General features: G+C 41.6%; 1 protein-coding gene and 1 long non-coding RNA gene across 4 annotated transcripts in view; both read left to right on the top strand.

Annotated features, from left to right (window-relative positions):
• Positions 1 to 5,684, top strand: part of LOC122749793 — an 8,740-nt gene extending 3,056 nt beyond the window's left edge. Inside the window, exons 2-3 of the long non-coding RNA XR_006355699.1 lie at positions 5,215 to 5,309; positions 5,467 to 5,684. This is a non-coding gene — a long non-coding RNA (uncharacterized LOC122749793). The remainder of the gene's footprint in view (positions 1 to 5,214; positions 5,310 to 5,466) is intronic.
• Positions 5,685 to 47,055: 41,371 nt separating this feature from the next.
• On the top strand, positions 47,056 to 129,843 carry SMARCAL1 (SWI/SNF related, matrix associated, actin dependent regulator of chromatin, subfamily a like 1). Of its 3 annotated transcripts, XM_043995085.1 has the most exons (17): positions 47,056 to 47,182; positions 51,436 to 52,311; positions 52,951 to 53,001; positions 56,342 to 56,596; positions 58,205 to 58,255; positions 68,282 to 68,465; positions 76,620 to 76,770; positions 80,101 to 80,259; positions 88,567 to 88,632; positions 102,341 to 102,481; positions 106,591 to 106,809; positions 112,128 to 112,198; positions 114,830 to 114,932; positions 118,518 to 118,700; positions 120,215 to 120,315; positions 122,803 to 122,899; positions 128,757 to 129,843. In XM_043995085.1, exons 2-17 carry the CDS (start codon positions 51,477 to 51,479, stop codon positions 128,961 to 128,963), a joined length of 2,874 nt encoding a protein of 957 aa, XP_043851020.1. In that variant the 5' UTR covers positions 47,056 to 47,182; positions 51,436 to 51,476; the 3' UTR covers positions 128,964 to 129,843. The 3 variants fall into 3 exon arrangements, with proteins under 3 accessions (XP_043851020.1, XP_043851021.1, XP_043851022.1); XM_043995086.1 differs by lacking the exon at positions 58,205 to 58,255; XM_043995087.1 differs by lacking the exon at positions 102,341 to 102,481.
• The last annotated feature ends 14,336 nt before the right edge of the window (positions 129,844 to 144,179 follow it).

Raw genomic sequence — 144,179 nt, 5'->3', positions numbered from 1 at the left:
ACCATCCTGGATTTGGGTGTTCAAACATCGACTTGTGTGTGAGTAATAGTCAAGAGGTCTGGCAAGTAGAAACTATTATAAATGGTATACTGAATCCATGGACCTTGCCTCTGGGAAAATATTTGTCCAACACTGAGGTATTTATTTTAGAGGATTTTGAGACGGGAGTATTGGGGGTGATAGACAGAAATAAACTTTACTTCTAAGCAGGTCATTTGGCTAGAGTAGATTTCATTGCTAACAGGTGGGAAGTAATCAATATTTTTTTCATTTCACACCAGGAGGTTTTCAGCTCATTAATAGATTTATTTGTTTAAGCAAAATTATTTGGGGGAATATTTCACTGTAGGCTGAGGTGCTGAGGACAGATGGATAAGTATAAGAGTACAGGATGCTTCAAGAACTCTTTGTGAAGAGATATTGAAAGGAAATATTTCTCAAGAGTTCAAGGGAGACATAGAGGTCAATGTCTTCATCAATTTTCCCAGCTATGAAGAACAGTTGAGGGTACCCAGTCTTGCTGCTGTAACAGCATCCTTATTTGCCTTATAACAGACATTTCAAGCCACCATGGGCTCAGATAAGTACCACCGCTGCTGCTGCTGCTGATTTTATTCAATCACATACAACTCTTTGTGACCCTACTTGGGGTTTTCTTGGCAAAGACCCTGGAATGGTTTGCTATTTCCTTCTCCAGCTCATTTTGCACATGAGGAGACTGAGGCAAACAGGGATTTACCCAGAGTTACACAGATGGTAAGTGTCTGAGGCCAGATTTGAACTCAGGAAAACTCGTCTCACTGATCCCAAGCCTGGTACTCTGTGCACTATGGTGCCACCTAGCTGCCCCTGCTACTTTTACCACCTGCATGCTTTTGCATCTCTGATCAGAGATCTGTTCTGGGATGGGCCTCAGATGTTGAGTGTTCCAGCTCCCTCATTATATATACACACTAAGTAAACTGAAGCCTAGGAAGGTTACCAGATTTGCCCAAAATCACACAGGAAGTGAGTGTCAGAGGCAAGACTGGAACCCAGAACTTGTGACTCCATAACCAGTGCTTCTTCCATTAATCCTCACTCTTTCCATCATTTGGGATCAGACCACATCCCAATGTAGTATAATTATTTGTTTATAATTCCCCCTTTGGGAAAAAGGGGCATCAGCTACTGTGCCTACATCTTCTCTCATCCCAAGTGATTCAGCTGTAACTCTAGGCACAGTGATTCTCTATCTAGGGTAGCCATTCTCCACATGGTATTTCTGTGGGAGATGCCTATTATGACAGGAACTGGAAGTAAGATGACTAACACCCAGGGTCCACCAGGGAAGCATGGTGTTTGGACCTGCCCATCCAATTGATGGGATTTGAATGTGTGCCATAGGAGATGAATGTCTCACAGATTCCACTAGCCATTAGAAATCTCTGCTCTCCATCAAGCAGGTTTGGATGACTTCCACAAAGCCCCATGGACACAGTTGACATTCTTGCTACTCCCCTGGTGTACATTACTATCCTTCCCTAAATGACTATGTAGTTTTCAAGTCTATGTTAGTTAGAGGCAGTGTCGTGTTGTAATGAAAATAGGCCTGGATGGTCAAAAAATCAGGGTTCTAGTCCCAACCCTACCTCTCATCAGAAGCATAATTGGTTCTGTGAGTATCAATTTCCTCATCTGTAAAAAGAAAAGTGGGGTGGGGAGGAAGGGACCCTGAGGGTCACTAAGGTTCCTTCTGGCTCTAACATTCAATGACTCCCTTGAAACTGAACATGGCAGCAAGAGTCATGAGTGAGTAGCTGGTAAGTTTTCTCTGATTTCTCTTTCATCATCTTGGCAGCCTGCCCCAGTCACTCATCAGCACTGCATTTGCTCTTCCTGCCCCTGTGTGGTGCCTGAGCCAAACCCGATGACTACGTCACCTGCCACATCCCAAGGCCAGACCCATTTCTTACAGCCAGGCTTCAGGAGGCCCCTTGGCTGGAAGCTTTCTGATAGGAAGACTGGGGGTTTTTTAGCCCTATTTAGCCCCTGGGCACTGAAAGGCTTCTTCAGGCTTCTTTTCTGGGAAGGCAAATGATATTATTAAATATTCAATAAGCCTGAAATGAGGCAGTGAACATGATAGACTGGAGCTGATTCCCATTTGTGCTGAGTCAGCAATCTCATGCTCAGTCAGGCAAGGGAGCTGGTGGTAGTGGGTGGTCCCTGCTTAGCTTCTTCACGCCCTTCTCTGAGCTCTTCTGGGCATATCTATTACATTGCCCAAAGTCCCTGGATTCTGACAGTTAGGGCTCCCACCTTCTAAGGCAGTTCATCGATCACTCCTCTGTGTAAAGGAAAACATCTCTTTTGGGGCACGTCTTTTCTTTCTAGTGATATATGCATATATGTCTCACACACATATACAATACTGTCCATAACTTGTATTATTATACGAATTCATCTTCAAATGAAAACTTCCTAAGATTTAATACTGAAAGGGATCTTAGAGATCATTTAGTCAATTCAACAATTGTTTGTTGAATTGAATTGGTCCAACCATGTCATTTTTCAGATGAAGAAACCGAGGACTAGAAAAGCTAAGAGACTTGCCCAAATGCAGGCAGTAAAAAGACAAGCCAAGATTGGAATCCAAGACCTTTGTCTCCAATTCCAGTGCTCTTGCCATTGTATCCAGATAATTAGTATGTACACAATGACGCATGACCTCAGTCTAAAATATAGATCATCCGTTTAAAGCAGGCCCTCTTTAGAGCAATTTGGCTTTAAATTGAACTTGTTTTAAATAGGCTACCTGGTATGCATATGTAGATCAATAGTCAGAGAGATAGTAATATTGATTTTACATACATGCATGATAATAAAACCTTGAATTTCTATAATGAGAATTCAAAGGGCATACATATTGGATTCTTGATCCACCCTGGTTTGAAGGGCAGGAAAATTTAGTTCTGCAAGATTGCATGGTACAGAGTTATTATCATAAAACACACATAAATCCCTACCACATTCCACATTTACAACACCTGGCTCACACAAACTTCATGAATCTGAATTGGCACACCCTTCAAAATAGGAGAGAATTTGAGCATTGTATTATAATTAGGTAAGTAATTAAATTTTTGTATAATGATCTACCAATGTAACAAATAATAGCTGGTATTTATGTGGCCCTTTAAAGGGTTAGAATGTCCTTTTCTCATAAGAGCATTGTGAAGTAGTTAGAGCAAGTGTTATTATCCCATTTTTATGTGAGCAAACTGAGACAGACAGCTAAGTGATATCTCAGAATCAGATGTGAGTCTTCTGGTTTAAGAACAGGGCTCCTTTCAACTGTACCTTCCTAGTAAATAATATCATGGGTAGGCAAAGAAAAGATGTCTAGTTACTATAACTACATGCAACATTCGCAGTTACCTCAATTGGTGGGGATAAAAATGGCTGTTTCTCAGGAATGGAGAATGTGAATTCTCATATTCTGGGGCAGGACTGACAGGATGCTAGGAGTACAGATAGGGTCCGTCTTAGTATTCTGCAGAGAAATGGACCAGTTGCTTAGTTCACCCCATCATTGGATGTCTGTATGATAGAAGAGGAAACACAGAAGCACATGGGTTTATTATGTAATTTCCACTGTATATATGGAAACTATTCCATTCAGAGGAAATGAAAGACAAATTAGAAACAAATGTGCTCAATAACATAACATTTTTTTGCTCTGCTCATAGAGACTGTGATGGGGTGGAAAGAACACTGATTTTGGAGTCAAAGAACCTAAATTCAAACCCTGACTCCTATTTTCTGTCTGCAAGGCCTTGGATACATCATTTCCCTTGTTGGGCCTCAGTTTCTTCATCTGCAAAACGAGGGACTCAGAATAAACTGTAATGTCTCTTCACACTCTAACACCCAGGATACCTTTCCATCCGCCATTTTTAGCTTAGCAAACTAAAGTGAAATGGTGCCTGCTCCTTACCAAACTGGCAGGACCTCATTTCTCCATCAATAAGCCAACACAGTTGATTCTCCATCTAAACCCTGATTTTGTGGGCCTTCAGAATTCTGATACTACCAGTTAGGCAGGGTGCATTCCCACTCTACAGACTTGTTCAACTACTTCTCCATCATCCTCACCAGATTGAACTCTTCTTTCCAAGAAGGTACCTCCTTTAAATGATTTATTTGTTTAATGTGACCTGCTCCCTAAAAAAGCAAAATTACTCATACTCTGTTGCCTGCAAAAACTTAAGAAAATCTTAGTTTTAACAAATAATTGTCCTTGAAAAGAGAAGTGTAAACATGTTGCTAATTAAAGCTCTTGCTCTTTGCTTATGGTCATAAGCAGAAAACCCTGAGTAGGATTTTTGAGGCAACATTATTTACCAAACTTCTTTAATGAAAAAAATGTTGTCTTTCCCATTGCTGATGAGGAATACCTTTTAGTGACTTGATTTCCAGTGTAATCTTGTAAAATATTCTGCACTGTGCCTTGATTGCCTGTAATTTATTAAACAAAGTACCTACTGAATAATCGGACATTGGCTTCTACACAGGGCCTATTGAACTTAGATATAAATACATGGCCTGGTGATCTCTGGGATTTGAAGCTGGGAGGAGGACACTCAAGGAGGAAGTACATGTCTTGTTCTAGGGAGACAAAAGGTTAAGTGCCAAAGAAATCCTCTTGCTCTGAAATGACCAGATTGGAAGAGGACTGTGATTAATGGTGACAATTGCCCCCTAAATTGATCACTGCCTGTGGGAGGAGGGGTGGTCACATTGACTTGGTACTATTCATGAGTTAGGAGAAGGGTACTTAAGTGCTCTTTCCTTCTCATGGGATGGGTCGTGATTTCCAATGTTTTCTGCTAAGAGACAAACACAATCAATTTTCTGGCTGAAGACAAAAAACCTAGAGGTTCCCTGCCCACACACACTGAGACCAACTAACTCTGTCTCTCTCATTTTTTAAGCCCTCTTAAAAGTAAACTCATGGGGAAGTGGGGGACAAAGAAGTTTGAGTAGAATCTCTACTCTCTTTTCTTATTCCTCTGTCACTAGTTAACCCCATGTATCACTTTCCTTTCTCAGGCTCCTTTTCTCTTACTTCTTCCAAGTCTACTTCCTCCATGAAGTCTTATTGACTTAAATAGAAGAGATGAGTACATTCCCACATATGTTATGCTTTAGCCAATAATTTCTCTTTTCCAGAAAAGAGGAGAAAGGGAAACACATTTGGGGGGAAGGGGCAAAGAGACGACCATAAGCATCTTTTAACCTATTCGACTTCCTTGAGGAAGCATTTGGTAAGCATTTCTCTGTATGTTATTTAAGATACCCAGAATGTTGTGGGTGAAGGGAAATAATAATAATAACAATAATGATAATAATGATAGATATGATAATAAATAAATAATGAAAATAGCAACACAAATGTAAATGTTTTTCTTTTTTCTCTTCCAGTTCTTTCTGCTTAGTCTGACCTGGGCCAACTCTTCCACCTCTGCATTTCTTCCTCTGGATCCCTTTGGCTTTCACTTTACTAAGCTTACTGAGTATATCCTTAGGTGAAAAATGGTGGCTTCAGAGAAAGACTCAAAGCCTAACATAATCTTGAGTGCAGGGCTTCTTAAATTGTTTCCACTCACGACCCCTTTTCACCTAAGAAATTTTTATACAACCCCCGGGTATATAGGTATATGAAATAGATATATTTTTATATGTGTAATCTATTTTATAAAATATATGTTACATATTTATAAAAATAGGTGTATTATATATTATATAGGTATATAAAAATAGCTATACTACCTTTTATTGTTGCCAAATTTTTCATGACCCCCACATTCAGTTAAGCCACCCTCTATGGGATCACAACCCACAGTTCAAGAAGCTAGGCACTACTGCATAGTCTTGCTAGGTCATTGGTAGATGCTAAATTTTTATAGTTTGCACAGTTTATGTTGTGCAGTTTTTAACATTTCCTCCCATAATCTCCATTGGTAATAGTTGACAATTTTGGGGGGTAAAGAATGAAATTAAAGAACTGTGGGAAGAGTTCTATTCCTCTCCTGGGAATGTCTGCATAACTGGGAAAAAAACGCTAGATATGGCAACAACTGATCTAGGTTCAAGGTTGAGCTAGTAAATATTTAACAATAGGCTCTCTGAGAAATAAAATTGTACAGAGAGCATACTTCTAAGTTTAACCTTTCTTGGTAACATTTCCCCCATCACTTTCTTAAGTCTAGATAACTAACAAAACAACAAATCAAGTCCTGATTTGTAATGTTTAATGATTTCTAAAATGTAGATGCTCACACTGAAAATTTAGGGCTGGGGTACGCTGGTTCTAGCAGCTCCCTGCCTGGGTTCAATGCCCAGCCCTGCAAGCTCTGCCAGTTTCTTTTAAGGTTCCTTCCAGCTCCAAATGGACCCAGAATAAATGAGTAAAAGGGAGAACCTGGGAAAGTAATAGATCCATTATGGAGCTGGGGAAAAGACCCAGCCCTCACTGATGGGACTCGGGACCTGCCAATCATCTCTGCACCACAGAGCTATGAGCCACGGGTGTCCCTTAGACAAGAAAGAGGAACATTGTACAGAGAGGCCTGTGAGATGGGGAAATGGGGGGGACATAAAGGTGCCAGTCCTAGAGGCCATCGGAGCTGCCATGAGGCCTCCTTTGAGTGCTGCTGCTACGATGGGAGTGCAATTTAAGAGTCTTGGGCTCTGCCATTCTGAATGGGGAAGAATGGGTGCAGCAGCTTCTATCTCATCCAGCTTGCTAGGGCAACATTTAAGGTTATATGTGAAGAACAGAAGCAATTTTATGGATAATTAGAAGATCTTCAGGGGGAGGGACCCCCATCCAATTCTATTAGGCATATACCCCAGGAAAGTCATGGAAAAGAACGAAGGCTACAGGCACCATAATATTTATTTTAATTTATTTTATTTTATTTTTGTGGGACAATGAGGGTTAAGTGACTTGCCCAGGGTCACACAGTTAGTTAAGTGTAAAGTGTCTGAGGCCAGATTTGAACTCAGGTTCTCCTGAATCTAGGACTGGTGCTCTATCTACTGCACCACCTAGCTGCCCCAACACCATAATATTTATAGCAATACCTTCTGTGGCAGCAAAGAACTGGAAACAAAGGAGATGTCTATCCATTAGGGAATGGTTAACCAAACTGAGGCACAACCACGTGCAATAAGAAATTATTGAGAGGGGGCAGCTAGGTGGCGCAATGAATAGAGCACCACCAACCCTGGATTCAGGAGGACCTGAGTTCAAATCCGGCCTCAGCCACTTGACACTTACTAGTTGTGTGACCCTGGGCAAGTCACTTAACCCTCATTGCCCCCACCAAAAAAAAAAAGAATTATGGAGGTGACATATGCAGAGAAGCATGGGATGATTTTCATGAGCCAAGGCAAAGTAGAGTAGGAAGAGGCAAGAGAACCATACACAAAGGACATAACAATGTGGGTTCTGGGGAAGGGGAAGCGCCAGAGAACAACAGGAAGGGAACAATGCAAAACTGCGAACAGCAAGCATGGATCCAAAGAAGAGAAGACACTTCCACCTGCTTCTTTGCAGAGGTGAGGGAGTCCACAGGTATGGAATACCACATGTTTTGTCAGAGTTTTTTTTCTATATATTGACTGGTTCTGATTTTTTCCCTTTTTCTTTTTAAAAAACATTCTTCTTTATATAATATGGCTCTCTAAGAGGGGCTAAAGGGGATACACAAACATAAATTTAGGTGGTGTAAGAACAAAAGACAGCAATAAATATTTATTTTTAAAAATTCTGTTTGAAATATCCACAAAGTTAAGAGACAGTACTTTCAGTCTTGAGCTATCTGAATAAATATATCGATGTTCTGTGTGCCTGTGAAGGCATTTCCTGAATATACCACATAGCACTTGATTATAAAATATGCATGCCAGAGGTGACTATGTCATCCAAGGCCTAATTTTAATATGAGCAAACGTGATTCCCAGAGAAGTTACAGTTACTTACCTACATCACAAGTAGAACAAGGACTCAAATTCATATTTCCTGGGTCCCGCTTTTCATCACGTTAAGATTTTACCAAGTCCCTTTATCCCTGAGGTTGATAGCGTAAGTATTATGATCTTTATTTTACAGATTAAAAAACTGAGGCCTAGAAAGTTTGTCACTTGCCCAGGGTCCCATAACACAACAAATAAAAGAGCTGAAACTGAGATCTTAATTCAAGGCCAAGACCAAGACCCTTCTCATTATTATCCCACACTGCCTTTCTTTTTGTTTGGTTGGGTTTTTTTGTTTTTAGTGAGGCAATTGGGGTTAAGTGACTTGCCCAGGGTCACACAGCTAGTAAGTGTGTGTTAAGTGTCTGAGGCCAGATTTGAACTCAGGTACTCCTGACTCCAGGGCCGGTGCTCTATCCACTGCGCCACCTAGCTGCCCCTAACATGAGTTCTTTTTTTGTTTTGTTTTGTTTTGTTTTTTGGTTTTTTGTTGGGCAATGAGGGTTAAGTGACTTGCCCAGGGTCACACAGCTAGTACATGTCAAGTGTCTGAGGCCGGATTTGAACTCAGGTCCTCCTGACTCCAGGGCTGGTGCTCTATCCACTGCGCCACCTAGATGCCCCACACATTGCCTTTCTTAGTAAGCATTAATTAGCTGGTCTTCTGAGAGTAGATCTACTTTCTTAAGTGGTTGCTGATCAGGGAGATGGTCATGGGAATTCTGCTGCTTCAAGAATTAGGAATTGAGGGGTTCTGTGGGTTCTCCACCCCACAAGCATCTACAAACCAGGTCAGTTGCTGGCCATGAAGATAGGATCTTCTTTAGAACATCTCCTTTCTGGAGCAGCTATGTTATGTCAGCAGAATCAGGAAGGCCATGGGACTGGCAGGACCGCCACCCTCAACTAGGCCAGATGGCCAGTCTGACAAGGTTGTCCTGGCTGCCTGCTCTCGTGGATGTTGCTGCTGAGCCAGCTGGAGCTTGGAAGAGAGATGGAATCAGAGACTGCAGAGTGGGAAAGCTGGGCCCTCCCAGTGGCAGCCAGCTCAGAATCTTTTGTGCCACCCAAAACTCAATCCAAATTTAAATCTGCCACACAGGTGGAGTGGGCGGACACCTGTGATTTGATGGGCTCTGCACAGCTTCGTCTGCCTAAAAATATCTCTTCCACCAGCCTGCTGGGGCCACCCTCCCCACTTATCTGACCTGAAATCCCCACCATTTCATAGTCACTAAGGATTTGGATAACAACGGTGGGGACATTGTCTCTGGAAGGCCACTGTTGAGAAGTCTATACCATCTTCAAAGTGGAAAGGATACTTGCTAACCCCCTCCTTTTAGCATAGCTCAGCTACTTGACAAGGAAAACATGGAGAAAAGGAGTTGGGGCCCACTTTGCAATGACCTGTCTCATACGCACATTTACCTTATCACCTTCTCTCACCCACATGCCCAGAATCTGGAGGAGACCCAACAGTGTGTTTTAAAAGAAATTAGGCAGCCCTTCTGAAAGAAACAAAAAAGACGATCTGCCTCACAGTTCTATTCCACATATGTTAGGTTTTTTGTGGGACCTACTCTATGCCAAACACCACATTAAATGCCTGGCAGACAAAGAAAGGCAAAACAAACAAACAACTCCTAGTCTAATGGGGGAGACAGCATACCACAACTATGTACAAACAAGCTACATAGAGGATAAATTGAGGATGATCTTAGAGGGAAGGCACTAGCATTCAGGGGGACTGGCAAAATCTTCTTGAAGAAGGTGGGAATTTAGCTGGGATTTGAAAGAAGCTAGGAGACAGCAATGAGGAAAGAGAGAGAGAATTCCAGGCATGGGGGACAGTAAGTGAAAATGAATTCTTACCTATTTAGGATAACAAGGTTAAAATGGTTTTCAACATTTGTTTTCATAGGATTTTTAGTTCCGAATTTTTCTCTCCCCCCTTCTTTCCCCCCTCCCCAAGACAGAAAGCAATCTGATATAGGTTATATATCAAGGCTAAAATGGGATGGAGTGGTCAAGCTCCACCCTTGCATATGTTGGTATAATAGCCAAGCTTGGCTTCAAAGAAGGTGGGGTACTTAGGAGGTAGAGTAGCTGGTGACCCAAACAGCAGGAAGGCCTGAGTCACTGGATCACAAAGTGTGTTGATGGGAGTAGGGTGTAAAGAGACTGAAAAGGGGGGCAGCTAAGTGGTGCAATGGATAGAGCACTGGCCCTGGATTCAGGAGGACCTGAGTTCAAATCCAGCCTTAGACACATGACACTTACTAGCTGTGTGACCCTGGGCAAGTCACTTAACCCTCATTGCCTCACCAAAAAAAAAAAAAAAAAAAGGAGACTGGAAAGGCAGGAAGGGGACAGATTATGAAGGACTCTAAAAGCCAAACACAGGATCTTTTTTTAAGAGCTCAAAAATATTTCTATTTATTTTTACCATTTGTGTTTTCAACTTTTTTTCCAATTACATGTAAAGATTGTTCTCAACATTCAGTTTTGTAAGATTTGGGGTTCCAAATTTTTCTCCCTCCCTCCCTTCTTTCCCCTCTCCATAAGACAGTAACCAATCTGATAAAGATTATATTTTATAATCATCTTAAACATATTTCCACATTAGTCATGTTGTGAAAGAAAAATCTGAACAAAAGGGGGAAACCATGAGAAAGAAAAAACAACAAAAAGTGAAAACAGTATTCTTCAATTTGCATTCAGACTCCATAGTTCTTTCTCTGGATTTGGAGAGCATTTCCCATCATGAATCTTTTGGAATTGTCTTGGATCTTTATATTGCTGAGAAGAGCTAAATGTATTACAGTTATTCATCAAACAATGTTGCTGTTACTGTGTACAATGTTCTCCTGGTTCTGCTCATTTCACTCAGCATCAGTTCATGTAAGTCTTTCCGGGTTTTTCTGAAATACACCTGCTCATTATTTCTTATAGCACAATAGTACTACATTACATTCATATACCATAACTTGTTCAGCTATTCCCCAATTGATGGGCACCCCCTCAATTTCCAATTCTTTGCCACCACAAAAAGAGCAGTGTAATGATTGGAATGACGCCACCTGCTGGAGACTTACTGTAGAAGAGTTCCGCCCATGAGGCGAAGGTCTTTGAGGGCAAGACCAGGAGTCTTTTCTTTGGCATCAGGAAGTGATGTTTGCTAGTGGGAGGAAGAGGGAAGAGACTAGCGCTCTGTCTCGCTCTTTCCTTTGGACTCCGGTAGAGAGCGGAGCTAGAAATGTGCTCTCCCTTTAATAGATAGGAATCTAGGCCTTTTCTTCTCTCTTTCCCAAATTCTTATTCTCCTTAATAAATGCTTAAAAGTCTAACTCTTGCTAAAGCTTATAATTTATTGGCGACCACTCATTAGATATTTTAGACAGACTAGCTAGAATTTTAGCCCTTAACAGCAGTTATAAATATTTTTGTACATGTGGGTCCTTTCTCCTTTTTTACCATCTCTTTGGGATATAGACCTAATAGTGGTTTTGCTGGGTCAAAGGGTATGCACAGTTTTATAGCCCTTTGGCCATAATTCCAAATTGCTTTCCAGAATGGCTGTATCAGTTAACAACTCTACCAACAATATGCTAGTGTTCCAATTTTCCCACATCCCCTCCAACATTCATCATTTCCCCTTTTTGTGATATTAGCCAATCTGATAGGTGTGAGGTAGTACCTCAGAGTTGTTTTAATTTGCATTCCTCTAATCAGTTGTGATTTAGAACATTTTTTCATATGATTATAGATAGCTTTATTTCTTCATCTGAAAACTGCCTGTTCATATCCTTTGACCATTTCGCAGTTGGGGAATGACTTTATTCTTATAAATTTGATTCAGCTCTCTTGATATTTTAGAAATGAAGCCTCAGAAACACTAGCTATAAAAACTGTTTCCCAGATTTCTGCTTCCTTCTAATCTTGGTTGCATTGGTTTGGTTTGCAAACATGGGATCTTATGCTTTATCACTGGAGGTAATAGGGGGTCATTGGAATTTACTGAACTGGAGGGGTAGGGTGTGATATGTTCAGACCTGCAATCTAGTCAGATCAATTTGACAGCTAAGTGGAGGATAGCCTGAAATGGGGAAAGACTTGAAGGAGATCAGGATGAAGGGGCTATTAAAGTTATTGTTCTAAGGAGGAGTTCATAGTTCACCAGTCTGCCAAAGACACATATGATATGAAACAATTTTTTTTCTGAGGCAATTGGGGTTAAGTGACTTGCCCAGGGTCACACAGCTAGTGTCAAGTGTCTGAGGCCGGATTTGAACTCAGATCCTTCTGAATAGAGGGCCAGTGCTTTATCCACCGTACTACCTAGCTGCCCCCGACCTTGCAAGTTTTGAATGGTCTAGAGAAATTTTAGAATTCACATCTTCCTAGTGGTATCCTTCCCTCTAATCCCCAGCTCCCAGATAGCATCACCTGGAAGGAAAGATTACATTGGGAGCCAAGGACAAACTAGCTGCAGAATCATTATGATCATAAGAAACTTCTTGAACACACCACGATAAGGAGAAATGGATTCTAGAACCTAGGAGCTGTAAATTACCCCTTGGCCACATGCATTCTCTATGCTTGAGTCCAGTGGAATCAGTATTTTTAGGAGAGTATCACAAACTTTTGGAGAGATGCCTTTATCTACTACCTTGATACCTATACCCCTTTCTTAGGCTGAGTAACTAAGTTATTTTTCATTGATAATCTTCAAGGGAAGCACACTGGTTATGGCTCAAGCCAATGGCACTAGGGAATCGCCTGTGTAGCCTAAACAAACATTTAAAGCTGTCCTTTCACTCCCCTTTTGCCCTTAAATCCTTAATACCAGATCAGGTTTTTTCAGAATTGAAGAGGTAGAGGGGGAGGCCCAGGTCCAAAGACTGAGTCTTTAGTAAGGTCAAGAGGGAAGTGAAAGGACAACTCTAAATTTTAGTCTCCTGAAAGGGAAATGTTATGCTCTGGGATCTGAGATATATCTGTGAGAATGGGCACTGTGATAAGAATCAACAGAATTAATAAGGGCTATACACAGCATTCAGTTTTTTTGTTTTTATTGTTGGGTTTGTTTGTTTGTTTTTGCATTGCTGTAGTCATTTTGTTCTTTGGTCCTGTTTACTTCATTCTGTATCAGTTTATTTAAGTCTTCTTATGCTTCTGTTTCTTCATAAACATCTTTTTTTCTGGAGAGTAATATTCCATTCGATTAATTTGTTTAGCTAGTCCTCAATCAGTGATCACTTACTTTGGTTCCTGTTCTTTGACCTTTGTTTCTGTCTTTGATCTCCTTGGAGCTATGCCTATACATGGAATTTCTGTGTCAAAAAATATGGATACAAGTCACTTTTTAAGGGCATAATTCCAAATTGCTTATCAGAATGATTGTACCAATTTATAGCTCCAACTGATAATGAGTATGCTTATCTATCTTTCTGAAATCCCTCCAAACACTGTTTCTATCCTTTGTCATCTTTGCCAATTTGGTGAGGTAAAAATCTCAGAGTTGTTCTAATTTGCCTTTCTCTTATCATTAATGATTTAGAGTCATTTTCTATGGTTAATAGTTTTCAGTTCTTCTTTTGAAAACTGTTTGAAAAAAAAGAATCAAGCGGCAACTAGGTGGCACAGTGGATAAAGCACCAGCCCTGGAGTCAGGAGGACCTGAGTTCAAATCCAGCCTCAGACACTTGACACTTACTAGCTGTGTGACCCTGGGCAAGTCACTTAACCCCAAATCCCTCACAAAAAAAACCACCCAACCCTGTTTATTTGAAAGTGACAAAATGTCCATTCTCTTTGCCCTAGAAACTTTATTGCTGGCAAATACTCCAAAGATGTCAATGATAAAAAAAAAAGAACCCAGATACAACAAAATGTTTACAGCAGTACTTTTTGTAGTAGCAAAGAACTGGAAACCAAGTAGATGCCCACTGATTAGGGAATGGCTAAACATGTCTATTTTACATGAATGAGATGAAAATCTTATGCCATAATAACTATAAAGATGATGAAAACAGAAAAGCACAAGAAAGACATGAACTGATGCAAAGTGAAGTAAGTGGAACCATGAAAACTATACACACAGGAACTATAACAATGCAAATAGAAAGAGCAACAACAAAACAAATGAAACCAAATGCTGTTACATTATAATGACCAAGCACGGCACCTAAGAAGAAATATGAGAAGGCACTTCCCTCCCTTTTCTTCCCTTCACTTTCTTCCTCCTTCAGAGAACCATGTCAAAATAGCATCCTGCTAATTTATCAATCATCAACAGCTGATTCAAATATTCTTGTTGAAGTTTTAAACTCTCCCAGTTTTCTCCTTCAAGTTCACTTGAGACCTGGAAGAGAAATCTTGGAGCAGAATAGAATACATAGATGAAGCTGAGAGAGGTTCTCTGCCTGGGGTGTTGACTTTCCCTCTTCATCACATTCCACACAAGTCATCCTCTGCTTGACAATGGTGACAAGGACAAGAAGAACACTCACTGTTCATAGTCCTTTGGAAGTGTTCATAGGCTGTCAGCTCTCTGTTAAGAATGGTTTACCAGGGCAGCTAGGTGGTTCAGTGGATAAAGCACTGGCCCTGGATTCAGGAGGACCTGAGTTCAAATCCATCCTCAGACACTTGACACTTACTAGCTGTGTGACCCTGGTGCTTTATCCACTGTGCCACCTAGCCACCCCCTCCCTTGTTTTTCAATGATGGGGTGTGTGAGGAAGAAGAAATCAATTTTTGTTCATCAAAAAATATTTAATTAAAAAAGAAAAGAGCACTAATATCTTGTGGCAATGCATTAATAAAAAAATTACAAGGGGAAATGTTGTTACTGCCAATAAGCTGCAGTTCACTTATGCTTATCATATAGCTTTATGTTTAAATTTAATTCTTTGAAAGCTATAGTATTTCCATTGTTGGCAGAGTTGTGAACTGATCCAACCATTCTGGAGAACAATTTGGAACTATGCCCAAAGGGCTATAGGACTGTGCATATCCTTTGACCCAGTAATAACATTACTAGGTCTGTACCTCAAAGAGATCATAAAAAAAGGAAAAGGACCCACATGTACAAAAATATTTATAGCAACTCTCTTTGTTGTGGCAAAGAACTGGAAATCAAGGGAATGCCCATCAATTGGGGAATAGCTGAACAAGTTGTAGTATATGAATGTAACAGAATACTACTGTGCTGTAAGAAATGATGAGCAGGTATATTTCAGAGAAACCTGGAAAGACTTGGGTGGACTGATGCTGAGTGAAATGAGGAGAACAAGGAGAACATTGTACACAGTAACAGCAACATTGTGTGACAATCAAGTGTGATAGACTTGGCTCTTCTCAGCACTACAATAATCCAAGACAATTCCAAAGAACTCACAATGGCAAATGTTCTCCATATCCAGAAAAAAGAACTGTGGATTCTGAAAGCAGATTGAACCATACTGTTTCTACTTTTGTTTTTCTTTCTTCCTTCCTTTATTTCTTTCTTCCTTCCTTTCTTTTTTTTTAGACAATTGGGGTTAAGTGACTTGCCTAGGGTCACACAGATAGTTAAGTGTCAAGTGTCTGAGACTAGATTTGAACTCAAGTCCTCCTGACTCCAGGGCTGGTGTTCTATCCACTGTGCCACCTAGATGCCCCTTGTTTTTTTTTCCTTTTTTGAGGTTTCTCCCCTTTTGTTCTGATTCTTCTTTCACAACATGACTAATGCAGAAATATATTTAATGTGATTGTACATATATAACCTATATCACATTGCTTTCTGTTTTGGGAGGGGGAGGGAAGGGAGGGAGAAAGAAAAATTTGGAACTAAAATCTTATGAAAACAAATGTTGAAAACTATCTTTACATGTAACTGGAAAATAACAAAATACTTTTGATTTAAAAAAAGATCTATTTTATTGTAAAAAAGAAAGTTATAGTATTTCAATTCTTTGAAAGTTATAGTATTTCAATTTAAATTCCTTGAAAGTTATAGTATTCCATGAATTACAGCCATGTAGCATAACTAGATGGATATTGTTATTTAAAAGACTGTGTGAAGTCATTTTCCAAATGAAATAAAGCCTACTCTTCCTCCCCTTCAATTCTGAGCACAGTTCACTGGTCATATGTAATGTTAATCTAACATATGTGTCCTGATAGATTAATTCAGTGAACTGTTGTTCATCCACCTGCATGATGGCAGTGATTATTCATTTAATTTGGACTTACATCCACTTGGTTTTTCCTCTGTGTATTGTTAAGCCTATGTCTTGAATGAGCATGGGTTCCACTGGGGACATTTGGCAGTAGACTGGAGATTGGTACGATAAGCACAATTTCATCCACAACCAAGAGCATCGGGTCGACTTTACTCCCTATATGGAATGCCCTTTTCATGTTTATTCTCTATTGGAATTGCCATGACAGTGGTGAATACTTTTAGGAAACATATGTCTCTGTTTTATGTTCTGCTAGATATTTATAATCAGAGGGTCATTGAACAAAGTCATCTCTGTGGTTGTATTTATGAAGAAATTCTGAACAGTCTTAATATATGTATATGAGATACTATGTTGGAAGAGACATAGTATTTAGAGACCAAATTTGGTAAGGGGGAAAGTAGCAATGGAACACAGTAGCTTTTCTGAGCATCATTGCTGTTATAGAAAAGGAGGTACAGAGGTGACACCATCCTGGGTCATCTTAGAATGCACCATAGGAGAGGCAGCATGGTATATTGGATAGGATACTGGACCTGGCAGAGTCAGAAAGACCTGGATTCAAATCCTGACTCAGATACTTACTATCTGTGACCTTGGGCAAATCACTTAACCTTTCTGTGCCTCAGTTTCCTTATCTATAAAATGAGGAGGTTGGACTCCATGGTCTTCCAGCCCAAAATCTATGATCTTATGATCACAGGAGTAAGGTGTAGAGGAGCGAAAGGACAACTATAAATTCTTGTTTCCTCTCCCTAGATATGAAATTCCTAACTCATACAAATATGGTCTCTATCCTAGCAGGTTCCATGACAGGGTATCTTCTGGTCCAATCTGTTGCCATTAGGAAGGACTGTCCTCTGACTCAGGTTAGATTGATGTGAGTCCCCTCTCTCTTCCCATGCTCCTTGCCACTTTTTAATCCTATGCTGACTTGGAGGAGGAGTGGAGCTGGAAGGATCAATGACCAGATGGTAGGGTTATAAATGACTTGGATTCAATAATTTGTTGCTCTCCTCTTAATTAAAAGGCTTTTCCCTAAATGACTCCCTGATCAGAAAGCAGAGATCACAAGATGGGAGAGGACTAGGAGCTATGGGAAATCTAGGGCTGTAAGGGAGGGTAGAGATGTGGGGTGGGAATGGAGGGAGACAAAGAGATGCCAGATGGGCTAAGGATGTTTACAGATTTGGAAGGACTCAGTCTTTGGGCCTGGCCCTCCCTCTTTCCCTCTCTAATTCTGAAAGAACCCTGTCTGGTAGTTAGGACTCAAGGCAGTGATTTTGAGGCATTTTGAGTATATTTAACATGCAAAATTGTACAGACCGTCACATGACAGTAGGTGTACTATTAGGATCCCTTGATTGCAATAACATGTGATGACAAAAAAACTACTCAGAATTCAGTAAAGCTTTTAAAGGAATTTGCATCTTATTAATCATATATTTGAAAAACAGCGAGACATAAATGTGTGAGACATTACTTAATCAGTATATAGAAGGTATATGTGCTTATTTATGGATTTACATATGGATTTAGGGTGTCTCTGCAAAAACTCTGCAGCTGCTGTGGGATGACAGACACACTAATAAATTGTAGGTGATGCTATGAATTGGTCCAACTGTTCTTAGAAACAATGTGGAGTTATTTGTGAAAATGAAAAAAAATCTTTATCATCTTTGTGACCCCATGATCCTGCTACTATGCACACACATAAATACCTATGTATGTATACATACACACATATATAGAAACACACTGCATATATATGTATGTGTATGTATATATACACGTAGGTAGCTAGGTGGTGTAATAGATCAAGTCAGGAAGATCTGAGTTCAAATCCAGCTTCAGACACTTATTAGTTGTGTAATCCTAGGGAAGTCGCTTATCTTATTTGCCTCAATTATCTTACATCTAAAATAAGAAAAAGAATTATAGCATCTATCTCCTAGTACTGAGGTCAAAGATTAAAAGGATAACCCATCTATACCAAATATATTTACAGTAGCACTTTTTGTGGTAGCAAAGAATTGAAAAATTGAGCAGATTTCCATTAGTTGGGCAGTGGCTGAACAAGTTGTGGTATATCATTGTGATGGAATACTATTGTGCTATAAAAAGTGATGAGCAGGATGGGTTTGGAAAAACTTACATGAACTGATGCAAGATGAAGTAAGCAAAACCAGGAGAACATTGTGCACAATAACAACAATATTGCAACAATGATCAACTCTGAACGACTAACCTATTCTGATCAATACGATGATCCAAGATAATTCCAAAGGACTCATGATAAAAAAAAAAATGTTATCCGGGGCATCTAGGTGGCACATTGGCCCTGGATTCAGGAGAACTTGAGTTCAAATCTGGCCTTAGACACTTGAGAGTTACTAGCTGTGTGACCTTGGGCAAGTCACTTAACCCTCATTGCCCCGCCCCCCCAAATGTTATCCATCTCCAGAGATAAATCTGATGACTGAAGCATAATTTTTTCACTTTCTTTATTCTTCTTGCTTTTTTTGCAACACAGCTAACATGTAAATATGTTTTACATGCTTTCACATCTATAGTTGATATGACTGCTTGCTTTTTCAATGGGTAGGAAGGGACAGCAGGGAAGGACAGAATTCAAAACTCAAAATTTTAAAAATAAATAAATCATAAATGTTTATTTTTAAAAGAAAAAAATATGCTTAGAAACAAAGTCAATGCCCATTAATTAGGGAATGGCTAAAGAAACTAGGTCCACAAATTAAAGCAATATTATTGCACTCTACAAAACAATGAAAATGATGCAACGTTGTTTGTCCTTCGAGTGGACCTTCATGCAAAGAAAATCAAAATAACATCATGATGTCGGGGGCTATGTAAAGTGATAAAATAGCGTGGGTGATGCTTTTTGATTCGAGTATGGAACAGTTTTGAAAAGTCTTCATTCTCATTCTCTCTTCCAGAGTCATGGAAGTCCAGTGGCAAGACAAAAGTCAAGATGACTGGTGATGATCTGGGATGCAGTGGATGGTCCGGACATCTTTGATATCCAGCTCTATGAGCTCCACAGAGCATGCTTCCACCACCTGCATGGCACTGTGAAGCAAAATTTTCACATCTTCCTATTCCAGCGAAGCCTTCAATATATGAACTGATGCAAAGTGAATTTTGTAGAACCAAGACAACAAAAAGCATGATGACTACAAAAAAGCAAATGAAAAGAGCACTCACCAGAAGATGTACTCTGAGTAACTGGAACAACTGTTCTTCGTTCTCTAGAAGAACTGATGAGATATATCTCCCCTCTTCTCAGCAGAGAGGTGGAAGAGTATTGGAGGAAAGGCAGGTAGCACCATAGTACACAGAATGCTGTTCTTAGAGTCAGGAAAACCGTAGTTCAAGTCAGGCCTCAAATACTTACCAACTGTGTGACCCTGGGCTAGTCAATTAACTTGTTTGCCTCAGTTTCCTCAACTGTAAAATGGTGACAATAATAATATCAACTATCTCCCAAGGTTGTTGTGGGGATCAAATAAGATAATATTTGCAAAATGCCTTGCAAAACTTAAAGCTCTATATAGATGTTAGCTATTATTAGTACAGTATTACATATACTGTCAGAACTGATCATTTCATTGGTTGTTTTTGCTTAGCTTGTTCTTTGATTCAAGGCAATTTTCAATATAGGATATGGGGATGAGAGAAGGAAGAGGAAGGGATGTTTAGTAATGACTATAACTTTTTAAGAAAAGGAATAACAGTGACCCTGGACAAGTCACTTAACCCTCATTGCCCCACCAAAAAAAAAAAGAAAGAAAAAAATAAGAAAAGCAATAACACAAAAAAACCCTTGATATTTTAAAAAATCCACCACTCTATATGGAGGGGAGCTTGCCTTCTTAAGGAGAAGGGTCACCTTTTCTGGTGCCTCACATAGTGCCTCCCACAAATATAATGAATGCTTAGTAAATGTTTTCTGATCGATTGATTAATTTTTAAAATCTACTATTAACTTAGGCTGCTGGCTTTTGGGGAGGCCTGCCTTTGATCAAAGACTGCTTTGGCCTTTGGCCTTATTAGTTTTCAGAAACAAGGCATATAACATTTCATCTACTATGGATGCCTCCATCCTATTTCCCAAAGGCTATCTCTAAACATAGGGAATTGTAAGAAGGATTACCCACTGGTTTTGATTTGCAAGAATTTATGTAAAGCTAGCCTGGGAGCCAAAATGTTTCACAAATGTTAAAGACTAAAATAAATGCCAGATATAATTATTGTTGTTATCATTATTATTAACAATAAAGACAGTGCCCCCCCCATTTCATATTGCCTTTTAGCCAGTTTATTATGGTCCCTACAGCTAGAACTAAATGATCCTATTCACCAGCCATCCGTCTTCCCTGCACAAAGTTCCAGTGATTCAAATTGGCTTCACACAGCAATTACCACATTTAGGCATGTTTCATAGCTCCCCCATGCAATTAGATGATGTTATTGACAAATCCTTAGCTAAATGTACAGGGTTTAGGCTTGTACATGTCTGTGTTATTCTTGCTACTCTTTCTCTCTCTAATTGCAGCAGGATCTGAGCTATCAATGAAAACCCACGTCACATTTCCACACTGAGGGACTTCTAGGCCTCATTTATTCATTAAGACTTGTCCAAAGAACCCCAAAGAGCATTTCATGCCAGGAAACATGTGTTCCTGTCAAAGCTATACTTCTTCTGCACAAAACTAAACCAAAACAACGCTAGGAAAAAAACCAACCTCTGCTCTTTTCTTTAACCTTCTTTCATTTAATTAATTAATCAAAATTGCCTTGGCATTTCAGATTTTCTTGTATCTGATTATTCTTAATATGACCATTTTCCAGAGGCGGAGCCAAGATGGTGGAGAGAAGGCAGCAACTTTCCTTAGCTCTCCCCAAAATGCCTCCAAATATCTTTAAATAATGCCATAAAACAATTCCTGGAGCAGCAGGACCCACAAAAGGATGGGATAAAATAGTTTTCCAGCTAAAGACAACTTAGAAGAAAGCAGGAAAAGTCTGTCACACCTGGAGGATAATGGAAAACAGTCCAGTGCAGGCTGCACCAGCACAGACTGGGGCCCAGAAAATCAGGGGCAGGCCACTGAATCATCATCATCAGCAGCAGCAGCTATTTCTGGAACTCTCAGCCCAAAGATGGTAAAGGGGTCAAATAATTGATCAGGAGGAGATGACAGGGGTCTCTTTGCTGGCACTGGGGTCAGGACTCCGTTGCTATGCCCATACTTAGTTATGGATTGCAGTCCTGTGTGGCAGTCCCAGGCTAATGAGGAGCACTAGCACACCAGAACTCATAGCTGCCGTAGATCTGGGACCTTCATCAGAGTTCCAGGACAGAAAAGAAGGCTTGTGGTATATACACATCTCCTTAGATCATATTATCTTGGAAGAACTAAACATTTATAATCCTTAAAAGTATCTCTGAAAACAACTGCACAAAACTCCTGAAGTTTGGGACGGTGAACCCTCTACCCTGGAAGTAAAGCCCTACTTTAACAAAAAGTTAAAAGTCAAGAAATAGGCTGAGGAAATGAGCGAACAAAAGAAAAAAATATGACCATAGAAAGTTACTATAGCGACAAGGAAGTTCAAAACATACACTTAGAAGAAGATAACAAAATCAAAGTTCTTACATTGAAAGCCTCTGAGAAAAATATGAATTCATTTCAGGCCATGGAAGAGCTCAAAAAGGATTTTGAAAATCAAGTAAGAGAGGCATAGGAAAAATTGAGAAGAGAAATGAGCTGTGATCCAAGAAAATCATGAAAAAAGAGTCAAAAGCCTGATAAAGGAAGACACACAAAAATACTGAAATAACAACTTGAAAAACAGACTAGCCCAAATGGTAAAAGAGGTACAAAAATCCAATGAAGAGAAGAATGCCTAAAAATGTAGAATTGACCAAATAGAAAAAGAGGCACAAAAATTCACTACAAAACCCAACTTTTTAAAAAGTAGAATTGGGGGCAGCTAGGTGGCTCAGTAGATAGAGCACTGGCCCTGGAGTCAGGAGTACCTGAGTTCAAATCCGGCCTCAGACACTTAACACTTACTAGCTGTGTGACCCTGGGCAAGTCACTTAACCCCAATTGCCTCACTAAAAAAAAAAAAAAAAGTAGAATTGGCCAAATGGAAAAGGAGGTACAAAAGCTCACTGAAGAAAATAATTCCTTAAAAATCAAAATTGAGAAAAGGTAGGCTAATAGCTTTGTGAGAATTCAAGAAATAATAAAACAAAGTCAAAAGAATAAAAAAATAATATTGCAAGCATCCAGAAAGAAACAATTCAAGCATCATGGAGTCATAGTCAGGATAACACAAGATTTAGCAGCTTCTACATTTTTTTTTGTTTGTTTTTGTTTTTGGTGAGGCAATTGGGGTTAAGTGACTTGCCCAGGGTCACACAGCTAGTAAGTGTTAAGTGTCTGAGGCCAGATTTGAGTTCAGATACTCCTGAATCCAGGGCTGGTGCTCTATCCACTGCACCACCTAGCTGCCCCCAGGTTCTACATTAAAGGATCAAAGGGCTTGGAATATGATACTCCAGAGGGTAAAGGAGCTAAGATTACAACAAGAATCACCTGCCCTGTAAAACTGAGTATAATCCTTCCAGGGGGAAATGGAAATTCAATGAAATAGAGGACTTTCAAGCATTCTTGATTAAAAGACCAGTACTAAATAGAAAATGTGACTTTAAAATACAAGACTCAAGAGAAGTATAAAAAGGTAAACAGGAAAGGGAAATCATAAGGCACTTAATAAGGTTAAACTATTTGTACTCCTACACGGGAAGATGATACTTGTAACTTGTAAGAACTTCCTCATTATTAGGGCAGTTAGAAGGAGTATATATAAACAGAGGGCATAGGTGGGAGTTGAATATGAAGGAATTATTTCTAGAAAAATAAAATTAAGGGGTGAGAGAAGAACATACTGGGGAAAAGGGAAAAGGAGAGGTACAATCAGGAAATTATCTCACATAAAAGAGGCAAGAAAAAGCCTTTAGAGTGGAGAGGAAGGTGGGGGAAGTGAGGGAACCTTATTCTCATCAGAATTGGCTAAAAGAGGGAATAACATACACATTCAACTGAATATAGAAATCATTCTTACCCTACAGGAAAGTGGGAAGGGGAGGGGAAAAAAGAAGGGGGGGGGAGTGATAGAAGAGAAGGCAGATTGGAGAGGGGATAGTCAGAAGCAAAACACCTCTGAGGAGGGACAGGGTAAAAGGAAAAAGAGAATAGAACAAATGGGGGGACAGGATGGAGGGAAATACAGTTAGCAATAGTAACTGAAAAAAAAAATAAACCAAGCTTCTTTGATAAAGGCTTCACTTCTCAAACATATAGAGAGCTGAGTCAAATTTATAAAAATAAGAGTCTTTCCCCAATTGATTAATGATCAAAATATATGAACAGTTTTCTGATGAAATAATCAAAGCTATCTATAGCCATATGAAAAAAAATGCTCTAAGTCACTAGTAATTGGAGAAATGCAAATTAAAACAATTCTGAGTACTACCTCATACCTATTGGATTAGTTAATAGGACAGAAAAGGAAAATGACAAAATGTTGGAGGAAATGTGGGGGAAATGAGACATTAATGAACTGTTGGTCAAGTTGTGAACTGATTCAACCATTCTGTAGAGCAATTTAGAACTATCCCCAAAGGGCTATAAAATCATGTATACCCTTTGACCTAGCAATACCATTACTATGTTTGTATCTAAAAAGAGATTAAAAAAAAACAAACAAAAAGGAAAAAGACATGTATAGGTACAAAAATATTTATAGCAGCTCTTTTCTGGTGGCAAAGAATTGGAAATTGAGGAGATGCCCATCAATTGGGGAATGGCTGAACAAATTGTGGTATGTGATTATGATGAAATGCTATTGTGCTCTAAGAAATGATGACACAGTAACAGCAACATTGTACAACGATCCACTATGATAGACTTATTTCCTCTCAGCAATACAATGATCCAAGATAATTCCAAAAGACTCATGATAGTAAATGCTCTTCACATCCAGAAAAAAGAACTATAAAATCTGAATGCAGCCTGAAGCATACTATTTTCATTTTTGTTTTTTCTTTCTTGTGTTTTTTCCCTTTTGTTCTGATTCTTCTTTCACAACAAGACTAATGTGAAAATTCGTTTAATGTGATTGTACATGTATAACCTATATCAGACTTCTTGCTGTCTTGGGGAGAGAGGGAGGGAAAGGAGAGCGGAAGGAAAATCTAGAACTAAAAATCTTACCAAAATGAATGTTGAAAACTTAAAAAAAAATACTACTGCTTATTAAAAAAAAGATGAGCAGGGACGCTCTCAGAAAAACCTGGACTTACATGGGCTGATGCAAAGTGAAATGTACTGAGTACACAGTAACATCAATATTGTAAGATGATCAGCTGTGAATGACTTAGCTATTCTCAGTGATACAATGATCCAAGACAACTCTGAAGGACTTATGATGAAAAATGCTATCCATCCCCAGAGAAAGAACTGATGGTGTCTGAATACAGATTGAAGCATGCTTTTAAAATTTTTTTTCTTTCTTTTTTTTGGTTTATGTTTTCTTGCACAACATGACTAATATGTAAATGTTTTGCATGACTGCACATGTACAGCCTATATCAAATTGTTTGCTTTCTCAATGAGCGGGGAGGGGTGGGGAGAAGAAGGGAGAGAATTTGGAACTCGGGGTTTTGAAAACAAATGTTGAAAATTGTTTTACAAGTTATTGGGGGAAAATAAAATACTAAATGAATTTTAAAATACTTTAAAAATGAAATAATATGACCCTTGCTGTCCTCTTCCTATCAGACTGTGTCAAGTTAATGTAAGTTACATGGGAAACTTCCCTGACCACTAGGAGCTTACAGTCTAAAGTCTATGAGCCCCACAAATACATGAAAAGTCAGCAGCACAAGTGAATAAGCATCCAAAAAGCATCTGAATTCATTAAGGAAATCACTAATGTTTAAACTTGTTTTAAAGCAGAGGAAGAAGTTTATAAAATGGGGGCTGGGGGGGCAGCTAAGTGGCGCAGTGGATAAAGCAATGGCCTTGGATTCAGGAGGACCTGAGTTCAAATACAGCCTCAGACACTTGACACTTACTAGCTGTGTGATCCTGGGCAAGTCACTTAACTTTCATTGCCCTGCCAAAAAAGAGAGAGAGAGAGAGAGAGAGAGAGAGAGAGATGGGGGTTGGGGAGGGATGGGAGGAGGGAGTGAGGGGGAATCAAAGGATCGCCACCTTTAGATGGAGGAGCCAGCAGGGGTAGAGGGAATTTGCTACCAAAATTGAAAGACCAGATGTTTGTGCCTTAAGCCTAAAAGATTTAAGTATGTTGATGCTGTGCTGCTTGCTGCACAAATCAAATTGAGATATCGTCTCTACCCTTTAGAGAGCTCATAACAGAAAAATAAAAAATGCAAATGCAAGTGTGATTCAACCAAATGTGGTAAGAAGGGAACTGACTTCCTGGAGACAAACACTGAGGACCAAGATGAAACGTGGCTTGGAGGCCAATTCTCTTTTGCCAAATGATCTGATGGAAGGCTCAATTCACAGTTGTGTATTATTATGCCAATGATTAGGAAGTCCTTACTGTATATTACCTAAAAAGCATCCTCTTAATTGCTCTATTAGGATAATTTACCCTCATGATGAATGGGGCAGTTCCTTCCTCCTGATTTAGCCTGCTGGTGACATCTGCCTGATATTGATGGAAACAGTTTAAGTTACTACAGGAAGCCAACCTTACCAATGTAATGGTGGTCAGTGTCTGCCTCCAAGAAAGCAGATGATCTCAGGGCGTCTTCTGCCATAAAAGCCTGACCAGAATGGTAGAGAAGATCTCTGCCACTTCCCTATGATTAGAATAACCTTGTGAGAAGTGTCCTGGGGTAAGACACACACACAAAAGAATATTTTTATTGTAAAGGGTGTAGGATATTGGACAATGTTATAGGAACTGAATTTCTTTCCCTGTAGTTCTTTAAGAACTTCTGAGGGGGCAGCTAGGTGGCGCAGTGGATAGAGCACCAGCCCTGGATTCAGGAGGACCTGAGTTCAAATCCAGCCTCAGACACTTAACACTTACTAGCTACGTGACCCTGGGCAAGTCACAACCCCAATCGCCTCACCAAAAAAAAAAAAAAAAGAACTTCTGAGTATATGGAGGCAGAGGGATGGACTGGAAGACCTACTGAGTGTCCTTCTAGCCTTAGAATCCCACAATTAAGCTTTTTGTTTTTCTTTTTAATATTCTAGGCCAGAAATGAGACATTGTTCAAGGGGCTTTGACCTAGGCAGGAAAAACAAATGAATAAATGGTCACATAAGTAAAAAGCAAATTGGCTTCTTTTTAAAAATAGGAATTTGAAATGTTCTAATTATCCATTTTTAAAATTAATAACAGGATGCTTCAAGATCTATTCAATGAATACAATACATAGTCAAAACCAAGCTTCATTCTATCTTGTGGCTGTGTTCTTTAATTGAGAGAGATGGGCATGCAGAATGGAGAGGTTGGGAATGTAAAAACAGACACAGATTTAGAACTTGAAGGGACCTTAAAGGTCACCAACTTCAATGTCTTCATTTTACAGCTGAAAAAACCAACTAAGAAATGTTAAGCGACTTGATCAAAGTTACATAGGTTGTAAACAACAGAGGCAAGATTTGAACTTGGGTTCCTTGATTCCGAAGTGAGTTGCCACCCCAACTGTATCATGTTGCCTTTCCAATATGAAAAGAGAAACAGAAAGAATGAGCCAGGGAAAGAAAGATAGAGTTACAAAGGGAGAGAGATACTATCCACACATAGTGACAGAGAAAAGCGACACACACACACACACACACACACACACACACACACACACAATAACCCAAAGAGACACAGATATAGTTCTTGGAATAAGATTCTCCCCCTTGTGGTCCTATAGAATATTGCAATAAGACTTTAAAATTCTAAGTTGTGTTTTTACAACTATAGGAAATGCCACCTATTGCTCATTCCCTGTAATCTAGATTGAAATGAGAGCAAACTCTGATCAAAGCAATGATCCAAAACAATTCCAAAGGTCATGAAGAAAAATGCTATCCACCTCCAGAGAGAACTGAAGAACTCCAAATGCAGATCAAAGCATACTTTTTTAACTTTATTTTTTCTTTTTTTTGGTCTGAGTTTTCTTTCGCAACATGCCTAATATGCAAATGTGTTTTGCATGACTTCACATGTAGAATCGATATCAAATTGCTTGCCTTCTCAGGAAGAATGGGGGAGGGGCAGGAGGGAGAGAGAATTTGAAACTCAAAATTTTAAAAGAATTATTTTTTTTTAATTTTATATATAATTGGGAAATATTTAATGTCATAAATAATATATATGCATATATGTGTATATATGTGTGTATATGTATATATAGACAGAAAGAGAATGAAAGCAAAAACTCAGACCAAAAGCCAGACCTGTTTTTGTTGTTGTTTTTATTGTTGTTGGTTTTTGTTGGTTTTTTTGTGGGGCAATGAGGGTTAAGTGATGTGCCCAGGGTCACACGGTTAGCAAATGTCGAGTGTCTGAGGCTGAATTTGAACTCAGGTCCTCCTGAATCCAGGGCCAGTGCTTTATCCCAGACCTATTCTAAGAGTACTTTAAGTGTGGTAGGAATTGAGACTTAGAAGGCCTGGCTCCTACCATTGTGTGACACTGAATCTGTCACTTGGACTTAAATCTTAGACTCCATTAAGATAGGCAAAATATCTAGGACTTAGGTAGTAATGGTTCTACCATATTTTGTCCTGGACGGATCATATCTGAAGAACTCTGTTCCATTCTGCTTGCCATATTTTATAAAAGATTTTGATAAGCTGGAGAATATTCAGAGTATAAAAACAATTATAATGATAATAATAGCTAGCATTTGTATAGGTATCGGCTATGTTACAAATATTATTTCATTTGTAATTCACAGTAACCATGTGAGGTAGATACTGTTATTATCCTTATTTTTAAGATGGGGCAAGTGAAGCCAACAGAGGTTAGTTAAGTGACTTACTCCATAGCTAGTAAATATATGAGGTTGGAGTTGAACTCAGGTCTTCCTGATTCCATACTTGGTATTCTATCCACTATACCAATTAGCTGCCATTGATGTCAATGATTGTGAAGTACCTCAGGGCCATACTACATGACAATTGGTTAAAGTAACTGGGGTTAGCAAAGAGGCCAACTTTTGCCGGGAGAAGAGGGGGGAGAAAATGGTAGCTGTCTTCATGTTCATGAAGGGTTGGCCTGTGGAGGAGGGAGTTAATCTCATTCTGCTTGGCGTCAGGAATAATGGGTGAAAGGTACACGGAGACAGATTTAGGCTTGATGTAAGGAAAACGCTAACAATGACAGCTCTCCAACACTGAAATGGGTTGCCTCAGCATATCATGTGCCCTGCCCCAATCACTGGAAGGCTTCAAGGAAAGGTCAGATAACCACTTGGGGATGTGGAGGGGGGCTCGGGTTGGACTAGATGGTCAGTGCGGTCCTTTGAACCCACTAGTCATTTCCTTGTGACTCCATTTTTTTGTCTTTTACCAATGCCTTGGCCTCAAATCCACTCAATCCACTACTGCTACATATTGTTATCCCCAACATTCAGTTAGAATGTAATCTCCTTAACCATTTCTTGTTTCAACTTTGTATGCCCGACATCTGGAGCACTATCTTGCACATAGCTCAATAAATACTTGTTAGATTAGACTAGGTGTTTGGTATAAATGTTTCAATGAACCCAAGACCACCAATGAGGGTGGGGGCTCAACATACTCCCCATCTCTTTCCTAATCCACTTTTGTTTCATTCCCATGGTTCTTAGTATCTGGAGATGGATCAGGGAGAGGAAGAAAGGAAATGAGGTAAGTAGGACTCTGCATATATTTGTTGGAAACAAACAATTATTTTTCCACTGCCTCACGGGGTATTAATAGGAGGTCATGCTACTGGGGGAGCAGGGGGTAGAAAAATTGGACAATACGGTTGGGCTCAATAACTATATCATAGGTGAGAATCTGAAGGGTTGGTGGGGGTGATTTTTGGAAATAAGGTTATGTGGACAGTGTTGGGGGGGGGGGGTTTGTTTGTAATATTCACCATTGCTTTTCCACTGCTTCAGGAAAGAAACTAATGAAGTGACCAAAGGCAAGAGGAGAGAAGAGGCAGGGATGTTGAAATGATCAGAGAAAGCTCACGCAGAATCAAAGGGTGTACAGCAGAAAACATACAAGAGATTCTGTTCTTTTTTTGGTTTCTTTGGGGAGAGGGGATAGAAGTGGGAGTGAGAGACAGAGTTCTTTGATTCTAGGCAATTAGGTCGATTTAACAGAACCACTGCTATGGAAGGCGGATTTCTTGGCTTATCAACCTCCATGCCTTGGATATTTAAATGCCTTTGCAGGCAGTAGAATCAAAGGATCACAGTCAGTATCACAGGATTGGAGCAACAGAAGGGACCTTAGTGGCCTTCTAACACAATCCACACATGAAAAGAACCCCAGCTATACCTGACAACTGGTCATCCAGTCAGCTTGAAGACCTCCAAGGAGGGGCAACATGGCTTCTCTCAAGGCAGCCCATGCCACTGCTGGAGAACTTGAATTCACAGGAATCTTTTTCTCACATCGAGGCAAAGTTGGCCTCTTTGCTACCTCTATCCGTGGTTCCTAGCTCTGCCCTCTGGGGCCAGACAAAGCAATTTAATTTTTCCTTGAAGGACAGCCCTTCAAATACCTGAAGACAGTTATTCTGTGCCCCTGAGCCTTCTCTTCTCTGAGATAAGTCTCTCCAATTCTGTCAGCCAGTCCTCATGCTAACACGGATTCAAAGACCTTTGCCATCTTCGTTGCCCTTCTCTGCTTACTCTTTGGTTATCAATGTCCTTTTAAAATAGCAGCACCTGGACTGAACACAATCCTCCAGATGAGATCTGATGAGAGACAGGTGCAATACTTCCCACTCATGGAAGCTATTCTTCTATTAACACAACCCAAGACTGTATTAGCTTTTTTGCCTGCCACACCCTACTGCTGAGCTTGCAGTCCACTAAGATTCCTAGAGATTTTTTCAGATTAACTCCTGGTGGTGCAGTGGATAGAGTACTGGGCCTGGAATCAGGAAGATGAATTCAAATCCAGCCTCAGACACTTACTAACTGTGTGACCCTGGACAAGTCACTTAACCCTGTTGTGGGGATTAGAACTGTCCAGCCTAAAATAAAAGAGACTGAGGCAGAGCCCTGAGCCAATGGCACTTTATCAAAGGGTCCATGGTCCCTTCTAATGAAGCAGGCCTCACATCTTCCTCATGATCTGAGATGTCCTCTTTTTCCAGAGCCTTAGCTGTATAAGGTTCGATATCAGATCTATTAGTTGGACATTCTAAAGCAGCTATATACTAAGTACAGAATTCAATTGGTTGACATATAATGCCTAAGCTAAAATAAGCAAAAAAGGGGCGGCTAGGTGGCGCAGTGGATAAAGCACCGGCCCTGAAGTCAGGAGTACCTGAGTTCAAATCCGGCTTCAGACACTTAACACTTACTAGCTGTGTGACCTTGGGCAAGTCACTTAACCCCAATTGCCTCACTAAAAAAAAACAAAAACAAAAAAAATAAGCAAAAAAGATATGTCAGCAGGGTCACAGGTGAAGCAGGGGGGATCTTCACTGACGAGATGGTCATCAGATGGTCGCTTGATCATGCTAGATGAGAGAAAGTGGTCTGGAGGTACAAAAATAAGTTGGAAGGGGCAGCTAGGTGGCGCAGTGGATAGAGCAGCGGCCCTGGAGTCAGGAGTACCTGGGTTCAAATCTGGCTTCAGACACTTAACACTTACTAGCTGTGTGACCCTGGGCAAGTCACTTAACCCCAATTGCCTCACTAAAAAAACAAAACAAAACAAAAACAAAAAAAAATAATAAGTTGGAAGACTCCAAAGGATCACGACAGCCCACCCACACTGGGTTTGGATGTGGAATTTGAGCAAAATAGAATGGAGACATCTGTGTCAGTGTTCTTGTGGTTAGGCAAGTGAGCCTTATAACTTGGTAAACAAGTAGTAAACATTACATTAAAGTTTGAGGCCCACTGTAAGAGCCTATCTATAATCTAATTATCCCTACATGACTTATGTAAAATATCGAACTGATTAATACTGATTGGAATTGAGTAGGGGTCCAAATGAATTCACATTCCTCACTTCAATCCACAGAAAGATCCCACTCTTTCTTTGGATCATTACAATCTATATGAATGGAAGGCAGTCTTTGATGGGCAATGCAAAACCAGAAGGGGGCAGTCCCCTTCCTGAGGCACAAGGGTGACACTAGGGAAGACTGATTATGTCCCATCTAATTGAACATTAACTCATAATATACTAAGTATACAATAAATTCAGAGGCGACCCTCTCACTAAGCAAGAAACACGAGAGACAAATACTTCCTGGCAAAACATGCTCCACAAGATATGAAAACCGGGGGACCATAGGGCATTTGTTCAAGTGCAGAAATGCAAACATTGTTTGCCCCACACACAAGTTTTGCAACTCTTTTGAGTTTATGAAAACAATTCAAGTGATTTGGACAAATAGCCACTCCATTATGGTGATGAAAGGCAACATTTCTGCAGAAAGCACAAACAGATCGGGGGCAGCTAGGTGGTGCAGTGGATAGAGCGCCGGCCCTGGAGTCAGGAGGATCTGAGTTCAAATTTGACCTCAGACACTTGACACTTACTAGCTGGGCAAGTCACTTAACCTTCATTGCCCCACAAAAAAACAAACAGATCTAGATGCCATAGCGTGGGGAGTGGAGGAAAATAAGGAATAGGTTGAGTTCCATGAACAAAGGAATTATCAGTCAGTGCCGTCTATTCTGGAGCAAAAGCCAAAGCAGGAGACTGACTGAAAAGGAGGATTCAAAGTTCCAGTCACTGAAGATTCAGGAACAAGTGGATTAGGAACCATTTGTGGAGAGGATGAAGATGACGGTCTCAGATGACACGCTTACCGGGACAGAAGACAAAGCATGAGAGGGTGTTGATGGTGGAAGACTAGATTCAATACCTCTCATGAAGATCTTGCAGGCTCTGAAGTCCATACCCTTAAAGTAACACTTTTTCATGTAACACACAGCACAACTGAGGCAAGGAGCGAGTTAGAGGATAGTTATTGTTGAAGTAGCATATGGGACTTATGTGGCCTCCTTGAAGAAGTCTTTTAGAAGTTTCCACAACTATCACAACGCAGAACCCCATAGCAATAGCCTATAGCAAACCCACCACAAATTACATGAAGAAAAATCAACTGTTGTGGAAGAACTCACCTCACCCCATCTCATACAGTCGTCCAGTCTCTGAAACATCCTCTGATGTAGTTCTGTGGTCCTCTGGAGATCTCTCCACTCAGAAACACTGGGGTGAGTAGGGCTTCAGAGAAGCTTCTTGTAGATTTGCTTCTCCAGTTCAGGTCACTTGCAGAGATCCCTTTTCCTGGCAAAATCTCTCACAAAACAGATCTTAACACAATCCTAGTTTGCTGTTACAATAAGTGGGTCAGGGAGTGAGAGCCAGCTCAAACCTCAATAGCACTAATATGAACATCACTAGACCAGAGAATTTACATTTTTAGATCGGCAAATTCAAATGACAACTGAAAAATTAACAAAATTCTGAACCCAAATTTTATATTTGGCATATATAATTACCTAATCTTGTTCCAACTATTTATTAAGACCAACTGAAAAATGTTCACTCTAGCTCTTTTCCTTAAGTTGCTTATCCCTCTATTTATTCTCTTAGGAGGATGAGATTCTGCTAGGGAACTATTAACAGAACACCTTTTTTTATAAGATGATGACCCCCAACACACAACTGAATTCTTTAAAAGTTGCCAAAATAATTGAAACTGTAACAAAAAGTTCTGGGATCAGATACATTGAGTAGTCAATTTTAAGTGTAGATTGAATAAGTTATTTATAATAAAACATGTTTTCCTTTCAGGACACGCTCAATATCCAGGTGGTAATAATAAACTCAAAATTGGTTTTTCCCCATTTTGGTAACACCAGATAGTCTATTCTCCTCATCATCATCCTCTTTCTCCTCTCCCTCTTCCTCCTCCTCCTCCTCTTCCTCTTCTTCCTCCTAGTTCTTCTTCTTCTTCCTCTTCTTCCTCTTTTTCTCCTCCTTCTCCTTCTCCTTTTTTTTATACTTGCCCTTTTCAATGGAATTTCCTGTGTGAGGAGAAAGGCAGGGGCATAAAAGTATTAGTTCTGTTTGATTTCAGGTATGAGTCACAGGCAGCCAATTGTAAGCCAGGATGTCACAGCCAGGCTCAGAATTAACCAAGTGGGAAAAGGTCTTATTTACCAAGATGGGGATGGGTCAAGAGAATCCAACTTTCACCTTCATAATGTCTTTCTCTCGACTTTCTTAGGCACAGACATATGCCTGTGGCAGTCACTGGACTGCAGGGGCACATGACATTTCCCTTGAATGATGAACCTGCATTCTTATGTGGGATCAGACACTTGGACCTGGATTCAAGACTTAGAATAGCAGCAAATTGAAGTTCCAAGAGACTCTTCCTCAAACAGCTAAATTTCACTAATCACACATTAGAGCTATATTATTGTTATTTTTCTTATATATTAGCCTCGAAATCTCATCTAGAATTTTTCAACTATTCACAAATTCATCTCTTCACAACTGTCATTCCCCCACCCCCTTAGTCTGTAGATAAAGCTAAAGGGAAAACAGCAGAACATTTCTAGAATATAATGAGATGAGACCACCTCAGAGTCCATGTAGACAAGTGGGTCACATGTGGACACAATTTCCTTGGCAAAAATTGTGATATCAGAGGAAGCTGTGGTTGAAAAATTAGGGAATAGTTCAACCTTGGTCAAGGACTGACTTGGGCATGTAACGATTGGAATGATGCCACCTGCTGGAGACTTACTGTAGAAAAGCTCCGCCATAAGGAGAAGGCCTCTGAAGGCAAGTCATGTGGTCAAGGTCCTTGGCGTCAGGAAGTGACTTTTGCTCGTGGGTACTGTCTATCAAGGCTACCAGCCAATCAGCTTGAGGAGCCTCCCATTTCTGGGAGGGGAACATGAAGGAGGAAGAGGAGGCTGGCTGGACTGTGCTTCTTCTTTGGCTGTGAGACATCAGCATGGTGGCAGGGAACTTCAGAAGTGGGAGATTAGGAAGGCTAGGACTGCCAGGTTATAAGAAATCTCTTCTCAATCTTTCTCTTTCTTTTACTATCTTTCAATAAACCCTTAAAAAAATTCTAAACTTGTTTATCAGTGATTTTAGTCAGTTTCCCCCCAAACTGGGAGGGACAGATTAGAACCCACATTTAGAATTTTAAATTATACAGTTACAATAATAATCTTTTTTCTTGTAAGTGCTCAAAGAGGGGTGTGCAAGCTAGCAGATGTCCACCAGTGGATGTGACCTGAAACACAAGCTGATTAAAAGTTACACAAGTAGGGCAGCTAGGTGGCACAGTGGATAAAGCACCAACCCTGGATTCAGGAGGACCTGAGTTCAAATCCAGCCTCAGACACTTGACACTTACTAGCTGTGTGACCTTGGGCAAGTCACTTAACTCTCATTGCCCTGCAAAAAAAAAAAAAATGGAATAAAAAAAAGTTACACAAGTTGGACATGTGGCTGTCCCTTAAGTTGCCACAGGGATGGTATCTGGAATAAACCACTCTTGCTTAATTGAATCTATCATCCCTTGTTAAAAAAAAAAAAAAGTTTACCTGGTAAGAGAAGTTCTGGAAATGAGTGAGTGGCTTGTCTTCCTCAGTTACCCAGACCCAAGAGACCTGTTTAGACTTGTATTGCTGTTCTACTTCACCACAAGTTCATATGCAGGGAATAGTTGGTTCAAAATAACAGCATGAAAAGATACAATGGCATGAGTTTCCAAATGATCCCAAATGAAACCCATTTCAAAGTTTTGTTTCTCCACTTTGGGTGGCAAAAGCCCTATTTCCTCAAGGGCAGTCAGTGCTGTAAAGTTTCACAATACCCTGAAAGCAGGGCACACTCCAAGGAACCTCACAGACAAAGCTCTCCTAAGAGGACTTTACCACGATTTTCTCCCAACAGTAAGTCATTTAGCATCATCACCACCACATCATCATTATTTTCTAGTTTTTAAAAAGAAAATAAACTCTAATAATCATACAACAGATATATTTACAATGTAACAGTATTCAGACTGAAAAGAGGAATAAATTTGTTTTAACAGCTTCTCTTAGCCTTCTTGTATTTAAAACATCACCAAACAGGTGACAATAATGTAGTTAAATATCTTTCAAATGTATCAACTCATAGAAAATCATTGATCTTATTAGTCTTGGCATTTTCATGCTAAGCATAGTAGTTTATTTAGTGCCTACAACACACCAGGTTTTTTCTATGTCTTGAAAGTTGTTTAAGCCTGTTTTTAGTAATACTTTAAAATGTTTAGTCTATCATTTCTCAATTTGTTAACATTCCATGCCAATTAGAAAAAGTACCTATAATTTTTAAAAATTGTATTCCTACAAGGTTTGAATAGTATAGTAGTCATCCTTTACATAAGCTAGGCACTGTGTTAAACACTTCACAACTATGAGTTTCTTTCAATTTTTTTTTTTTTGCTTTTTTTTTGCGGGGACAATGAGGGTTAAGTGACTTGCCCAGGGTCACACAGCTAGTGTCAAGTGTCTGAGGCTGGATTTGAACTCAGGTCCTCCTGAATCGAAGGCCAGTGCTTTATCCACTGTGCCACCTAGCTGCCCCTATGAGTTTCTTTCAACAGCCTTTGGAGATAGGGTAAATATTTATTATCCCCTTTGTACATACAAGGACTGATAAGATTCTCTCATTTACTACCATTACAATATTTTCTTTTTCTTTCTTTTTTATTTTATTTTGTTTTCTTCTCTTTTTAGGGGGGGGGGGGCGGGGCAATGAGGGTTAAGTGCCTTGCCCAGGGTCACACAGCTAGCAAGTGTTAAGTGTCTGAGATCAAATTTGAACTCAGGTCCTCCTGAGTTACAATATTTTCAATCCAACTGATTTTGATTTAAAATGACTAGTGGAAGGGGCAGCTAGGGGGCGCAGTGAATAAAGCACCAGCCCTAGCATCAGGAGAACCTGAGTTCAAAGCCAGCCTCAGACACTTGACACTTCTGTGTGACCGTGGCCAAGCAAGTTACTTAACCCTCATTGCCCCACAAAAAAAATAAATAAATAAAATGACTAGTGGCAATAACTAAACTTCGTTTTGTAGAAGGTTCTACTCTTTTTAGTTGGTTTATTTTTTTTTTAATTCATAGTGACATTCCCAACTTCTCATTACTGCTTCTTTGTTTCTTTGAGTTACCCAAGGAGCCAAACCAATTCCTTTAAATTTTCTAGATGACAAATCCTTTAGCATACTATTTAAACCAGAGTAAAGAGATAATTCTTTCTCTATCAATCAATCAATTAATATGCATTTTATGAAACTTTTTTTGTAGTCTTACATAGATTGGGGGAGGAAGACAGGTAGCAACTTTCACAGGGCGTTGCTTTAAAAGGAGTTGCTAAATCTTTTCTATTTCAGTGGGATTAAGACACATTCTGAAAATTCCTTTTCAAAACTCCAAAAACCCTTTACTTTCAAACTCTGAATTTACAGTCGTGCAAACAGATTCCAACTTTCTTTACCCTTTGCCTCATTCTTCACTTTCTTATTTCCTTATGCAACTCCGCTCTTCCTTTCTTCTACTTTTCTTCTTTCCTCTAGTAAACTCCATTTTGGGTTCTTTAGTAGTTAAAAATGCACAGTTCATGCCAATTTTTTTAGGGGTTTTGGGTATAGTTTTTGTAAGTGATATACTCAAATATACTAAAAAACAACTTACTCAGGGCAGCTAGGTGGTGCAGTGGATAGAGCACCGGCCCTGGAGTCCAGGAGTACCTGAGTTCAAATCCAGCCTCAGACACTTAACACTTACTAGCGTGTGACCCTGGGCAAGTCACTTAACCCCATTGCCTCACTAAAAAAAAACCCAAAAAACAAAACAACTCACTCAGCACAAGTTCCTCATTACAGGGTGTCACAGATTTCACTAAACGATTATTCTTTCCCTAACTTACTATAGCCTTATTTATACAATTTTAACTTATTTTCACTAACCAATTGATTTCAACACAAATTTTACTGTGCTTCTAATTTACCTAAGTAATTGTTTTAAGTTGCAAGAGTATCATTGAATTTCACTTACCTTCAGTTGCTTTCTGATTTCAAAACAAGTTTTCTTTTTTCTTGGGAGGCACTTTGGGAATCTCCTCCAATTGGGAGTCCCCAATCAGGAAATTGCTTGGTGCCCTCAGGTTGGTTGTTTAAAAGCAGTAAACAACAGAAGGGGAAATCTATTTACTTTTGTTCTTTTCTAAAGGAATTTCCTTATTCTGCCTTCTAGTAATAAAAATTGCTTCCTTCAATAAACCTATCCCAACTTTAAGCAGTTTTTAAGTATATCTTTATTCCACACTAAAATTAAAACCAATTTCACAGATTGATACCCCAAAACTTCAGACTTGGAGACTGGGTAACTGAACCATCTCCAGGCTTAGCAAATGTGTTTCTTTTTTTAAATTCTTAGTTGTGGAATTATTTAAGCTCACAAGTTTGAACCTAATTTCTCCTATATTATTTCCTAAGTTTCTCTTATTTTAACACTTCCCCAAATTCCTATTTCACTGAATCTCTCCTGAACATATCTCATGACTAATAAGACAGTTCTTAAAATGCAAACTTCAGCTTTAAATCAATCCCTAGTCATTTAAGGAGTTATTTCTTAGGATATTCCTCTTTTAAGGAATAACTGATTTTGTTGTTGTTGCTTTCATTAAACTCTAGAGTTAGGTAGTACCCCATGAGCTCATCAAAATACTTTATAAAGACATCCAAATTATAATTTGGAAATTAAAGAAATTTGATTATTCCTTTTTCACAAATTTGGTTTCTAATCATTTTTTGTATCTTAGATTTCAATTAATTTCTGTATCTGTCTTTCATATCAGCAATCTCCAACATGGACAGTGTTGGAAACAGAAGGAAAAAAAGATATTTGTCCTCTTTTAAGGCTTTTTTAAAAGTTTACTTTTTTATAGCCCCCCCCCTTTTTTTTTGGTTGATCAGGCCAAAAGAAAAGGAATAGATCAAACACCTGTTAGCTTGGGTTAGCATAAAGAATGAATAGCATAGCAGGAAAACAGACACTTGTTTCTCATTTTCTTAAAGATTTTCCTAATTGTATAAGGTCCCTTTCTATCCAAAGTAAAGAACCCACTATTCCTCAACTTAATTCCATCATTTACAAAACGGACACACACACACACACACACACACACACACACAGAGAGAACATATAACAAGACACAACCTTAAATCAGGCCTGAACTTCTAAGTTTTTCTCTAAGAAAAGTGAAGATCTTACCTGTCTCCTCTATTAAGTAAAGAATTTATCACCATTTTGTGCCTGGGGTCCTGCTGTCAGCCTAAAATGATTCTTCTGTTTCCACATTATGCTAATGCTTTTAGAATCTCATCAAAAAGTGCAATTCAGTAACAATAAAATATTGCTTTAGTTTAATTTGCCAATTGGGTTCACCCATTTAAAGTGAACTTTGTATGTAGAACAAGTCCCTAATAGATAGAAGAGCTGATTAAAGTTCCATTCTGCTAGACTTTTTGCCACAGTATAATCACAGGAAGAAAAACTGAGAATGATGAAGAATTTAGCAGTATCAATAGTTTCTTTTAAGCCAATCTGGGGAAACTGTTCAATAAAGTTCCATACCTTTCTAAGTAATCAAAAGTTCCGTGCTTTGGCCAAAACAATACCCTAACTCCTTTGCATTCTCAAACCAAACTTTACACATTTTAATAACTCTTTCTTTAGTTATCCTCTGACAGGGAGTCCATCCTTGTCCCAGTGGGGATCCTGTACAATGCATTTCTCCTTTATACCCGACCCCCATCTCACCTGGGGGCTACCCAACCAGGAACGGCACAACCAGGAACGGCACAACTCAGAGGAACTTCTGAGAGAATTGGCCTAGATTCCCGAGGTGGCAGCCTTTTGGTTTATCCCATCTGAGAAGTTCCCCATTGAAGATGCCAAAGATGGCTCCCCTTCCATTATGATTCAAGGGAGGGCAGCTAGGTGGCACAGTGGATAAAGCACCAGCCCTTGATTCAAGAGTACCTGAGTTCAAATTCGACCTCAGACACTTGATACTTACTAGCTGTGTGACCCTGGGCAAGTCACTTAACCCTCATTGCCCTACCAAAAACAAAAACCAGAAAGAAAAAAAAAAAAAAACTCATTCATGACTCAAGGGAGGCAATCTTATATGTGCCTGAGTTCTGCCTAATGGAAGTTCTTTTCCTACAGCTAACACTAATATTCAGAGATTTGTTTTTGGCAAATTCTCCAGTACTTCCAATTCCTAATTTCTGGGCTTAATTTCAGGGGTCCTAAATCCAGTCAACTAGGGCCTAAAGGTCCTTTATAAGTGAATATTCAGCAAAATTGATACCAAATTTCCTTTAAAACTCCCTAAAGGGGCAGCTAGGTGGCTCAGTGGATAAAGCACTGGCCCTGGATTCGGGAGGACCTGAGTTCAAATTCGGCCTCAGACACTTGCCACTTACTGGCTGTATGACCCTAGGCAAGTCACTTAACCCTCATTGCCCCGAAAAAACAAAACAGGGGGCAGCTAGATGGCGCAGTGGATAGAGCACCGGCCCTGGATTCAGGAGTACCTGAGTTCAAATCCGACCTCAGACACTTAACACTTACTAGCTATGTGACCCTGGGCAAGTCACTTAACCCCAACTGCCTCACTAAAAACAAAACAAAACAAACAAACAAAAATTTCCTAAAAAGTTTGCTCTAGTTGTCAATAACTACTTAGTACTAAGCAAATATAAGTGAAAATAACCTTGCTAACTGAAAGGAAGTCTCCTTTCCACACCTCCCCAAAGCTAAAATGAGCCTTCTACTCTACTGACCTTGAGGCAGGGAATCTCTCCCCTAAGGCTCTTGGGTCTGGCCTGAATCATTGCTCCCTCAATGTGTTGTTAGAACACTTGAGTGCGGAATCAAGCCCCCAAACCCTACCCATCCAGGGACTGGTCACAGGGTCCTTAGATGGGTTCCTTGCCCAGCTGTGAGCCACTGAAATGAATTCCCCCTCAATTAGTTTGAGAGATTTCTCTACTGATGACAAAAATGATTTAATTACTCCTTGTTATAAGAATTTAAAGGCCAAAAAAAATCTATTTTAACCCTGCCAACGGGAAGTTTTAAAGTTAATTAGGTGGCTAGCTGGCTGAAAATGAGAAACTAGCAATTCCATTGCTGAATCATCCTGGTTTTAACAAAATGAAAGAAAAAAGGAAGAAAAGAAAGGGGGTAAAAAAAAAAACCCAACAGTAGCCTGTGTATGAAAAGTTAAAATTGTAGCCATATAATTTTTATAAAAATCAAATATGAATGCTCTGGAACTTATAAATTTAGACAGATTATTCACAAATTCAATTAGTCCCTCCTAGCCCAATGAAGGCCCCCTCTTAAAGAAAATGAATTTAGGGTAAATCAAGGTAGATTCACCCATCTTGAAGAGACTTACCTCAGGCTCAGAGAATTTGGGTACAGGCAGCAAGGGGAGTCCAACCTCCTGGAGCTGGTGTCCATGGGGGAGCTACTGGCAAAAATTTGAGCTTACGTGCACTTCCTTTTTGGGTCCCTTGCAGGGGCCAGCCTAAAGAGGTTGAGGTCCATGCATCCCAGTCCCATCTTGGGCTGCCATTAATGTGGAGATTACAAATGTCCAGTCTACAATAAAAGAGAATGAGGCAGAGCCCTGAGCCAGTGGCACTTTATCAAAGGGTCCATGGTCCCCTCTAATGAAGCAGGTCTCAGAACTCCTTCATGGTCTGAGATGCCCCCTTCTTCCAGGGCCTTATCTGTATAAGATTTGATACCAGCTGGACATTCTAAAGGAGCTATACATAATTCCATTGGTTGACATATGATGCATAAGTTAAAATAAGCAAAAATAGTATGTCAGCAAGGTAACAGGTTGGGTGAAGCAAGGAGTATCTCCAATGCTTAGATGGTAATGAGATGGTGGTCGATTGGACAAGATGAGACAAGATGTTGGATGAGAGAGAGTGGTCCAGGGGGTAGCTAGGTGGCACATTGGATAAAGCACCAGCCCTGGATTCAGGAGGACCTGAGTTCAAATCTGGCCTTAGATACTTGACACCAGCTGTGTGACCTTGGGCAAGTCACTTAACTCTGATTGCCCCATAAAAAAATAAAAATAAAAAATAAAAATAATAAAAAGGAGAGAGTGGTCCAGAGGTACACAAATAATTGGAGGACTCTCCAAAGCATCAAGGCAGCCCACCCACACTGGGTTTGGATGTGGAATTTGAGTAAAACAGTATGGAAATATCTTTGTCAGCATTCTTGTGGTTGGTCAAGTGAGCCTCATAACTTGCTGAACAAGTAGTGAACATTACATTAAAGTTTGAGGCCCACTCTAAGAACCTATCTATAATATAATTATCCCTACATGACTTACGTAAAATATCAAACCAATTAATACTGATTGGAATTGAGTAGGGGGCCAAATGAATTCTTTCTAACATTCTGCCCCTTGCATGAGTATATCCCAGGACCCTCTCCTCTTCTCTCTCTAATCTCTCCTGGTGATCTCATTATTAGCTCCCAAGGATTCAACTCTTCTCTCCAGGCAAATGACTCTCAGATCTCTGTATCCAGCTCTCATCTCTCTCATGAGCTCTGGTTCCTTCTCTCCAACTGCCTGCTTGCCATCTCTGTCTAGATGTCCCAGAGGTATCTCAAATTCACTAACTGAACTGATTATCTTTCCCTCTAAATGTTCCATTCTTCTTACCTTCCCCCTTTACTGTTGAGGGTGCCATGTTCTATCAAGTTTATGACCCAGGATTTTCCCTCTATTCTTTGCTCTCACTGACACCCCTCCCTCTCTAAATAATCAATGGCCAAATCATATAGATTCTACCTCCTTAGCATCTTACATATATATCTATATCTATATCTATATCTATATCTATATATCTCCTCTTCTCTCCACTCACATCACAACCACCCTCATTAAAACCCTGATCATCTCTGTTAGAAATGCAGCTAACCATTCTTCATGTTGCACAGCTCAAAGTGTTAGTAGGCTCTAGTGTTGGCAGCTTGAGTGTCAGCAGCTCAAGTGTTGGTAGCCCTAGTGTTGCTAGCACATCACTGTTCAAAAATCCCACGCAGGCAGCAGTTGGTGAGTGAAGGCTTTATTCACCTTCAAGAAGATGGGCACTCTTCTGAATGTGCTGGAGAGTGCACTGAAGTGAGATCCCTCACCTCTATTTATACCCGTCAAGGGGTCCCCTCCAACCAATCACATTAAGGCATTTTGATACCCCTCATTTATATTTCAGTTATTATAGTTATTCCAGTTGCTATTTATATAGAATAAAAGTAACAGCCTAAGAACCAATCAGGTGGTAGCAGTTAACCAATCAGATTTTACAAACAATGATACCAGGCCTTAACCTATTTTGGGCAAGAGTGTCGGGGCCCCCCCCCCCCACCTGAGAACAATACTGTGTTAATATACATAACTCTTCAAGAAAGAAAACCTGTCTTGGGGTTTGACCAATCAGATTGCTCTGTTTACCAACCAATCAGATTGCGGCTTTAGGTCCCAACCCTATGCTGGAGTAAAAATGTCCCTATTCCTCACTAAACAGTGCTTGTATAAACATAACTTTTCAAAACAAAACTCAAGTCAGGGCTTGAGCTCTGAGTCACGTGGGGATCACCTCACGTGGGGTGCCTCAAGGTGAACTACCAGCCCAGCCCAACTTCCACAAAACCCAGGCCCTTCTTCAGGCTCTGCTCAGGCCTATGGCCCAGGAGCCTCTGCTGGAAGCCTTGGGTGCAAGCGGCCCCCTGCTGAGAGGTTGGGGGTATGTGTGTGTGTGTGTGTGTGTGTGTGTGTGTGTGGCATAAAGCTGTTGGCCTGAAACCAGACTCATTCTCTGCCTTTAGGACACTGAGAAGAGTCCAAATATAGTCCTGTCTCTCATCTCTAACCTGAATTATTACAGAAGCCTCCCAATTGATCTCCCAGCTTGTCGTCTCTCCAGCCCCTTCAGTTTATCCACACAGTTAGAAAATTGACATTCCTCAAGCACAGGTCTGATCAGTCGCTGCCCTTTTCAAAGAGCCTCAGTGCCTCTCTGTCATCTTGTCTTTGGGATAAACTGCAAACTCCCCTGTCTGTCATTGAAAGCCCTTTACAACCTGGCTCTGATGTCTCTTCCAGGCTGATTACACCCTTCCTCCCTTACACCCCATAAGATCCAACCAAACCGGCCTGATCTGTTGTTCCTTGGGCATCTCCAGCCCCCCATCTTTGCACAGTTGTAAATGTCCATGCCTAGAAAGCCCTCCCTTCTCACCTGGGCCTCCCCTGAAGGAACTCGAAGGAATCCCCAGATTCCTTGCAGGCTCAGCTTCAATGTTACCTCCTCCACAGGCCTTTGCTGATTCTCAAGGTTGGTATTGACCCAGCCCAAGTGGTGTAACCTATATTTACTTGTCTGTGAACTTGTTTCATGGCTGCAGTAGGACGTAAGCTCCTTCAGTCCTAGTGGGGAGCCAGCCCAGATGGGATGGTGTAGGGCCATAGGTCAATGTAAGCTCCCTAAGGGCAGGGCATAAAAAAAAAAATCTTTGGGGGCAGCTAGGTGGCGCAGTGGATAGAGCACCGGCCCTGGATTCAGGAGGACCTGAGTTCAAATCCAGCCTCAGATGCTTGACACTTACTAGCTGTATGACCCTGGGCAAGTCACTTAACCCCAAATGCCTCACCAAAAAACAAAACAAAACAGAAACAACCAAAAAACTTTGTACCCCCAGCACCTGGCATACCACTTAGTATAGTGTCTTGCATACAGGTGGAGTTTAATAAGTGTCAAGGTTAAGTGAATTTGGCATCAAGTTGGAGAAAAATGGAGTTATGCAACCTCAAGTAGACATCAAAAACTTCTCACTTTCTTTGTGGTTTCACAGTGAATTCTCAATTCTCAAGCAAAAGGAAGAAGGACATTGTTCTGGGAGTTAGGTCTGGGTCTCAGTCCTTACTGTGACAATAATTAGCTGTGGGACCTTGGTTAAGGTGTTTAATTTCTTGACTTCCTTATCCATAAAATGGGGACTAAATGATCTCAAAAGCCTCTTTTGGCTAAAAAATTCTGCAGAAATGCTTATGTATGTATCTTCCATTGCTACTGATGGTTGAATTAAGACATAGTAGGATTAGAAATTTCCAGGTCAGGTACATTGCTGGAAAAGTATATAAATGTGGGCATCAGATTGATATGAATTCCAAAGGAAAATAGAATTAAAAAAAAATTGTATACTTAGGGGCAGCTAGGTGGTGCAGTGGATAGAGCACCAGCCCTGGATTCAGGAGGACCTGAGTTCAAATCCTGCTTTCAGACACTTGACACCTACTAGCTGTGTTCCCCTGGGCAAGTCACTTAACCCCAATTGCCTCACCAAAAAAAAAAATATTGTATACTTGTTTTAGGGTGTATTATCTGTGCTTTTTTTTATTGAGGCAATTGGGGTTAAGTGACTTGCCCAGGGTCACAAAGCTAGTAAGTGTCAAGTGTCTGAGGCTGGATTTGAACTCAGGTACTCCTGACTCCAGGGCCGGTGCTCTATCCACTGTGCCACCTAACTGCCCCTGTGCTTCTTCCCATTAAAGATGGCAATCAATTAAGAGACTGTCTAAATTACCCAGATGGTTAGGAAAAAAAATCATTTGGAGGCCCTAAAATGTTGAATTACATAGCCCAGAAATTCAGTCCATTTTGATCTGTACAGACTTGTCCTGAAAGTAGCAGTTTCTCCTAAAATGGTTACTTACAAGTAACAGGTTCTAATGTTAGGGATTTCATTTCCAAATAACCCAGTTAGCTTTGGACATTGACAAAAAAAAAAAATGCAATGTAAAGACCAGCTAGATATAAGCCAGTCACCTGTACTCTAAAAACAACTTAATCCCATGTTCCAGTGTACTATTTAATTTTTTATACACAAAGGTCAGTATAATAATATGATTCTCATTTTCCATGTTCCTCTAGTTTCTGTGAGGCGACATTGTATCCATTTCACAGATGGGGAAATTGAAGCCCATAGTAGTGTATGTGTGTGGGGGGGAACAGACAGATCTGAGTTGAGTTACAAGATCCAGATGTCCAAATTCTCGGCTTCTTTGTAAGTAGGCTAATTTTGTTTTCCTTTTTGTTTCTCTTCTGTGAAGGATAATTACACATAGGGGGCTAAGAAAGACCAATTAAAAAGATTTCCTACATACACTAATAAAATGTCACTTTAAAAACCCAAGAACATTAGCAGGCTTTATTTTGACATTTTAAGAGTTTAAAGATTTGATGATGGGAGGGCTTTCTTCTTTAGAAAGGCTAATGGGTACAGTGGATGGAGACTGTAGAGACCAGAGGGACAAACTACTAATAAGCATTAGCCTGACTTCAGGTGGGGCAGTTCTAGGAAAGGGGTGGGAGCTAGAGAGTTGGTGTCAGAAATTAACATTAGACTCCAGCAGATCCATGAAGACTTGGGGGCAGATGAAGGAACTAGGAATGGACGACCAAGTCAGCCATAATGGAAGCCCTGTTTTAAAGACCGTTAGTGAAGAGGCAGTGTGGTTCAATGGATCTGGAATAAGAGGGCTTTGGTTCCCATCCTGACTCTACCCTATCATTTATACCTCCATCACCTTGGGCAAATCATTTAACTTTTCTGTGGCTCAATCTCCCCATCTGTAAAATGAGGAGGTATGACTGGGTGCCTTCTAGGGTCCCTTCCAACTCCAAATTGATGAGCCTATGTTCCTTAAAAGCCTGTCTTATGGGCAGCTAGGTGGCGCAGTGGATAGAGCACCGGCCCTGAAGTCAGGAGTACCTGAGTTCAAATCCAGTCTCAGACACTTAATACTTACTAGCTGTGTGACCCTGGGCAAGTCACTTAACCCCAATTGCCTCACTAAAAAAAACCAACCCCCCCCCAAAAAAAAAGCCTGTCTTACATAGAAGACCATAGCTTTAGGGCTGGAAGGGACCCCATAGGTCATCTTACTACTACTACTGAGGAAACCAAGGACTAGAGAGTTTAAGTGAATTGTCCAGTAGATTCTGAAAAAAAAGGTCCTCTGACTCTAAACTAATGCACCCCCTCAATGAACCAGGCTCTGACATATGATAGATTTATTGGTGACAAGGTCAAGGTCTTCATTTTGAAGGTCCCAAGGCCGTGCCCGAGAAACTTAGGATGGTTATTAACTAGGATGCAGCCTTCTTTAGAGTTGTGAATTGCATGAACTACAACTCCCGACATGCAACACTGCTCCGCTCTCTACTGGGACGCTACGCCTATTTCTCGCCTAGCCGCGCCAGAACCTCAAATCCCAGAATTCCTTGCCCGAAACCTTCCCGTTATCGCGGAGACTCGCTCCCAGATCAGCATACGAGTTGGAGCCGCGCTGGTTCCTGGGAGGTGTAGTTCCTCGGACACTCGCGGCGCAAGGCGGGCGGTCGGATCGGTTTGGGGCTCTAGGTAGGGTTGGAGTGACTGAGCCGGCAGAGTTGGGCACCTGCAGTAATGGAGCAGCGAAGCTGAGCCCCAGGTATCGAATGTTTGAAGGCCAGGCCTAACCTGGGGACTTGGGGGTGACGGGGGACTTCAGGCAACGAGCCAGGCGCACGGTCAGAGACCGGATATAATTCTGTTCTAGACGCTCCCAAGAGAGGAAGGAGGGACTGGGAAGTCGAGAGTGGACTAGACCAACTTCCAGAGAGAGGGGAGCGGGGAAGGCTGAATTCAAAGAGAGGCGGGGCGGGGGACGGGAAAGGTCCTGAAGGACAGCTAGCTGGGGAAGGAGGGCACGGAAGAGGAGTAGGGGAAGTCGGGTTTCCAAGCGTCCCTTCCAAAGGACTGCTGAGGGCCACTGAACGAGTTTTCTGTAGGATCCTTGGGGTCGTTGTGGCACAGGACCGGAGTTCAAATCCCAGGTGTTTCACTTAATTGCTGTGTTGACCGTGGACAAGTCACAACCTCTCTCGGCCACAGTTTCTTCATTTGTAAAATGAGGGATTGGGACTCCTTCCACTTCCAAATCGATGAGACTGTGTTCCCCTTGTGTTTGGCCTATTACCCGGCTTCCCACCACCAAGCCTTATTCCCACAAGTAGAAGTAGAGACAGGTAACCCAGACATAGAGCCAATAACAGAATGTCAGAGTGAAAAGAGACTTTAGAGTTCTTAGGTTCATAGAGTGAAAGCTGGAAGGGACCCCTGAAGCCATCTGGTTCAACCTGTCCTGTCCCCTACCCCCCAACACACACACACACACACACACACACACACTTTATGGAAATGGAAACTGAATTTCAACCAAGCACCTCCCCCCATCCCCTTTCCCATTTTACAGATGGGGAAACTGAAGCCCACCAAGAGGAATTGACAGAGGCACACAGCTAATAATAAACAAGTCATCTGACCCCATAGAATTATAAGATACAGAGCTGGAAAGACCTTAGAGTCACATATTTCAACCCTTTCATTTTACAGATAAGGAAAATGAGACCCAGAGGTTAAGTGACTTGCCCAAGTATAAGTGATTATAGAACTGTCTGAGGCATAGTACCTGTCCTTGGAAAATTTCCAGCACTGGGAAAATGACTTGTCCAAGGTGACACAGATTGTTAAGCCCCTTCTCTAAATCAGTGAGCATAAGTGGTAGAACCTGCATCTGGGTCCCTGGATTCCAAGACCAAGGCACATTGTTTACTAGAAAGTATGGGAGATTAAAGCTAAAAAATAAATAAATAAAGTGAGGAGTCTGATGCTGGAATGGGCTATCTTTAGAGACTGTTTTGAAACAAAAGTAGCTTGCTTTGCATATGAGAAACCTATTTCCCCCTCTTCCCCTCACTCCCCTTTGACTTCCTAGAGGTAGAATTTGGCAAGTCTGATTTCTCTCTTTACATGTGGGTGGGTGCCATTGGTCATCAGGAGCTATTTTGAACAGAAGGGTTGTGGCTGGCCTCTCACCTCAAGGTAGTTTCTTTCTTCGGCCCCAGGTACTGACGGGGGAGAAACTGGGTCTTTGGAGACAAGGAGAGGGCAAGTACCATGGTTTGATTCTTGAGATGCCTTCAGAGCTTTGCTGCTCTGGTGTCTGTGAGGGTTAACCAAGCCATTGGCTGTGGTACTCAAGTCTCTGCAGAACCTTATGCACATGGTGGTTCCCTTCAGCAGTCATGTCTTAGAGGTCTAGGACAATGTCTAAGTGGTTTTGTATATATTGACCTGCCTAGTGCCACATGCAGAGTTGATTTATTTAGCACTGCCTGATGTTGAAAGGATTGGATGAGGATGTGTTAATTTTGTCTGTAATTGATCTAGATGCTCATTTATTTTTGGCTCCTCTAGGTTGGAAACAGGCTTTTCCAGCAGATGTTACACCAGGGTGTGTTGTCTTTTCAGCTATTTCAGTCTAATCTCTTATCCTTTTTAGTTTAAAATGCCTTCTCTTTCTCCTTATCTGATGAGCCCAACTCCTGCCTCTAGTGGATTAAGTGAATGCAATTCATCCAGCCTTTATTAAGCATCTGCTGTGTGCTAGTCACTGCCTTTAAAAAGCCAAGATGAAATTGTATCTGTTTTAGCAGATCCTACTGAAGAGATGTATCATGAATGAGTAAAGTAGTGAATGAATGAGAAAGAATGTATTTAGCCAGATGTAGTGCTAAGACTTGGGAGTGTTTGTCTTCAAGGACTTTAATGGTATCTCTAGGGAGGGGTGGTCCGGGAAATCACTGGGAGGGGGAGAGGGAATTTCATTGAAGTCATTGGACAGTGGTTGAATTGTGGGGAGGGAGTTCAGATCCAAATCAAGAGAGTCCTGAACCATTTTTTTCTGAAGGCCTTCACAAGCAAGAGTGAAGGAGTGCATTCCAAACATGGCAGACCACTAGTGCAAAGATACTGAGATGGGAAACAGGAAATGGAATGTCATGTTATGTCCCATATGGAGAACAGCTAGCAGGCCAATTTATATAGAATAGAACTGCAAAGAAGAATGGGAGCCAGATTACTGACTTTGGAAGACTTTCATTAGCTGACATTTACATAGAGCTTTTAAAGTTTGCAAAAGGTTTTACATAAATTATCTCATTGGAGCCTCACTACAACTGATTTGGTCTTTGATTCAGCAAACATTAGATGCAGAGCTTGATGCTAAGTACTGGGGAGGTGTGATGTTCAGATTAGACTCCTTCCCTGTCTTCATGGAGCTTACAGCCTCCTGAGGAAGGGGTAGAAAACAAACAGAGATGACCAGGATACATAATGTTACTTGGGAAAGTTGCAAAATAAATTGTGGAAAGTTTGTTGGCCAAAAGGCATCAGGGCAGACTTCGCAAAGCAGGCTCCCAGGTCTAAGAGTATGGGGGAGTGGTGGGGAGTGGTGGGGAGAGAGCTGTCCAGTTGTACTGGAACAATCTGCAAGGAGGGAAATGATATGGCAGAAGGCTGGAAAGATGGAGAGTGTTAGGCTATGAAGTGGTTTGTTCTTTTTTGCCATTTCCTCAGTTCTATGAGGCAGCTAGGTATGTACTGGTGTAAGTGGCTAAAATTAGCCTCTGCGCCCCGCCCCACCCCCCCAACAGACTGCCCCTCCCCCATTGTGACTGTGAGCCCATGCCCCGCTCAGCATGGATATGCACAGAAATCCCAGGCAGGACCCGGCTATGGGTGCCCCTGCCACCCTTGGACACCTGCCCTGGGCATGGCCAGTGAATTAGCTTGGGGGACAGGGGTGGCCCAGGCCCGAGGTTTCTGAGAGAAAGAAGGGTTATATAGGCTGGGGGGGAGAGACGCAAGGGGGAACACTAGAGACAGATGGAGGGGGAGGAAGAGTGAAGGAGAGAACTAAGGAGTGAAGTGGGACACTATGGAGAGTGGGGGAGGCTAACAGTAAAAGGGGAAGACTGAGAAAGGAGACACGACTCGGGGGTTGTAAGCGGAGTTGGCAGTGGCCAGTCACATCCACAGGCAGGAGACGTGGGAGGAGATTTCATGGCGGTAGGGAGAAAGTTAAAAGGCAGTTAGGTCGTTTTATCCTACTTCTGTTCTTATTTCTAAATTGGTTCACCTCAATAAACCCTGTATTTGCTTGAATTGAAAAGAGGCTTCCTAATCTTTTTCTTATCAATTTGGGAGAAGCAGTTGGGGGATATTTTTAAACGGCCCTTACAGACTGGCTTAGGCAGCTAACAGCCTATAGATAGGCAGACAGCTAACGGCTAACAGCCTGTAGTCCCACAGCTAGCCAGCTAGCTAGTTAAAATTTTACATGAATGACAAGCCAGGTAGGAGCTTACAGATTAGATTAGAAAACAAGCAGTTATAATATTTTTTTTTACACTGGATAGAGCAGTGGGCCTGGAGTCAGGAAGGCCTGAGTTCAAATCCAGTCTCAGACACTTACCAACTGTGTGTCTCTAGGCAAATCACTTAACCTCTGTCTGCCTCAGTTTCCTCAGCTGTAGCCTGGGGATAATAATATCATCTACCCCTTTTCCCCAGAGTTGTTGTAAGGATCAAATGAGATAATATTTGTAAAATACTTAACACTATGCCTGGCACATAGTAGGTACTTAATAACTGCTCATCCCCTCCCCGCCTTTGTATTATCTAGCATATATACACACTAGACTATATGACCGTATGTCATGCATACATGCATCATTTGAGTCCCAAAAGAAATATTTTTTCAGCCCTTTCTTCTCCTTTCAATATCCCTCAGAGAGAGATTATGGGACTGGTAGATGAACAAGGTTAATGCTTATCTTTGAACCCTTTTTCCTCCAACAGGTTTTTCTCCACTTCCAACCCAACCTTAATGCCTTGTTAAGATGTCCTTAACCCTCACTGAAGAACAGAAGAAAAAGATAGAAGAGAATCGGCTGAAGGCTCTTGCCCGAAGAGCCGAGAAATCAGTCCAGCAAAGTAAAAGCATAGCATCAGCTCCCCCCTCCATCCCAGGGACAGTCCACCACTCCAGTCATGCACATTCAAGTGGCCCAAAGAGCTTCACAGGAGAGTCTTCTCGTCCGGGCTGCCATGCTGGTGATATCAGTCAGCAGAATCCCCATGTCTCACGTACTAAAGTTGAGGCACAGCCTGTTTCCAGAAGTTTTCATCCTGACGTGCAGGAGACATCGACAGTGAAGATCAATTCAGCCAGGCTGGTCCACATCTCAAGTCCAGTGGCTTCCAGTAAGACCTTTCCTTCTCTAGCACAGAATTCTCTAAAGAACACCAGCCAGCAGAATTCTGGTCAGCTAGCTCAGGGTCATATGGGCATCTCTCACCAGTCCAAGCCCACAAGCCCAAGCAGCCCAATCCGTGGACCTTTGCGGGAGCCAGGGCACTCACAGGATTTTCAGGCTGCTGCTTCTGGACTGGCGAATGACCCAGCTGGACAGTGGCTCACTGGACGCCTCTCCACTCCTCACCCCCAATGTCAGGAGACCGTTGGACACTGCGGTTCCTTCCATAAGAACTTTTCTGACTCACGGAATCAGCCTGAGGAGAAGAACGGGAAACTTCAGCAGGCCTCTCCTAGGAAAGCATTCAGCCCTTGGGAAGGGAAATGCTCAAAGAAGGGAGGAGGCCGTTTCCAGGTGGAGATTGGGTATAATTCGGAGCTCCTTGCTGTCTTTAAGAGTCTGCCCAGCAGAAAGTATGGTAAATGACTTGCCCGTCCTGTTTTACAGAGGGGTTTTCTTTCATTCATCTGCCATTTTGCATCTCTCAAGGGACAGAGTTTGTAACTTCTCTGCATCCCATTTGGTTTTGGTTTTGTTTTTTTGGCGGGGCAACGGGGGTTAAGTGACTTGCCCAGGGTCACACAGCTAGTAAGTGTCAAGTGTCTGAGGCTGGATTTGAACTCAGGTACTCCTGAATCCAGGGCTGGTGCTTTATCCACTGCGCCGCTTGGCTGCCCCCTCTGCATCCCATTTTTATCCTTCCACTTTTGCATCCTTAGCGTGTGTTTTCTAGACTGTTCCCTTAATGAGCCTCCACATTTGTTCTCTACAAAATGGTCTTATGGAGGTGGGTCCATCCTAGGAATCGGAAGACCTGGGTTCTAGACCCAACTCTACCATCCAAGACAAGTCTTGTCTTCCTGGGTCTGTTTTTTCGCCCTAAATATGGAATCAAGAATTGATTCTCTACATATTTGCTTTCCAGTTCTTAGCAATGGTGTGTGAGTCACCAAGCACCTTGAACTCTGGCTGAAAGGCTATTTGTGAGTACACATGATTGTAATGACAGTAATTATCCTCATCACAGTCCCATTAAGTGGTTTATGCTTCATTTTAGATCCTTCGACTAAAATGTGGGATTTCAGCCTGACAGACTACAAGCCTCTAAGTAAGTAAACCAGTCACTGTCCTTGGTTGTTGGAGAGATACTGGTGTTAGGAGTTGCCTGATGTACCCTGTCATTGTTTCCTAGGTGTGGTGGTTTGCTTGGCATCATTCTTTTTCTCTTCCCTCCCTGTGTGACAGGGACCTCAGGCTTTGTGCAAAAGCTGCCTGCTAGCCTTCCTTTGTGTGGCAACCCACATAAAATCATTGTGCTCAGGGATGCAAGGTCCCTTGGGTTAAACCTGGGGGTGGGAGTAGTTCAGTGCAGAATAGTGACAAAACAATTAGTGTGACCATAATGAAAAAACATGAGCTCTGGGTTCTAGTCCTGGCAATCTCCTTGAACCTCCCTTTTCTTTCTTCCTCTCTTTCTTTCTTTCATTCATTCTTCCTCCCTTCCTTCCTTTCTTCTTTCCTTCCTTCCGTCCGTTCTTTATTTTTTTTTCTTTTTTTTTTAGTGAGGCAATTGGGGTTAAGTGACTTGCCCAGGGTCACACAGCTAGTGTCAAGTGTCTGAGGCCGGATTTGAACTCAGGTACTTCTGACTCCAGGGCCGGTGCTCTATCCACTGTGCCACCTAGGTGCCCCCGTTCTTTATTTTTTGTGGGGCAATGAGAGTTAAGTGACTTGCCCAGGGTCACGCAGCTAGTAAATGTCAAGTGTCTGAGGCCAGATTTGAACTCAGTTCCTCCTGAATCCAGGGCCGGTGCTTTATCTACTGTTAAGGGTTAAAATTCTAGCTAGTCTGTCTAAAATATCTAATGAGTGGTCGCCAATCAATTACAAGCTTTAGCAAGAGTTAGACTTTTAAGCATTTATTAAGGAGAATAAGAATTTGGTAAAGAGAGAGAGAAAGGCCTAGATTCCTATCTATTAAAGGGAGAGCACATTTCTAGCTCCCTTCTCCACCAGAGTCCAGAGGAAAGAGCGCGCGAGACTGAGCGCCAGTCTCTTCCTTCCTCCTCCCACTAGCCCGCGTCACTTCCTGATTCCTAAGAAAAGACTCCTGGTCTTGCCCTCAAAGACCTTCGCTTCATGGGCAGAACTCTTCTACAGTAAGTATCCAGCAGGTGGCGTCATTCCAATCGTTACACTACTGTGCCACCTAGCTGCCCTGAGCCTCTCTTTTCTTGTCATAAAGTGATGGATTTCAATCTCTTCCAGAGGCAGTCTGGGGAAATGGATAGTGTGCTTAGATAGGGGAGCTGGGTAGTGTCCTCTGACTTCAGCTGGGGGACCCGGGTTTGGATCTCAGCACTGATATTTACTTCCTATGTGACTGGGTCTCCTTTCTGAGACATTTCCTCATCTGTAAAAGGAAGGCATTGGATCCCATTGACTTAGAAAACCACAAATTAACATTGTCTATGTTGGATTGTGCTTTTATTTATTTTGTTAACCATTGCCCAATTACATTTTTTATTGACCAATATTTAAACATATAGTAATTTGTCATTTTTATTATATTCTCTCACAAGATAAAGGCTCCTAGGAAACTTGTGGGATTGCTGAACAGTCAATCTTGAGCACTTTCACTTCACATCTGCATTGTCTGCTCAGCTCACTTAAGGTCCATATTTTCTAGCAAGCCCAGCTCATCTTGTCAGTGGTTATTTTCTCTTCTAAGAAATATTGTCCAAACAGAAAGTACTTTCCACTGGGCAAATTGCACTTGATTTTGGAAATCACACAGATTCTTGAGCTTACAAGTTACAAGGAATAATCATCTCAAAATTAATGTTTGGTGACCTCTGCTCAGCATAAGAAACACTAAGAAAAAGAAGCAGGAGCATCGTGTTTTAATCTCAGTTTTACCTAGACAGTACATGCTCTTACTGCCATGTGTGAGCAGCTGCAAAAACTGCTGAGGGAAGAGCGGCCCAACTGCATGTTTCACATGGTTTCGGCCCCCTGGGGAGTCCATGCACATGACACCCCTGCAGTCCCTCCCAGCTCCAAACCCATGTTTCTGTCATTCTGGTTGTAAAGAGCAGTGATTCTAGGAAGCCAATATGGCAGCTCCCCGATGATGTCCTGGGTACAGAACCAGACTGTGAAGCTGGATTATCTGGGTCCCATAGAAAAAAGGGTTTGGGTGGTAACTGGGAGGCAATATGTGGAGCAAGAGAAGGAGAACTGTGTTTGGAGTCAGAAGCCCCCGGGCTGAACACTGGTCCTGGGCACACTTGGGGCAGTCATTCATTTCTTTATGCCTCAGTCTCTCTAGCTCTGAGATTCTGTGACTCCTGTGACGGAGCCACGTGCAGTGGCCACGAAATGGTATTTCTCAAGATTGGTCCGTTTCTGCCCAGACCCCCTGGAGCCTTCCTTGTCTTCCCCAGCCTCTGGCTGTGGACAAGCAGCCACCAGCTCTATACCCTTACCTTCCCCTCCTGACCCCACTCCCAGCCCAGAACCAATCTGTTACTGCCTCCACCAGGGCCCCCTTTTCACTATTCATGGAAATCAACAGATCCACTCCCTCTGATGAGGTGGAGGACCATTGGCCGTCACTGCTCGCTGAGACCATTTAGTTCTTACCCACTTTGCCTTTTCCCCATGTACTCTTATCTTAGCCCCTTAAATCATGGGCAGAGGGGAGCTGACAGGGATCCCCAAACCCCCTATACAAAGGACTGCCCCACCATGAGGCTGCTGAGGGTGGGGCTGGGGTTCAGATGCATCCCACCTCTAATATCCTTAGGGTTTCTGGCCCTTTCCAGCTGCCCATTTAGAATGTAAACTTGGGGCAGCTAGGTGGCACAGTGGATAAAGCACTGGCCCTGCATTCAGGAGGACCTAAATTCAAATTTGGCCTCAGACACTTGACACTTACTAGCTGTGTGACCTTGGGCAAGTCACTTAACCCATATTGCCCCGAAAAAACAAAACAAAACAAAACAAAGACAAATAGAGGGGCAGCTAGGTGGCACAGTGGATAAAGCACCGGCCCTGCATTCAGGAGGACTTGAGTTCAAATGTGGCCTCAGACCCTTGACACTAACTAGCTGTGTGACCTTGGGCAAGTCACTTAACCCTCACTGCCCCGAAAAAACAAAACAAAACAAAAACAAATAGAATGTAAACTTGCTGCCAGCTGAGGCAGTCTAGCTTCTTCTACTTGTATGTCCAGTGTTTAGCACACATAGTAAGTGCTTTTTTGGCTAATTCCCTTTTCTGCCCATCTCGTTGAGCACATCAGACTGCTCCTCTCTGTTTCCTCCTCACCTCACCTCCAACTTCCCTTTTTCCCCTAAGACCCTTTTCCTTGCTTAGTCTAGTTATATTAAGAGCCTCCTTATGTTATTGAAGAGCCGGCTACAGTGGTGTTTCTTCCCTTGCAGTGAAAGCTGTCCAGCACCTTCACACAATCACATTGCAGCCCCTGGAAGGCCCTGCCGCCATTCCTTCAGCTTTGAACTCTTCAGGGTCGGGGCCCACCAATGAAGTGCCTCCGCAGCAGCTACGACCCCTCGGCAGAGGCCTTGCCAGGATCCAAGGCCGATGCGTGCTCATCTCCCGAACCCGCTTTGAGGCAGACATTGGCTTTGCCGAAGATATGATTGCTATATTCAAGCAGATGGGCTCCAGGAATTATGGTACGTTTACATCTTTAATTAGGCAACATGGAGGTAGCAGAGTGTGCCCCCTCCGTTGAGTTTGGCTTTCCCTCTCAGATGCCCTAAAGGGGTCAGGCTGCTAGAACCTTTGTGTGCTTCTTTTGCTTCTGGAAGGCTTACTTAAATCATTCTAGATGGAGAGTAAATAGGGCAGCCAGGAATATTCTTGGAACTCCCATAAAGTCTGCTCTAGAACCTCTCTCAAGTACCCAGGCTGCCTCTCCCAAATCTCATCCCCTCAGTTTTCCATTTAATCCAGTGTGTCCTGATCTGGGCCCAGTGGGACTGGGGAACAGCTGGTTTCGGTCCTCTGCCTAATCCTCCAGAGACTTGAAGATAATTAATTCTTCCTGCAGCTCGTTCCATAGGTTAAATAATATCAATTGTACTTGATTTTCACAGCCAGCTTTTAGGCTTGTAAGAAGTAAAGCGGGACATCAGCATGCTGGGCTTCTAGGCTGACATCTCAGCTCAGAGCCATTGGTTTTTAAAGATCATTTAGCTTTCCTGGGCCTTTGTCTCCTTCTCTGTTTGTGAAAAGAGGGGTTGGAGCCTCTTATTCATCGAACAAACAGACCACAAAAGCAACAAGGGTGTGGGAGACCTAGCCGATCTCACCCACTGATTTATCCTTGGTGTCGGTGAATGAGTGAAGAATTCCATAGAAATAGGAAGATTGGCTAGATTCATGAGCAGCTTTTATAAAGAACCTCCAGTGAGGGTTTGAGGGCATCTCCAATAAGGGCCTTCATTCTTTCCTGATAGCTCTGCTGTGTTTATTTTTAATTCAGCAGCCCCAGCTCAGTCGTGGGTTTGGTTTTGTTTTTTGTTTATCCTTGAAAGGCAAATATGAATCATCTTCCCATATCATTGTCCTCGTGTTTGAAATGATGCTACTTACACTGATTGCTATTTTTTGGAACTGCTGAAAATAGACTGTGTGGCACCCAGCACATTGCCTTGAATGTAATAGGGACTCACTAAGTCTTTGTTGAAATTAATGGTCCTTCCTGTATTTCATATTTGCAAAGACTGTCTTTGGACTTTGGGCTTTTGCTCCTAATGGCAGGCATTCATTGAATGTTTGTCAGATCGCCTCTGCTTGCAAAGCAGTGCCATCCCTTTTCTTTTTGATGTCGACTGCTGCAGGTTTTTTGTTTGTTTTTGGTTTTAGGAGGCTGTGCTTTTCTTTTGGCCACAGGTCTTCCAAGCACCTTCCTTTGTTTTACCATTAAAGACTAGTTGGGGGGGGGGGGGGAGCAGCTAGGTGGTGCAGTGGATAAAGCACCGGCCCTGGATTCTGGAGGATCTGAGTTCAAATCCGGGCTCAGACACTTGACACTTACTAGCTGTGTGACCCTGGCAAAGGACCAAGAAGATTGATCAGTTTTAGCCTAGATGGCACCACTTGTAGAGCCCAAGATCCCTTGGGGATCACTCTTTGAGATATCAGGCACTAGGGGCTTTATTCCCACCCTAATATTTTGGGACCATCTTTGGCCCTTCAAGGGGTATCCAGATTGGTTGGGAGAGCTTTAAAGGTTGTGGTAGGGAGGCCTTGACATTGGTCTCTTTTTTCTTTTGCAGATGTGAAAACCAGGCACTGGAATTTTCATTTGAAAGATCACCAAAGACTAAGTGAGATGCCCATGTGGCTAACTTAATATTGTTGTGTCTTAATCATCTGTTTGGAAGTTGTTGAGTTTCTTGTTTACCTTGTTTTGTTTTTGACATCCTTGGACAAGGACACTGGGGCAGCTTTCTTCTTTCTCTCAACTATGTGTCTTAGGATTATAGATCGAAAGCTGGAAGGTACCCTAGGCTCTCTAGTCCAACCTCCTCATTTACACTTAAGGAAACAGACTCAGAGGTGCCAAGGTCACACAGGAAGGGAATAGCCAAACTGGGGTTCAAACCTGTGCCTCGTTTATAGCCATGACTAGGAAAGAAGCTCTTTTTCTCTGTAAGGAAAGCAGTAAGATTACCAACACAAGCTGGGCGGTCAAAGAAGTTTAAACACCTACTGCGCCATGTTTTATTTAAATTATTGGGTCGTCAACTGTTTTTAGCTAAATTATTGCAGGGCTAGGCTGGGTTTCCTAAAATATTACTAAATTATATATTAATAGGGCAGCTAGGTGGCACAGTGGATAAAGCACCGGCCCTGGATTAAGAGGAACTGAGTTCAAATCCAGCCTCAGACACTTACCAGCTGTGTGATCCCAGGCAAGTTACTTAACCCTCATTGCCCCCCCCCCCCAAAAAAATAAATAAAATATATATTAATGGTTGTTTCACCAGTTTTGGCAGTAAGCATTTATTATGAATTAATATCACATATTACCAAAGTAATGACCACATGTCTCCCTGACTTCCCCACTGGTCCCAGGTTGACAGGCCTAAACAATTATATACCCAGTATATTGAGCCAAGAGGGTGAAGAGAGGGCAAGGGGAGAGTCAAAGAGAATCCAGGGAAGAAGAATGCAAGCTCCTCCCAGCCTAGGCATTTTCCTCTTTTGTATAGGGATGGCTCCTTACACACTGATCAAAGCTAATTGGCTAGAGGCAGCTAGGTGTCGCAGTGGATAGAACACCAGCCCTGGAATTAGGAGGACCTGAGTTCAAATTCAGCCTCAGACACTTGACACTTACTAGCTATGTGACCCTGGGCAAGTCACTTAACCCCAGTTGCCTCACCAAAAAAAAAAAAAAGCTAATTGGCTAGCATCATTCAATTCCATTGGTTGGCATGACTTGAGGGTGGTCCACATTAAAATGAGCCGTGTGGTAATGGCATAAGGGTCTAATGGGAGAGACCCCCTGAGGGGCAAAGTCAAAGTCCAGATATCAAAGTCCCATCATCTCAACAGGATTAGAACTCCCTCTTAAAAACTGACCTCTGATGTTGCGGGGGTGGGGGAAGGAGGCTAACACAGGTCCCCAAGAATTTCATTATTAATAATTATTTCCGGGGCAGCTAGGTGGCGCAGTGGATAAAGCACCTGCCCTGGATTCGGGAGGACCTGAGTTCAAATCCAGCCCCTTGACACTTACTAACTGTGTGACCCTGGGCAAGTCACTTAACCCTCATTCCCGCCCCCCCCCCCCATACTAATTATTTTCTTACAATCAGTGGCTTTGTTGTTGGTTGTTGTTCGTCCTTCATTTTCCAAAAGGATCAAGGACATCGTGAGGGTGATGTTCTCACATGTGCATGAATTGGATTTCAGTGAGGCAGCTGTCTATAGCTGTGGTGGTAAAAAGCCTTGGATTTAGGGGGAGAGAACCTGGCTTAGAATACCAGCTCTGTTCCTTACTAGTGTGAGCACAGACAGGATTCTTTCACTCTCTTTGAGCCTCAGTTTCCTATTCTGTAAAATGAGGACGAAAATATTTGTATGACCTCATCTTTGTAAAAGAAAAATGTAAACTAGGGGCATCTGGTGGTGCAGTGGATAAAGCACCTGCCCTGGATTCGGGAGGACCTGAGTTCAAATCCAGCCCCTTGACACTTACTAACTGTGTGACCCTGGGCAAGTCACTTAACCCTCATTGCCCCAAAAAAGAAGGAAGGAAGGAAAAAAAATGTAAACCTTAAAAGCCCAAATAAATATCAGTCTCTATTCCTAGATGTGTGACCTTGAGCAAATCTCTTAATTCCCCTGGGCTTCAGTTTCTTCATTTACAAAATGAGGGGTTTGGACTGTCTAAGGTTCTTTCCAGCTCTAAATGCAGTGAACCTATCAAACCCTGTTATCAGCTGACCGAGGAAGATTGTGGTTCCTCTTTCTGTGAAAAGCTTTCTCAAGGGAGCTATGGGAGGCCCTTTCAGGTTTTAGGTTTTGGGAGTGCTCACAATATGCCGAGCACTGCACCAGATGGAGGATTTGCACCCAGGAACCTTGGCCATCTTGGCAGCCAGATATGTAATCGACCAGGCAAAGGAGGGTAGGATGGTGGTGCTCCCAATGCAATGGTCACTAACGACAAGGAGAACAAGTCATTTACAGTTTACTATTGTTTCTATATTTTGTCCAATGTGGCTTTAGGAATGAGTGCTAATTTTGCCTCTTAGAGGGTGCTCGGTCAAACCTAGTTCTTTCCCTGGGAATCCATTCCCAGAGCTTATTATTTCCCATTTCATCAAGAAGAAGAGAGGAGGTGGGACCAATCCTGGTTTCAGAATCAGCGAGCTTCAGTTCTAATCTCATCTCTGCCCCTTACTTAGCTGTGTGACCATGAACAAGTTCTTGAACCCCTCTGACTCTCATTTTTTAAATCTATAAAATGGGAATGTTAATCCTTGTACCAGCTACCTACCTCACACAGTTGTTACAAAGGTCAGATGAAGTGATAGACATAAACGTGTTTTGTAACCCTACAAGACTCTGAATGGTCACCTTATAATTGTTTCCGATAGTAATTTTAACTATCCCTCTTTCTAGCTGTGTCTCAGGTAATTAAGATTCTGCCTTGGTTGTTCCACTGATGGCAGTGATTATGCCTAGAGTGAGTCCTGTCACTTCCCCAGGCCAGTGGGAGGAATCGTTTGTTAGAATCAAATTGGTCCACAGGCATAACTCAGACACAAGATCTGGGGCCTGAGATAGGAAGATCTTAGTTTTACTGGGGCCATCATGAAAACCTGAATTCTCTTACAGCCACCATATTATCTGTATTACCTAAGTGGCCAAATAGTCAATGTGGGTGGCTCCTCTGAGTTTCACTTTTCCCCTGTTTAAGTGGAAAGCTCTCTTATCTATGCCTAACCCCATAGGGGTGTGAACAAAGTGCCAGTGAAATAGGTGGAGCTCCTCATAGGAAGGGCCACTGTCAATAACAAGATCCAGCTGTGTTATAAGATATCTAGTGTCCATAAGCAGATTGTAACCAGAAGGTGACCTGCTGTCTGTGGGACTGTTAACTGCCTTCTGGCCAAGCCATTTGGGACAAGCCAAGGACAAATTTGAATGTAAGACCAATGGCTTTTCTTTGATGGGATATAGCCATTGAGTTCTTCCATCTTGCCTCTTTGCTGCCTTTAAAGAAGTGGAAATGTTTTCTTAAATATGAGCTCAGCTACCTTCTAGCACACTAAGACAACTGTTTCTTCCTGGTGAACTGAGAAGGGAGGCAGCTTGTTCAAGGCCCTCCAGCAAGTTAGAGGCAGATAGAGCGGGGGCTAGAACCCCTCCTTCTCCTAGGACTCAGGGGTCTTACCTGGCACTTGTTGAAAGAAAGTGGAATCTAGAAGGGGATTGGGGGGGGGCAGTAAATTGTCTTTGATGGTGAGGAGAGAAAGTGCTGTGCAACCCTCGATGGCTCCCAACATACCTGGAATCCTTGAGTCATTAAAGCTCTACCCTTGGATCTCACTCACCTTTTCTATAAAATAAGGTTCATGATGGAGGGAATCATTTTGTGCAAGGACTCCTGGGGAGCGCTAACTTCTGCTAGTCCTTGCATTCAAAGATTCATTAGAACAAGGTAGTATGTTGGGAAGAATTCTGGATTCGATGATGTCAGAGGATCTGGGTTCAAATCCCAACTCTGCCATTTACTGTCTCCATGACTTTGGGGATGTTATTTCACCTCTCCAGGCCTCAGTTCCCTCATCCGTAAAAGGGAAAGGTTCAATTAGAACAGTTGTGTCAAACTCAAATAGAAATGGATCCTCACAGGTTACATATTGACTTAGAAAACCACAGGTTAACATTATCTATGTTCTATTTTTATTTATTTTGGTAAATACTCCCCATTTATGTTTTCATCCAGCTCAGCAGTCTTAGGGAGTTTGGGGGTTGCAAGCTCTGAACAAGAGGCCCTCTCAGGGCTCTTCCTCTAGATTATTAGGGTCTGGCCAACCCAGACTGCCCAAGACCTGTTTTTATATGGCCCAGGAGCTAAAAATGGCCTTTATACTTTGAAGTAAAGTTTTGTTGTATTAAAAACTGTAAGAAAAATGATTGTTAGTTTGCTGGCCACACAAAAACCAGCAGCAGGCTCTCTTTGGCACCCCAGGCCATCATCTGCTGGCCCTTGCTCTAGGTCTGTAGACCTTTGAAAAACAGAGAAAGGCAATATTCTGTGCTAATACATGGAACTGTGTGCCAGTGTCTAAGTATACACCAAAATATGAAAGTATGTGCCAGTAGGTGAGAGTGATGACATTAACACCATGCCAGTAGATGACTTTTTACTCATGAGGAGGATGTCAGTGCTCTCTGTGCCTGATTACCGTTAAAGGCTATGTTCCTCTTCTCTCTCTCTCTCTCTCTCTCTCTCTCTCTCTCTCTCTCTCTCTCTCTCTCTCTCTCTCTTTCTTAATACGTTCCTCTGCTCTGACTTTTTTTTTTTTTAGTGAGGCAGTTGGGGTTAAGTGACTTGCCCAGGGTCACACAGCTAGTAAATGTTAAATGTCTGAGGCTGGATTTGAACTTAGGTACTCCTGACTCCAGGGCCGGTGCTCTATCCACTGTGCCACCTAGCTGCCCCTCTTCTCTAACTTTTAAGGGATGAGGAGCTCTCTGAAATCCGCAGTGGGCTGCTTCACTCTAGTATGGAGCAAGGCCACCCCTTTCAAGGATTGATTTCCCTTTGTCGGATGCTATTTGCAAGCATGTGGCTCAACTGATCTTAACCAAAAAGCCCTTTCACAAAAATGACCCTCAAGTGAATTCCCATTTACCAGAGAGCTCACCATCATCATTTTCCCAGCAGCAAGGAAAGGACAGTGGAGATAAGTCAACAAGCTATTCCTCAGTGGTACACTAGAGTAGGTGAATCATGAGCCTGTGCAGTGGAGAGGATGGTTATAGAGAGCCGGGTAGCAATGGTTGTAGAGAACCGAATGCCAAAAAGAGTTATGTTTATGAAGCACCATCCTTCAAGCCAGATAGACCATCAATCCTGCCTTGGTTTTCATCTGCTATTCGAGTGCTGGAGATCACCAGGATTAAAATGAAGATTGTTTCTGAAGGTGCATGGAGTGCCCAGTCTCTTAGAGTATGTAGAAACCAGCATGCTCAGATTTAATTTGGAGGTGTAAAGTGCATTTCGGTCTTAAGACGGATGGACTCTTACATTAATGCCTTCGGCCTTGCCCAATTTCACATCACAGTGAATTTGGTAGGTGAGCGCTGCTTCCAGAAATAACTGGTGCTTGGGTTTTGTCAAGAACAGAAATGTGTTTTGATTACTCTATAAAAGGCCTTAAGTAAATTGGAAACACAAACCAATTGAAGATGGCAATAGATGGGTCAGCCCTCCACATTTGTATTAATATTTATGATGGGTATCTATCTGGTGTTTGGTGTGGAGGATTTTTTTTGTCTGACTTGTTCTAAGGCCTTTTGGACCAGGTAAAAGAAAAGAGGATTGCAGAGAACAGAGAATCAGCCCAGAAAACTTGAAGCAGCAAACTCAAGACTGATTCTGTTATGTAGGAACATAGGGAGGGACTTCTGATTTTCTGCCTTGATTTAGTAATAATGATGATGATAATAGATGACATTTATATAAGATAACAAAGTGATTTCTATACTTTATCTCATTTGATCCTCACAGCAACCCTATGGAATAGGGACTATAAATGTTATTCCCATTTTACAGATGAGGAAACTGAGGCTCAGAGAGATTAAGTGGTTTGCCCAAGGCCACACAACTCATAAGTGATGAAGGTGGGATTTGAACCCAAATATCTTTTGCATCTAAGTCCAGCACTCTTTCCAATACTGTGTACTGTTTGGGTGATATTGCTCTTATCAGTTGAAATTCGGAGAATGATCTTGACCCTTTTCTCCTTCTCCCTATCCCTTCCACCCCCCAACCTTCCTCTAAGCAGACTATGGTCTTTATGCCTAGGAATCCTGAAGGTTTGTTTGTTTGTTTGTTTTTGTGGGGCAGTGATGGTTGTGACTTGCCCAGGGTCACACAGCAAGTAAGTGTCAAGTGTCTGAGGCCGGATTTGAACTCAGGTCCTCCTGAATCCAGGGCCGGTGCTTTATCCACTGTGCCACCCAGCTGCCCCCAATCTTTGTATTTTTGCTACATTCACTTTTGATTTTTTTGTGCGTGTAGTTGTCATAAGTCATAGTGTCTCTGTTCTTCTTTGTCTTGGCTTACTTCACTCAGCATCAGTTCTTTCCATGTTTCCCTGTATTTATCACACACATCATTGCTTTCAGCACTATCACATTCCATTATATTCATATACCACAGTTTGTTTAGCCATTCTTCCATTGATGGGCATCTACTAGGTTTACAATGTTTTGCTATTGCAAAAAGTATTGCTGTAAGTATGTCAGTGTACTAGGGGACTTTCTTCTTATCGATAGCTTCCTTGTAATATAAGCCCAGTCATGGAATTTCTGCTTAAAAGGGTAGGGGCATTTTAGTCACTTTATTTGCACAATTCTAAATTGATTTCCAAAATGGTTGTAACCATTTCATAGCTCCAGCAGCAGCGTTAATGAGCCCATCATCCTACAACCCCTCCAACGTTGACAGCTGCCATTTTTCGTCATCCTTGCCAGTTCTCAGGAAGCATTCTTTCATGTGGTTGTGGATACTTTGCCGTTCTTCTCTTGAGAACCCTTTGTTCCTATCATTCGACCTTTTATCTTTCGGGGAATGGCTGTTAACTTTGCACGCTCTTAACATTGTTATCAGTGATTTGGTGGCATACTTATGAAATTTGCAAGTGACACAAAGCTGGAAAGGATAGCAGGTACCGTAGATGATAAGAGTCAGAAGCTAAAAAAGATCTTGATGGGCCAGAATATGGAGCCAAATGTAATATGATGAAATTCAGTGGGGAACAATGTAACGTCTTGTGTGTGGGTTGAGAAAGTGGGTTTCATAAGTACCAAATGGGGGAAGTGTGATTAGGCAGTAGTTTGTCTGAAAAAAAATTTTCCTAGGCTTCTAAGGGACTGTAAACTCAATATGATTCAACAGTGTGGTATGGTAGCCAGAAAGAAGTCATACATCCTGGGATGACATTAAGAGATGGTTAGGTTCCAGGCATCCTCTGCCCAGGTGAGGCTGCCACTGCAGGACTGTATTTTAAGAAGGATGTTGGAGATGCTCTGGAGAACATACAGAGGGTAGTCAGTTTTAAGCAAAGTTCTCAAGTTCCTATCACATAAGCATCAATTAAAGAGAGCTGAGGACAAGGGATGGGATAGTTGTTTCCTTGTGCTCTAAGGGCTGATGTGAAGAGATGGTCCTTGGAAGTAGATCTGGAAACAATGGGTGGAAGTTGCAAAGGGACACATTTAGGAAAATTTTTATTTGATAGAAGGAAAAACTTCCTCATTAGAGCTACCCCAAGTGGAATGGGCTGGGCTGCCTCAGGAGGTAATAAGAGGTCTTCAAGGAAAAGCTGGGTGAGGACTTGTCAGATATATTATAGATAGAAACTGGGGCTGAACATGTGGTTTCAATGGGCTGAATACCTTCCTTGGGAGAAAACTCCCTCTTCCACTGCAGGTCGGCACCTTCTCTTCCATGTAGAGTCTTCAAGAGTTGCTTAGAGCATTGAGAGGCTGATTCTTAATTCGGTGTGCCACACTGCCTATTAGATGGCTAACTGGCTCCAAAGGCCCCTGCCACCTCCGAGATGTCTCCAATGGCCGAAGCCTCTTTCTTTCCCCTTCTCTATGCCCCTCCCTCACCTCTCTATACTGTGACTATTTCTCAGTTCCTCATTTGCCTTGTTGTCTCTTTCCCCTTCCTCTTTTTTTGTCTTTCGCTTCATAATATGATATTGAAGTATGTTTTTAAATGGTCACCCTGTTTATTTAATAAAACATTATGTGCCCTCTTAATGAGAGAATGAGGAGAGAGTAACCTCTCACCAAAAAATAAAAATTTCAGTTCTATGTGGGCCTCAATAGATGTTTTATTTTCCTGCTGCAGGTCAATAACTCACCCTCTTCCCACCTCCACCCCCCACCCCCTGCATAGGGTTTTAGGACCATATCACTAAGAGAAAAAATATAATCAAAAGCCAAGACTCAGTGATTCACTGGTAAAGCAGGAAGGAAAATGTTGGCTCATCTAAGAATAGCTTTAGGTGATGAACTAGTCACGCATCTTCTCCCAGTCTCCAAATGTGTTTATTTTCAAGCCTCTTAACCATAGTGATGGTGACTGGAAGAGAACAATAATGACATCCTGTTTAAAGAGGAGATGAGAAGGTAGCCTCTAGAGTCAACCAGACTTTTCTCTCTCTCTCTCTCTCTCTCTCTCTCTCTCTCTCCATATGTATTCATATATATGTACATCTGTATACATATAGATATATATACACATATGTGTATACATATAGGCATGTATACATATATATACATACAAACATAGATAGACATACATATATTTGTATGTATATATAATATACTTGTTAAAGCTTAAAACTTTGGGGACTATACACACACATACACATGTATATTAAAAATTTTTTCTTTTTTTAAATAAAACATTTTTTGTTTTTTCCCCCAGTTACATGTAAAGACAATTTTTAACATTCATTTAAAATTTTTTTGAGTTCCAGATTTTCTCTTTCCTTCCTGCCTCTCCCCGCTCCCTAAGACAGTAACCAATTTGATACACGCATACACATTTTAAACTGCTTTCCCACTGCCCCTGGTCAATTCACTCCTTTCTAATTCTAATCTCACCAAACCAAGTAAATGTCTGTTACCTGCTTTCTTGTCTTACTTATCTGCGACTGAACTTGTCCACTAACCCACAAATCTCAGACAAATCAAGTGGCTCATTCAGATTTTTAAAGATGTGCTGTTTGGTTTTTCACCCCCATCATTCTGGTATCCTTTTTGGCACTTGACCTGTGGTTACCTGTCACATTGTAGCTATCTCTGGCTCTGTAAGATTCTTGAGGACAGGGCTCTGTCTAATCTAAATTGTATTTCCTCTGCCCTGGCATAAAAGGAGAAGTATTTGTTGCCCTCATAGCATTTTAAAATCCTATTCTATAGTTGAGGAAACTGAAGGATAGAGAATGAATGAAAAAGGATTTTCTTAAGTGCTTATTACTACAAAGCACCCCTGGTACTAATAACTATTGAGTATTGAGAATAAAAAGATCAGACATTTCCTGCCCTTAAGAAACTTACATTTTACACTAAGGAGTAGATTGACACACAGAGTTACTTTGATAATGATTCCAGAACTGGAGTGGGTGGGAAAGGTATGTCCTCAGTGTCTAGGCTGTCCAGAAGAGGACGGGGGGAGCAGGGTATGAAGTGAAACGTGGCTGGCCCCTGCTTGAACAAGGGGGCTGGGTGAGGGATTCATCAACCAAGACTGGGGACCACCAGAGCAGAAGTTCTGAGATGAATAGGTTAAAGCCTCCAGGGCTGGATTTCTTTCAGAATTCTGTACCTAAAGTCAAGTTTGCATCATGAGAATTCACATAAAGTGAGAACTCTGTGCTGCCTTGGGCTTTTCTAAGGGCTGTCTAATCCTTTTGAGAAGCTCAACTATAGCAAATAATTTATAATTAAAAATTGCACCTTGGGGTCCTTGTGTTATGTTTGGACCACGCCCCGTTCCCCTCTGTCCTTTGAGGCATTCCTTCCCCCCACTCTCCTTTATCTTGCATATTCTCTAGCTAATATGCCTTTCTTCCTTTCCTCAGTGGAAGAGCTTCGCCAGCTTCCAGGCATCCAGCTGGAACCTTTGCCCAAGGTGGTGGTACAGGCTTTTATGGCTCACCTTGAGAAGACATCTCTTCGCCCAGAGGAAGTCCCTGAGGTCGACCTCTCTGAGGTGGATTCAAAACTTGTGTCTAGTTTGATGCCCTTTCAGAGAACTGGAGTCAAGTAGGTGCCTCTATCTTGGGTCACACAGACCACTGGCATGCTTTCATTCTGTGGGATGGGTGCTGTGCCCAGTCACCTCTTCCCTATAGTAAAGGCTCATCTCCTTCTCTTAGCTTCTTTTGGAAACATTTAGTTATTGATTGTTGTGATTATCTGTAGTCTTGGGCTGAGCCCATAATCTATAGATAATGCTAAAGTCTCATTTTAACCATGAATTTTAACTTCCTTTACACACCCTTTTTCTCCCACTTGAATGAATTTTAAAAACATTAAGTGCCTAGGATACGAATTAAAAAATCAAGATAGTCCCTGCTAATAAGGCCTCACTTTCTAATAGAGGACACAACATATACAGGAGGGTCCAGACACAGGGTGACTGGAAAGGCCTGATGATTCTTGAAGTATATGGTGAGACTGATTGTTTTGCATCTTGTTTAATGTCGTATCCATTCAGACTCTGAACCACGTGACAGTGCCCAGGACTTTTTTTCTAGGACTTCAGAAAAGAGGAGATTGGGACTGGGGACTGACAGAGGGATTGCTGGGACAGGTCAAGAGCCATTCCTCTGGATAAGGGTTTCAGGGGCTGGTCAGTCAGCTGCAATTATTACTGTTTACTATGTGCCAGGCACTGTGGGTACAAAGAAGGGTAAAAACAGTCCACCCTCTCAAGGAACTCACAGCCCAAGGGAGAAAGCAAACAGCTATGTCTATACAAGATATATACTGTGTAAATGGAAGGTAGTTTGGGGGAAGGAGAAATGAATTTGGAAGCAGGTGGATGCCCCAGGGACGAGCGTTCTTCAAGGTCTCTTGGGCTCAGGGCCAAGCTGCCTCCACCAGGGTGTGACAGGTATACTGGGAGATGGTGGCAGGGCTTTGGCCCTCCTGGAATATTTGTTTACAAATCATAAAATTAGTTGGTTTGAGTTAAATCATCCTTCCCCAACCCTGCCTTCTGCTTAAGGTGCTAATAATCTACAGAATGACCAAAAGAAAGGCAAGAGACTAGAAAAAGGAGAGCTTGAATAACCAGCCCCTGAATTATAAAGATGCCTTTATTACATAATATGGTTAGAAAAGTATTTCTAGGGGCAGCTGGGTGGTGCAGTGGATAGAGCACCGGCCCTGGAGTCAGGAGGATCTGAGTTCAAATCCAGCCTCAGACACTTAACACTTACTAGCTGTGTGACCCTGGGCAAGTCACTTAACCCCAATTGCCTCACTTAAAAAGAAAAGTATTTCTAGAGAGAGAACTGATGAACTGAGTGCAGATTGAAGTATATTTGTACTTCTAAATTTTTTTCTTTTTTTTCTGAGTGTTTGTTTTTGGTGGTGTTTTTTTTGTTTGTTTGTTTTTTTGCAATGCGACTAATAGGGAAATGTTTTGTGGGTATCATATTTGCCTTCTCAATGGGCAGGGGAAAGACTGGTGAGAGGCAAAGAATTCAAAACTCAAACTTTAAATATATATTTCTAAAAGAAGAAGAAGAAGAAAGGTATTTCTGTGCCGGTGAGAGATGGGAAGAAATAAAATAGCCTCTTAGCTCCTAACAGGAACTCATATCCATTAAGGAAATGTATCTTAATTGGGATAGATAGCTGTCAGATATTCTTCTGAATTTGTACCTTAGATGGAACCCATTCCCATTATATCCCTGGGCTTCCAGCTGTGTCTGTCATTCTTTCCCTTTCATACCCACTCATCACCACCACAGTCCCCCACCCACCCACCCCCCAAATAAAACCCCAACTACTTGGAAGCAATTCTTATCTCTCCATAGCATTTCTATTCTTTATCTATTTAAGACCCCCTTTGGGCCTTGTTTTAACCAATTTCTTTCTGTGCGGTTCATTCCTTTAATCTTTCTTCCTATGGTTTTTTCATTAAGGCTGATAGAGATTACCCATCCCCTACTGTGCCCGGCTCCCTTCTTAGAATCCTGGCTCTTCATCAGTTCCATTGGAGCTCCTCGGGCCAGGGCCGTCTATTAGCCTCATCTCCATTTGCATTAATCCAATTTCTAAGGGTGCCTGGGGACAAGGTGCGCTTGCTCCTCGGTGGGCCTGGCAGCCTGGGATCTTGAGGACCCTTTTGATTTCCTGTCCTCTCCTCGAAAAGGCAGGTGCTGGAGTGACTAATGGACTGATGGTGTTCACAGCCTTTCTTCCTCACTTTCTGATTCAAATCCAGACTTGAGGGCAGAGATCAGCAGAGGAGGAGTCCACCTCCCATGCTATTCACTTCCCTGTGCAGTTACTTGGGAGAAAGTCATCCGGTTTGTTGGTGATCCAGGTTTCTTCATCCTCTTCTTCCTCTTTCTTGATGACTCTGCCCCCTACAAGTGCGGGCACCCTGGGCTAGTCAAGGAAAAGGAAAGGAATTAGAATCCACATTAAGGGCCCATCATCAAGCCCAGCACAGAATATGTAGGATGATGGAGAGGGTATTAGCTCTAGAGCCAGAAAACCAAATCCGGGTTCAAATCCTGCTTTGGATACTTAAGTCACTGAACCTCCCTGGGTCTTGGCCTGCGTGTGGATAAGGTCAGGAAGTTGGGCTTAGACGACCTCTGGGCTCTCTTCCTTGTGAGGTCTGCTATCCTGTGATCCTTCATTTACATATGAAGAAACTGAGGCCCAGTGGGTGAGGAGACTTCCCCAGGTCACACAGCTAGAGGCAGAACTAGAACCCGGACCTCTTTCTACAGTCATAACTGGGCAGCCAAGACTCAAGAGCACTGCTCTTTGTCAGTGGTTAGACAGAGGGAGCGGGAAGGAAATATTGGTTGAAATGAAGGAATTTATGAACGAATTTCACTTATCTGGACTCTCCCTGCCCTCCTCTGTGACCCTCGGTCTCACTACCCTGTTCATAATAGATTCTTGACTAATGTTTATTGAATTAAATTGGGGTGTTTTTGTTTTTGTTTTTGCAGGGCAATGAGGGTTAAGTGACTTGCCCAGAGTCACACAGCTAGTTAACTGTCAAGTGTCTGAGGCTGGATTTGAACTCAGGTCCTCCTGAATCCAAGGCCAGTGCTTTATCCACTGCGCCACCTAGCTGCCCCAAATTAAATTGAATTAAGCTCATCCTCAGCTAAGTTGTTTGTTCTGAGCCTGTCCAAGACAGGGTGGCAGAGTTTGGCAGGAGTTGGAGGCCCTGCGGGGAGGATCATGGAACTTGGAGGGACCTCGGCAGCCATTTAGTCCAGCTGCTTCCACCACCAAACAAAGGTTCCCCTCTACGAGATCCCCACCAAGGGCTTGAAGACCTCCAGGAACAAGGAACCCGCCAGTCTTTAGTGCAGCCCATTCTTCTTCCACATAGCTCTGTTTGATAAGAATTTTCTGCCGACATTCTTCGGCTTTTACCTGCCCACGGCAGGCAGGAGGAACAAGTCCAGTGTCCTTCCACATGGAGGCCCCTCCCCAGTTCCACTCCTCACCCTGAGTCTTCTCTTCTCCACCTTGAAGATCCCTGTTTCAGATCTTCAGCCGGTCCTCTGGGGCTGCTCTCCAGGCTTTTCATCATCCCAGCTGCCCCCTTGTTTATGTTCTCTGGGTCACCAATGTCCTGCCCAGAGGTACTCCAGATGAGGTGTAACCAGGGCAGAGTGCCAAGAGCCTGTTACTTCCCTTCCCCTGGAAGCTATGCCCGCTCTTAAGGAAGCCCGTGCTCATGTGAGCCTTGCACGGCTGCAGTGTCAATACTGTTGAATAACACTAGGCTTGAAGGCCACTGAAACCCCCAGATCTTTTTCAGACAAACAGCTCTCTAGCAATTCCTTCTGAACCCAGTTGTAAGACTTTATATTTATTCATATTAAACTTCATCTTAGTAGATTCAGCTTACCCAACTAATGTGCTGAGAACTTTTTGGCTCCTGACTCTGCCGTGGAGTGTTAGCCATCCTTCCTAGCGTCTGTGATGTGTGATATGCATGCCATCATCTGTGCCTTCAGCCAAGTAATTGATAAAAATGTTAAATAGCACAGGGCCAAGAAAGATCTCTCGCAGCCTCCCTTGGAGTCCTCTGAGATAACACCGAGCTCATAAAGATTACTTTTGGATCCAGCCATTCAACTGGCTCCTATTCCTTCCAATTCTACTACCAGTTAGTCCAAGTTCCTCCATATTTTCTGCAAGAGAGACCTTACCAAGGGCTTTACTAAAACGTAGATAAATCAGATCTACAGCAATCCCCTGCTCTACCAGTTCAATAACCTTTTCAGAAAAGGAAATAAGATTAATCTGGCATGACTTGTACTTGATGAAACTGTCCACATTGGCTTTCTGTGATCAGTTTCATGTCCCTGGGAAACTTCCACTCTACAGGAAGAAACAATGTGTTTATTATGCCTTTAAGTATATTCAAAATATGTAAAGAGTAAATACAAGACAATCTTAGGATGGGGTCTGGCAGCACCAGCAGCTGGAAAGTGCAAATCAAGAGAGGACTTTTCTAAGAGGTGGTGATTGAACAAGCTTCTTTGGAAGAAATTAAGAGATTCTAAGTGGAGGTGATAAGGGAGTGCATTCCTGGGCAGCTAGGTAATGCATTGAATACAGTAATAGACCTGAATTCTAGAGGGCCTGAGTTCAAATCTGGCCTCATGTACTTAATAGTTTTGTGAGCCTGGGCATGTCACATCCATCTGCCTCACTTTCTTCATCTGTAAAAAGGGTATAATAGGGGGTAGCTAGGTGTCGCAGTGGATAAAGCACTGGCCCTGGATTCAGGAGGACCTGAGTTCAAATCCGGCCTCAGACACTTCACACTCACTAGCTGTGTGACCCTGGGCAAATCACTTAACCCTCATTGCCCTACAAAGAAAAAAAGGGTATAATAATAGCTCCTACTTCCCAGGGTTGTTTTAGAGGATAAGACAATATTTATAAAGTACTTTGCAAATCTTAATGCGCTCTAGAGATGTCAGCTGTGATTATTCCACTGTGCCATCCAGGAAATGCACAGGAAATGGCAGATGAGTAAATACTGATGGATCACACAGACCCAAGATTTAAAAACACACAAAAAGGACTTTGCTCTGTGTCATGCCTTCAGTGTAGACTCATGCAAAATCTCCCATGGCCTTTACATCTCTGGGACTGCATAATAGTCTCTTACATTCACAGTGATCACCCCTTTCAACTCTCCCTGGGCCTGATGTGCCATTTTGAATGAACATAGTTTTGCTGAGCCACCTTCCCAGCATCGCCCTTGACTACTGGCCATGCCTTGGGTGGTCATGGAACCCAAAACAAAGGCAAACGGTCCTCATGGGTATTAAAACTGAGACTAATGTCATTGGCATCACGTCCTAATTTAGCCAGCCCACTCCAGACACGCGGATGTTCACTAACCATGCCTTTAGTAATGTGTGTTCTAGGACGTGGCCAGGAAAGGAATGAAGGCCAAGTTCACCAGCCCACTGCTTGCCAATGCCACTCTCTTGCCTCACTTGGCAGCCAGAATATTAGCACTTGCCCTTCTCTCATCCTCTAGTGCCTCTCCTGTTCTCCGCAGTCTTTCATTTGTCACTGAGTAATTAAAAGGTCTCATTCACCAGCCCTTTAAGAACATGTTTCAGCTGTTTCAGGTGAACTGAGCTTGTTCACGGCAGCCTTCGTCTTCTCTTCATTATTTCCTTATTTATCTTTGGCGTCATCCCTCTCTTAGCCATTCTTGTTCTCTCCCATCCTTCCAAAGGTCATTCTTCTTAGCAGAAAAAACAGAAGCAAAATAATATTTGAGCAGCTCTGGTTTCCTCCTGTTGTCGATTAAGGAGAGCCTTCTGAGAGAGCCGAACGGAGGAGGGGACTTGAGGGGAGTGCTAGGAACAAGGTTGTCTCTTTCTCCTAGGCAGGGATCCGCTGTTCTGGTGGTGGAAAATGCAAAGGAGAATAGAACAAACATGGAAGACCTGCTCTACTTGTCACTGAGATGTGGTAGAAGTAGTGGCAGGCATTTATCTATATCTGTGGTGCCTACAAATATGATCTCATTTGATCCTCAACAAATCTGGGATGTAGGTGCTGTTATTAACCCCATTTTATAGATTTGGGGCAGCTAGGTGGATAGAGTGCTAGGCCTGGCATCTCGAGGACCTGAGTTCAAATCCAGCCTCAGATACTTACTAGCTGTGTGACCCTAGGCAAGTCACTTAGCCTTCTTTGCCTCAGTTTCCTCACCTGTAAAATGAGCTGGGGAAGGAAATGAGAAACCACTCCAGTATCTTTGCCAAGAAAACCCCAAATGGGGTCACAGAGAGTCAGAAATAACTAATTAATTAAACAATAATCATTTTAGAGATGAGGAAACTGAGCCAGACATCAATTAAGTGACTAACCCTACATGACTTAGCTTGTAAGTATCTGAGCCCATGATTGAACTCAAGTCTTCCAGATTATAGCTATCCACTGGACTACCTAGCTGCCTCTTAGGCGTCTGTCAGTATTCTTTTTATGGCATCATTATAAGGTGATAAGCATACTTCTCAGAGTTTTCATGATTTACCTTGGACATCACAACATCTGCCCTCAGAGGGGTGTTTAGGAAGGCAGCCTATGATGCAGCATTACTCAGGATCCAGCTCTGTGGTGTCATTTTGTCTGAATTTGCTGGTAGCCAGATCCGCACCTGCTGAGGTTTCAGAACAAAGGATGTGTTTTTCACTAATTCAAACAATAGGAAACTTGAGGACAGGAGACCAAGACAGGAGTCTGAGATTCTAGCTTCTCTTTACCCTCTATGGGCTTCCCCTGAAATCTTTGACAAGTCACTTTCACTATCCTTGCCTCCATGACAGACTCCCCAGACTCCCCAGCCCCACTTGGAACTTGGTTGGGAGGATTGCTAAGTGTTTCAGATCTGGGAAGGTTCTATGTAATTGCAAATTTTTGTTATGTTTGAGTTCTTATGCAGAAATGGGACACTTCATTGTGTGGGTTAGGGTTGGGATTTCATGGAACGTTAAACTAAGCCTCACACTAAACTGATCAAACTATAGGATTTAGAGATAGTATATAAACCAGTCTAATGGATATATTGATTTCTACAAGAAGGGTGCCAGACCAGTCTGCCCTAGCACCTCACTAGCCTTGCCCTGATTCTGGGAATTAAAGCCTCTTGAAATAGAAACTCTCTGGTTTAGGGCACTATTTTCCGAAGGTAGTTTTTATACTGTGCAGTTTTATACTGAAGTAGACAAAGGGAGCTGAATGCTCCAATGTAGGGTGAACAAAAAAACAAATCACAAATGCACCAGTCAGGAGTGGGCCTAATAAAACTAAGTAGAATTCCTTTGGATTCGGAGGCGGCACTCACAGATACTTATCAATCTTCCTAGCTTCTTCTAGCTCAGCTTTAACCTTTGTGTTTCGTGGCCTCCTAGTATACTGGTAAAACTTTTGGACTTCTTCTCAGTGCATAAATGCATAAAATAAAATACATGGGATAACAAAGGAAACCTGTGGTACTGAAATATAGTTATCAAAACATTAAAATTAAGATACATAGGATTACAAAGGAAGACAGTTTTATTGAAATGCAGTTATCAAAATATTAAAAAAAAAAAAGTTCAAGCACCGCAGATTAAGGACGTCTCCCCTAGCTGCATGTCCCTGTCTTGTTGGAGAACAGAAGCCTGTTCTAACTGGCCTGCATCCTTCAGCCAAAGCCATTTTGCCTCAAAATGGTTCATCTCACGTTTTCGCTTTCATGTGTTTTGGTTTTAGTAATTTTGTCATTTTGAGAGAATGAAATAGGACTCCCCAAGACTTAAATTATGAGCTCCCGAAGGCCAGACACCATGTTTGTTTGCGAAGTGGACAGACCTGAGTTCAGATCCAACCTCAAGCACTTATTAGCTGTGTGATCCTAGGCAAGTCACTTACCCTGTCAGTCTCCTCATCTGTAAAATGGAAATGGTAATAGCACCTACCTCCCAGGTGTGGGGAGTGTGGGGAAGATAAAATTAGGTGATACTTGTAAAGTACTTTGAAATCTTAAAGTGCAATGTAAAAATGCTAGTAGTTATTCTTAGTAGTCTTATTATACACAATGGTTCTTATATTGATTGGATGATTAATTACATAATAAAACTCATGGCAAGTTGAGACTGCTCTAATCATGCCTTTTTCTCTCTGCAGTTTTGCTGTATCCAGGGAAGGCCGTTTGCTTCTTGCGGATGACATGGGTTTGGGGAAGACGATTCAGGCCATCTGTATTGCGGCATATTACCGGAAAGAGTGGCCTCTACTAGTTGTCACGCCTTCCTCCGTGCGGTTCACCTGGGAACAGGTGAATTCTTCATGTGTGTGTGTGATGCAGGGGGGTGGAATTAATGGATCAGACTGATTGTGAGGGGTCCCAAAGAATGACAAGACTCAGTGACTATTTCCCAAGTTTTATTGGAATTCTGTGACCACAGGGAGAGTACCCAAAGGAGCCAGGTGTCTCAAATGGAGAGGAAAACGATTATAGTGAGAAAAAGTAGGCCATCTCCTCATTATCTTAATCTCCTCCTTGTGGGAGGTTCATGGGAGCTCTTATCCTAATTTGGACTTCCTGGGGTCCTAAGATGACCTCCGAGGCAGGTGCCTTTTTCCTTGGAGGTGTGTTTCGGTGGTTTACATGTCTTAAGGTAAACCCAAGGACACGTTTGGTCCTTTCTGCACATGTTCCTAAAGACGCGCTTAAACCTGTCAAAGCCAGAGGGTCTCTGTGTTTATGATAGCTCTTTATTTAAGATCTTCTTTCTAGGTGTCCTGTCATCTAGGAATGTTAATGGCTATTAATGGTTAATGGTCCCTGGTTATTGTCTTTGTTGATGGTGAGGGTTGGTAGGGACTGAACCCTTTTAGTGACTGTAAGAACACAAACCTTAGTTTTTCTGTTAACCCTTTTAGTTACCACTGGTAGCTACTATTGTTAGGTTATCTGTTAACCCTTTTAGCCTCCTCCATCATATGTGTGTTTATAAGTAAGTCTTTTACTATCTTTTAATAAACCCTTAAAAAACCTAAACTCGTTTATCAGTGATTTTAGCCAGTTTCCCCCCAAAACTGGGAGGACAGATTAGAACCCACATTTAGAATTTTAAATTACACATAAGGAAGACCTTCTAGCGGGAGGAATTGGATGCTCAACGAAGTGAGGTTGTGTAATACCTTCCTTGAAGGCTTTTAAGGAAAAAGCAAGGTCCTCTCCTGGCTGGCTTAGGGAATAGTCCTGTCTAGACTGTCTTATGTTCATCACTCTCTGTTCTGTTTTATCAGTTTAGGAAATTGGGTACCAAGAATATAATTTATTTATATCATATTCATGTTATTTATAAAGTAACTCATTTATTTTTATTAATTTTCCCCCAAGAAACTGGGACAATTTACTTTTTTTTTCCTTCCTGCTTTTTTTTTTTTTTTTTTGGTGAGGCAATTGGGGTTAAGTGACTTGCCCAGGGTCATACAGCTAGTAAGTGTTAAGTGTCTGAGGCCAGATTTGAACTCAGGTACTCCTGAATCCAGGGCTGGTGCTTTATCCACTGCACCATCTAGCTGCCCTCCTTCCTGCTTTTCATTTTTGATTTCTTGAAATAGAGCTCTGGAAAGACAGACTTTTCAAAAGTCCATTTTATTTTAAATGAAGCCACTTGACTCCACCTTAAAACTAAAACCACCCTGGCTTTCATTGAATGACCAATAATAGTCCCAACTTAAGAATCAGTGCCTCATTGTTCAGGTTTTGAGGGCTTAGGATGAGTGTAAATAGCAATTGTCTTCTGTTCTGGTCCCCTCCCACATTGATATCTTTGTGATGGTAAATTGAGTCATCTTTTGTCTCAACTCTTACCCAGCCCTCAATTGTTCAGTGGGCATGACCTCAGACAAACTGAGACCTGGGAAAGACCTTAATTTAGAAGGGCCAAGGTCTCCCACTGCATCTTGGGCCTTAGCCACCCCTCCTGATCTGTCTCACCACTGGACTTTGATGACTGGAGGAGAGAGTGAGGCTGATGACTTTGCAGAGCCCTGCCTCACTTATATTCAACTCACAACCAAGTTAAGACATCACCCTTGTGATGTCTTTGGTTCTCTTCTGAGAACAAAGGACAAACAACAACAGGAAATAGGGGAATCTGTTCATCAGTCATCCAGAATCTACCGTGTTCCAGATACCGTGCTGGAACCCAGGATACAAAGACTGGAGTAAAAAACAGCCCCTGCCCTCCGAAGGCTACATTAAAATGGATGTACTCACTTCCTTCCGGGTAACATAAAGCTGACAACCCATAAATAACCAAGAACTTTCAGAGGACTAACACTCAAGTCTTCTTCCAGAGACTTCTCCACCCACCAGCAAAGAAGGACAGGACTACTTCATTAACACACTTCAGTTAGAAGAAAAAGAAAATGTAGGTTGAAGGTCTGCGCCTTCAGCCAGCCCTCTGATCAATTTTGGGGCTTCCCCACACCTCAGTCCTTTCCCAGATCTTTCCTGATCAGTGCATTGAGAGAGGAGGCAGCAGCATTGCCTGTTCTGGGCCAGCCTGATATCTACCCAAGCACTGGGTAATGATGTTCTTGTCTGGTAGGGAAAAGCCGAGCTTTCTAGCATATACCTAAACAAGCAGTCACTCTGTCTTTCTCCCTGCTGATTGTGTTCTCTCAGTGCTTCTGGTAACTAAGCATTTCACGTTTGTTTATTCTGTTTGCTTGTTAAATCACTCTATGTAGTACCATTCCTCTGAATAAGTCAGGGTACTCCTCAGAGGGGCAGTTGTACACCTCTCAGACCATCTTTCTGGCCTGGACTCTTTGGCTCCCATTGAAGCCGGCATGCTTCTTCTCAGAATAAGGTTTTTTAATGTTTAAGATACCTAGGATTATAAAGGAAACCAATGATACCGAAATAACTTCTCCCCATCCAAGTTCACAGACTCCCCTGAAATCGCAGTGTGGACCCCTGCCGTCAGGAGGCCCCAGAAAGCTTGGGGAGGGACAGGGGAGCAGAGGAGGGAGAGGTAGAGGTGGGAAGAAGGGGAAACAGAGCAAAACACAGTGGTCCTGGGGTGTTGGATAGCAGCAGGTAGAGGCGGGTAGCACACAAATCCTGCCCCCGACCCACGAAGGACCCCCAGATGTCTTTCCTTTGGTTGCACGTATTGGTTTGACAGGTGAGGCAAACATGGGAGGATTTCTGTGGTGAGCAGATGGCTTCAAAGAGAATGTTTACTCTCAGTTATCCTCATCCTCACCATCTGTTTGTTTGTTTTTTAAATAAAAGGGGCTGTGCTTGGCACTCGGTGAGAGGTGTTTGAGAAGTAGCATCCCTTGTTGAGCTCACAGTTGCTTTTGAAACAGCAGAGATGAAACAAATATGAATAACAAAGCGAGGGTACTTATTTTGAGAAAGAAAAAAGGTGTGCCTGTTTCCGGGAAGCTTTTGTGGGGCTTTCAGTCCTGTTAAAAGGGGAAGTTTATAGATAATTGATGGAGGGCTGGGAAGAGGTGATAAATAGTGGGGGGAGGGGGAAGTGAAAATAGAGGTGAAATGACCAGACTACACTTGCTGGGCCGTGTACCTCCTACTTTCAACCATTTCAGTTGGTTTTGATTCTCCTTTCCCGTTCAGGCCTTCCACCGGTGGCTGCCTTCCCTCAGCCCAGATAGCACCAACGTGGTAGAGACCGGGAAGGACAGTTTGACAGCTGGCTTGATCAACATCGTCAGTTTCGACCTCCTCAGCAAGTTGAAAAAACAACTAAAAACCTCCTTCCAAGTGGTCATTATCGTAAGTGGCCTTCTGTCTTTATGATCCCTTTCTCCTCCAGAACTCAAAGTGCATTCACAGCTCCTTGAGCCTCCTAAGTGTTTCTGGGAAAGTCAGGAATTTTTTCTGTTTTAACAACAGGCAGCTCATCCCTCTGCAGTCTGAAGGGGGCCTCTGATCCCTTCAGGAGAGGTCACAAATGGGAGCCACCATAGAAAACGCACCCTAGAGCAGCCAGAGTCTCCAATGGCCTGCCCTAGAACTGTTCACTGCGTGTTCAAGCATAGTGTCTGCTCAAGCTATCCCTGTTTTCTGTTATATATGGTTTGCTTAATTTCTCTTTTTATGTGATAGGTACTACAATAAGTAGTATTCCCATTTTTTTTCTTTTTGTGGGGCAGTGAGGGTTAAGTGATTTGCCCAGGGTCATACAGCTAGTACATGTCAAGTGTTTGAGGTCAGATTTGAACTCAGGTCCTCCTGAATCCAGAGCTAGTGCTTTATCCACTGCGCCATCTAGCTGCCCCCTAATTTCTCTTTTTAAATAACATTTTCTTAAAGTTTTGAATTCCAAATTTTATTCTTCCTTTCTCCCCATCACTGAAATGGTAAGCAGTCAGGTATAGATTATACATATGTAATCATGTAAAGCATTTCCATATTAGTCATTTTGTTCAAGAAGACTCAAACAATCAAAAGTAAAAATTAGTATGCTTAAGTCTGTGTCCAGACAACATCAGTTCTTTCTCTGGAGGTGGAGAGCATTTTTCATCATGAGTCCTAGAGGATTGTCTTATATGATTGAATTGCTGAGAATAGCCAAGTCATTCGTAGTTCTTCATCAAACAATACTGTTGTTGCTTTGTACAACATTCTCCTGGTTCTGCTCATTTCACTATGTATCAGTTCATGTAAGTCTTAACAAGTTTTTTTGAAATCATCCTACTTATCAGTTCTTATAGCAGATAGTATTCCATCACAATGATATATCACAACTTGTTCAGCCATTCCCCTATTGATGGGCATCTCCTCAACTTCCAATTCTTAGCCAACACAAAAAATAGCTGCTATAAACATTTTTGCACATGTAGGTCCTTTTCCCTTTTTTATGATCTCTTTGGGATACAGACCTAGCAGAGGTATTGCTGGATCAAAGGGTATGCACAATTTGGTTGTCCAAATTGGTCTCCAGAATGGTTGGATCAATTCACAACTTCCCCAACAGGGTATTAGTGTCCCAATTTTCCCATATCCTCTCTAACATGTATCATTTTCCTTTTTTGTCATATTAGCCAATCTGATAGGTGTGAGGTGGTGCCTCAGAGTTGTTTTAATTTGCATTTTTCTAATCAATTGTGATTTAGAATTTGCTTAATTTCTCAAGATCAATAGGAATGTTTTATCCTCAAGGAGCATTTTCATTCTGGTTACAGTTTGATCAAGTATCTCTCAGTGTGTGGCTCCCCTTCTTCTCCTCCCCAGGCTGTCCATGCCCAGCCAGCACTGACCATGTTAAATCTGATCTTAATAGGAATGCTCTAATGATATGCTGTGGTTATTAGTTTTTGGTAACAATTTTTCCTGCTCTCCATTTGCATGAACAGAGTAACTTAACACCTCCTTATGGGATCCTAGGTTTAGTGGGACAACCATGGTCATCTTGTTTAGCCCCTTTATTTAAAAAAAGTAATTATTTTAATAAGTCCTCATTATCTCTCCCCACTCTTCTACCCTCATTGGACAATAAAAAATGAAGAAAAAGCAAAATTGATAATAAATGTGCATAACCCAGCAAAACAAACTTTCACATTCGCCATGTCCAGAACTGTCTGTCTCATGCTATAGTTTAGGTTCATCATGTCTCTGGCAGGAGTGAATGATGTTTTAGCTTAAGTCCTCTGGACTCTTGGTTTATCATTGCATTGATCAGAGTTCTAAAGTCTTTCAGTTATTTTGCCTTTTTAATGTTACTATTTCATAAACGATTCTCCTCCATATTCTCAATTCAGTCTGCGTCACTTCATAAAGATCTTCCCAGTTTTTTCTGGAGCTGTCCTTTCTTGTGGCACGATAATATCCCATCCCTTTCCAGTGCCACAATTTGTCTAGCTATCCCTCAGCAGGTTCAGCTCCTTCATTTTATGAATGAACATCATGATATGTAGGCTTCTGCTCTTCCCTAACAAAAGTTGTAAAATTCAAAACAGCCATTTCTTCTCAACCATACCATCTTCCTCTGATGACATTGGGTGCCCATAGTTTGTACTCCAAATATCATTTGATATATCTCATACAAAACCCAACAAAAGATGGTGAGATTTTCCCCAACTTTTATTTTTGGGGTGTCAATAAAACATAGCCTTCTTGTCTGCTGAAAATTGTGCTAAACATGCTGGGGGGTACAAAAGAGAGCACCAGGTCTCCTTTCATCTGACATTTTGTTTTGTGCCCAAGTGCCAGGTCATAGTGGCATCTCTCTTTCTTTGCAAAACCAGACTTGAAGTTGTTATAATTTCCCCAAGGCCAAACAAGTAATTCACTAGTGCTTAGCCTTCTGAACAGTTCATGATTTGGTTCACACTCAATTGTCATTTTGAATTTTTTAAAAAAGTTTTCCATTGATTTTAAACAGATGGAAGCCTTGGTTTAAGAGTCTACAGCGTAGTGGAGATGGTTCCGTATTGGAACTGAAAGACCACTTCCTCTTTTGATCCGTAGTGTTTCAGCCACTGATCTGCACGTGGGATCTCAGGCAGCTCTCTGGCTTTGTCTGTGTCTCAGTTTCCATGATGTTAAGTGAGACAACAACCTCTGTCCCTGTCTGACTTCACAAAAATGTGATTTCCAAGAGTAAGGTGATGCTCGTATGGCATGCTGAGGGTTTTTTTAAGAAAAAGATTTTTCATTTTTGTGATAGAACATGTTCCTAAAGATTAGATAGAATGAACATCAGCATCCCAGGGTTCAAAGCTAGATAGATCTCAAGAGATCATTTAGTATAGCTCCATCAATTAGAGATGAGGAGGAGCCGAAGACTGAGCTGAATTGACTTGCCTAAAGTAGCACTCATCTTTAAAATGAGGAGTTGGATCTATATCCATATGAAAAAATGCTTTAAATCAATGCTGATTGGAGAAATGCAAATGAAAACAACTCTGAGGTACCATTTCACACATATTAGATTGGCCAACATGATGGGAAAGGAAAGTGACAATTGTTGAAGGAGATGTGAGAAAATCAAGATACCAATGCACTGTTGGTGGAGCTGTGAACTGAATTGATCATTTTGAAGAGCAATTTAAAACTATACCCAAAGGGCTATAAAATAATGCATATCCTTTGACTCAGAAATACCACTACTAGGACTATATCCCAAAGAGAAAAAAAAAAGAAAAAGGAAGGGGACTTATATGTACAAAAATATTTGTCACAGATATTCTAATAGTGGCAAAGAATTGAAATTGAGGGTTTGCCCATCAATTAGGGAACAGCTGAACAAATTGTAGTTTATGATTATGATGGAATACCATTGTGCTATAAAAAATGAGGAGCAGGATGCTCTCAGAAAAACTTGGACTTAAATGAACTGATACAAACTGAAATGAGCAGAACCAAGAGTCCACTGTACACAGTTACAGCAATATTATTTGATGAAGAACTGTGAATGACTTTGCTATTCTCAGCAATACAATGATCCTAGACAATTCTGAAAAACTTACGATAAAAAATGCTCTCCATTTCCGGAGAAAGAACTGATGGAATTGGAATGCAGATTGAATCAAACATTTTTTAAAATAATAAACATTTTAATTTAAAGTTTTGAATTCAAAATTCTATTCCTCCTTCACTCCGTCCTCTCCCCCTTCCCTGAGGCAGTATGCAATCAGATATCGGTTATACACGTGTAATTATCTATAACATTTTCATATTAGTCATTTTGTATAAGAAGACCCAAATAAAAGAAAAAAAATGAAAGAGTGAAAAATAACATGCTTCAGTCTGTGTTCAATCAATATCAATTCTTCCTTTGGAGGTGGACAGTATGAAGCATAGTTTTTAAACTTTATTTTTCTTGCATTTTTTCCCCTGGTGTTTGTTTTCTTTCACAATATGAATAATACGGAAATATGATTTGCAGGACTACACATGTATAACCTATCTCAAATTGCCTTCTTAATGAGGGGGAAAGAGAATTTGGAACTCAATTTTTTTTTTTTTTTTGGTGAGGCAGTTGGGGTTAAGTGACTTGCCCAGAGTCACACAGCTAGTAAGTGTCAAGGGTCTGAGGCCGGATTTGAACTCAGGTTCTCCTGAATCCAAGGCCAGTGCTCTATCCACTATGCCACCTAGCTGCCCCTGGAACTCAAAATTTTAAAAAATGAATGATAGGGGGCAGCTAGATGGCGCAGTGGTTAAAGCACCGGCCTTGGATTCAGGAGTACCTGAGTTCAAATCCGGCCTCAGACACTTGACGCTTACTGGCTGTGTGACCCTGGGCAAGTCACTTAACCCCCATTGCCCCGCAAAAAAAAAAAAAAAAAAAAAAAAAGAATGATAAAATTTATTTTTACATGTAATAGTGGGAAAAAATACTAAGTCAGTAATTTTTTAAAAGACATTAAAAATTATAAAATAAAATGAGGGAGCAGATGAAGTGACTTGCCCACTCAAGGTCATAGCAGAAGTGGGATTTGAATTCCTGTCCTCCTGACTCTAGCTACCATGTTCTTCCTACTCCTGCACTCCATCACTCATCACTCTAATTCCCTAGCTGAAATGGGCATCTCTGTCCAGAGGGACTTCTCCAATCCACAGTCAGGCTCTGCCTGGCAGGATCCATCATCAGGACAGCTGTCTTCTCCCTAGATCGTCAAAATTTTTTTTCCCTTCTTAAATCAGCTCATCCACGGGAGGAGGTGACAGCTGTGTCTGGTTTTTGTTTGCTAGTTTGTTTTGGTCCTGGGATCCACTTGTTTTCTTTCCTTTAAAGGAAAGCCACATTTTCTTGCTCTCAAAATATGTAGCCCAATATAACCATATTCCAAGGATGCAACCTGCACCTGGCTGTCTTGTCTTTTTTAAGGCATTTCTGCTGATGTCAGCTCCCTTTCCAGGGCTGTCCTGAAGCAAGGGGGAGAAGGAACACTAGTAACATTGGATAGAATCAGATCTTGCCATTAGGTAACAGTGAAGTATAATAGAAAAGGGAGGAATACGACCTCAGAGGTTCATGCACCCTCCTCTAAGCCCAGCCCAGGCCTTTCTCGGACAAATGCCTAAAGCAACCTTACTCCAAGTCCCCAGTTCTCCCTCTACCCAGGTAACAGTGGACACTGCGAGTCAAATGACTGAAGTGATTCCTTACTGCTTGCCCTAGTCTAGTCTCTGATTACTAGCTTTTTGTTCTTGTTCTCTGTTTTTTTTTAATTAAATTAAATTTTTTTGTTACATTTTAAGTTCCAAAATGTCTCCCTCCCTCTCCACCCCACACTTGAGAAGGCCACCATTTCGCACAGAGAGAGAGGGTGTGTGTGTGTGTGTGTGTGTGTGTGTGTGTGTGTGTGTGTGTGTGTGTGTGTGTGTGTGTGAAACCATACTAAGAGCATTTTATGAGTTCTTTCTTTGTAGGTCTTTTGTAGTTGATTTGAGTATTTATAAAACCCAGAATAACTTAGTCGTTCAGAGGTATCTTTGAACAGTATTGGTGTAACTATATACAATGTTCTCTTGGTTTTCATTTCACCTTTCATTATTTCATGCAAGTCTTTCCATGTTTTTTCCAAAATCAACCTGCGGGGGCAGCTAGGTGGCGCAGTGGATAGAGCACTGGCCTTGGATTCAGGAGGACCTGAGTTCAAATCCAGCCTCAGACACTTGACACTTACTAGCTGTGCGACCCTGGGCAAGTCACTTAACCCTCATTGCCCTGCAAAAAAAAAAAAAACCAAAACCAAAAACCAAAATCAACCTGCTCATCATTTTTTACAGCATCACAATCACATACAACAACTTGTTTATCCATTCTCTAATTTTTGGACATCCCTTCAATTTCTAGTTCTTTGGCGCCAAGAAGAGAACTGCTATAAATATTTTAGAACATAAAAATTCTTTTCTTCTTTCCCTGATTACTTTGGGGGACAAACCTAATAATAGTTGAATTGCTGGGTCCAAGGGTATACAAAGTTTTATAACTCTTTGGGCATAATTCCAGATTGTTCTCCAAAATGGTTGGATCAGATCACAGTTCCACCAACAGTGTATTAATGCCCCAATTTCCCCACATTTCCTCCAACATTTGTCATTTTTCTTTTCTGTCATATTAGCCAATCTGATAGTTATGAGATGATATCTCAGAGTTGTTTTAATTTGCATTTCTCTAATCAATAATGATTTAGAGCATTTTTTATATGACTATGTACAGTTTTTATTTCTTCATCAAAAAACTGTCTCTTCATATCCTTTTCCCATTTATCAATTGGGGAATGACTCATATCCTTGTAAACTTGACAGAGTTCTCTATATATTTGAGATATATGAGACCTTTATCCAACAAATTATCTATATAAGTCTTTCCCCAATTTTGTGCTTTCCTTCTAATCTTGACTGCATTGATTTTATTTGTACAAAACCTTTTTGATTTAATGTAATCATAACTATCCATTTTCTAACTCACAATACTCTCCATCCCTTGTTTATTCATAAATTCTTCTCCTTTTCATAAGTGTGATAGGTAATATGCTCCATGTTCTCCTAATTTACTTCTCCCCCACCCCCTCCTTGGGGCAGTGAGGGCTAAGTTACTTGCCCAGGGTCACACAGCTAGTAAGGATCAAGTGTCTGAGGCTGGATTTGAACTCAGGTCCTCCTGAATCCAGGGCCAGTGCTTTATCCACTGTGCCACCTAACTGCCTTCCTAATTTACTTCTAACATTTCCTTTACATTTAGGCCATGTCTCTATCTTGACCTTATCTTGGTAAATGGTGTAAGATATTGGTCTGTACCCAATTTCTCCCAGACTGCTGTTTTTCCCAACATTTTTACCAAATAGTGAATTCTTATCCCCAAAACTTAAATCTTTACATTTGTCAAACACAGGGTTACCATAATCATTTACTGCTGTGTAACAGCCTTTTGCAAGTGATGATTTACAAACTTTATCTAAAGATTAGTTTCCCAGTTCATTAGGAGAAGCCTGATGAATGTTGTTTCCTTCTCTGGCCTGGATAATTGTTCCTAATTTGTCCAAGATGATGTGAGCAAAACCTCCTCTGGGCTACCTAGCTCCTAATTAATCAATCAAGTTTTTATTGAGTGTCTAGCACTATGGGAGATCCATGAAGAATACTAGGTCTCAAGGAGTTTACTGCCTGCTTTGGATGAGAATAGACATTTTAAAAAACAAAAACATATGACATCATGACACTTTTTTAAAAATTGGACTACAATTTTGGGTATTTGATTTCAAAGTAGTCCCCTTGGAAGGTTATACACTTATTCCAGAGATGGGCTGGTATTACTCAGGCCTCTCTTAGAGCTGTTTGGGAAGGCCCTCAGAGCCAGTTGGCTAACCCCACAATAAAGGCAGCTTCTTTACCAGTTATGGGGTACATTGTACACTGCTTCCCTTTTTAGATTGGGAATTCTGTCACCTGATCTCTTCATCCCCCGTAGTCATGATTCATCACTCTGAATAGCTTATAGCTCTTGTTACCAACAATGAAAAATCCATACTCTTAGGGTAGATATTCGCCGTTGTTGTGGATGTTGGAAAGCCTGAACTGTTGACTCTGGAAGTCAGTCCAGAGGAGAGTTCCAACAGCACAGTCAGTCAGTCAGTAAACCTTTATTTGCTGCTGCTGTTATGGTGTAGTGAGTAACAACCAGCCAATCAATAACCATTTATGAAGTACCTGCTGTGTACCAAGCACTGTGCTAGTAGTGGCAGCATAACAGAGAACAACAGCCCTCCAGACTGCTAACTGCTAACTGGTCAAAGCCCATCCCTTGATCAAGGAGATTGCTTTGAAGAATAGCCTTTGGTGGGTCTGCAGGTTTTAGGAATTAGGCCTGTTTCTTGAGAGCCATAATTGTCGGAGTTAGAACTATGAGGAGACAGTGTAGTACTATGGAAAGAGTGCTGGTCCTGAAGTCAGAGGACCTGCCTCTGATCCTTGTTACTCGTGTGACCTTGGACAAGTCACTTCACCGCTGCCTTCCTCAGTTTCTTCCTCTGTAAAATGGAGATAATAATGTTCCTACTTTTGCAGCATTGGTGCGAAGACCTAATGAGGGAAAATAAAGTGCTTTGCAAACTTGTTTCCTTTCAGGACGAATCGCATTTCCTGAAGAACATGAAGACCGCCCGCTGTCGAGCTGCCATGCCTCTCCTCAAGGTGCGTACATGGTCCCCAAACCCAGCCAGTAGGCGGGGTCATCACTGCAGTGCTGGGAGGTTGGAGACACATCCGCTGTGACTTGAGGCAGACAGACAGAATCTAGGGTTTAAACCTGCCCTAGTACCTTGTGTTTATTTAGCCCCATCGATTCTCCTACCTCCTTTGCCCTTACAAGTCACTGAAAGGGGGTAGGCCCAGTGCTTTCATCTCTGTGTTAAAGCTGGGCCTCCAGAGACCAGGGGACCAGCTCAGTGTGACATACTGAAGGAGCGCTAGCCAATAAGGAAGAATGTTTCCTTCCTCCTTCCCTGCCTAACTAACAGCCTGTCTCTGATCATACCGTCCCCCATCAAGGGGCAGGAATAACAGAGTAATGAATAAAATAATAACTGGCATTGACATTCACAGAGTGTTTTATTGACCTTCCTTCTTCTGATTCTCACTTTGACCCTGTGAGGGAATTACTATGGTAGTATTCCCATTTTACAGGTAAGGTCATTGAGGCCCAGAGAAACTAAGGCACTTGCTTGTGGTCATTCAGCCATTCATTATGAAAGATCAGATTTCATCCTGGGCTTTCTGACTCTGAATTCAGCACTCTATCCAAAAGCTCGTTAGTAAGCGTTATTCTTATTGTTGCTGTTACTAACAGAAATTACAGCAACAATTACGGTTTTTATTATCCTTGTCATTGTTATGACATGACAATGATGGTGATAATAATGACAGTAGCTAGCATTAATATAGTGCTTAAGCTTTGGAAGGTGCTTTACACACATCTCTCATGTCTCATGTGGGCAGATTTGATCAAATTAGAATCAAGATCTGCCTTCTCCACTCTCAGGGGATGGGGTTAGATTCAGTGGCTTATGCCCATCACTAGAAGAGACAGACAAGTCCCCAAACTGCCCATTAGCTTGACAGAATATGCCTTGCCCCAGGCCTGCGTGTTCTAGATAAGCCTCAGTCATCTACATTTCCATCTGTTCTGGCCTAAATTTGTTTCCTGAGTGTCTGGTCTACAGAGCCATTCACATGAATTCAGAAAACAAGGAGGAGAGCGCATGATATTTTTATCAGTATGATGATGTGTCCTAAGAAGTTATATAGGTTTGCCTCTCCCTTAATGAATAGAAGGCACACAGGTCTTGGGGGTGGGGGGGGAGAGTGAATGTTTTTAATATCACTTCTTCTGTGATGAGAGAAAATGTTTTTCTCCCACATCAGATTGGGTGATGAGTTTTTCACTTCTCATCTGTAGTATCTCCAGGGGAGCCCACTAGAGTTATAAATTGAACTCACAAAAGCATTCTTTTCAGATTTTTGTTTCCCTTTTGTTAAAGCAGATTTCATTTTACAACCACATTTGGGGGGCGGTGTAAAATTAAGTTCTTGCTTCTTGAGAGAAGGCTTACATTTTGTGTAAAATGAAAATTGGGAAGCTGGATGACACCCAAAATATTGGTTAAACTGATTTAAATTTTTCCCTTAAAGTGCTTTTTAAAAGATGTCCTTTGGAATAGCAAGTAACATCATCCATCTTGCAAGGGTAGATTATTTTGTGCGTTGTAAATTAAAAAATAAAAATAAAAAATTCTTCATTGAAAACCTTGATTCCCACTTCTTATTTCTTATAAATATTTATGTGTCCATAACCATTATGGGCATGTTTAAATGAAGCATTTTTCCCAGGGTGACAATCCTTCTTTGGAGAGCACTTAATATGCCTTTTTAGAAAAATCTTGCTGGAGCAGGGTACTGCGCTTCTAATATTGCAGCTATAACTAAAATTAAATTTGCCCGGCTTGATTGTTTAGACAAAAGAAATGGCGCAATAGATAAATTACATCATTAAAGTTATAATACGAAACCTTCTTAGCATTGGCCTTATTAATGCTGACATCTCCCTTGTTAGCCTGAACAGTTCCGCATATTGCTTTCTCTAGAATATACGATTGTGATCCCTACCCTTTAAAGTAGCGTTTGAATTTTTAATATCTTGTAGTAGTTGAATGTTTTTCAAAGCGACACTGTTACAACTAATCTCTTAACTGCTAATTCGTATATATGATTCTGGTTTGGGTCTGGGACACTGATCGATGAGTACTTTTAAATAGGACCCACGGATACATCCTGTGAATTATGTTGCTGCCATTCATGAGGGTTTCTTGAAATCAATCTCTCCTATATCTTCACCTTTGCTTTCAAACTCACTGTTCTCTGGGTTCAGGCTGAGATTGTCTTTCTCCTGTTGGCCGGACTCATCTTTTTGTCCTTATTTCAGTCTAGATGCTCTTGAAAGTCATCTGGATATTCTTGGATAGAGGAGGCAGGTAGAAGGAAACCCTAATCAAGCATAACATTAAGTCCCCTCTAAAGACCATCCTAACACTGTATGATTTTGTGTGTCCTAGTACTGGGTACTGACAACCAGTATCAGCTAATGCATGATGTGAGAGGTAAATTAGGTCATGCCCAAGAGAGATTAGGACAGGACCATGAGTGATGACAGTCTCCCTAAAAAAATGGCAGAGGCCTAAAGGAGAGATTGCATTTAACTGCATTTCACTGGAACCTATGAACAATGGAAAGATAGAATATCTAATTTCCCAGAATCCTTTTCTCTTGAACTAGGTAAGTATGGTGATCTTATAGAAAATGTTGGTCAGGCTATAAAATATGCTAGTCTATTTTATACCAAAGTTTCATTCACCTCCATGATTTTTTTAAATTAAATTTTATTTTTTCAGTCAACAAAAATCACCTCTCCCACCCTCTTTACTCAGCACCCCCCACACACATTTAAAAAGAAAGAAAACCAAAATCCTCATTACAGAAAACATATAGTCAAGCAAAACAAATTCTCACATTGGCCATGTCAGGAAAAAAAAGTCTTAATCTGTACTCTTTTTTTTTTTTTTTGGTGAGGCAATTGGGGTCAAGTGACTTGCCCAGGGTCACACAGCCAGTAAGTGTCAAGTGTCTGAGGCTAGCTTTGAACTCAGGTCCTCCTGACTCCAGGGCCGGTGCTCTATCCACTGTGCCACCTAGCTGCCCCATAATCTGTACTCTTGAAGCTGTTGCTTTTATCAGGCGGTGGACAGCACCTCCTTCCCCTGCTTACCTAAGATCTCTAGAATCATGGTGTTGATCAGAGATCCTAAGCCTTTCAAAGTCGTTTATCTTTACAGTATTGTTACTGTATACATTGTTCTTGTTCTACTCAGTTCACTTAGCGTCACTTTGAACAAGTCTTCCAAGTTCTTCTGAAACCTTCCCCTTCATTTCCTTAAAGCGCACTTTAGCAAAATAAGTATTTCAGCACATACCTGTATCAACTTGTTTATCCATTTTTAGCAACATAATTTCTTTGTTAATTCCTTATTTAATTTATCATCATCCCACAGTAATCTGAGTCTCAGAATAACCCTGGGAGATAAGTGCTATTATTATCTTCATTTCCTTGTCTGTAAAATGGGAATAATCCTAGCATTTCCCTTGCAGGGTAGTTGGGAAGATTAAATTAGATGAAGCACTTTCCAAACCTTAAAGGGCTATAGACATGTTATTGATTGGTTACCATGGAGACTTTGGAGTCAATTATATTTCTTTCTTTCTTTCTTTCTTTCTTTCTTTCCTTCCTTCCTTCCTTCCTTCCTTCCTTCCTTCCTTCCTTCCTTCCTTCCTTCCTTCCTTCCTTCCTTCCTTCCTTCCTTCCTTCCTTCCTTCCTTCCTTCCTTCCTTCCTTCTTTCTTTCTTTCTTTCTTTCTTTCTTTCTTTCTTTCTTTCTTTCTTTCTTTCTTTCTTTCTTTCTTCTTTCTTTCTTTCTTTCTTTCTTTCTTTCTTTCTTTCTTTCTTTCTTTCTTTCTTTCTTTCTTTCTTTCTTTCTTTTTTGCAGGGCAATGAGGGTTAAGTGACTTGCCCAGGGTCACATAGCTAGTAAGTGTCAAGTGTCTGAGGCTGGATTTGAACTCAGATCCTCCTGAATCCAGAGCCAGTGCTCTATCCACTGTGCCACCTAGCTGCCCTGTCAATTATATTTCCATCTACTTCCAATCTCTGCCCCAGTGTATTTCTTTCCCGTGGTGTTTGGGATCTATATATTCAGTCTTGGCACGTTTTGAGGTTGTTGGAGGGTCTTGGGGTTTTGTTTTGGGGTTTTTTTTTTTCTTTTTTGCTTTTCTGGAGGGTTTTTGTTTACATCTCTTAATGTTTTTGCCATGAAATCTAATTTCTCTGATGCTGTGATATCCCCCCTCCTCTGCTTTCCTTATGCTTGTTTGCATGGGTAAGATAAACCACAGACAGTGGCTTAACTTTAGTCTGTTTGTATTTTATGAGCGTTTTGCTGAGTTTTATTTTTTAATCGTCAATGACCCTTCTTTTTATTAGGGGAAGACAGATCTTTTAAAATAAATGTGATTGATACAGTTGTGTAGTCCCCCACATTGCTCTATTTCTCTCTCCTTAATTGTTAACTGTTCTTTGCTTTCTCTCTTCATTTATGTGATTTCTAGTGTGAACTTAACATTTTATAGTTCCTTTTAGACTAGATCGGAAGGACTCAGGGTGCAGAGATTGAGGCATATATTTTTTGGACACAGCCAATGTGGGAATTTGTTTTGCTTGACTGTGCATATTTCTTTTAAGGTTTCTGGATTTTTTCCCCATTTGGGCTAGAGATGTGAGAGAGAGAGAGAGAGGAATTTTTGTTACATGAAAAAATAATTTAAAAAAATGAACTAGATCGGAAGGTAGCATAACCTTATGTAAATATTTTCTAACTTGTTAACATGAACATTATTTCAGCATAACTATTACCATTTCCCCAAATGGTAGGAGTTACTATTAGTTAAATAATAGTAGTAGTTAATTACAGTAATAAATAATAGTAATAGTTGATTATTTTCCATTTTCTGCTACTTTTATTAAATAAGTAAACCTTGAACTCCTTTTTCAAAGTGACACCAAGTCTCACTTTCTAGGTTCCCTCCTCTTCACCCCTCCCCACACTTTGGTCAGTGCTAGACTTGGATTAGGTGGTGAGCAGGGCTTGAATCCCAATTTCTTGGCTTAGAGCTTTGTGACCCTAGTCATTAACCTGTCTGAGCTTCAGTTTCATTATTTTTGTTTTATTTTGTTTTGGTTTTGCTGGGCAGTGAGGGTTAAGTGACTTGCCCAGGGTCACACAGCTAGTAAGTGTCAAGGGTTTGAAGCCAGATTTGAACTCAGGTCCTCCTGAATCCAAGGCCGGTGCTTTATCCACTGTGCCACCTAGCCTCCCCCAGTTTCATCATTTTTAAGATGGGGATCATACCCCTATAAAGTCCTTTGTCATGAGGATGAGAGGACCATGGATTTAGTTTGATGAACTATTGGTCATTCACTCTTTTTTTTTTTTTAAAGTGGGGCAATGAGGGTTAAGTAGTGACTTGCCCAGGGTCACACAGCTAGTAAGTGTCAAGGGTTTGAAGCCAGATTTGAACTCAGGTCCTCCTGAATCCAAGGCCGGTGCTTTATCCACTGTGCCACCTAGCCTCCCCCAGTTTTATCATTTTTAAGATGGGGATCATACCCCTATAAAGTCCTTTGTCATGAGGATGAGAGGACCATGGATTTAGTTTGATGAACTATTGGTCATTCACTCTTTTTTTTTTTTAAAGTGGGGCAATGAGGGTTAAGTAGTGACTTGCCCAGGGTCACACAGCTAGTAAGTGTCAAGGGTTTGAAGCCAGATTTGAACTCAGGTCCTCCTGAATCCAGGGCCAGTGCTTTATCCACTGTGCCACCTAGCTGCCCCCAGTTTCATCATTTTTAAGATGGTGATCATACCCCTATAAAGTCCTTTGTCATGAGGATGAGAGGACCATCCAGAGGGACCTTAGAGATCATGGTCGCTTTACAGATTAAAGGCAACTGAATCCTAGAGAGGTTAAGTAACTTTGCCCGAGGTCACACAGCTTAATAAGCAACAAATTCAAACCCAGACCCTCTGGCTCCAAGTCCATCACACTTTGCAGGGTACCACCCTGCGTCTGTGAAACAAGATGATGTTTGCAGAGCAGCTGGTAACTTTACAACCCGAAGGAGGTATCTCAGCTGCCCTGGGGAGCCGGGTGTTATTTTTACTATGATATCTTGGTAGTCTAAAACCTTGGACAGATGTTTGTTGAATTTATAAAATTCCGCATACACCTTACAGTTAATTTGCAGCTATTTCGTCTGATTTACAAACTGCTTTTGCTCTGTATCATGTGACTTTCTCCTGTAGCTTCCCAATTGGACTCCCAGCTTCCAGTTTCTTTCCCACACAGCTGCCACGTTAATGTCCCTAAAGCACAAATATGACGAGGTCACTACCTTGTTCAAAAATCTTCAAGTGGGGGCAGCTAGGTGGCGCAGTGGATAAAGCACTGGCCCTGGATTCAGGAGGACCTGAGTTCAAATCCAGCCTCAGACACTTGACACTTACTAGCTGTGTGACCCTGGGCAAGTCACTCAACCCCCATTGCCCTGCAAAAAAAAAAAAATTTTTTTTAAATTTTAAAAAATCTTCAAGTGCTCCCTGTTGTCCCTAGGCTAAAATAAAATACAGATTCTCCAGCATGGCCTTTAAAGGTCTCCACAGCCAGACTCCCAGCTGTCTACCCAATCAGTGTCATGAGCCCTGCAAGCACCAAACTGGCCCCGACCTGTGTCCCAGAGTCACTCTTCCATCCCTTGTCTCCGCCTTTGCACAGGCTCTCTCAGGCCCCACCTCTGCCTCTTCTAGTCCTTACCTTTCCTTGAGGCTCAGCACAGGTGTCCCTGCCTCCCCTCGCCTTTCCTGACCCTCCCCTACATTCCTACATTCTGACTACACCTCCAGTCTTTACCCCTCCCAGGGGAAAAGCTTCTTGAAAACGTGCTCTTTGGGTTTGGGCTTCATTTCCTTACTGTCACTGAGGTATGGAGGAGGTACTTAATGTCTCTTAGATTGAATTGGTCTCTTCTGATTCTCAGTTGCTCTCAGATGGCTGTTTGTGGCTTCTGCTGACCCTTGTAAGGCTCCAAAGATGCTTTGCTTAGTCAGTCATAGGTGTGTTTCTCTCAGCCTTGGGTAGGGAGCTGTTCCTTTGTCAGAATCTCATGGACCAGGTCCAAAATCATTCTTATCCTTGTATCTCTAAGCACTCTACTTTTTTCCAGAAGTGCATAAGAGCCTATTTTGTCTCTATAAATTTGACAAGGAGGCATGTATGAGGGTGGGAATTAGGGACTTTTAGGACTATACTGGAATATGATTTTTTTTTTTTTGGTGAGGCAATGGGGGTTAAGTGACTTGCCTAGGGTCACACAGCTAGTAAGTGTTAAGTGTCTGAGGCCAGATTTGAACTCAGGTCCTCCTGACTCCAGGGCCGGTTCTCTATCCACTGTGCCACCTAGGTGCCCCTGGAATATGATTTTTCTAAACATCTTTATATCCATGATGAGATTTATCTTCCATTAAGACACAGCCCCTTCCCCCCCCCAACCCCCCCCCTCAGTTATTTCCCTGGTTCTATATTCTAGGATATGGCCTTATCTAGTTCTTCCAATATTTCTGTAGGATGGATCTTCTTTGTCTCTTTCCTAGATCTGTGAGTTTCTCTTGCATTATTAGCATGCATGTGCTCAGGTTTGCTGTGCTTGAATAGCTTCATCATTGATGGTTCTTTGATCTCCTACATCCGCTCTTCTCCACTGACCTCCATCATTGTGGTTAGTTCCTCTGTAACATTTACAAATTTAGGGTCATATTTCAGGTCCTGCATCCTTTTTTTTTTTTTTAACAGCCATTATTTTTCTTTTTATTCCCTGTAAAGTAGTATTAATTTGTACTTGTCTGAGTCTTAAAATGGTAGAGTTTCTCTCATAATAGGCACCCTCTCTGGGTTCTTTGCATCTTTCTCTCTCCCATTGGAGAAGCCCTTCTGGGGTTGAATTTGGGATGTTTAACTTTTGCATATTTTAAAGGTTCTCGGAGAACTGATGAACTCTGAAGCAAAGTTTTTTTACTTTATTTTTATTATTTTATTTTGTTTGTGTTTTCTTTGGCAACATGGCTAATACAAAAATATGTTTGGCATGACCTCATATGTATAATAGGAATCAAGAGTGCTTGCCTTCTCAAGGAGCAGGGAGTAGGAGAAAGAGAGAGAATTTGGAACTCAAACATTTAAAAAAGGTTTTCAAAAAAATTTTACATGTAATTGGGGAATATTTAATAAAATAAATAAAAATAATTTAAAAATAAAGGTTCTCAGAGAGGTCACTGATAGTATGGAATTGTAAAATTGATATCTGGGCGGGGGGCAGCTAGGTGGTGCGGTGGATAAAGCAATGAGCCTGGATTCAGGAGGACGTGAGTTCAAATTCAGCCTCAGACACTGACACTTACTTGCTGTGTGACCCTGGGCAAGGCACTTAACCCTCATTGCCCTGCACCCCCAAAAATTGATATTTTAATATTGGTTAGGATATTACTGAAGATAATATCTCTGGGATAGCAAAGCATAGGGAGGTAGAGGAGTTGATTTCTGGGAGAGATGGGATTTCTTCCATTGTGCTTTGTATCATAGTGTGTTCACTTAGAATACGTTTTTATATCCTGTAACTACATCTGACTTTTGATCATCTGAATGTATGTTATTCACTTTGGAAATCTGTATGTGAGTTATCCATAGAAAATTTTTAAATCTCAAGCTGTCTTCTTTTTTATCACACAGCTTACTTCCTCTGCCATTTAATTGATAAATATATGTCCATGGGGGTAATATGTTCTTGGTTTGGTTTGGTTTTTTAAGTAAAGACTGTGTCTCCCTATCTTTACCATGCTAGAAGTGCAGGGACTACTGGTGGTCCTGATCCCATGACTAATTGATTTGGGAGATTAAAATCTGCTGTTTCTTACCTGGGCTCTTTTGCTCCTTCTTGGGCAACCTGATGCATGCATCCCCCTCCCCTCCCCCCCCCTCCCAGGAACTAACCATACTGATACAGACACCTGATCAGCTTAGCCCATTGTGCCTGAGAACTCATGAGCTCAAGAGATTCACTAGCCACAACCTCCCCTGGTGGCAGGGATTACAGCCATAATGCCTGGAAAATATATATTTTAATATTAACCTAATCTAAATGAGGACGAGAACTCCATGGCATTTAAAAAATTTATTTGCGTCATGTACTCCAAAGCAAAATAACTATAAATTATTTTTGAATGGTGAATGTTGATGAATTACTCATACCACTGCTTCCTTCCATTAAAATAATAAAAAATTCACCCTAATAAAATCAATTGTTCAATTTAGTGTCTCCATAGAATCTTCCTCTGATGCCACATAATAGTATTGAGCTGACCCTAGGTTCTTAAAGGTTGTGCCACTGGAGGGCAAGCTCTGATTCTGTAATGCTGGAAGGGCTTTGACTGTATGGTCCCAGAAACAGGCTGGTAGCTTTTCGAAGACCAGCCCAAATAGGTGCTCATCAACAACAAACAGGCCAACCACCACTTGGTGCCAAATTCTTTGGCAATGGCCATCCTTGAAGCAAAACCAAAAAATTTCAAAATGGTGGCTCTCAGCGTTTTGTAGCCCTTTTCCACTGATGGTGACAGGGTAGCAGAAAAAGAGACAAAGGAAAATAACAATTACAGTCTTTAGACCATCTCTAGACATTCACTTAGCTGTTCATACTCTAAATGTGAGGTCCTTATTCAGTGACCAGTAAGTGGACTTACTGGTAGAGGAACTGAATCATCTACCTCTGGATTTTCTCCTTACAAAGAAAGCCAGAAGCCAGGAGGAAATTGCAGCTAAATGGAAGGAAGGTCCACATGCTCTTCTTAGAGAGTTAAATAAAGGACTTGGCAGGATTCCATAGATCTGCTATTTCCTCTATAATCCTTTTTTTTTTTCCTGTCTTAATGTGTTTATGGAAAGACCCATTTATTTGGGGTTCATTAATGTCAAAATAAAATAAGAGGAAAAAAGTTATTGGCAGGGTTGGTTTTATGGGTGTCCAAAGGCAATAAGAAACATTTTCTGGCACATTTGGTCATCTCATTCCAAGTACTCATAGTAACTATAAGAGGGGTGGGGAATCGCCATCTGCCAGAGAACTTCCCATACCAAGAGTTCCTAAGACTTGATGAAGTCACCAGTCCCTGCGTGTCTGTAATGTATTGTTTCTTTCTCATGTAAACATTGGTATTGCCCTAAATGGGACGCTTCTGGAGGTCAAGGAATACCCACGAGTTCCTTTGTGTAGATTGCCACATAGAGGTGGCAGTCTAGTGACAGCTTTGAGATGATGGTATCAGGGATGTAAACCAGATGCTGAGGTCTCTTCAGTCTCAGTATGCTGGGGGATCGAGCTTTCCTTCAGGGCTATCCATTGCAAGCCTTTTTTTTTTTTTTTAAAGTGAGGTAATGGAGGTTAAGTGACTTGCCCAGGGTCACACAGCTAGTAAGTGTTAAGTGTCTGAAGTTGGATTTGAACTCAGGTCCTCCTTACTCCAGGGCCGGTGCTCTATCCACTGCGCCACCTAGCTGCCCCATTGCAAGCCTTTTTAAAAAAATCTCTTATAGTCATGCAGCTTTTGCTCTCTCACCCTTCCAAATAGGTTTTGGCTTCTCTAGCAGTGATGATCCCATCCCACTCCAGCCTGAGCAGCCAAAGGGAAGACTGACTCAGTCTTAGCACCAACCTATAAATATCTGACAGCAAGGCCTGGCATTAATTCCCCATCACCTGACACAGGAGTTCTTTTTACCCAGGGCTCACTAGCCAGCAGAACTTGAATAGGTACCAGAAGCTAGGCAGATTTTCTCCCGCTGATAACAGACTTTTCCATCTTTTCCCCCTTTTCATTGAAATAGGTGGAAGCCAGGCATGCAGCCACTACAGATGTCATTCAAGAAACTCATTGTTATGTTAATGAGGCTGCCTTAAACCATGCAGGAAATTACCAGGCCTGGGTAATTTAACCATGGGAAATTATAGCTGTAGAAATTCATATCTCTCCTGTCATAATGGAATTAGGTTTTAGCAGCTCCCAGGAGGACAGGAGGGCATTTTTAAGGATTGGGCATTTATAAAAACCCCCTTTTGTCTTCCCTCTCTCTGTGTTTCAGGCTTGTCTGTTTATTTTATGAAGCATCTTTTCCATCTGAAGTCTCCCATTCCCCCCCCCCCCCCCCCCCCCCCCCCCCCCGCTTTCTGGTGATTTGTTGTGTATGATTTTCTTACGGTACCAATGTTTACTCAATGTTTTAAGTAGTTAGCAAGCTGTCACCAAAGCTAGCAAGATCTACAGTGAGGTCTTTTTCCCAGAGCTATTATTCTTTAGTCCTGTTCAATAGAAAGTTGTTTTGGGTTTTTTTGTTTTTTTGTTTGTTTGTTTTTTTAAGTCTGGCTCTACTCTCTTGGTAGCAGGTAGAATATCTGGGTCTGGCTTCCTTGGGTGAAGTTGATTTCCCAAGTTGTGAGGATTATTTAGTAACAGCTTTTAATTTTTTAATTAATTTTTTTTCAATTAACAAGCATTTATTTTTTCTCCATGCCCCCTCCTCATACACTGTTTTTTTAAAAGAAGAAAAAGAAAACCCTTGTAACAAGTATGCATGGTCAAAACAAATTCTACATTGGCAAGTCCACTAACATGTGGCTCATTCTGCATATAACGGCTTTTGGTTGGGCTGAGGTGTACATAGCGATCATTGTTGTTACTCACCTGCCCTGTGACTGCACCATATTGTAATGCTGTCCTAGCTGCCAGAGTCCTGGACCAAATAATAACCAGAACAGACTAATCCCTACTACCTCTTAGGCCTTCATCCTGTTTTTGAGGCCTTGGGTACCTGATCCTTACAGTTGTTTGCATTGTAGAAGAAAGCGACTGAAGTTTTGTCCCTGCAAGGACAGGAGAGACAGGTTCACACTTGTGTCCACTAGCATCCCCCTTCAGAAAGGGAAAATAACCTTTCAGTATCTTTGTGTGCTCAATTTTCCCATTGACCCATTCCAAGGGGAACTTGGTTCCTCTGATGAGGATTTTTCCTTCAAACCCTGGATCATTGGAATGGAATTTACCACAGTACACTGCCAAACTTTACTGCTTTGTCAATGAGTTTTGTGTAACTGGTTTTCTTTGTATGAGGGGAGGTTTGAGGTAGGGAAGGAGTTGAGTCAATCAGGAAATTACTATCACATTTTTTCAAGGAACCAATAGGAAAATTGAAACTTTTTTAATAAAGGGATTCGTTATATGTTCCCAAAGAATCTTCTTTACCATCATTCTCAATTTCTGTAACATTTTATAGTAACAGAAAAGTTTAGGGTCAGTCTCTCAGTTATTCCAAACTTGTAAAATAGAAGAAACCTCTATCAGTTCTCCAACTAGGCACTTAGGGGCACACCAGCAGCTGGATAGCGCAGTAGATCTAGTGCCAGGCCTGGAGTCATGAAGACCCAAGTTCAAATGTGGCTTCCGGGCGGTGGGGAGGGGGGGGTGCAGCTAGGTGGCACAGTGAATAAAGCACCGGCTCTGGATTCAGGAGGATCTGAGTTCAAATCTGGCCTCAGACACTTGACATGTATTAGCTGTGTGACCCTGGGCAAGTCACTTAAACCCTCATTGCCCTGCAAAAAAACAAAACAAAACAAATGTGGCTTCTGACATTGACTCTCGGTGTGACTCTGGGCAAGTCACTTAACCCTGTTTGCCTCAGTTTCCTCATCTGTAAAAGGAGCTAGACAGGGAAATGGCATACCACTCCAGCATCTTTGCTGAGAAAACTCCAAAAGGGGAGTCACGAAGAGTTGGATATGACTGAAAACAACTAAATAAGGGGGTACCATAGTGGCAAGAGCACTGAGCTGGGAGTCAGGAAGATCCAGCCTTAGGCACTTACTTTCTCTGTGACTCTGAGCAAGTCACTTAACCTCTATTTGCCTCAATTTCCTCATCCATAAAACAGGGGTAATAATAGTACCAACCTTCCCAAGTTGTAGCAAGGCTTAAAGAAGATAATATTTGCAAAGTGCTTTAGAAATGCTAGCTGTCATTATTATTATTAGGCCATCTCTATTAGCTTCAGATAAAGACCTCAGGCCCAGCGATCAACCAAGCCTATATTATATTTTAAGGATCTTTAGGGGAGATGGTTTATATTTCCTTAAATATCGACTGTTGTTCCCAGATTTGGACAGTGCCTTCATCCCCATTTTATAGAAATCACACAACAGGTTAGCATAGGAACTCATCTGATGCCCCCTGAAACTGCTTTCCACTGTTGGACACATTTGAGCAAGCTGAGGAAAAAAAGTTGTGACAGAGACTTGTATTTACAGCTTAGAGGGACTACACTGTCGCTCAGAATTCATGTCACTCGGAGCTGGGAGCGAGGTCTGACTGTTTTCGCTTGTGTGTTCTCACCTGAGTCTAGACAGGTTCTCATTTCTGAGTTAACCAGAGTTCTTGAACAGAACAGGTTTTTAGCTTGACACCCTTAACCAAGATTCATCTCTTGTATAAGATGAAAATCGGAGGGCTGTCGGAAGGTGTTGTGTTCACGAGGTGAAAATTCTTACTTCATTTTAGGCTCTTTTCTCGAATTTGTTCAGTTATGGCCCATCTGTAGTCTCCCGATCATATACTCATCCAGCTCTGTGCTGTGTTTTCCAGGCTGCCAAGAGGGTGATCTTACTGTCTGGGACCCCAGCCATGTCACGGCCCGCAGAACTCTACACGCAGATTGTTGCTGTCAAACCATACTTCTTTCCTCAGTTCCACAATTTTGCGTTACGCTACTGCGATGCCAAAAAGGTACTTCTTCCTTCTCCCATTTTCATGTATCAGATGCTGCTGCTTTCCTTGCCATTCTTTTTTTTTTTTTTTAGTGAGGCAATTGGGGTTAAGTGACTTGCCCAAGGTCACACAGCTAGTAAGTGTACTCCTGACTCCAGGGCTGGTGCTCTATCCACTGTGCCACCTAGCTGCCCCCTTGCCATTCTTGTACCTCTCCTTCGTGTTATCCAGCATAGGGGCCAGTGAGTCTATTTTGTGAAATAAACCAAAGACTGTGCCCCAAAGGGCTGTGGGTACGGCGCGGGAGCTGGCCAAGGAGTAAAAGTGATAAGAAAATTCAGGGAACTTGGGATCTGTCGGGTAAATGGGAACAAGGGGGGAGCTGTGGGAATGTACTAGAATCAAATTAATATAAGCAAAATGCTTGCTTAAAAGAGGAAGGAGATAAAAATCAAGGCAAAGTAAATAAATGGAGGCAAATGCAAGCCTGGTAATTATCGCATTAAGTGTGAATGGATTCAATAACCAAATAAAATGAAAAAAAAGATGGGAAAGTAGATAAGAAAACAAAATTTAATCTCCTTTGTACAAAAAGTACATCTAAAAATAAGAACACAAACAGAACAAAAAATGAAAGGTTGGAACAAAATTCAACACATATCAGGCAATTCCAAAAAAGCAGGAATTGTAATCTTGCTCTCAGAGAAGGCAAAAATGGAAATTCAGAAAGTCAGGAGAGACAAATAGGGAAATTATGCTTGAAAGCACCGTAGACAATGAAACAATTAGCATAATTTATCATATTAAAAACAAAAAAAGCCAAAAACCCAACCATATGATTATCTCAATAGAGCCTTTGACAAAATATAACACATGATAAACCCCCTGAAAATGTAGTTAAACAAAGGCTCTTTTTTTAATATAATAAAAAATACATATCCCAAAACCAAAAACTAGCATCATTTGTAATGGAGAAATACTAGAAGCTTACCCCATCTGAATACAAATTAAGAATTACCCATCTTCACTATTTAACTTAGTTCTAGAAATAATAATAATAGCAACAAAATGAAAAATAAATTAAAGGCATGAACATTATTAGCACAGAGAAGTGGAGGTTATCCCTATTTGTGGATAACATGATGACTCAGAAAATCAGCAAAGAAACTTACTGAGATAATCGGTAACTTCAGCAAAGGAGCAGATTTAATTTGTTTATACAAAATAAATGGATTACAGATGATAGCATTTATATGTAACAATAACAAAAACTAAGAGAAAAGAATAGAAAGTGAAATCCTATTCAAAGTTAAGCACAAAATTCGTTGAATATCTGAGTCAACCTACCAAGACATGCTTAAGATTTTTATAACTATAATTATAAAACACTTGTTACAGAAATAAAAGATTACTTAGGTAACCAGAAGGGCTGTCATTGCTCATCATTTAAACGTGTCAGTATAGTAAAAACATCAGTATTACCTAAATCAATTTATAGATTTGGTGCCGTGTTGCACCACACAGTAAAAACAATCCATGAGAGCCCATTCTCATAAGAATGTAATAAAAAGCTTTTGTCATACCAAAGTTGCCTCTGAAAGAGCTTATTTTGAGAAGGTGGTCTGCACCTGGTACACCTTTCAATCTATCTAAATTGTGGTATGTGAAAGTAATCAAATATTACTGCACTGCAAGAAATGGCAAATATGAGGAATTCACAGAAACATGGGAAGACTTATATGAACTGATGCAGGGTGAAATAAATAAAAACTAGGAGAAAAATACAAAAACATCAATAATAATAATAGTAGTACCTAGCCCTTTAAGATTCATAAAGCTCAAAACAAATGTTGAAAACTGTCTCTAAATGTAATTGGGAAATATTTAGTGAAATAAATAAAAATACTATAAAACACTCCAAAAAAGATTCATAAAACTCTTTAAACAAAATAATAATAATAGCTAGCATTTATACAGGGCTTGCTATCAAACTTCCAAGGTTGGTACTGTCATCCCATTTTGTAGGTGAAGAAACAGAGAGAACACTAAAACAAAGCTAGATTCCTCATAATTGCAGTGACCAATCTCAACCCTGGAGAAGAGATGAATAAATGCATCCCCTTCCTTCCCTTGGAGATGTAATGAACTATGAGTACAGGATTTTGTCAAAAATGTCACAGTGATGTGTTGGTTTTACTGAACTGGTTTTCATTGGTCCAAGAAAGCTCATTGTGGGGCCTGGGGCGGGAAATATCTGAAAATATATTAAAAACGAAAATGCTTTTAAAAATCCAATAAACGACAAAAAGTTGAGACTTTTAAAAAATATCTTCAGGGATAGGGGCAGCTAGGTGGCGCAGTGGATAGAGCACCCGCCCTGGAGTCAGGAGGACCTGAGTTCCAATCCGGCCTCAGATATTTAACACTTACTAGCTGTGTGACCCTGAGCAAGTCACTTAACTCCAATTGCCTCACAAAAAACCAAAACAAAACAGAAAAATATCTTCAGGGGGGATAATTCTCCAGTCCCCTGTAGTCACCCATCCCAAAATTTCCTGTTCCTCACAGTCATGACATTGTATGAAATGGACATTGATATTCTCTAATTCTGACCATTTACCTCCTGGAAGAACTGATACATCTCCAAGGGTAGAATGCCCAGGTGTCTTTGGCAGGGCAAACACATAGAGAAGAAAGTACTGCCTGGCGTTAGGTTTGGACCCTTCCCAGGGTCCAAAAACACCTACAACCTGTTCCCCTTTTTTGTATGTGCCTTTTCTTTGTCTTGTCACCTGGGAACTTTTCTCAGGCTTATTGACAGTAAGTACTAAAAACTTCATTGGCAAAAAAGTAATAATACATTAACCAGGATGGAACAAAGGCCCCGGGGCTTGGGAGATTACAGCATAAAGTCCTTCCCCTCCCCTCCCCCTTCCACTAGGGCCATTATGACCATTTTAGGCAAGAGGAACAATTTGCTGTGTTGGGGCCTTGAGAGGATGTTAATGGACATCAGGTGTGTTGTCTGGTAGAGGAAAGTCTCTCTTTGCCTCTCCTTCATTCTTAGTAGAAAAAAGTAGAATATCTGGTTTTGCTAATGATGGTAATAAGCTCTGGAGCCCAGTGAAAAACACCAAGTGAGCAGGTTTCTGTTTCCTTCTGTCAGCTTTTTGGGGCAGCCCCTTGAGGCCCCTTTCGGGTCCCTGGGTGTAAGAACAAAAGGCCCTGTCTGACCCTCTTCCAATCAGGAGTTGTTGTTGTTCTTAAGTTTATTATTTTTTTCAGTTAAGCATTTTTATTCATCTCCCCTTTCTCATTAAACAAATTTAGAAAAGAAAGGAAAAAAAACCTCCATGCATAACTGCAAAGCCCAGCAAAACAAATGCCCACTGATGTTTCCCACATCTGAAAATGTCTGTGCATTTTACTATCAGCTATCTCCGCGCCCCCCCCCCCCAAATAGCCACTCACTGTTTCACTGTTTCAGTTTCATTCTTTTGGGGTGGGGGGGCAGCTCGTCTCATGGTGTCTAAAGTCTTTCAAGGTTGTCTTCTTCTACAACGTTATCATTGTATTGTTCTCTTAGCCCTCATCTCTTCACTTGGCATCAGTTCATAGCGTTCTTCCCAGTTTCCTCTGAGATTGGCCTGTTCATCATTTCTGATGACATAGTAATACTCATTACATTCATGTACCACACTTTGTTTCTAATTTTTGACTCCCTTGAAAAGAACTTCTATATTTTTGTACAAATAGATCCTGTTCAATAGAAGGCATCAGCTGACACAAAAGATAGGCAGGAAGACCCAAGTTCAAATCTAGCCCCAGATACTTACTAGCTGTGTGACTCTGGGCAAGTCACTTAACATCTTTCTGCCCTCAGTTTTCTCAGCTGTAAAATGGGAATCATGATGAGTAGCTCCCAGGTTTTTGTGAGGCTAAAATGGGGTGATCCTGGCAAAGTGCTTTGCAAGCCTTAAAGCCTTGTATAAATACTGATTGTCTCTTTTTTTTTTCTCCTTTTTCAGCAGGATGGTGGGGGGGAAGGTGAGAGAAAGAAAGTGAATTTTGTTCATTTGGCCTCTGTCCGCTTACCCTCCCTATTTCTCTGCCCGGATTCTCCACAGTTGCGCTGGGGATGGGATTATTCTGGCTCTTCCAATCTTGGAGAGTTGAAGCTTCTGCTAGAGGAGTTCGTCATGCTTCGACGGCTCAAGTCCGATGTCCTCTCCCAACTCCCAGCCAAGCAACGCAAGATGGTGGTGGTTGCCCCAGGGCAGATGGATGCCAAGACCAGGGCTGTTCTGGCTGCTGCAGCAAAGGAAATGACCGCAGAAAAGACAAGCGTGAGTCCATGGTTGAGGGGTATGATTCAGCCACTAGAAGCTTCCAGTGGGTTTTCTTTTTCTTAGCCCTTTTCCTAGGACCTCTAAGTATATCTGAACATGGTTTGAAATAGCTTTCCATCTGAGTTCCAGCCTTTCACCAGAAAACGCATCTGGTTTTCCAGCCTCCCCTCCTTCTACAAGATGTCCTAGCTTATCCAGTATTCTGTGAGCCAGCCAGTGCTTGCTCCCACAGGACAGTGCTGACTGATACTCTCAATGGTACCCCTGAAACATTCATTGTTGGGTGCCGTCCTATGATTATGAATTGTCAAAGAAATGTAAAATCACCATCAGTGTAGTCTTCCTGCCAAGGAAGGAGACTGGGTTGTGGCCTGATTCTTTAAGAATGTGTCAGTCTTGTGTATGGTAATTCTGTTCACCACAGTGTTTGAGAAGGCAGAACACCCCACTCCCCTGGCATGATGGATGACAGGAGCTTGATTTAGTAAAATTGCAGTCTCGACTTGACCATCATCCCCGTTTCACAAAAAAACATTCATTAAGTGCTTAACTGTGCTTGAAACAGTAGACGGCGCAACTGAAACCCAAAGGGACACAGCCTTCTGGGTGATTACAACACAAATGGGCCAGATACAGAATGCCTCAGATTCCTGTCTGTCATTCTTCTTTTTAGTCATCTGGCAGGCAGAACAGGCTGGAAAGAAAATGGGAAGTACACTAATGACTTTTCAAGTCTGATTTAATTTGTGCCTGGGCCTGGCATTCTGTAACAATCAGGCCAAGCCCCTCATGCGACAGATGAGGAAATAGACCCAGAGGAGTGAACTGACTTGCCCAGAGTCACACAGGGAGCAAGTAGCAGATCTTGGGTTTGAATCTAAGTCCTCAGTCTCCAGATTCAGTGCTCTCTTCACTGCAACCTAGAATGGACAGTGTTTCTGTCCTATGGCGTTTATAGCCTAATTCTAGCAACATGGACACAGGCATAAAGACAACTGAAAAACACATCCTGAGATACAAGAAATAAGTATGAATCAAGCCATCAACAAGTATATATTAAATAGGAAGGAAGAAAGCAAGCATTTATTAAGCACCTACTGTGTGTCAGGCACTGTGGAAACTGCTTTACAATTATCATCTCATTTGATCTTCACAGCCCTGGGAGACAGGTGTTATTATTACCCCCATTTTACAGATGAAGAAACTGAGGCAGACAGATTAAGTGACTTTGCCCAAAGTCACCTAGCCGAGAAGTGTCTGAGACCAGATGTGAACTCAGATTTTCCTGTCACCAGGCTAATTGCTTTAACTAGCATGCCCCTCCTGCACCCTCAATATGCCTGGCTTTTAGGACACAAAGGGATAAGTGACATAGGCTCTGCCCTTAAAGAACATATTTTTGTGGGCAAGAGACAATATGTACATGTATAAACACATGAAATAAAGCTCATGTTATCATGCAGAAGGATAGCTATAAGACACCAACTGACATTGATCAAATGTTAATTATTACTTGACCGTTCCAAGCTTTAGTAGGGAATGTTTCCTACTTCCCAAGGGTCTTATGAAAGTTGAATGATTACAGGTGCCCAGAGGGCAGGGAGTGTGTCAATTAAAGTCCTTCTTCTCTAGGATGCTCGATGCTGGGCCCCAGGAAGTTTAAACAACTGGAACATTGCTTCTTAGTGACGGTAATGGAATAACTTGAGATCCTGGGTTGAAAGGGTTAAAAATGAAGGAACCCGTGGTTTTTGGCCTAATAAGGAGCCATTATGAATCTATGGAATATTATTCCCACCCCACCTCCTATTTCACAGTAGCTTTTTAAAGTCCAAAATCTCCCTGCAATTTTGCTCATCACATTTGTTCCAACAGAGCCTGGCAAACCTGTCGAGAATCCATTCTTTCTTTGTTGTCTCATGCTCTTCCATCTGGGAAGAAGACATTTTTTTTAAAAGCTCTGAATCCCAGAAGCCAAGGTGAAGCAGCCAATTTATAAAATATCATGTATAATGAAAGGCTTTTTTATATCTCTGCTGAAATAATAGGTATCGCCCCACAGGCTGGAGCAAAGCTGAATATCATCAACTTTTGTCTAAAGCCATTATTTGATCAGCAAGACCAATGGCAGAAAAGTGGAACCCGGCCACACATCTTTCTTGGTGGCAATTATGCCACTGTACCCCCTCAGCTACTTGCCAATAGATTTATATTTGTGGCATTTTAAAAAATATCTTTGCCTTGAATTAATCTTGTTGAAGTTCTAAAGAAACAGCATTAAGTTTAGATGACAGAACAGTGGACTTGGAGTCAGAAGACATAGTTTTAAGCCCCAGGTTCACCACTTCTTCCTGAGACCCAGTTTCTCCATCTGCAAAATGGGGAATAATATATTCTGTATCCACTTCACAGAGTTATTGTGAGGACCAAATGAAATAATGTGTATTTCTTTTTTTTTCTTTTTTCTTTTTTTTGCAGGGCAGTGAGAGTTAAGTGACTTGCCCAGGTTCACACAGCTAGTAAGTGTCAAGTGTCTGAGGTCAGATTTGAACTCAGGTCCTCCTGAATCCAGGGCCGGTGCTTTATCCACTGTGCCACCTAGCTGCCTCACTAATGTGTATTTCTAAAAATGTAAACCATTATACTAAGGCAAGTAAGATAAAAAAAAATAGAAAGATAAGCACAAGTAAGTTGAGGAAGGGGTGGTGCAGTTGGTGGGGAAGGCCGAGGGGTAAAATTAATAAGATGAGGCTGGAAGATTAGTATTCTCCAAGATAGAATGGTAGTCTAAGGGTTTTTGATGGCTTTTTATAGCCTCTGCTTATCATCTCCTCCCACTCGTGGCTATAATCTTCCAGGGTAAGGAAATTTGGTGTCATTGTTAGTATGTAAAATTTGATTAAACAGAATTTATTAAGTACCTAGCATGTGCCCAGTAAAGGACAGCTTTTAATGGGTAGTGTTGGCCTCTATACAGAGACAGGAAGAACTAGGAAATGTTGGGTACCATTTAAAAGAAAAATTAAGCTTTGCCTCTGTCGATGCCACATCCTGGCTATGGGACCCTGGACAAGTCACATACCTCTTTAGTTCCCCATGCAAAGAGAGTAAGTGTCCTCATCAGGAGCTCTCTATGTCAATGAGCCAGCAGATGGGCTAATGAAATCAGTCTAAAAAAATGCATGTGGCGCTATGCTAGGTCCTAGGTCCTTAACCTCAAGAAGTTTATGTTCTACTGAGCCGGGATAGACAGGAACATGACAACCTCCAAAGGAACGATAGTGGACATTTTAGTCTCAAGTGACTAGAAAACTGACTGCTTAGTCAGTGTAGGAGGTGAGTAAGACACATCCCACTGTGCAGGGCCCTATTCTAGGCTCTAGGATAACCATCCTCTCCTCACGCGGCAGATTACTTAGGAAAGTCTTTAAGGGCAGGGATGACACATGGAACACAATGTGAACTGGAGAATAGCAGACGGTGAAGGTATTTAGTAACAACCATAGCTTACATGTCCTGCCTCTCAAAGCTCTTCCATATTCTTCATTGTATATGATCTTCCAAGCCACCCTACCCGAGAGCTAGGGGAATAGTTAGTATCCCCATTTTGCAGAAGAGAGGATTACCACCCAGAGGTCTAGTAACTTGCCCAAAGTCACACCATGTCCTTGTCAGATCCAGCACTAGAACCTAAGTCTCTTCAAGTTGAGTCAGCCAGCATTTGTTAAACACCTACTATGTGCTGGGCATTGGGTTAAGTTCTGGGGATACAAAGAAAGGCAAAAAACAGCCCCTACTCTCAAGGAACTCCCAGTCTAATGGAGGAGACAATGTACAAACAAGATGTATACAGGAAAGACTGGAGATAATTAGCAAATTAGAATTGAGGGAGTTTGAGAAAGGCTTCCTGTGGAAGGTAGGATTTTAGCCAGCACTGAGGAGGTATTAGATCATGCGCTCCTTAAGGGCAGGGACCATCTTTTGTGTTTCTTTGTATCCCCAGAGCTTATCCAGAACCTGGCATATAGTAGGCGTTTAATGAATGTTTATTGATTAACTAACTTGAAGGGAAGCCAGAAGACAGAGACAAGGAAGGAGAGAATTTCAGACCCAGAGCTGGGAGATTGAGTATTGGGTGTAAGGAGAATCAAGAAAGCTGGTGTCACTGGGTCTCAGATGAGGAGTAAGTTGTTAAAAGAATAGAAAGGCAGGAGGGGGCCAGGTGATGAAAGGCTTTGAATGCCAAACAAGATTTTATCTTTGATTCTAGAAGTGATAGGGAACCAATGGAATTTATCAAAGGGAGAGAGGGAGGAAGGAAGATTAAGATAGTTAAGCTCATCTTTTTTTTTTTTGGTGAGGCAATCGGAGTCAAGTGACTTGCCCAAGGTCACACAGCTAATAAGTATCAAGTGTCTGAGGCTGGATTTGAACTGAGGTACTCCTGAATCCAGGGCTGGTGCTCTATCTACCGTGCCACCTAGCTGCCCCATTAAGCTCGTCTTTGCTGGAATCAGCTTAAATTACCTTATAAGAGCTGTTGTAACCACTTATACCTTGGGATTGTCTACATTTAAAGTGATGGAGAAAAAATGTTAATAAGCAGATTAAAATTCATTATTAAATGCATTATAGAGGCAGATAGGTGGTGCAGCGGATAAAGCACTGGCCCTGGATTCAGGAGGACCTGAGTTCAAATGTGGCCTTAGACACTTAACACTTACTAGCTGTGTGACTCTGGGCAAGTCACTTAACCCTCATTACCCTGCAAAAAATAAAAATAATAAGGGTTTTTTGTTTTTGTTTTTGTTTTTGTTTTCGTTAGTGAGGCAATTGGGGTTAAGTGACTTGCCCAGGGTCACACAGCTAGTAAGTGTTAAGTGTCTGAGGCCGGATTTGAACCCAGGTACTCCTGACTCCAGGGCTGGTTCTCTATCCACTGCGCCACCTAGCTGCCCCAAATAATAAAAATTTTAAAAGCATTATAAAATAATGCAGATTAAAAATGTACACAATTGTGGGTGCGTTCTTTTTTCCTTACCCAAACACCCCTGCTCATGCCTGTACTTTAAGCTCATTTTGACAGCTGAGAGGGGTTTGGGCTTGAATGGGGAGAGACTTGAGGCAGGAGGACCAACCATCAGGCTATTGCAGTAGTTGAGGCATGAGGTGATGAGGGCCGCACCAAGGAAGGTGGTGGCTTTTTCTCTGTGCCTTGGTTGGTCATCAGTAGTACACGAAGCAGCGATGATTGTCCAGGATGATGAGTCCAGGAATCCAGGCAGATGTTAAACTCTGGATCTTTTTGTCCACAGAAGTGGCAGCAGAAGGAAGCCCTGCTCCTTTTCTTCAACAGAACAGCAGAAGCGAAAGTTCAGCCTGCCACGTAAGTGATGCACCAGGTGCCTTTTAAATAGGATTATGTTGTTTGGCTCATGTCCCTGTCCTGTTAAAGACTGTTCCAACTTGAAGACAACATCGTGGCTGTCTTGGAAAGAAGTGTTAGGTGACCATGCCCTCATCTACCAGAGACATAACTGGGATAGTGCCAACTGCTACAGTTCCACCAGTTTCTGGCTGCTTTGGAGATGAATCCTGTGGTTACCAACCCCTGCTTGCAGGAAGTCTTGTTCCAACTTGGAGATGGGAGTGGGGATGGATGCTGCCACTGAGATTTTTGTTTGCATTTGGTGGGACAAGCATATAGTAAAGTACCAGCTAGCAAGGACGGGACACCTGGGTGGGAAAGGTGGGATCAGGGCAGAAGTATCCTATAACTCTAATCATTTCCAAGAACCTTCTGACAATGCTCATCCTGGAAACGTGGGGCATTCAGTCCGTACCTGTTGTGTATCTCTCCCTGCCTGTTTTCTGTTGACATGTTTTTCTCCATAGTTCTCCTTTGCCATCTCCATCAAGCAAGCAATCAACATTTATTAAGCACCTACTATATGCAAGGCACTGTGCTAAGCACTGGGGATGCAAAGAGAGGCAAAAAACAGTTCCCATCCCATCTTTGCTGTTACCTGCCCCTTTATCTTTCTTTCCCTTTATCCACACTTGACCAGCTTAGACCTGTGAGTTAAGAGCTGGACAGTGGACACTTTTTTTGTCAGTGCTTCATCTCTCTGGGGTAGATGACCTCATCAGACTCAAAAAGCACCCCAAACACAGGAAGTACTGATCTAAAGAGTAAATTACCATTTACTCACAGGCAATTAAAATCAGCTGTCTGCATGAACCACAAGCGATACACATTTTATCTTGAAATGAATCACCTGTTTTTGGTGTTCTGTTCTAAATCCTCCCCCATTTTCTGTTCTTGAGAGAGGAGGAAACCCACCCTCTTACTCTCAGTATGATGGAAAGTTGGGGGTGTTCTGTCAACAAGCAGTTTGGCTGACTTTTTGTTGTTTAGAAGTCATGCAAGATTCTGGAGCCATAGTGGTCCAAATGGTGAATTTAGTGTGGGTGAACAGTGCCAGAGTAACAGCCGGGAGCACCCAAGGCCTACTTCTCTTGGCCCCTGTCATCTCTCCCTCTGTGTTTTCAGGGCAGTGAGAAGAGTTCTCCATGTTGTTTGTACCTGTAGCTCTCAATAAAGAGGCCAGTGAGTCTTAGCCAGCTCTCCTTCACCCTCTGCACAATGCCCTTTTCATTTATGACGCCATTAGGATGCTAATGAACTCCAGATGTGGTTTTTATTGTGTGGGGACTTACCCACTAGAAACTGATTTGAATTGCCCCCACCGTCCCATTCCTCATAGGCTGCCGAACAGCAGATGGTAAGGGTGTGTGCTCTCTCCTTCCCGAGCTAGTGACCGACAAACCCTGGTGTCATGTCGATGTCTTCCTCCCCAGGCCCTGGGCCTGGAGCCCCCTCATTACCTTAGTTCTTAATTCCAACATGTGTCTCAAGTCATAAATAACTTGGCATATGTAAGATAGTTATTATGCTTAGGGACGAAATTGTGAAAATACCAGTGACCTAAATACCCTTGGCCTAATGGAAAGTGGGCAGTGAACCTTCAAGAAATGTCATGATTTCTGCCTCTCCTCCTTTTTGCCTTTTCTTTTCATGGAAATCTGAGTCTCTGGTACAACTGAGGGTATTGGGGGGACAGAAAAATAGACTAGGGAAGAGAAGCTTGTGCTAGTTCTTTTGGGTCAGCCTAGAGTTGGAGGGCTCTATGACTTAAAAAAACAAACTCTGCAGCACTGCTTACATAGTTAGAAAGAAGGAAAAGCCTTTAGTTTCAGAGCAGTTGGATGGATTGTGTCTGGTCCTCTATCCTTTTCATAGGATTTAGAGATGGCAAGAGACCTTACAGGTAATATAGCCATCTTGTTTTATAGATGAAGAAACGTAGGGCCACAGTGTTGAGGGATTTGCCCCAAGTCTCCTCCTCAGTGTTCTAATGAATCGGTTACCAGTCCAACCAACCACAACTGAATTTTGCTCTGGGGCATTTGTTCAGCAAACATTGAGCACTTGTGTACAGGGCTTAGGTACTGGTGGCAGACATTTATAGGACACAGGCTCAGCTGTGAAAGAGCTTACAATTTATGGGGGTTTTTTTGTTTTGTTTTTACAGGGCAATGAGGGTTAAGTGACTTGCCCAAGGTCACACGGCTATAAGTGTCAAGAGTCTGAGGCTGGATTTGAACTCAGGTCCTCCTGAATCCAGGGCCATTGCTTTATCCACTGCGCCACCTAGCTGCCCCTGAAAGAGCTTACAATTTAATTGGGTTGTGCAGGTGTCTTTCTGGCTTGTGTTCTTATAGGTTATTAAACCACTCCTTGCCGTCAGCTTTTCTGCTTTCATGAGATAGTGCTAGCTTAGACATGACCTTGAAACCAAGGCATTATCTCTAGAGACTGAGATGTCAGGGAGAACTAAGAGCCCCCAGGCAGAGGCCACAGCCCAACTCTAGCTTTGTACCATATCAGTGGTCAGCCCTCAACAGATGAACAGTTCCATAACGATGGTTTTTTTATTGTTCTTGTAAAATGCAGTCAATATATCCTGGATTTGTTGGAAAGTGGAAAAGAGAAGCTCCTAGTATTTGCACATCACAAGCTAGTCCTGGATGCCATCAGCGATGAGCTGGAGAAAAAGGTAAGAGAGAAGTAAAATTTGATACAATTTTTGCTACTCAGGTGGCCCTCGCCCTAAATGGAGGTCTGTAATAGTTGTTCTTTTTAAAATTATTTTATTTCATTTTAAGCTTCATTCTCCTCTTCTCATCTCCTTCTACCCCAACTGAAAAAGCAAGAAAAGCAAAACCAATTACAAATAATGTATAGTCAAACAAAACAAAATCCCACATTAATCATATCATATATGCATGTACACATATAAACATATATACACACATACCTGTATATTATATGCATATATACACTTTTTTTTTTTTTTTTGCGGGGCCATGGGGGTTAAGTGACTTGCCCAGGGTCACACAGCTAGTAAGTGTCAAGTGTCTGAGGCCGGATTTGAACCCAGATACTCCTGAATCTGGGGCCGGTGCTTTATCCACTGCACCACCTAGCTACACTCTTGAGTCTATGTCCTCTCTGTCAGGAGGTGGGTAGCAAGCCTCATCCTGAATCCTCTGCAGTTGTGAGTGGTCATTGGGTTGATCAGAGTCCTAAGCCTTTCAAAGTTGTTTGTCTTTATGATAGCTTTGTTATTATTATTCCTGGTTCTGCTCACTTCACTTAAAATCAGTTCATATAAATCTTCCCAAGTTTCTCTAAAACAATATAGTAATGGTTCTTATAAAATGATCTTTTTTTTGTTCTGAATTTAATGAGAGGGGAAGAGAAGAGCCAAATTTCATATGCAGAGAAGAACAGAAAAGACATGAGAAACTATGAATCTCTATTCCATACAGGTTTTTTTAAAAAAGTATAAAATAAATTCAGTGTATTATTTTCAAAGCTTTCTGTCTTGTCTATGTTTCCCTCTGAACTTCCCTTCTGTGCATTTTTAGAAATGCATCAATGACCTTATAAAAAGTGTACTTAGATTTCCAGAGACAAGTCTCAGATTTTGTTTTTGGAAGTCACTGGCTCATTTTATCCTTCCTTTTTGTTTTTGTTTGCTTGTTTATTTGTTTTGGGTTTTGGGTTTTTTGCAGAGGGCAATGAGGGTTACACGGATAGTGTGTGTCAAATGTCTGAGTTTGGATTTGAACTCGGGTCCTCCTGAATCTAGGGCCGGTGCTTTATCCACTGCGCCACCTAGCTGCCCCCTACTGGCTCATTTTAAAGGGGGCCTTGAGGGTGCTCTTCTGTGGGATATAGCGGGGTGACCCCAAAGTCATGCTTTAGAACAGGGGTTCTTAACCTTTTGCATGTCTTAGATCCCTTCAACAGTCTGTTTGGTAAAACCTATAGACCCTTTCTCAGGATCTAGTTTTTAAGTGCATAATATAAATAATGGTCATAATCCTATTAATTTTATAATAATTGTAAGAAAACCAATTATATTGGTTTATTATTATTCTTATTGATTTATATGGATTACAAAGGAAAGCATTTATGTTGGCTTATTATTATTTATATTCATTACAAAGGAAACCAATTATAGTGAAATAAGGTTACCAAAATATATTTTAAAAAAACAAGTTCATAGACCTAGGCTAAGAACCCCTGCTTTAGAAGAGCCCCTAAAGGACTTCCTTTATTCTTTTTCTTCCTGAGTAAATGAGTGCCAAATGAATAAGAGGCAAGATTAGAGAAGGAGGTGCCTCCCCCCACCCCTTGCAACATGGAAAGAAAAGTATTTAAATAATTATCCTATGTGTTTTTCTTCTTCTTTTTTAGGCTCCTTCTCCTCCACCCTCTTACCAAAATTCTTTTGTTAAACACTTTTCTCCATGGCACTGAGATAGACTGTTTACAGAGCAAGAAATGACACTCCTCTAGGAGCTTCAAGTTCCATGGTTTTTAATTGCTGCTAAATGAAATGAAGAGAGGCAGTGTGGGACAGGGGAAAGAGCTCGAACCTGGGAAGCAATAGGACCTGAGTTTGATCAGTAACTCTGCCATATATTCCCTTGACCAGATCCCTTCCATTTCCTGTACCTCAGTTTTCTCATCTGTAAAAATCAGGGAATGAATACTATTTCTTTTGTTTTTGGTGCTGTTGTTTTTCTATTTTGAGGTTTTTTGTCATTGCTCTGATTTTTCTCTTATAACATGACTAATGCAGAAATATGTTTAATGTTATTATGTGTATGTATGTGTGTGTGTGTGTATATATATAAAACCTACATCAGATTACCTGCTGTCTAGGGGAGAGGGGAGGGAGGGGGGAGGGAGAAAAATCTGAAATTGGAAAGCTTGTATAAACAAAAGTTGAGAACTATCTTTACATGTAACAGGAAAAAAAAATACTTTATTAATTAAAAAAAAATGAAGGAATGAGACTAGAAGACCCCCCAAGGTCCCTGCAAGCTTTAAATCTATAATCCTACAAAAGGCTTCTGGGGGATATGCCATTTAAACCAAACCCTACCCTCTTTATCTTTTGCATCCTTGGCAGGTTCTAAAGGTACCATTCCCCTTTTAAAAAGTAAAACAATTTAATGGAAACCAAAAGTCTCTGTCTTTCAGATATCCCCATAAAGGAATCCTTTGTCTCACTAGAGGCAATGCTTTTTTAAAAAAATTAAAACATTACCATATTAGTCATTTTGTACAAGAAAACTTGAATAAAAGAAAAAATGTAAGAAAGTGAAAAATATCATGCTTCAGTCTGCTCCATCAATATCAATTCTTTCTTTGGGGGTGGATAATATGCTTCATTAATCCCTTGGGATTGTCTTGGATCATTGTATTGTTGAGAATGGTTAAATCTTTTGCAGTTCTTCATCAAATATTGCTGTCTCTATGTACAGTGTTCTCTTGGTTCTGCTCACTTCACCATACATCAGTTCATACAAAGGGGAAAACACTCCAATGTCTCTGCCAAGAGAACCCCAAATGGGGTCATGAAGAGTCAGATGTGAGTGAAACAACTGAACCTTACCCCCCCCCAAAAAAAACCCCTCCTAATTAGTGTGAATAATAAATCCCCTGAAGTGGTTTCATGTGTTCGATTTTGCACTACTTGAAGTTGTTATTGTGTAAAATATGGTCATTAGTTCTGATCCAATGGAGATTTGCAGTGAGAATTCAAGTAATGAGACCATGTTGGGGGATTCATTTTTCACACTCATCAGGACCTAGCTGTATGTATATATCAAAAATACTTAAGTGCAACTGTTCTTCTGTGTGAATAAAAGGGCTTAATTCCCTTCCCTTTTTTGCTACAAAAGTTTCCATACCCTGCTCTATCTCAAGGGTTTTCTTTACCCCCCCCCCCCTGATTTTTATGGTATCCATCAATATATTTCTTTTCTTTTCTTTTCTGGTGGGGCAGTGAGGGTTAAGTGACTTGCCCAGGGTCACACAGCTAGCAAGTGTCAAGTGTCTGAGGCCAGATTTGAACTCAGGTCCTCCTGAATCTAGGGCAGGTGCTTTATCTACTGCGCCACCTAGCTGCTCCGTCAATATATTTCAAGTCCAAAAAGCATTCTGTGACCAAAATAATTTAAGAAGCCGCCTTTTGGGGGCAGCTCCCAGGGGGTTGCTCTTGCTTGTGATCAGGGTGACTGAGAGGCCTGGGAGTGATCCTTCTCTCTCCTTGTCTCTCCAGCAAATTGGCTACATCCGCATCGATGGGGCCACACCCTCGGCTGACCGCCAGGCCTTATGCCAGCAGTTCCAGCTATCTAAGCCTTGTGCTGTGGCTGTCCTCTCGATCACAGCGGCCAACATGGGGCTCACCTTTTCTGCTGCTGACTTGGTGGTGTTTGCAGAACTCTTCTGGAACCCGGGGGTAAGGCGTGTGACAGACCTGGGCTCCCTGTACATTGTGGAAGGGGCAAAGGAAGGAATCCTTTTAAGAAGGCAAGGCTGAATGTCTGGTCTTCTCTGGGATCTTGATAGCACATGTTCCTCCAGAGACTGTCAGGGTATAAGAATAATAATAGAGCTTTATGTTGGGACATAAATGTTGACCTCCCAAAGCACTTTAATATCTATTGTCTCATTTTACCTTCACAGCCATCCAGTGAAGCAGATAAAATAGGAGTTATTATCTCCACTTCACAGATGGGGAAAACTCCAAAACACACAAATGAGTTGAGAGATTTAGAATCATAGAATTCAGAGACGTTATGGGGACCTTTAGAAACCACTGAGTCCAGCTCTCATTTTATAGATGAATAAAATACATAGGCTTATATATTTTACATTTTACATACCTACAAGAAACTGAGGCCCAGGGAGGGAAATTGACTTGTCCAAGGTCACCTCACTGTCAAGACCATCTAGGTGGTTGGTTAGAGGCAGAGCAAGGACTAAACCCTGAATCTTTCACTCAGCCCTATGCTCTTTCTCTTAGACTCCACCGTGGCTTGCTAATCTTTCATTCTATAAAGGATGGGGGACTTTTTTGTTTTGTTTTTTGTTTTTTACCCCAAGCACAGTTATTGCTCCTGTTGGTCTCATTCCTAATTTTGAAGACCGTCTATCACTTTGGCATTGAGGAATCTTTTCAGCCTCATTAAATTTCTCTCTGAATTTCTGAGAAAGTAGTCATATTTCTTCTCTGAATTTCCACGTAGCATTTATGAAACACAATTGTATTGGTTTAATTAAGATTGACATTTACAAGTCAGCAACAAATGACTCTGGGTCACACACTCATGAAAGAACACTAGCAAATTCTGGGTTATTTGTTTAAAACAAAAGACCCCCCCCAGCAGGCAAACTAGTCTTCCTAAAAGGTCATTAGATTCTCCACTGGAGCACATATTTAGCCATAACTCCCCAGAAACAAAGCTTCCACTGCCCTGTATGTCACAGAGGAGATAGAGGGAGGTGGAGGTAGTTTTCTTCCACTCACCCATCATGACTACAACAGTTAAATCTATTAAATGACAAATAACCCAGGGCAGAAAAGTATAGTGGAAAGAACCCTCAAGGAGAAGTCAGAAGACCTGGGTCCCCAGTGCTACTATTTACCAGCTGTGTGAACTTGGGAAAGTCATTTAACCTTTCTGAACCTCAGGTTCTTAACTGTGAAATGGACAGGATGATACCTATCCTGTTGAACTTAAGGAATTGTGAGGATTGAGTGATGTAGCCCATGATTCCAAAGCACTTTCATGTAAAGCCCTATACTGATGCACTAGGGTAACCAAGAAAATTATGCTTTATTGTATAGCAGTAAAAGCTCTTTGAGAAAGATGGGAGTGGGGAGAAGTGATTTTTGAAAAAATATTAATAACATGCTACGATTGATTAGAATCCTTTCTCTTTGGTCCTTTTATTCTTTGGGAAACCTAGGTGTTGATCCAAGCTGAAGACCGTGTGCATCGCATTGGGCAGACCAGCTCAGTGACCATTCACTACCTGGTAGCAAAAGGAACAGCAGATGATTACCTATGGTACGGATTGACCAGCCCAGGGAATTTAGCAGCTTTGGTTTGGTTCAGGGGCTGACACTGGAACACCTTGTGGGAACACTGGTGGACGCTGGTGGAACACCTTGTTGATACCCTAAGAGCTTTCTTCTTTGGTGGAGGACTCTGATACTTATTATAAATAGTCCACTTATCAGTGCTGCCTGACTTCAGCATTGGTACCATTCTTACCCTTCTTCACTAGCTTTTAGTGATGGTCTACAAGATTAAGGCCTTTATGCTCAGCACTACAAAGGATAAAAAAAATGTGGTCCCTACCCTCTAGCTGTTAACAGTCCAAAGGGATCCAGTCTAACAAAATTTTTTGAGGGATGTTGTTTGTTATTTGCTTTAGAATTCTTTAAAGCCCCAAGACTAATATCCACCACAGAATGTATTTAGTATTAAATGATACTAGGTGATTTCTCAGAGTGTTAGTATTATTATCCCTAAGGAAGTGACTTACCCTAGAATAGTCCCATGGATCTCATCAATCTCAGTATGTAATAGTAATGATTCCTTTTGCATGTGGGTTGAACAGGATGGCCAATGAGATCCCTTCCAAGTGGAAAATTCTGAGTGGAGGTCATAAATCTACCCTAGATTTCTCATCCTGGGTGTTTCTTGTATATGTTCTTTCCATAGATCCTCCATAGACATTATGGACATCTGGAGGGGGTGGGGCACGCACAGGTTGCAGAGCAAAGAATCAAACTTTACAGCCTGAGTTTGGTCTATTGCTTAATGAAAGGTTCCCAAACTATCCCTGGTTGATCTTTTTTACTATTACTAAATTTTGTGAAAATGTTGACTTCTTATAATGGTTCCTGCCTTCTGTCCATTCTTTGAGCCTGATACCCTTGGTTTCTTTGCCTTTATTGGGATATATGGGTTGACTCCATTTCCCTTTATTACTGAATCAGTTGACCCTGTACTCCTTAACTATTAGTACTAACTCATGTTCCCTCCCTCTTGTAATCCCCTCAGATATTGTGTCCCTGAAAACTACCTCCTACCACCTTAGCCTTACAGCAGAACTTCTCAGCTTGTTTTTTTTAATGTATTTTGATAATTATGTTTCATTATAATTTGTTTCCTCTATAAACAATTGTATTTTCTTGTATGCATTTAAAAAAAATCTGTAGGCTTCATCAGATTTGCACAAGGGTCCATGACACAATAAAAGATTAAGAATCCCTTCTTGGGGGGGAAGCTAGGTGGCAGAGTGGATAGAGCACCGGCCCTGGAGTCAGGAGTACCTGAGTTCAAATCCGGCCTCAGACACTTAACACTTACTAGCTGTGTGACCCTGGGCAAGTCACTTAACCCCAATTGCCTCACTAAAAAAAAAAAAAATCCCTTCTTGGGGCAGCTAAGTGGTACAGTGGATAAAGCACTGGCCCTGAATTCAGGAGGACCTGAGTTCAAATATGGCCTCAGACACTTGACACGTACTAGCTGTGTGACCTTGGGCAAGTCACTTAACCCTCATTGCCCCCCCCCCCAAAAAAGGAATCCCTTCTTTAGAGAGTTAGCCTGGGGGCAGCTAGGTGGCATAGTGGATAAAACACCAGCCCTGGATTCAGGAGGACCTGAGTTCAAATCCGGCCTCAGACACTTGACACTAGCTGTGTGACCCTGGGCAAGTCACTTAGCCCTCATTGCCCTGCCCCCCCCAAAAAAATGAGAATAATAGAGAATTAGTCTGCTATCACACCCATACTTATTCCTCATGTCTTCAGTCCCACTATGGCTTAGCCCAAAGCTTAAAATGTGGGGTCACATAACCGAATGTGGCGGTTGTGAAAAATTTGGCACTTGTTTGATTTGTATACCTATTTTATATATCTTCATTCCCAAGGTCACATAAAAATTTCTTGGTCAAAAAAGGGTCACAAGTGGAAAAAGTTTTAAGAAGCTCTGGCTTAATCTATAGAATTCCTTTCCCCAGGTAATCAGGAGAGCTATGTTTAGATTGTCCAGTTTGCTCTTGGCCAGTGGGTTGCCTTCCATTGATTGAGAGGTTATGTACAAGGCATCTAGAGATGTGACACCTCTCAATAGTTCTTCTATCCATAGTTGCTGGGCATTGAGGCTGGACACTCAGGGCAAACAGGTCGGAGAATACCATTGGTTAATGAATAAGAGCCAGTGACTTTGGAGGCCCAGCTCTGTCTAGAAAAAAATCAGCCCTCTATTTTGTTTTTCCTTTTCTATAATGTGACAGTATTTCTTAGGCATCCCATTTGGAAAAAATTGGAGTCTAATTATTTTATGAGAAACACACAGAGGATTAGTATTCAGATTGAAAGGGGCAGATAGTTTAAAGTCACCTTCCTGCCTCAACATTTGCAAAACAAATTAAGTATATAGTAACTACCTTGGGGAGGGAGATTGGCAGCTCCAATTTCAAATGGCTGATAGTTTTGTTCAAGTTATGATCACTCACAGTCTTTCATTTTCCCCCTTCAGGCCTCTGATTCAAGAGAAGATTAAAGTCTTAGGCCAAGCTGGGCTTTCTGAGACCAAATTTTCAGAACTGACCGAAGCCACTGATTATTTTTACAAGGTAACACTGGGGTACGGCTCCCTCCCTTGGCCAGGGTAGGAGAAGGCTTTGCCCTGCTTTAAGGCTATTGTGTGAATGTTAGCATAGTATGAGTCATGCTTTCTGACTTAGTCTGACCTGGAAGTACAAGAAGAGATGGCGCTGACACGCATACTCATTTCAGTTGGTTTTTACATCCCTTTTGGGGAACATGCTGCACTTAACCCCTGAATACTTTATGAATATCTGACGGTCACAAAGCAGGGACGCCTCACAGTCCCTGCTTATGTCAACAACCACTAGAAGCCAAAAATATCCTCCTGAGAGCTCTTGACTGTTCCTCAAGTTCTGTTGAGATCAGAGAGACAGGAATCCTCAAAGCAGTCACCCAGAGGGGCCCCGGTGGAAATGCACATGAGCAACAGCAAGTGGGAAGACTATTAATACTAATATGTCACATTTCTGAAGTCCCTTCATCCCTATTGCTTCACCCAATTGGCACAGTGGGTTGCTCTGAGTAATTAGTCGTACCATTTTACAGATGGGTAAACTGTTCCCATGGTAGCTGAGTACCTTACCTAAAGTCACAGATTGAGTGAAACTCAAATGAGAGAGTCTGTCAACTTGTAGCCCAGTTTCCTTTCTTCTTAGTGAGAGCTAGAAAGCTGTATGCATTCCCAAAAGGTGGTTCTTCCTGCTCTTTGTCAGTATCTTTCCTAGGGGAACAGCATTGAAAAGGCTGAAGAATGAGTTTATTCCCTGGACAGGGTAGCATTATGCTTTGATGTCTATCCCTGAATCAGGTATCTAGTTGAATAAGTACTTCCAACTCTCTACTTGTTAAATCTTTTAAAAATGTTTTTAATTTAATTTCTTTCAATTAACTGAATGCACTTCTGCACAACTAGTGAAGCAAGAAACTCAAAGGCTTCATCAGGAATTCTTTTGCTACCAAGTGCATGGCTGGAAGTAAGAAATGAGAGCTATTACTTTATGATGGATTCCTGTTTCTTCCTTCATGCCCATCTCCCAGGACCTCTCGCAGGTCTGCTTTGGAAGGTGTACCGTGGTATCAGATTGTTGTGGTGATTTTTATTAGCCCTTCTAGAAGCTGTGTGGGGTTCTCATATAGAAAGGAAAAACAAGCCATCTCTCCCTCTCAGGGCCTCCGGTGGCAGACTCTTTCATGCTTGGGAAGATGAATTGGACCATCCAAATACTGTGTTATTGCAGGCGGGATGGGCAGTTTGTGACTTTCATTTCCTATTACAATGAAAACCTCTAATTGTGAGGCTAGGCCATCACTTATCACATCTGCTTGGAAGTGGAAATTAACAATGGAAGAAAGACTGTAGGGTGAATATCTAAAATACCCGGAGAAGAGCCATCCCCAGGATCAGAAAGACCTGGGTTCAAGTCCTGCTTTTGATAAATACTCTATGTGTGACCCAGGGAAGTCACTTAACTTCAGTGCCCCAGGCAACTCTCTGGGACGGTAAATGATAGATGCATTGCCCATCTGTATTAGTAAGGTGGTTACCTTCCCTATGAAATCACAGTTCCAGAACCCAATATTGTGTTAATTACCAAATAATCTTGTTCTTAAAAAGGTCCCCTAACAGTTCTTGGTCTTGTGATTATATGAATTTAGTTAACCAAGTTTAAGTTGCTTTATGTCAGTCAATCATCATTTATTAAACGCCTACCATGTGCTATGCCCTGTGCTAAGTTCTAGATATAAACTTGCTGAGTGCAAACATATCTACTTGAAAAATAATCAAACCTCATTTGTCTTTTAAAAATAGTTCATAATTCAGACATTTTATGAATTTAGCTTGCCCTTCCCCCAGTTAGTCTAAATTAAGTTTTACTATGGAAAAAAGCAAAGCCTCACCTTGAAATCCTTTGGAAAAGGCATCTTATCCATCTGCATTTCAGCGGATAGATCATTTTATTAATTTTCCTTTTTAATTAAAGTAAGTTGGGGATAGTATATCTCGCATTACTAGAAGAAATATATTAATAAGTAGAAAGCAACCTTTTTTGTTTAGGAGACAGGGTTTTTTTTTAAAGGCATCATTCTCTTTAGATAATCCTACTAAATGAGACTAAATTTAAAAAAAAACTCTGATTTGGAAGGTTTTTCTATTAAGTGGTATTGGTAAAACTCATGGAATCAGCACCTCTTGTCTTTCTTGTGAGATAAGTACTGGCAGTGAAATTTGATTTATCCAGAAAGAGAAAATAGAGGGTTTAAATTAAAGGAATGACTATTCCAGCTAACGCAGAGTTACCTTATATATCATCTACATACTATAGAAAAAAAGGTACTATGGATGCTATTGCAGAAGAATGTTAATGTCACAAAGAAATTAAGGAGGTAGGTAAGGGAGGGAGCCAGTTTGGAAGGTAGGGGCTAACTTTACTTCTGTACATCCTTGAATTTGACGTGACAGTGGAATTTTAGTTGCACAAGTGCTGATCCAGTGCCTACTATATTTAGGCCACTGGTCTTACAAAGGAAAAAAGGAAATAATTTTGCTTTTGAGGACATTATTATAAATGTCTTGGGGTGGGGGAGGCACAGGGAAGTGATTTGAAAAGGGAGAAACCACCAATACCTGAGGAATTAAGGAAGATATGAGAGGGCTACTGGGCTGAGCCTTGAGGAAAGGTAGGGACTTGAAGAGGTGGAAATGAAGAGACAGGGCATTATAGACATTCCTGTGCAAAGGTGTGGAAACAGAATGTTGGGTTTATAAAGCAACTAATAGGCCGATTTGGCTGGAACATAGAGTGTGTAAAGAGGAATCACATGAAATATGCCTAAAAACTGCAGGTTGAATCCAGATTGCAGAGGACTTTAAATGCCAGGCTTAAGAATCTATATTTTATTCTAAAGGTAATAGGGAGCAACTAAAGATTTTGAGCAGGAGAATGGCATGGCAAGACTTGACTTAGCAAATTAAGTTGATGGTTTTGTGGAAGATGAGAGGGAGGGAGAGACTCCAGATAGGAGGCTGTTGCAATAGTGAAGGCAAGAGATGAGGAGGATCTGAATGATGGTAGTGGCTGTATTAGCAGAAGAAAACGGGACCGATGCAAAAGACAGGTTGGAGGCAAAATTGGTACGTTTCTGCAACTGATCGAGTCTGGGCAGTGAGGAAGATGGAAGGATCAAGGATGACGCTGAGGTTGTAAACCTAGAGCATGAGAGGGATTCTCTTTCCCTATGGAGAACTAGGAAAGTCTGGAAGAAGGGTGGGAAGTAAAGTGGAAAAGAGAGGAATCCTATTGGGCGGATGTCAAGTTTGAGATGGCTTGTGGAGATACACAGCAGATACCTGATTGATTGATTGATTGATTGATTTTTTAGTGAGGCAATTGGGGTTAAGTGATTTGCCCAGGGTCACACAGCTAGTAAGTATTAAGTGTCTGAGGCTGGATTTGAACTCAGGTACTCCTGACTCCAGGGCCGGTGCTCTATCCACTGAGCCATCTAGCTGCCCCAGCTGATTTTTTAAAAAATAAAATAACTAGAGTTTAGGAGAGAGACTAGGACTAGGTGTGTAGAATTTGGAGATATCTGCTTAGAGATGATAGGAGCAAAACTGTTTAGAGAGAAAATGGTAGAACCCCACGATAGAGTCCTGGGTTCTCTGAATCCGGAGAGTGATTAGCAGGTAGAGTGATGATCTAGCAAAGGACCCCAAAATGTCATTATAAAACAGGCAGCAGAACCAGGTAAGGGTAGTGTTGTGGAAGCCGGAGGATTGGGAATGTTGAGAAGAGAGAGGTTGACAGTATCAGAATCAACAAATGGGAATTGAGAAAAGATTGAGCAGTTTAAGAAATCATTAGTAACCTTGGAGAGCACTTTTAGTCAAGTAGTAGGATCAGAAGACAGATTGTAAGAATTTGAGAAATGAGTGGGAGGTGAGGAAGTAGAGACACCAGTGTTGACAATCTCTCTAGGATTTTGGCAGGGAAAAGGAGAACAGATGTTAAGACCATAACTTGACAGCAAGGCTAAGTGGAAGATTACTAGGGATGAGAGAGGCCCTGGGCAGGTTTGTAGGCAGCATGGAAGGTTCCAAAAGATAAGGAGAGACTGAAGGTGAGTAGGCCTAGGAACAGTGAGACAGGAAAGTTAGGAGAGGCTCTGATCAGAAAGGGGGATTGCAGGGTTCATTATTATAGAGGTGGCAGGGTGATATGTGATCTGCTTAGATATTTCATAGTAGCTACTCTCTGGGGTATGAATGGATTAGTTAGCCTCTGAGGTCCCTTCTAACTTGAATCTGCTATGATATGACCATCCCCTTGAGGGGGAGAATGGAGATATGGGTCATGAGAATTGAGGAAGCCAGAGTATCCAATGGGACCATAAGCATGTATATCAAAGTTCACAATATAAAGGCAGCATTTGAGGTGGAAAAGAACACTCTAACCCAGAAATGAACATCCTTAAGAAAGTACAGAGATGATTAGTGAGGCTAACACCTAGGCAAAGCTCTGCATCACTTAAATCCAATTCACATACAAATCAAGACATCCCCTGCTCTGATGTCATCAATTCTCTTTGAGAATGAAGGATGAATAATGGAGGGTAACCAGGATGTCAGTAGTTGATTGAGACAGGGTTCTGACTCAGATGACAAAGCCTCATGGAGTGAACTGCAAAGATAATGAAGTTCATTCGCTTGTCCACAGCAGGTCTTAGCAAATATTTGTTGATCAGTTGATTGATGGCTGAACGATTTTAGCAAAGAGATGATCTAGAAGTGGCACGAGAAACAAGTATATTTTTACTCCTCCTCTCGTCCCAGTGTGTCAGAGGGCTTGAAAGAAAGACCCCTAGTACTGCAGAGGGTCTCCAACAGAGGAGTTGTTCTTCAGGCAGTTGGAAATACAAAGCTACAGGTATCTATGTAGGAGTTGAAGAGGACAGCCGAAGCCCTGGGAGGCTTCAGTGAGTATAGAGAGAGAAGAGTAGAGGGCTGGTATTGATCCCAGGGGAATATCTACACTTAGGATTTGAAAAGAAAAGGAACCACATAAGAGGAGAAGCCAGGGAAGTGGACAATGTCAGGATTTATTAATGACTTAGTGTTTTGCATAGCCAGGGACCGTTAAGTGGTAAGGAATGCAATTAAGTATTGGGGCCCTGGGTAGTTGCATAGGAACCTCACATCTTAACCACAGTTGGAGAAGGGGTTTTGTGGAAATTTTAATCCTTTGAATGTTGCCTGAGACCTGGTGAGCTGGAAAGTGGGAAAGTCCATTGGGCATGAATAATGGCCTGGAAGAAAACCCTTCACTGCCCTCAATCTCATTCCTTGTTTCCTTTTGTTTTTCCTAAGACTATGAACATCTGTTGGTGTTGTGTTTTGTTTTATTTTGTTTTTAATCTGGGGAGGGGTGAGAAAGAAAACAAAGGTGTGTAAGAATCAAGATACTCAGTAGGTAAGTACTTTGGTAAGAAGAGATCTACTGAGATCTTAGTACCAAGGCTGAGCTCAGCTAGTTTCAGACAGACTGAAGGACTTCTTAAAGTGTGTGGCAGAGAACACTGCTTTGGGAGTCAGAAGGCCTTGGTTCAAAGCCCATGCCTGCCACTTGCTCCTTACGTGACCCTGGGCAAGCCCTTTAGCCGATGTAAGCCGGTAAAATGAAAAGGGTGGACTTTCTGTCCTCCAAGCTCTCTTTCTGTTTCTTCTAAATCCACAGTCCTGTAGATTCCAGTCCCCATTCTGCCCTTTATTAGCTTCATCACTTGGGGCAAGTCTATGTGAGTGTGTAAAAACTGAGAGGGAGTCAGGGTGCGGTATTCCTTTCCCCATTGGTTGAATTATCCTGCTTTCTTTTCCTGCCAAAGGATCCAAAGCAGAAGACAATCTATGACCTCCTTCAGGCATCCTTCTCGGAAGACTTGGAGGATGGAGACGATATAGATGAGGCTCTGCTCCTGGAGGCAGTGGAAGTGTGTGAGAGAGGAAGCTCCGCAGAGAGCGTTATCCAGGATGGGGCCAACCCCTGGGAAGAGAGCTCACCTAAGAAGAGGCGGATTACTGACTTTTTTTAATCAAAAATGACAAGAAAGCCTTGTCACTTGGCTCTTAGGAAGAAACAGACCTTAAAAGAAAATCACTGATTAAAAAAAAAGAACCACAGACACATTAAAATAAAGTAAGTTGCCTTCAGTTTTTTTCAACCTGCTTTCACTTCTTCATTTCATGGCAGTTTCTGGATTTTATTTCTGCTGTTCTGACTAGACATCATGAAGGAGTAGATAAAATGCTGAGCTGGATGAGACCTGGGTTCAAATTCTGCCTCTCACACCTACTGCTGTGTGACCCTAGACAAGTCATTTATCTTCTTTGTGGCACAAGCAACTCCTCTCCTAAGACTGATATACCAAGACATAGATACTTTTGATCTGTGTTTCTATACCCAGAACTGAGTAAATCCCATATCACTGTATTATTCATTATGTGATCCACAAGGTGGAAATGGTGTCCAGGGAGTCACCTAGACGTCTGGTTGGGCAAAGAGCATATTAAAGCTCATCTATTGGAGCCCAGAAAGGGCAGCTAGGTGGCTCAGTGGGTAGAGCACTGGGTTTGGAATCAGGAAGACCCATCGTCGTGAGTTCAGATCCACCAATATGACCCTGAGTAAGACACTTAACCTTGTTTGCCTCAGTTTCCTCATCTGTAAAATAAGCTGTAGAAGGAAGTAGAAAAACACTCCAGTATCTCTGCCAAGAAAACCCCAAATGGGGTCACAGAGAGTCGGACACAACTGAATGACAACAACCTTAGAGCCCAGGGTGGTTCAAGGAGGATGAGGACAGAGTACAGGTGGCATGGTTTGGAAATGGGTAGTCTTTTTCTTTTATATAATAAACATTTTTATTTAAAGTTTTCAGTTCCAAATTCTATTCCTACCTCTCCTCCCTGATTCCTGAGGCAGTAAGCAATCAGATATAGGTTATACATGTACAATTATGTAAAACATTAGCATATTAGTCATTTTGTACAAGAAAACTTGAATAAAAAGGAAAGAAGGAAGGAAAGAAAGAAAAAGAAAGAGAGAGAAAGAGAAAGAAAGAAAAATAAATAGCATGCTGCAGTCTGTTCAATCAATATCAGTTCTTTCTCAGCAAGTGGATAGTATGCTTCACCATTAGTCCTTTGGGATTGTCTTGGATCATTGTATTGCTGACAGTAGTTAAGTCATTCACAGTTCTTCATCAAACAATATTGCTGTTATTGTGTACAACATTTTTCTGGTTCTGCTCACTTCACGGGACATCAGTTCATATAAGTCTTTCCAGGACACATTGCAATCATATACTACAGCTTGTTTAGCCATTCCCCAATTGATGGACATTTCTTTGAATTCCAATTCTTAGCCACCACAAAAAGAGCTGCAATAAATATTTGAATACAAATAGGTCTTTTCCTCTTTTGGGGGGATGTCTTTGGGATATAAACCTAGCAGTGGTATTGCTGGATCAAAGGGTATACACAGTTTTATAGCCCTTTGGGCATAGTTCCAAATTGTTCTCCAGAATGCTTGGATCAGTTCACAACTCCACCAACAGTGGATTAGCATCCCAGTTTTCCCACATTCCCTCCAACATCCAAAATTTTCCTTTTTTGTTATATTTGCCATACTAATAGGTGTGAGCTGGTTCAGAGTTGTTTTAATTTGCATTTCTCTGATGAGTCATGATTTGGGCATTTTTTATATGACTGGATAGTTTTGATTGTCTGAAAACTGCCTGTTCATATATCCTTTAACCATTTATCAATTGGGAAATGACTTGTATTTTTTATAAATTTGATTGAGTTCTCTATATATTTGAGAAACAAGACCTTTATCAGAGATAACTGTTGTAAAAATTCTTTCCAAATTTTCTGATTTTCTTATAATTTTGGTTGCATTGGTTTTGTTTGTGCAAAATCTTTTTAGTTTTATGTAATCAAAATTATCTATTTGACATTTTGTATTGCTCTCAGTATCTTCTTTGGTCCTAAATTCTTCCCCATCCATAAATGTGACAGATAAACTATTCCATGCTCTCTTAATTTGCTTATGATATTACCCTTTATGTGTAAATCATGTAGGAAATGGATAGTCTTTACAACTGCTGATGATAAGATGGGTCAGTGATCAGTGTAGCATCAGCTCCAAAGTTAGTGACTCACCCTTGTTTTCCCCACCTTCATCTTTCCCCCTTCCCAGCAAAGGTGTTTTTAGTATTAGCATCAGCATCCCACAGAAGGGATGAATGAACTAGAAGTTACCATTTTTTCAGCCAAAAGAGAGCAGAGAATGGGGGAGTGGAGGGAGCTCCTCTTGGGGGCAGGAGGGCTTTTTTGGAGGTTACATAATTTGGAGAACATCATTAGCAGGGTCCCAGGGAGCTTAGCCTCTTGACTCTACCCTACTTGAGCTCCTCCCTTGCCTGGCCTTATTCCAGGGTATACCCTCTCTATTGGTACTTGCAGACCCAACCTTGTGACTAACCCCCACAATTTTCTCCCCTCTCGCACCCCACAGTAGGTAGTGTAGGAAGCTTGCAGTGTCACAGGGCTTCCAATCCTCCCCTGGCTGCACTCCAGGTTAGCTCCCTCACTGCTAAGAGCCCACCCCTGGGAGCTAATTCAGCCTTCAGGGACTAGAAGTAAAGAATACTCCTTCAAGTACCATCCACTGCTAGTTTAGCAAGAATTTATTACTAAAAGTAAGGTACTAGGTACTGATCACACAAAGATGAAAAATAATTCCTTCCTTCAAGGAGTTTCCACTCCAGGCTAGCCTTCCACCCTGAATAGCTATGGATCAAACTTGTTGAAAGTTGAGAAGGGTTCATCTGTTATAATGCTGGGATAAGGGACAAACGTGGGGAAACAATCCTTTTTCTAGGATATTATTGTCATTGTCATATACCCTCCTGCTGGCATTTGCTAGTGGTCTTACCATTAAATGAGATTTAAGAGGGATTTCTGAAATGTCCTTCATTCAAAAGCAACCATTATTCCTAAGTCTAATTAATTTGCATCAATTGCCTCTTCCTTCTCTGGATATGGGTGTTTGGCACTAACAGGTCATTTCTGTTGTCCCCCTCCCACCCCAAAAATCTGTGTGAATTCATGTTCAAGTGTGGCTTCCATTTTAGCTTTTGTTGACTTGTTTAGTTTAGGACCAGGGGCGTACCTGGAGTCGGAAGGACCTGAGTTCAAATCTCACATCAGACACTTACTAGCTGTGTGACCTTGGGCAAGTCTCTATCCCAATTCCTTTAAACATCTCGGACCATTTCCAGTCATTCTGATCTATATCTTCCAGATGGCTCTGGAAGAAACAGTGACGCTGGTGACTTTGCATAGCCCTGCATATCCAATTCACTGCAAGTCATGACATCGCCTTCCGATGTCATGGTCTTCTTCAAGAATGAAGTATGAACATATATATTGATAAAGATATCATTTAGGACCCAGGGCAAAGCTGGGGTTTTTGTGAGATATTGAACTATGAAATCACTTTTGTTATTTTATTAGGTCTCCTTAAAGAAGGTTCTAACGGTTCATCTCAGCACTCTTAGAACCCCAGGAGCTGGTTTGTCACCTCACCTGGCCAGGGCCTCTGAGGCAAAGTGCCTCCTGGTTCCCAGTGTGACCTTATCCAGCTCTTGCCTCTGGAGCAGGTTCAGGAAGTCTCCTTCAGGTGGCTGCAGGTGATCCAATTAGGATTGATGGCACAGGGCTTGGAATAGCTGTCTTCACTTCCTTCTTGGCTCCAGATGAGCCTTTTTCTAGGTCATGGTCAAACACTAAACATCAGGAACCATTTCCAAACCCCTGGCTCTCCCGGTGAACTCGGCACCAGAGGTTCCATGTCCTTTAAAATCTCTGCTCCTTGGCTCTGTGAGAATTTTTATTCCCTCAGAAAAGAGGAACAAATTGTAAAATGCTGGAATGAGTAATAATAATAAATTCAAGCCCATTTCTTATTTTAGGATTATGGGATTTATAAGTGCTATAACCCTCCAAATTTTACAAATAAAAAAAAAACAGGGAACAAGAGATATGAAAGGCCTCAGGGCACATTGGTATTAAGTAATGGAGCTGGGATTCAAAGCCAGGTACCTTGACTCCAAGTATAGTACCCATGCCACTTGAGAATACAACTAAAAGCAAAAATATAATCCCTGCCTTCAAAGAGCTTACATTCTCATGGCTTGAAGACAACAAATAAAAGGTTGGGAGGCCACTCTTCCAGGGGCATGGTGGAAAAAGTATGAAGAGTCCAGAGTGAAGCCTGGAAAAGAAGTTATATCTGTCCTGGGCATCCTCCCGGAAAATGGAAGTTGTGGCGAAAACCAGCCAGTGCAGAGATAGTCCAGAATCGTGAATGCATCCTGGAGAGGAATGAAGATATGCCTGGCTTGGGAGTAATCCTGGGAGTCACCAGTCCTTCTCACATGCCACTGCTGAGGTGATCGGCCACCATGCTACATCTGCCTTTCTCATCCTCTTCCTTCTTATTGAGTTCTAGGATTGCCAAGCTAAGAAGCATGAACCTCTCTCTCATGTTAACCACAGTTGGCTAAATTGTGCTTGTTAGCTGTTGAGGCCAATAAGAAAGGAATCAGGGTGGGAGCCGAGCTCCATCACCATGGGAGTGATGTTCTGTGAGATAAGGACCAAGGGCCAGTGCTCAATACAGGGGTAGATTTGTTTTGGCCTGCTTACATCCCATCTGAAGTATTTATTAAACACCCACTATGCGGAAGGTAACTGTGCTAGGCACCAGAGATACAGAAGAAACGAAAAATTGTCCCTGCCCTCAAGGGGACATACACAGTTAGTTGGTCAAACATCTATAAAGGCTTTACTATGGGCCAAGCATTGGAGATACAAAGAAAGTGTAAAACACAGTCCTTGCCCACAAGGAAGTCATGTTGCAATGGGGGATACAGTACGTACAAAACTGTACACAGCAGGGGCATCTAGGTGGCATAGTAGATAGAGCACCGGCCCTGGAGTCAGGAGGACTTGAGTTCAAATCCGGCCTCAGACACTTAACACTTACTAGCTGTGTCACCCGGGGCAAGTCACTTAACCCCAGTTGCCTCACCAAAAAGAATTTTTTAAAAAACCAAAACTGTACACAGAAGATAAATAATGGTATAAATAGAAGGTGATCTCAGAGAGAAGGCACTAGTGGTAGAAGGGGTCATAGTGGGGTGGAGAACCAGGAAGGCCTCCTGCAGAAATAGGGATTTGAACTAGGTCATGAAGAAATCCAGGGAAGGCAGGAGATAGAGAACAGCCTTATAGGTTAAGGAGACAACCAATACAAATGCCCATATAAAGTCAGGAGAGGAAAGTGCCAGCCACAGAGTCAGGAGCAGACCTGAGTTCAATCCAGCCTGTGTGATCTTGGGTGAGTCACTTAACTCTGTTTGCCTCAGTTTCCTCATCTGTAAAATGATCTGGAGAAGGAAGTGGCAAACCACTCACAGTTTCTTTGCCAAGAAAACCCCAAATGGGGTCACAAAGAGTTGGACAGGACTGAAACAATTCAACAACAAAAGAAGGCCAGTGTTGTTGAATCAGAGTATGTGGAAGAAAATTAAATGGATTGGTAGGAAGGAGACAGGTTGTGAAGACTTAAAAACAAAACAGTAAAAAAAAAAACAGGAAATTTCATAATTCGTGTGTGTGTGTGTGTGTGTGTGTGTGTGTGTGTGTGTGTGTGTGTGTGTGTGTGTAACCAGACCTGTGATTTCATTGGTATAGAGAATGCAGGGCAAGGAAAAACTCTCTACCAATGTAGGTCTCATCTTCATTTGTATAGACATAGAGAGTTGTCAGACATTGAAAAGTTAAGTGACTGGACCAGGACTACAAAGACAGTATGTGTCAGAGGCAGATCTTGAACTCAGGTCTTGCTGGCTTCAAAACCAGCTCTCCATGCTGTACACCAAGCTGCCTTTTCAACATGTAGACAAACATATACATAATAATATAACTTGATGAGGAGGTAACACTCACCACTAAAGGGTTTGAGGAAAGGTTACCTTTAGAAGATGACCCATGACTTGACCCTTGAAGGAAGCTAAGGATTCTAAGCATTCCTAGAGATGAGGAAAGGACGACTTTCAAGCATGGAGACAGGAACGCCACGTCCAGACAATGGGAGGCAGGTGACTCTGGCCAGAAATGAGAGAACAAGAAGGGGAAAGAGGTACAATAAACCAGAGAATTTCATCCAGACTTTAAAATGACAAGCTGACTTTTTAGTTTACCTTCGAGCCATAAACACCCTCAGATCCAGTCACTGGAGCATGGGGAAAACAAGAAAGGACGGCTCTTGATGGGACTTGACTTTTCTCCTTAGCTGTTGAAATGGTTTTTTGCCATTATTTTTTCTATTGAGCTTTGGAGCCTCAACACTGTGGCTTCCTTCCTTTTGCCAGCCTCGTGCATGCATGGTGTTGCTTGGGGTTTTAATGAAGCACAGGGGCTCTTCAAACCAGAAGTGAAGGGGACACAGTGGAGAGAACCTGATTATTGAGACTGTGACTGTCTGATATCAGCTGCTTCCTGTCTCCAAGCAGGATGTGCATTTGGGATGCTGGTGGCAGCTGTGAACACTTTCAAGGGGAAAATGTTCTGTCTGCCGCTGGAGAATTCCTTTGACTCAACAGCTAAAAGGACTTCTCTCTGGGGGCAGGTTTTTAATTAATTTATTTATTTTTATAAAGGGAAAGTGAATTCTAAGTGTTCTTGAAGACTCGAGGTGACTCAAGAGAGATTATGCTGAGGTTTTTATGGGGACGCATTATAGATAAAGTGTATGTATACCTGACAGCTCCTTAATGGCATTCAAGATGTATCTGTGTGTAGAGAAGATAAATTGAGATTTTATGAGAGGGGGAATTCTCTGAAGACCCTTAGAGCTGATTTTACCAAAGGGCCGTTCCCACTTCCTCCAGTTTGCTGTTTAAAAGGGATTGTTCAACTTGGACAAAATTACTCAGTACGTGAAAAAAAGGTCTCATTTTCTGCCATTCTCATGCTGGAGTTCAAGAGTGTGCTCTCTCTCTCTCTCTCTCTCTCTCTCTCTCTCTCACACACACACACACACACACACACACACACACACACACAAACACACTGTCTCTCTCTCTCTCTCTCTCTCTCTCTCTCACACACACACACACACACACACACACACACACACACTGTGTCTCTCTCTCTCTCTCTCTGCTTTATCCCTCTCCTCTACTCCTCTATCTCTGTTTCCTTCTCTGGTTCTCTGGCTCTATCTGTCTCTCTCACTGTCTCTGTCTCTTTTTTTAATGGGACAATGAGGGTTAAGTGACTTGCCCAGGGTCACACAGCTAGTAAGTGTCAAGTGTCTGAGGCCGGATTTGAACTCAGGTCCTCCTGAATCCAGGGCCAGTGCTTTATCCACTGCACCACATAGCTGCCCCCCTGACTCTGTCTCTTTTGCTCTATCTCCCTCTCTGTCTCTGTCTCTCCCTTTCTCACTCTTTCTCTCTCTCATGCTCTTGCTCTCTCACTCGTTCACTCGAATCCTTCTCTATTTCTGTCTCTGTTTCTTCTCTTTTTCTTTTTTTCTGGGTAGTGAGGATTAAGTGACTTGCCCAGGGTCACACAGCTAGTAAGTGTCAAGTGTCTGAGGTCAGATATGAACTCAGGTCCTCCTGAATCCAGGGCTGGTGCTTTATCCACTGTGCCACCTAGCTGCCCCATGTTTCCTCTCTTTCTTTGGGATCTCTTTCTTTCTCTGCCTGTCTCTGTCTCTCCCCCCTCCATTCTTATTCTTTCATTCGTTCTACCTTTCTCCACCAGAATCCCCTGAACAGTTGCTGGGTGCTTAAAGGCAGCGTAGACTAACAGAAGGAGCCATGGATAAGGGAGTCAATTCAAATCCTGGGTCTACCACCTAATGCTTGTGTTATTTGGGTCAAATCACCTCCCTTGTCCTCAGTTACCTCATCTATAAGATGGGGATGGGAGCTTCTTCCACTTCTAAATGAATGATGCAACGAGAAGTTCCAGGGTGTGAAGATTTCTCTGTTGCTGACTCTCTGGGAAATACTGCTCTGGCTGGTTTTTTGAGCGATTGCAGTATGCTACGATGGAAAGAGAATTGGTTTGGAGTCAGAGGAATTGGGTTCAAATCCTGCCTCTAATGATTATTACCTATGTAATAACCTTGGACAAAGCAGCTAGGTAACTCAGTAGATAAAGCTCTGGGCCTGGAGTCAGGAAAACCTGAGTGTAAATCTGGCCTCTGACACTTACTAATTGTGGGACCTTGGGCAACTCACTTAACCCTGTTTGCCTCAGTTTCCTCATCTGTAAAATGAGTGGGGTGGGGCAGCTAGATGGTTTTCAGTAGCTAGAGCATCGGCCCTGAAGTGAGTGAGGAGGACCTGAGTTCAAATCAGGCCTCACACTTACTATCTGTGTGACCCTGGGCAAGTCACTCAACCTTGATTGCCAAAAAAAAAAAAAAAAAAAAAAGGAAAAGAAAATGAGTCAGACTAAACGGCCCCGGAGTTCATTTCCAGCTGTGAAATCTTGCTCACACTGGGTGAGTTGGGACTGAGCCAAAATCATTGCCATTAAGTGAGAGATTGAGAAATTAGCAGGCATTTGTTCCTCTTGGCCTTCTTTGTTCTTGCAGAGAGTTATTGACCACATCCAGAACTTATTTTTGTGGGGGAAGAAGAATTAGGACCCTTGCGTGTCAGGGGCTTACTTTCCAATTTTCTCAAAAGGAAATTTCTAAGGGAACAGAATTTTCTGTTTTGCTCTTGTCCCCAAAGGAGCATGTATCCTATTGTCCCACCCATCTCTCCAATCTTTCCAACCTGACTAGGGCAGAGGCTTCCTGGATCTCATGGTTTGCAAAGTAGGTGGTAGCAGATACAATAGACACAATGGAGGTCTCGTCTCATACATCCTTCCTGGGAACAAGTAGCAAACAAGGACTCTGATTATCTATTTACTTGGGCTATTTTCCTAAAGTACAGGTATGACTATGTAAACTTCTACTGTATAAAACCTAATGGCTCCCTATTACCTCTAAGATAAAATATGGAAACAAGAATAAATAAGAACAAATATTATTGTTTGTACTTCATTCTTCAAGAGGACTGTGACATCAGGGTGATGTCATGACTTGCAAGGAATTGGATTTAAGTGAGGGAGAGCTGTGCAAGTTCACCAACCTTACTCTCTCTTCCAGAGTCACTTGGGTCCAGTGGCCAGATATATATCATACAGATAGTAAGTGTCTAAGGTGAGATTTGAGCTCAGGTCCTCTAGAGTCCAACAAATAGAAAGAAGAATACAACAGTATGGTTTTTACAAGAAAAATACTAGAAACAGAAAGACTTACACAAAGTTAAAATAAAGAGCTAGTGCAGAATCTATTATGCTTTAGCTGAAATCAAAATGGCAGAGATAGTGGCCATAATTTCAGACAAAGCAAAAGCAAAAATAGAGCTAATTAAAAGAGATAATCAGGGGCAGCTAGATGGCGCAGTGGATAGAGCACTGGCCCTGGAGTCAGGAGGTCCTGAGTTCAAATCCGGCCTCAGACACTTAATACTTACTAGCTGTGTGACTCTGGGCAAGTCACTTAACCCCAATTGCCTCACCAAAAAAAAAAAAAGATAATTAGGGAAACTACATTATGCTAAAAGGTAACATAAAGAATAAAGTGTGTGTGGGGGGGGCAGCTAGGTGGCGCAGCGGATAAAGCACTGGCCCTGGATGGATTCAGGAGAACCTGAGTTCAAATCCTACCTCGGACACTTGATACTTACTAGCTGTGTGACCCTGGGCAAGTCACTTAACCTTCATTGCCCCACAAGAAAAAAAAAAAAGAATAAAATAGGGGCAGCCAGGTGGTGCAGTGGATAGAGCACCGGCCCTGGAGTCAGGAGTACCTGAGTTCAAATCCGACCTCAGACACTTAACACTTACTAGCTGTGTGACCCTGGGCAAGTCACTTAACCCCAATTGCCTCACTAAAAAAAAAAATAAATAAAGTAATATATAAAAATTTTTACAGCAAGTTTCTGATAAAGTCCTCATTTCTCAAATGTATACTGAGTATAGAACTGAGTCAAATGTGTAGAACTAAAAGCCATTCCCCAATTGATAAATGATCAAAGACAGTTTTCAGAAGAAGAAATCAAAGCTATCTATTGCCATATGAAAAAAAATGCCCTAAATCACTACTGATTACAGAAATGCAAATTAAAATAACTCTGAGGTACCACCTCACACCTATAAGAAATGACAGATGCTGGAGGGGATGAGGAAAAAATAGGTACACCAATGAACCACTGGTGGACTACTGAACTGGTCCAACCATTCTTGAGAACAATTTGGAACTTTGCCCAAAGGGCTAAACTGTGCATACCACTAATACTACTGCTAGGTCTGTATCACAAAGAGATCAAAAAAAAAAAAGGGAAAAGGACCCACATGTACAAAAATATTTATAGCAACTCTTTTTATGTTGGCTAAGAATGGGAACTTGAGGGAATACCCGTCTATTGGGGAATGATTGAACAATTTGTGGCATGTGATTGTGATGGAATACTATTGTGCTATAATAAAAGATAAGGGGTGTGGTTTCAGAAAAAAAAACAACCATGGCAAGACCTATATGAACTAATGAAAAATGAAGTGAGAAGACCTGGAAGATTATTATGCAAAGTAATAGCAATGCTGAAATGATGAACTATGAAAGACTTGTCTCCTCTGATCTAAGACAATCCAAAGGATTTAGGATGAAAAAGTGGGGAGTTAGGTGGTGTGGTAGATAAGAACACAGGCCTGGAGTCAGAAAGACCATAGTAGTATAACGATTGGAGTGACGCCACCTGCTGGAGAGTTACTGTAGGAAAGCTCCGCCATGAGGAGAAGGTGGCTGAGGGCAAGCCATGTGGTCAGTTCCTTGGCGTCAGGAAGTGATGTTTGCTCATGGGTACTGTCTATCAAAGCTACCAGCCAATCAACTTGAGGAGCCTCCCATTTCTGGGAGGAGTATACAAAGTAGGAAGCAGATGCTGGGGCGGGGTCTTCCTTTTTGGGTTGGAGACATCAGTTTGGTGGCAGGACTTCACGTGGGAGGTTAGGAAGACTAGGTTTTCCTTGGTATAAGAAATCTGTTCTCAATCTTTCTCTCTCTTTACTATCTTATATCTTTTAATAAACCCTTAAAAGCCTAAACTCTTGGTGAATTTATTAGTGATTTTAGCCAGTTTCCCCCCAAAACTGGAGGGGGGGGGACAGATTAAAACCCACATTTAGATTTTTAAACAACACAGTTGAAATCTGATCTCAGACACTCACTAGATGTGTGACCCTAGGCAAGTCACTTAACCTCTGCCTGCATCAAACTGGAGAAGGAAATGGCAAACCACTCCAGTATCTTTGCCAAGAAAACCCCATGGACAGTTAGTTGGTCCATGGGGTCACAAAGAGTTGGACAGGACTGAACAATAACATGATGAAAATATGCTATCCACCTCCAGAGAAAGAACTGATAAATTCTTAGTGCAATGTGAAATATAATTTTCTTACTTTATTTTTCTTGATATATTAAAACTATGGCTAATATAGAAACATGTTTGACATGACTTCACATGTATAATTGATATCATATTACTTGCCTTTTCAGTGAGTAGAAAAGGGGATTGGAGAGCATTTGGATTTCAAAATTTAAAAAGGAAAGAATGTTAATTATTAAATTTATCAAAAATAAATCAGCTAGGTGGCACAGTGGATTCAGGAGGACCTGAGTTCAAATCAGGCCTCAGACACTTAACACTTACTAGCTGTGTACAGAACCTGGGCAAGTCACTTAACACCAATTGCCTCACCAAAAAATAATAATAATAATAATACACTAAAATGTTTTTTTAAAGACCAAATATAAACAGCCTTCCCCAAGCTCTCCCCCACCACTGTCACCTGCTTTTTCCTTATACTCAAAGGTCACCTTCCATCTTTTCTAGTTATTTTGTAAAAAAAATAAAATAGTTATTTTGTATATTGATTTATGAATAGGTTCTCTCCCCAATTAGAACAAAAGTTCCTTGAAGGGAAGGGTTATTTTTGCTTCTTCTTTGTATTTCCAGTATTTAGCACAGTGCCTGGTGCCTAGTAAGCACTCAATAAAATATTTGTGGGTTGATAGATTGATTTTCTGGCCTGCTGGAAGGAACTGAGATAATTCTACCTAAGGATGAGAAGAGAAAAAGACTTAGCATGTGCAAGGCGCTTAGTATATGCAAAGCACTGTACTAGATTTTAGGTTTACAATATTAAAAAAAAAAATCAGCTTCTTTCCTTAAGGAGCTTACAGGATAGAATATGTACAAAAACAGATAATCAGAATACAATGTCAAGTGTAATGGGAAAATGAGACACTGGCAAAGGCTTTTAGGAAAAGTTGCTGAAAGAGGGAACACGTGAGCTGTTCTGTCCCTCAGAACTTGATCTGAGTGAGCCTTGAAGGAAGAGAAAGATGTGAGCAGGCACAGATGAGGAGGGAGTGCATTAGCAAAGAACAAAAGGGGATGTATCGCCATTAGAGAATGGCTTAAGGAATTGTGGTCTACAATTGTAATAGAATATAATCATATTATATAACATATATTATGCATGTAATATATAATATGATTATACATTATACATATAATATGTGGTATTGTATGTTATATATTATGCCTATAATATACAATATGGTTATATTATATATTGTGCATGTCATACATATATATTATAATCACAATCATGCCATAAGAAATGATGAATATGGAAGGCTTGGAGAGACTTGGGGAGGCTTATACTGATGAACTGATGTAGAATGAAGTTAGCAGAACTGGGAGAATGGATAATATCAGGGCTTTTTAACCTTGTTTTTGTCCTGGACCTCTTTGACTGTCTGTTGAAGCCTATGAACCTTTTCTCAGAATCGTGTTTTTAAATGCATAGAATAAGATAGAATTATATGGGAAATCAATGGTACTGAAACAATTATCAAAATATATATATTTTTAAAACTACTTCACAGATCCCAAACCCCTGGATAACATGATAATCACAAGACATCAGAATTCTGATAAATGCAGTGTTCACTCATGATTTCACAAAACTGGCTCTTGATAGAGAGGTGGTGGACCAAAGGGGAAGAATGAGGCATACATTTTCAGTTGTGACCACTATATAGATTTGTTTTGTCTGCACTTATTTGTTACAAGAGAGGGTTCTATTGGGATGGGGGCAGTCAGTGGGATATAACAGTGACATTAAAAAAAAAAAAGCAGAGTAAAATTTTTTTTAAGAGTTAAAAAAAAGAGGGGCAGCTAGGTGGCACAGTGGATAAAGCACCGGCCCTGGATTCAGGAGGACCTGAGTTCAAATTCAGCTTCAGAAACTTGACACTTACTAGCTGTGTGACCCTGGGCAAGTTACTTTAACCCTCATTACCCTGCAAAAAGAAAGAAGAGTTTAAAAAAAAAGAAAGGACTCAGGGACAGCTAGGTGGCGCAGTGGATAAAGCACCAACCCTGGATTCAGGAGGACCTGAGTTCAAATCTGGCCTTAGACACTTGATGTGTACTAGCTGTATGACCCTGGGCAAGTCACTTAACCCTCATTGCCCTGCCCCCCCCCCGAAAAAGAAAAAGAAAGGACTCTATTTCATGCATGGGAAGAGCCTTCATGAGTACATGAAGGTAGGAAGTATTGAGTTGAGACTGATGAAAAAGCTAATTGTCTAATTCTACTCAAAAGTGGAATGGATGAAGAGGAATGCTGTGAACTAAAGCTGTCAGGGAAGATCAGAATCAGATCTTAGAGGGCTTTAAATATTGTGCAAAATTGGATTTAATCCCTAGAGGCAACAGGGAGAGTCTGAAGGTTTCTGAGAAAAGCATGAAATGGATTTAAAAAGCATTCATTAAGACCTTACTATGTACAAAGTGATGATGACTTGGGTTCAAATCCAGCCTCAAACACTTACCAGCTGTGTGACCCTGGGCAAGGTACTTGGCCTCTCTTTGCCTCAGTTCCCTCATCTGTCAAATGAAGATAATAAAAGCACATACTTCCCAGGGTTGTTTCAAGGATCAAGTGAGATAATAATTATAAATTGCTCATCACAATGCCTGGCACATAGGAAGCTCTTTCTAAATGTTGGCTATTAGCTAGTATTATTGCTAAGTTCTGAGGATACAAGTGGGGATACAAGACGGTGTCCGCTCTCAAGGAGCTCACATATAGGAAGGGGTTTCTGCTGCAGGTTAGATGAACCACCCCGGTCGTCCATAGGGTGCAGTAACACAGCAGATGGTAATGCATCTTCTTTAAAGTAATTTCCAAGGATAAAACCATTATCTCTTTCTGTTATCGGACCATGTCCAATGCCAGAAACTTTGGTGGTGGGCTCTTTCTTTTCTGGTTCTCCCATAATTATGGCTTCTGAAGAGGTGGTGTCCACTTGCCAGGTTGAACCCTCACAAGCATTGCTCTCTTGGATGTTGGCATTTAAACTTAAAATGTCTAAAGGAAAGTGTTCAGCTTTCTCCCTAAACTTGCCAACAAGATATCGAAGTGGAGATACTCAGTGGCAACTTGGTGATGTGGGACAAGAGTTCTGGAGTCAGGTCGAAGGCCAGATTTGGGAATCATCTACATATAAATAAAGGTAGAGAGGGGGCAGCTAGGTGGCACAGTGGATAAAGCACCAGCCCTGGATTCAGGAGTTCCTGAGTTCAAATCCGGCCTCAGACACTTGACACTTACTGGCTGTGTGACCCTGGGCAAGTCACTTAACCCCTATTGCCCCACAAAAAAAAAAAAAAACAACAAATAAATAAAGGTAGTGAATTGAATGCATGAGAGTTAATGAAATCGACACAGAGGAGAGGGAATGTCCTGTGAACAGAATCAAAGAATGACAGAAGTTCAACGTTGAAAAGGACCTCCCAGCCTGTACATGTCAAAGAATCCTCTGCAATATCCCTGACAAAAGATCGTCCACCCAGAATTTCCTTGAGGACCTCCAAAGAGGTGGGAGTTTCAATGAGGTAAATTTAAACTTGATTTAGGTTTAAAACTCCCTAACAAGGTGCATAGAGCACCTGACCTGCATTTTACCTATATTATTATATATTATTAATAAATAATATATCATATAACACCATGTGAATAATATTATC

Source organism: Dromiciops gliroides, chromosome 3 (assembly GCF_019393635.1).
Source record: "Dromiciops gliroides isolate mDroGli1 chromosome 3, mDroGli1.pri, whole genome shotgun sequence".
Lineage (NCBI taxonomy): Eukaryota > Metazoa > Chordata > Mammalia > Microbiotheria > Microbiotheriidae > Dromiciops > Dromiciops gliroides.
Note: the sequence above shows the minus strand (reverse complement) of the source record. Positions and strands in the feature narration are given on the sequence as shown.

Bases quoted from the DNA above. Each gene is read 5' to 3' on its own strand.
- SMARCAL1 (XM_043995085.1), top strand. From the start codon at position 51,477: ATGTCCTTAACCCTCACTGAAGAACAGAAGAAAAAGATAGAAGAGAAT. The intron at 102,482-106,590 runs GTACTTCTTCCT...GATTCTCCACAG, and splicing joins GCTACTGCGATGCCAAAAAG to TTGCGCTGGGGATGGGATTA. The intron at 112,199-114,829 runs GTAAGTGATGCA...TGTAAAATGCAG, and splicing joins GCGAAAGTTCAGCCTGCCAC to TCAATATATCCTGGATTTGT.